This window comes from Oryza glaberrima, chromosome 3, assembly GCF_000147395.1.
Source record: "Oryza glaberrima chromosome 3, OglaRS2, whole genome shotgun sequence".
Lineage (NCBI taxonomy): Eukaryota > Viridiplantae > Streptophyta > Magnoliopsida > Poales > Poaceae > Oryza > Oryza glaberrima.
The window spans coordinates 3763798-3867194 of record NC_068328.1 but is presented as its reverse complement, the minus strand read 5'-3'; the positions used below and the strand labels follow the sequence as shown (position 1 = coordinate 3867194).

At 44.9% G+C, this 103397-nt stretch overlaps 15 protein-coding genes across 15 annotated transcripts; 9 read left to right on the top strand and 6 right to left on the bottom strand.

Moving 5' to 3' along the window:
* The first annotated feature begins 7504 nt into the window (after window positions 1-7504).
* Window positions 7505-12788, top strand: LOC127766611 (uncharacterized). Its single transcript, XM_052291707.1, has 4 exons — window positions 7505-8544; window positions 11601-11696; window positions 12250-12317; window positions 12442-12788. The coding sequence occupies exons 1-4, from the start codon at window positions 7831-7833 to the stop codon at window positions 12554-12556; spliced, it is 993 nt and encodes a 330-aa protein (XP_052147667.1). The 5' UTR covers window positions 7505-7830; the 3' UTR covers window positions 12557-12788.
* Window positions 12789-13270: 482 nt separating this feature from the next.
* Window positions 13271-16384, top strand: LOC127766612 (uncharacterized). Its single transcript, XM_052291708.1, has 4 exons — window positions 13271-14064; window positions 15746-15838; window positions 15929-15996; window positions 16090-16384. The coding sequence occupies exons 1-4, from the start codon at window positions 13390-13392 to the stop codon at window positions 16238-16240; spliced, it is 987 nt and encodes a 328-aa protein (XP_052147668.1). The 5' UTR covers window positions 13271-13389; the 3' UTR covers window positions 16241-16384.
* Window positions 16385-16522: 138 nt separating this feature from the next.
* LOC127766613 (uncharacterized) lies at window positions 16523-18555 on the top strand. Its single transcript, XM_052291709.1, has 3 exons — window positions 16523-17964; window positions 18123-18283; window positions 18358-18555. Exons 1-3 carry the CDS (start codon window positions 17311-17313, stop codon window positions 18494-18496), a joined length of 954 nt encoding a protein of 317 aa, XP_052147669.1. The 5' UTR covers window positions 16523-17310; the 3' UTR covers window positions 18497-18555.
* Window positions 18556-18743: 188 nt separating this feature from the next.
* LOC127766615 (ylmG homolog protein 2, chloroplastic) lies at window positions 18744-20183 on the bottom strand. Its single transcript, XM_052291710.1, has 3 exons — window positions 19896-20183; window positions 19574-19797; window positions 18744-19264 (listed from the first exon to the last, which is right to left on the bottom strand). Exons 1-3 carry the CDS (start codon window positions 20121-20123, stop codon window positions 19000-19002), a joined length of 717 nt encoding a protein of 238 aa, XP_052147670.1. The 5' UTR covers window positions 20124-20183; the 3' UTR covers window positions 18744-18999.
* A 2548-nt stretch (window positions 20184-22731) lies between these two features.
* Window positions 22732-29903, top strand: LOC127766219 (copper-transporting ATPase PAA2, chloroplastic). Its single transcript, XM_052291302.1, has 17 exons — window positions 22732-23594; window positions 23763-23840; window positions 24465-24562; window positions 24636-24689; window positions 24938-25024; window positions 25237-25401; window positions 25895-26005; window positions 26465-26533; window positions 26633-26742; window positions 26852-26957; window positions 27258-27324; window positions 27545-27624; window positions 27721-28172; window positions 28504-28678; window positions 28906-29037; window positions 29122-29272; window positions 29394-29903. Exons 1-17 carry the CDS (start codon window positions 22940-22942, stop codon window positions 29510-29512), a joined length of 2709 nt encoding a protein of 902 aa, XP_052147262.1. The 5' UTR covers window positions 22732-22939; the 3' UTR covers window positions 29513-29903.
* A 219-nt stretch (window positions 29904-30122) lies between these two features.
* LOC127768914 (eukaryotic peptide chain release factor GTP-binding subunit-like) lies at window positions 30123-39192 on the bottom strand. The gene is made up of 5 exons (XM_052294584.1): window positions 39105-39192; window positions 37675-38158; window positions 36183-37061; window positions 31794-32273; window positions 30123-31233 (listed from the first exon to the last, which is right to left on the bottom strand). Exons 2-5 carry the CDS (start codon window positions 38134-38136, stop codon window positions 30352-30354), a joined length of 2703 nt encoding a protein of 900 aa, XP_052150544.1. The 5' UTR covers window positions 38137-38158; window positions 39105-39192; the 3' UTR covers window positions 30123-30351.
* A 7131-nt stretch (window positions 39193-46323) lies between these two features.
* On the bottom strand, window positions 46324-54751 carry LOC127768899 (eukaryotic peptide chain release factor GTP-binding subunit-like). Its single transcript, XM_052294566.1, has 5 exons — window positions 54630-54751; window positions 53614-54097; window positions 51942-52820; window positions 47993-48457; window positions 46324-47432 (listed from the first exon to the last, which is right to left on the bottom strand). The coding sequence occupies exons 2-5, from the start codon at window positions 54073-54075 to the stop codon at window positions 46551-46553; spliced, it is 2688 nt and encodes an 895-aa protein (XP_052150526.1). The 5' UTR covers window positions 54076-54097; window positions 54630-54751; the 3' UTR covers window positions 46324-46550.
* A 399-nt stretch (window positions 54752-55150) lies between these two features.
* On the bottom strand, window positions 55151-59255 carry LOC127765227 (E3 ubiquitin-protein ligase SPL2). The gene is made up of 7 exons (XM_052290086.1): window positions 58811-59255; window positions 57350-57451; window positions 57103-57267; window positions 56889-57010; window positions 56576-56695; window positions 56115-56407; window positions 55151-55724 (listed from the first exon to the last, which is right to left on the bottom strand). The coding sequence occupies exons 1-6, from the start codon at window positions 59144-59146 to the stop codon at window positions 56116-56118; spliced, it is 1137 nt and encodes a 378-aa protein (XP_052146046.1). The 5' UTR covers window positions 59147-59255; the 3' UTR covers window positions 55151-55724; window position 56115.
* Window positions 59256-60164: 909 nt separating this feature from the next.
* On the bottom strand, window positions 60165-63537 carry LOC127765479 (uncharacterized). Its single transcript, XM_052290391.1, has 9 exons — window positions 63251-63537; window positions 62219-62486; window positions 61864-61916; window positions 61708-61744; window positions 61460-61525; window positions 61027-61125; window positions 60781-60934; window positions 60595-60671; window positions 60165-60500 (listed from the first exon to the last, which is right to left on the bottom strand). The coding sequence occupies exons 1-9, from the start codon at window positions 63352-63354 to the stop codon at window positions 60438-60440; spliced, it is 921 nt and encodes a 306-aa protein (XP_052146351.1). The 5' UTR covers window positions 63355-63537; the 3' UTR covers window positions 60165-60437.
* A 1516-nt stretch (window positions 63538-65053) lies between these two features.
* LOC127768203 (uncharacterized) lies at window positions 65054-66066 on the top strand. Its single transcript, XM_052293738.1, has one exon. The coding sequence runs from the start codon at window positions 65215-65217 to the stop codon at window positions 65533-65535; it is 321 nt and encodes a 106-aa protein (XP_052149698.1). The 5' UTR covers window positions 65054-65214; the 3' UTR covers window positions 65536-66066.
* A 1379-nt stretch (window positions 66067-67445) lies between these two features.
* Window positions 67446-72090, top strand: LOC127768000 (uncharacterized). Its single transcript, XM_052293500.1, has 7 exons — window positions 67446-68816; window positions 69530-69569; window positions 69699-69760; window positions 70361-70455; window positions 70836-70903; window positions 71004-71111; window positions 71197-72090. The coding sequence occupies exons 1-7, from the start codon at window positions 67880-67882 to the stop codon at window positions 71303-71305; spliced, it is 1419 nt and encodes a 472-aa protein (XP_052149460.1). The 5' UTR covers window positions 67446-67879; the 3' UTR covers window positions 71306-72090.
* Window positions 72091-72726: 636 nt separating this feature from the next.
* Window positions 72727-75404, top strand: LOC127765816 (uncharacterized). The gene is made up of 7 exons (XM_052290777.1): window positions 72727-72972; window positions 73109-73145; window positions 73272-73342; window positions 73884-73978; window positions 74769-74836; window positions 74957-75067; window positions 75160-75404. The coding sequence occupies exons 1-7, from the start codon at window positions 72801-72803 to the stop codon at window positions 75299-75301; spliced, it is 696 nt and encodes a 231-aa protein (XP_052146737.1). The 5' UTR covers window positions 72727-72800; the 3' UTR covers window positions 75302-75404.
* A 7961-nt stretch (window positions 75405-83365) lies between these two features.
* LOC127768092 (AP2-like ethylene-responsive transcription factor AIL5) lies at window positions 83366-88123 on the top strand. Its single transcript, XM_052293615.1, has 9 exons — window positions 83366-83802; window positions 84486-85077; window positions 85159-85241; window positions 85385-85393; window positions 85519-85607; window positions 85811-85884; window positions 86241-86291; window positions 86474-86550; window positions 87277-88123. The coding sequence occupies exons 1-9, from the start codon at window positions 83616-83618 to the stop codon at window positions 87765-87767; spliced, it is 1653 nt and encodes a 550-aa protein (XP_052149575.1). The 5' UTR covers window positions 83366-83615; the 3' UTR covers window positions 87768-88123.
* Window positions 88124-89432: 1309 nt separating this feature from the next.
* Window positions 89433-92238, bottom strand: LOC127768194 (uncharacterized). The gene is made up of 5 exons (XM_052293732.1): window positions 92054-92238; window positions 90911-91174; window positions 90687-90818; window positions 90481-90597; window positions 89433-90021 (listed from the first exon to the last, which is right to left on the bottom strand). The coding sequence occupies exons 2-5, from the start codon at window positions 91172-91174 to the stop codon at window positions 89677-89679; spliced, it is 858 nt and encodes a 285-aa protein (XP_052149692.1). The 5' UTR covers window positions 92054-92238; the 3' UTR covers window positions 89433-89676.
* An 8057-nt stretch (window positions 92239-100295) lies between these two features.
* LOC127765727 (protein BIG GRAIN 1) lies at window positions 100296-101620 on the top strand. The gene has a single exon (XM_052290672.1). The coding sequence runs from the start codon at window positions 100507-100509 to the stop codon at window positions 101446-101448; it is 942 nt and encodes a 313-aa protein (XP_052146632.1). The 5' UTR covers window positions 100296-100506; the 3' UTR covers window positions 101449-101620.
* The last annotated feature ends 1777 nt before the right edge of the window (window positions 101621-103397 follow it).

Here is a 103397-nt window from a genome sequence, read left to right as displayed (position 1 = left end):
AAAAAAATCCCGTACATAAATCGAATCGCTGCTTCGATCTCTTCCCTAGAGAGGTACTCCAAAACCCTAGTTCCTAGATCATTACACGATGATGATTCAAACCCGCCTCGCCACCGCCTTCCGGCCTCCCGCGTGGATGCTCCTCGAGGATAAGGTGCACCACGCGCAGTGCACAAATGCCACGACGGCGACGGCCACGACGAGCCACGGCGACGTCGTCGAGGTCTCCTTCTGCGTCGACAACCCGCCGGCCATCTCCTACCTGTGCGTGCACAGCCCCACCCTGACGGCGGCCGATTTCACCGCCGCGCCCTCCGTCGCCTGCTCGTCGGAGGACCTGCTCCTGCTGCTCATGCCGATGGCCTTCTCGGGGATGTTCTCCGGGAGGGTTGACAAGGAGTACTTCGTGTACAAGGCCGGATCCGGCACCGAGTCGCCGTCTCTTCGCCGGATCCCAACCCACGATCCACGATACAATCGCGGCGAGGACATTGGTATTATCCGGTGTGGTGACCATGGACAATTCTTCCTGGCTGCTCTCCTGTTCACCTCTTGCAATATTCGTGAGTTTACTCTCCACCTTTATTCCTCGGCATCGGATCAGTGGACTATGAAATCAGTGCCATTGGACCCTTCTTGCAATCTTGAAAGGGTTGATAGTAAGTATTACCCAGCCTTACCCCACAAGACGATCCAGCTTGGAGGAAACCTGCTAGGATGGGTAGATCTTTGGAAGGGCATTTTGATCTGCGACGTGCTTGCTGATCACCCTGTGGTACGTTTCATCCGTCTGCCAGAGCTCATGCCGGGTAATTATTGCCATGATTCTCCGCGTATGATTCGAGATGTTCATTGTATGGGTGGAGTGATCAAGTTTATTGAGATGGAGCACTTTTTGATACCTACTGTTGAACCCACTCAAGAACCTACTCAAGGTAGAAGACGCCCTGGGGAAGAAGCAAACATACTCTATGACTGGGACTTAGAACCACCCTGCAAAGAAGATGCTCCTGATCCTGATATCTGGCTTAAAAGCTTTGTTGGTTGGAGGACAGTGATATGGGATAGGATGGTTTATGGGAATTGTTGGAATAAGGTTTGCAAGGCTAGTTATGATGAGATCATGGTTCCTGATCCAAGTCACTATGAGATGTTAAGTGAATTAGGAGATGGCACAGTGCTGGAAACCTGGTATTGATGAATTTGAGTACTGATTCCCCCACATTAAGTATTGGTGGTGATAATGTGGTTCATATGAGTTCCATTGTCAAATTGGACCGTGGAAGATCAGTGATGATGGCTCTTAACCTTCAAAGGAAGACAGTGGAAGCGCTTGCACTATATGGTCCTGAAAGAAAGACCTGCCACCCATACAGACCTTGTACGCTGTCAAAGTATTTGAAGATAAGTACAGGTAATTAATCATTAAGCTTTTAAAGGAAGGAGTACTGCTTGGTCCATCTGAGTAAATGAAAGTGGACCAGTATATCAAATAATCGAATCCTATTTTGAGAAGTGTTAAATTATCAAATCGCTCTTGTTTCCTACTAATTGTACTACTGTAATTGCAGGTTCTTTTCGTGATTGGAAAGTGAATGATCTTCCACAGGCCATTTCTAAACCTGTTCCGCAACCTATTAGCATGCGGCCCTGGCGCACTGATCTTGGTGGCAACCGGCATCAACGACGGGCTGCACCTTACTAGCCGAGCAACTAGTAGTGTTGTGTAGAGCTTAGACTTGCTTGTCATGTGCTAATTACGGTTGTCATCTCTTACTCAAGGTAGAAGACGCCATGGGGAAGAAGCAAACATACTCTATGACTCGGACTTAGAACCATCCTGCAAAGACGCTAGCTACTCCTAATCCGGGCCGTGATATAGGATAGGATGGTTTACGGATACTTTTGGAACAAGGCGTGTGTTATAAAACCAGCCCCGAAATCGACATCGGTAGTTAAACGCGAAAGAAAATGCCATAGGAGATCTAAAACGATGACGACATCGAGACACGATATTTTGTAACGTAGTTCAGCCGTAGCCTACATCTCCGGGGCACTGATTACGGGCGCTCCTCCCCGATCCAGCATATACAGCGTATCAGAGTTACAACGGCCGGTCGATGCCGGCAGCCGCTCCCTCTCGCTATGCTAAGTCGCCATGCGGTTACAACAGGCACGCCCCTCTATTTATGAGAGAATCTATGATAGAATCTGACTCATACTCTAGTCCTAATACCTATTACAACTCCAAGTCCTAAACTGTAACCGACTACGTACACATATTCGACACAAACTCTAACAAACTCCACCTTGGCGAATATGCCACGCCAACCTGAATTTGTTACTTGCTTGAACCTCCGTGTACCAGGACTTGAGTTGGTTCTGCCACAGCTCACGCCGAGCCGCCCGACGAGCCTACGCTAGGCTCGCCGCCTTCAGGATCGTGCACAGCAACACCAGCATGCCCATCTTCCATGACTCTACCTGCAACAGCACTTCCTTGTAACTTGTACAAACATGAGCTTGTCCTCTCACCAGTCATAACAGTCTTGCCGTCCTTCATGATATTCATGGTCTTCCTATCAGAATCTACCTAATACAACCAACCTGTCTCATGTAGGCTCCCAAGCGAAATCAAACTCTTCCTTAGTCCCGGCACGTTTCTCACATCTGAAACTAGCACCTCGTTTCCATCATACATCTTGAACTTGACATCGCCCACTCCAACAACACGATAACTCGTGTCATCGCCCAAGTAAACAACACCAAAATCACCAGATTTGTATGAAGAGAACCACTCCCGCTTCGATGTCACGTGATAGGAACTAGCTGGGTCCAACATTCACGCTTCTCCAGACTTCTCATTAGACACTGTGAGAATCTCATGACTGCTGCTATCTGAATCATCACCACGAGCTGCTAAACTTGCAATGCCACCTTTCCTCTTCTTCAGTAACGGGCAATTCCTCCTTATATGTCCAAACTCATGACACTTGTAGCACCGTGCCCCCTTCTCCTTGCTCTTCGACACCCCCGCTTCATGATCATGCTTTGCCTTGACCAGCAAACTCTCAGCCTGAGAAGCCTCCATTGCCTCGTTTTTCTTTGATCTTCTCAAGTCTCGTGCAAGCAACGACGAAATTATCTCCTCAGTTTTGATAGTATCCTTGCCGTGCGTCAGGGTAGTCACCACATGTTCATACGACGGTGGAAGCGAGCACAGAAGAATTATGGCCTTGTCTTCATCATCAAGTTTCACATCTAACTTACTTAGATCCACAACCAACTGATTGAAGACATCCACGTGCTTCCTAAGATCTGACTCCTCTTGCATCTGCAAACCATACAGCTGTTGTTTGAGATACAACTTACTCGTCAGCGACTTGGACATATACAGGCTTGCCAACTTGTCCCAAATTTCCTTCGGCGTTTTTTCATCCATGACCTAGTACATGACAGAATCCGAGAGACTCAAGCGTATTGTTGCAGCTGCCTGCGCCTTCATTTCCACCCACTTGCCAGCATCCATCTTTTTCGGCATCGTCTCCTCAAGAGCCTTGGATATCCCCTGTTGAGCCAACAGATCCTTCAGCCTCATCTGCCAAAAAACGAAATTCCCGACGCCATCGAACTTCACCACCTCAAATTTGGAAACAACTGTCGCCGCCATCGACGATAATCAACTCAACAGCTGTTGCCCTATAAAATTGATCTGCCCTGATTAATTGACCCACCGACTAAACTTGCACAGTCACCAGCCGGACAAAACCAACCGCTTTTTCTTTTTTCTCCAGAAAAAAACCGGTCGGTTTTCTTTTCTAGTCAAAAAACCAGTCAACCGTGAGGTCAAAGGGAAACAGATCGAGCCGATCCTCTTTCCTCCTTCGGCCTTTCTCGCTCCTCCCAGAAACCGCGCGTGCTGCCGCCCTATCCGATGCGCCGCCGCCTCGTTGCCGAAGCCGCCGCACACCGCTGCCTTGCGCCGCCGCACACCACCACCGCCTCCCATCGCCGTCCAGTGCCTGCGCCGACCTGCGAGGAGCCGCCGCGCCGCCGGACCTTGGGGAGCCGCCGGCCCCGCAAGAGGCTGCCGCGCTGCCTTGGAGCGCCGCCGCCGAAGACCTGCGCCGGTTCCTCGCCGGGAACAGCCGCAGCCGCCGCCGCAAGCTCCTGCTCAAGCTCCGACGGACGCCGCCAAGTACCACGCCGCCACGCACCGCCTGCAAGGATGCGCCTCCAGCCGCCCGTGACCTCGCCGCCCAAACCACCTCCGCCTCTACGAAAATCAGGTACGAATCTTGTCCTCTGCTAGGTGATTTGTTTCGATTGCGTTGTTGCAATCCCGTGGTCCTCTGCTGCTTTTATTTGGGAAAAATCGAGTCCGATTCATGAACGAATCGTAGTCCTTGTCCGATTCCCCTTCGTGTTGAAACTTGGTATCCACTGTTTGTCTTCGATTGTGTCCGTGCCGTGACCGAACCGGAGATGACTCCATGTCCGTGTCTTCCACACCACAAACCCTCAAGACCGAACCCTGCACGACCTAGCTAAAACCCTAGCCAGCTCCTTCTCGGCATCGCCCTGATCTCCGTCACCGGCTCGGCTTCGACGCAGGACGCGCACACCGCCGCGACCCTGACCTCCTGGGCTTCTTCGTATCTCTGACAACATCTAGCACCAATGCCAAGCACCACCGACGACTCCACCAACAACTATTGTCATTGATCTACAGCCCATGTGGTTTACTTCTTGTCTGCTAGAGGGAAAAACAGGTTGAACCAAAACCTCTCCAGGGTTGAACCGCTACTAGATGCTGCTTTATTCGCCCTAGGCTTTGTTCAGCCATATGCCACAAAATACGCCGCCTTTAAAGCAATTCCATCGTGCAAATACCCCGTCAACACCTCCAAAACAGCCTATAGGATCCACCCGCTCCGACTTCCGATTGAAACGCCATCAATCTAGTCGCGAGCCGAAGCCGACAAGTCGCATGCTGTCTTCCCAGCCGCCGAACGACCCGAGCGCTACGTCTAGCCATCTCCCCGTCGAACGCAACTCATCGAAAGGCCCGGGCCACCCCACCCAGAGTGTTCGAATCCACCGATCGAGAACGCCGATCGCCTCCAGCTTCAATCAACCCGAGCGTGCGGCCGCACGTCTCCCTGTCGAGAGTAGCTCAGCGGAAAGTCCGAGCCACCCGCCCGAAGTGTCCGACCCATTGATTGGATCGCCAATCGCTTCCGCCGCCATCAACCCGAGCACCACGTCTAGTCATCTCCCTGTTGAAAGCAGCCATCGACGGTTCCGGCCGCCGCCAGAAGTGTTCGATCCACCGATCAAGACTCCGTTGATCGCCGCCGTGCTCCACCTTGCGCCAATGCCCCTCCCTGGGCATTACAGCAGGCTACGCAGTGTGGAGCACCTCCATCGCGCCTCTACCATGGACCTCCCGCAGGCTCTGATACCACTTGTTATAAAAGCTAGCCCCAAAATCGACATCGGTAGCTAAAAGCGGAAGAAAACGCCATAGGAGATCCAAAACGATGACGACACCGAGACACGATATTTGGTAACGGAGTTCAGCCGTAGCCTACATCTCCGGGGCACTGATTACGGGCGCTCCTCCCCGATCCAGCATATACAACGTATCAGAGTTACAACGACTCACGGCCGGTCGATGCCAGCAGCCGCTCCCTCTCGCTATGCTAAGTCGCCATGCGGTTACAACAGGCATGCCCCTCTATTTATAAGTGAACCTAGGATAGAGTCCGACTCATACCTATTACAACTCCAAGTCCTAAACTGTAACCAACTACATACACATATTGGACACAAACTCTAACAGCGTGGCTAGTTTTGACGAAATCATGGTTCATGATCCAAGTCATTATGATTTGTTGAGTAAACTGGGTGATGGGGGGTGCTGGAAACTTTTGCGCGTCCACGAAAAAAATGGCAGTGCTGGAAACTTGGTGTTGATGAATTTAAGTATTGCTTGCCCCACACTAAGTATTGCTGGTGACAATGTGGTTCACAACTTCACAGGAAGTCCACAGTTAGATTTGGACCATGAAAGATCAGGGATGATGACTCTTAACCTTCAAAAGAAGACATTAGAAGCACTTGCACAGTTGCACTGTATTGGATTGTGGAGTGATTTCATCGTTAATGGAACCTTTTATGGTTCATTGAAACAGGAAACTTGAATTCTAAATCTCCATATGATCAATTTCATGGATTAGAATGGTTTATTTAGGATCAAATTTACATGGAGTATAAGACTTGTATGGCGATGCCCGCCGAATAATGTGCGCTGTTCTGCCAACGACGAGGCTCTAGGATTCGTGCGGATAAAGCCCATTATGATTCGCGCGTGACAGATGGGCCAATATCGTGGCCTGTTGTCCATGGCCCATGGGCTTTGGCTGCGCGGCTCTCAGCCGAATTTCCACCAGCAAGGACAGCATATGCCATAGCTCTAATCTGAACCTTTTTATATCTCAATGTCTTCTTCCCTCCAACGTTTGATGTTTTTTTTTCTGTTGAACGAGTGCCTTGATTTTCTTCGGTACTACTTCCTCCGTTTCACAAATGTAAATCATTCTAACATTTCTCACACATTTATATTGATACTAATACACACACACATATATATATATATATACATTAACATCAATATAAATGTGGAAAATGCTAGAACTACTTACATTGTGAAACGGAAGGAGTATAATATTGCCTTTTTTTTTTTGTTATAAACACCTCAAGTCTAGAATCGTTTACAGCCTTGATTCTTTTCATGAGCACCTCTCAGAAGTCAGAACCAAACACTAGACAATATTTAAAAAAAAACGTGAATCATAGACAGTGACTCTGTTTGGCGTACGCACAGACGACCATACCATTCCGTGGTCTTTGTCTGACGGAGGCAATAGCACTGGATGCTCCCATCCGATGGCCTAACCCAAAGAAAAAGTTATATTTTAAATTTTTAAACTTAATTTTGAGATTTTTTTTCAGCGTAGTTTTTTTACATTAGTTTTTAAGTCAGTAAAAACACATATATAAAAGTTTTACCTATAAATATATTTTTATTTTCTAATAAATCGTTTTGACTTATTAGAGAAAAAGCAGGCCATGAATCGCTAACAAGACAAGCAGGGTAAACAAATCAAAACGATCGAGACCAATTTGACATCATTATTTTGAGAATGCAGAGCGCTGTCAGCCTGTCACCAGTTTCCTGCCAATTATCGGATCAAAAACGAATGATCTAGTGCTCCTCACCGTTCGTTGAGTCCCTGTCTGGGTGTCGCCGCTGTACCTGCATGGTCCCTTGCACTTGATGGCTCTGATGCCAGTGCAGAGTACACACAGATTTGAAGAGGTAATTGACATAGCAGCTCAAGGCATGCACGAAGCATGTCGCACGATGAAATTAACCATGTATGCTAATATGTTATCGCCCTCCAGATGTAATTAGCTGAGACAGAGAAGGCATCACATAGATCATTTGGAGCAAGAGAGTACATGATTAATGGAACTACTGCAACAGAGAGTTTTATTTTCTGGAAACTACTGCAAAAGAGAGTTTTGAAATTATCCCAACACTCCAACTGTCCAAGTTCCAACAGAATCAAAGCCAATTCTTTAATTGTATATACTCCGCGGTCGAGCTAATTGATCCATCGATCCATAGCCATTTTTCTGTGAAGCAAAGGAGCCCGCTATTAATAGCAACGGCAGGCCATCATCCTCTCTGCCCCTTGACACCCACACCCCTCTCGGCCTCTGCTCGTCGTGTGCACGCACAGTGCACCGCGTGTCCGCGCCATGAAGCAGCGGCATGCCACCGCCACCGCCTCGGCGCTCTTCGCGCTGCTCCCGCTGTCGCTGCTGCTCTTCCGGCTGCTCGTCCTCCTCGTGCGGCTCCGCCTCGCCGCCTTCCGCGACGCCGCGCTGTCCCTCCACTTCCTCGCCCGCCTCCGCATCCGCCCCGTCCACCTCCGCCTCCCGGGCACCGACGCCACCACGGTCCGCGTCTGGTGCCCCGCGGCGCCGTCCGCCAAGCCGCCGCTGCTCCTCCTCCACGGCTTCGGCGGTGACTCCAAGTGGACGTGGGCGCGCAACCTCCCGGCGCTGTCGCGCCACTTCCACGTCTACGCGCCCGACCTCCTCTTCTTCGGCGCGCACTCCCGCTCCGCCTCGCCGCTCCGCACCGTCGCGTTCCAGGCCCGGTGCGCCGCCGAGGCCATGCGGCTCCTCGGCGTCGACCGCTACGACGTGGTCGGGATCAGCTACGGCGGGTTCGTGGCGTACCGGCTGGCCGCCGTGGAGGGCAGGGACCGGGTGCCGAGGGTGGTGGTGATGACCAGCGGCGTGGCGGCGACGCCGGGGGAGATGAGGGAGATGGCGGCGCGGGAGGAGAGGGCCGTCGAGGAGTCGCTGCTCCCGGAGACCGCCGACGGGCTGCGCCGCCTCGTCCGCCGGTCCATGCACCGCCCGCCGCCATGGATGCCCGACTTCGTGCTCGACGATTTCATCAAGGTCAGTGCCTTGCCTCTGTCCGATCGATGGCCCGTGTCGTCTTGTGTGTTTGCTTGGTTTTTTAGGCGCAGTTTTGTTTGCTACTCCCATGGATCGAGCAGATGCTGTGCTATGCGCGCTAGCTCAGCATGCACGTGCTTTGCTTCAGCTCAGCACATTCCAGCACCTACTACCACACTCGCTAATCCATCCAATAATGACTAGCCTGTGCAAGGCAAGAGTACATCTTGCCGTTTTCAAATAATTAACTGGCCCGATTAACTTTCACTACTAAAGCCTTGTCTTAATTACAGGCCCCGTTCTTTTCTTTTTATTAATATGTGTATTTACCAAGGTTTTCATTAGCACGTTTTTTAGCTAGAAATTAGCGTCAGATAATTAGCACGTTTTTTTAAACTAGCAAACGCTATTTTCTTAAAATAACTTTTCATATAGAAGCTGCCTTTAAATATTAGCAAATAGAAGTTATTTTTGTGTTTGTAATAATTAAAACTTACATGTGCTTCATTTTGCATGCACTAATTTTATCTTATATTTTAGTCTATCTCAAACATCAAGATAAGAAAATGAAAAAAAAATCATGTGGGACAAATTTAACTTCGTGATGTTGTATATAGTATCGTCATCGGGTTTTAAATATATAAGTTAACTTTTAGAAATGGTGTCTGATCATTTATCTTATTTAATAAAATTATACAAGTATTATTTACTCCCTCCGTCTCATAAAAAACTAATCTAGTACCATATATAACATAATTGTTATTGTAAGACTGCCACTAGAAAATTACAAAAATGTCACTAAAACTATCATTCGAGTGGTATCCTTGCAAAATTGAAAAAACCGGTGGCAAATTTGCAGATGCCCCTACTATGAATGGGACATACATCTGTTTAGATTCGTAGTACTAGAATATGTCACATCCAATTCTAGATTCGTTTTTATGGGACAGAGGGAGTATGTTGCATTGATATGAAGATACTTAAAATCTGACTTGTATTTTTATATTTGTACTAAATCCATTTTAATAATCCGAAACAGCCAAACATCTTGTTTTTAAAAATCACCAGTGACGTATATTTAAAATTGGGGAGCAATTTAATTGTTCCTGCAAGATTCACATGCAACATTTCCACTTACTGATAGAATGGAACAAGCCGCTTAAGGAAAACCTCGTTAATTGGTACAAAAACAGTACGGGGAACTTGCACTCTTTGTACGGTTGCGTATATGCATGTGTTGTGCACGTGCCGGATTGTGATGCAGAACCCCCTAAGTTTCTTTATCACGAAAAACATGTACATTGATCGGTTTTTGAGCAATCTTGCCGGTCGAGCGAGGTTAGTAGAGTTTATATACGAAACTCCAGCTTAGACTGGAGTGTTCGTTTAGATCGTACTGTATATACATATGCGTTTGACTTTTAAGTATAAGCCTAATTGAGATTTCCACGAGTTTGAATATAAAGTTAGGCCAAACATGGTAGCAGGAATTAAGCGAGAACAATTGATAACAGTGCCATATAAATTGCATGGTCAGGTGGACACATCCAAATTAAGCCAGAGTAGAACACGCTATCCTTTGCATGTGAGCAATTCCTGAATCAGATCGTACAGCACCATACGGCACCACCAGAGATTAATTTGGATTTGCATTTAGTAGCAAATTTGAAAAATACTAGAGTAAAATATAGATCGGCAATTCAGTACTCCTACACGTGTAGTGCTGGAGGAGAGTGGCACGGGCACGTAAAGGTAAAGTGCTCCGGTAGATCTGGACTGACGTGGCGGTGATGCGTACGTTACGTCAAATCTCGTGGATTCTGTCATGGGCGCTGGGCCCTTACGTGGCCCACGTGTCGTCTTCAGGAATACTACTCGAAAATTAGGCGAGGGCCAGCCCCAAAATAATGTTGCTGCTCACTAGCTGCCACTTACTCGTATTTTGTTTTTTTTTTTGGTGGATGTAACACCGATCAAGCACTCCAATTAAAGTATGGCCTCGAACTTTGGCGTGTGATTCGAGCTGGTCTAGGACGGTGAAAGCGTAACCTTTTCTTATTGCAAGCTTGCAACACGACAGCACCAATCTGCACTACACGAACTTGTAGCACAAGATCTCACATTTCTCGTAACTTTCTTTGATTTTTCAATGGAGGGAAAAAGCTTTGCCTCATTTTAACTTTGCAAAACAGAACAAACAAAACGCCTTGTATGGACACCATTGACGTGGATCCGACCAAGTCAAAGGGTATAAGATGAAGACGCCATGCCGTGCGCCGCCGTGCGTAATAACGTCGGGGGTGGGGGAAGCGAAGAACGACCAGCTCTCGACCGAACGCCGCAATGCGGCGCGCGTACGCCAGCTGGTGCACGCACTGAATGTATACAACGGCAAAGTACAGTAGCACATAGTAACTCCAAGAGCAGAGCATATGCAGGGGACATATCAGCAACTAGCATGGACGATAGAATGTCCCTCGGTATGGAGGGATACGATCTTCGCGATGAACTCGATCCTACATGGGATACGCCGCTTGGATCGAGCAATGAATTGCATGTGCACCCACCTCTATCAGCCGTGTGCCCCTTTCCGAGTTGGTCGCCAATCAGCAGATCAATGCGTACTCTACTCCTTTTGGTTGTTTGGGAGATTTGGAAGGAGAGAAATCAGCGTATCTTCAAATATAAAGAGTGTGGTCCCTAGGCTGTTGGCTAAAATGAAGGAAAAAGCACGAACTTGGATTCTCGCTGAAGCAAAAAAATTAGCGAGTTTCTTTCTCCACACGTATAGTTTGTATAGCTTTTTTTTTCTTTCTTTCTTTAGAGGCTGTATTTTTCTACCGTTATATTTAATAAAATAGTACAATCTCGTGCTGATTGCATTAAAAAAAAGCATAGGGGACTCACGTGTGCTTCCCTCCCTTAACGATGAGCATTTGATCAGGAGTTCAGGACATATGCAGTTCGAACTGGACTCGATTCTAAACGGGGAGATATATGGCATTTCAGTATGTCAGAATGTAATTTTGTACTGACTCTGTTTTTTTTTTTCACAGTTGATGTGCGTGGTTCAGAGGAAGGAGAGGACCGAGCTGCTGCACGAGCTTCTCAAGAACGGAGCTGGCATCGATCCCCTCCCCGTTCTCACTCAGGTATGCCACATCCACATTTCCAGTGTATGGACTGTGTATACATACATACGCCAATATGGTTATAGAGGCCGGATAATTTTTTTTTCAAAAAATAGCATACATATATCATGTTTTTAAAAACGAGATTTGGAGAAAGAAACATCCCTCCACGTTGAAAATTAAACACAGGATTTTAGGTTAAAATCACACCCATCTTATCACTGTACTATCAAGTGCATCTCATATGCCATGCTTTCACAACACTCAACAAAAGAAAATAAATACTCTAATGCAAATGATCTGATTGCCGGGCCAAAAAAAAAAGTGATCTGATCGATCGATATCCCATGATCGTTTGTCTAGTCATCAATCTCAAACGGAGTCCACACAGAAAGCGTCATCATCCCGTACTGTTGCTGTAATGCTGTTCATTACTTCATTCTGTCATATGCGTGTCTACACTGTACTTTCTCTCTCTTCTTCTGTACTGTTGCCCGATCGATATCTTCCCTTGGACCCTTTCTTTAATTTTATTGTTTGTAAGCAACTAAATAAGTTTTGGTGTGCACCACAGAAAACGTTGATTCTGTGGGGTGACAAGGACCAGGTGTTCCCGTTGGATCTCGGCCACAGACTGCAAAGGTAAAATTGGACATCAAGTACCTAATTTCACCACTTCGGTATACCGCATTAATGCAGAATTGATGGACGCTTGATTGCAAAAAAAAGCAGTGATCACTGTGCCTTCGCATGGCTGTGGCTGCAGGCATCTGGGAGACGTGTCACGGCTAGAGATCATCAAGGACGCAGGGCACGCGTTGCAGTTGGAGGGAGCCGACCAAGTGAACCGCTTCATCAAGTCTTTCCTCCTGGACTCGTGAAATGGGCCGGAAGTTGGGAGTGGCCCAGCACTAGAGCCCTGCTAAGAAGTACTAGAAGCAGGAGCTCTCGGAAAGGCCCAAACCAATCCAACTGTAACCCGGATTTGCCCTCTATCCTCAGATGCCGATAGTGTAATGACCCTATTTGGGATGTAAAAAATATATACTATGAACTATTGATTAATTGTCAAATATGAAATCTCCCAATAAAAAAAATGTGATGCTCACGGACTCTGTTTTTTCCTCTTGACTATGGAACTGCAGGCAGACGGCAGTACCACTAAAGTGGCTAATTTATTGTTGTGATCATTCTGAGATCGTCAGATGCATATGTTCTTGACAGGTCGATAAAGTAATTAATCTGTTGCTGCTTGCTACTGCCCACTTGGTATTATTTAGCACAGTACAGCTCAGATGGCAATCTCATGCTGTCCTTCACTTGACGACTATCTTTCTCCTTTTGTTGAGAAGGCCAGTGCGGCGGCAATCTCTTCCCTTGGCCGCTACTCTCTCACCTCCACTAGCGGAGTACTAGTACAATGCACCACTGGCGATATACACGTGTCAGCATCATGGAGCCCGCCCTCACCAAACGGACGGCTCTCCTTAACCCCGTCAATAACATCGCCTCCCATTCAAAGAAGCCCACCACCAACTAACGAACCGGAATTTTCCTTTCCTTAACTCGTGATTAAGTTTGGTACACGCCCAACCACCAGTGTTAAGTGTGAGCCTTACGTTTTTTCCTCGACCAGACGTTATCACACGAGGCGCGCTGCTGCTGCGTGAGCGAGACTGCGAGAGCTCAGTGGAGGGAGAAGACCATCACCACCATGGGCGCCAGCCTGAGCCTCGTGCCGCTCCTCGACTACTTCGCGCGCCGGGAGTTCGCCGCCGCCGGCCTCAGCCCCGGCGCCGTCACGCTGCCGTACCCGGGCGACGGCGGCGAGGCGACCTGCACCGTCCACTACTGGGCCTCCACGGGGGAGCCGCGGCTGCCGCCGCTGCTGCTCGTGCATGGGTTCGGCCCACGGGCCACCTGGCAGTGGCGCTGCCAGGTGGGCCCACTGTCCCGGCATTTCCACCTCATCGTGCCCGACCTCATCGGCTTCGGCGGCAGCTCGTTCGGCGGCGACTCCGCCGCCTCGCCGCCGTCGGAGGCTACGCAGGCGGCGGCGCTGGCGTCGCTGCTGGACGCGCTGCCGGGGATGAAGGGGAGGCGGGTGGCGGTGGCGGGGACCAGCTACGGCGGGTTCGTGGCGTACTGGCTGGCGCGCACGGCGGGGGCCGGGAGGGTTGGCCCCGTGGTGATCGCGAGCTCCGACCTGCTCAAGACGGCGGCGGACGACCGGGGGTTCCTGAAGAGGGCCGGCGACGGGTGGAGCGGCGTGGAGGAGGTGCTCCTGCCGGCCGAGCCCGCCGCGATGCGGAAGCTGCTGGAGATGGCCTCGTGCCGGCCGCCGCCGCCGGTGCTGATGCCGGACTTCATCCTCCGCGACTTCATCCAGGTCAAAACTGAAACCACTCCCACTACTTCTCGCGCTGACAATTCAAAAACTAGGCCGTCTCGAATCGCTCGTACGTAGCATAAAGTTGGATTTCTTTTAAAAAAAAAAGTATAAGAAGGGCATCATGTTCCTGTTCGATCCGTGGAACTGCTGCTCGCATTTTTATATACGCTCTGAACTGTGAAGACTGACAGTGGAGAGCAAACATGTTTTTTTTAAAAATTTAATTAAACGCCGGATGAACAAGAACGCATAACATTACACGCACAAAATCACACTCGTCCAACACATATTCAAAGAGACATAAACCAACAATATATCTATAATCTTACTAAAATCATGTTGAAAACAACCATGTAAATTACTCCTACCATTTAGAGCAGGTACAATAGCAGGCTATAAGCCAGCTATAAACATATTTTAAAGAGATAAAGTAAGATAGAGAAGAACAGTGGGCTATAGATCTGTAGCCAGCTGCAGCACGGACTCCAATACGTAATGTGTGTATGACAGGTGGGACCAGGTATTAATAGTATAGTAAGCAACTATTGTATGAATTGGCTATTACATTAGCTATAAATGATATGGAGCTAGTAGTGGGCTATACTATTAAACTTGCTCTTAGAGCAGGTACAATAGCAGGCTATAAGCCAGCTATAACCATATATCGAGAAGAAAAGTGAAGAGAGAGAAGAAAGCGGGCTACAGATTTGTAGCCGGCTGCAACACAGACTCCAAAATGTTATGTGTGTATGAGAGGTGGGACCGGGTATTAATGGTGTAGTATATTTTTATATTTAACTATTGTATGAATGAGCTATTAGATTGGCTATAGATGTTTTGGAGCCAATAGTTGGCTATACTATTGACCTTGCTCTTAGTAGTACTCGCTCCGCCCCAAAATATAACAATTTTTCTACCAACATTCTCTTCTTAACCAATCACAACCCTCCACCATTTACTTTTTCCACCTACCACCACTACTCATCCAATCACAACCCTCCACCACTTACTTCTATCTACTTTCTTAATATAACCACGCTCAACTCTAAAACTTCTTATATTATGAGATGGAGGGAGTACCAAATAAGCATAGTAGAAGATTATATATCCTGTCATTTCCATCTGACGGTTGAAATGCATGAATCAAAATATGCAACTGTTGATCGAAATACGCAGTTGCTTTTTTTTTTTCTGTTCTCAGTAGTAAGCCAAAAATGTAATTTCCAGTTGTTTTCTCTCTTTTTCGGTTAATTTCTGTCCTCGGGAATGTAACAAGGTGCCGCATGAATTGGCAGCCATGGGATGCAATCTCCAAAACATTTCCAGCTGGGCCGATATTCCGCCTGGGCCTGGAACGTCTGGTGACCAGCGATTTGGCTGGATCGTCACAGTAATATATTCGGTTCTCGTAAAAAAAATGTTGGTTTTGAACTTGCACTGGCATCTAAACAAATGACGACAACTCACAGCTAAGTAATGAATCTAGCATCCATTTGCAAGAGGCAAAGCCATGCACACTGCAATAATACCCAACAACTTTTAGCGGGTGCTACAGTTTACACAGCTCATGTTTGTTGAGATTGGTAGTATATCATTCAGAACTTCAGATTACTCACAGAAGTAGCCAAACGCCACTGTCCTCTGAAATAGATGGTTTTGTTATCTTCTACTATATCAGAAACTTTTCACGGAGAACAGAGAGCAACTTATTCAACTCTTCAAGGGGATCACAGTTGGCACAGACAAGTTCCCAGTAACTCCAATATCTCAGGTAAGTGACAGACTTATTACAGTATTTCAACCAGTGAACTCACTGACACTTACCGTAGCTGAAACCTTTCATGTTTCATTGGCATTGTAGGAAGTGTTGATTGTCTGGGGAGAGCAAGATCAGTTGTTCCCGGTTGAGAAGGCTTATGCAGTTCAGAGGTAATGGATAGTAACATACTAGTACGAAGCTTCCATTTCAGTATTTAACTGAACACGGATTGACGTTTCCTGCACAAAATTCGCTCTGTCCAGTTCTTTGGATGGGAAAGCTAGAGTGGAAATCATAAGCAAAACAGGCCATGCTCCACAGCTGGAGGATCCAACCCGGTTCAACAAGATCCTGCTAGACTTCTTGCTGGCTACTCACAAGCCTGATCCTTCGTCAAATGGCGCATCGCAATAAGTCGGATGGCCACTCGAATATTTGATTGATTGAAATAAGATGGTTAGCCACCTTCGTCCATTCATAGCTAAAATTTGTACTACGAATTATTTGAGAACGCACATTGAGAAATAATTAAAGAAAATGGGTGGATTGTTGATTTGTTTTCTTAGCCATCTAAAGCATTGAATAGAGTCAATGGAGAGTCAGGGCAAATGTTTGGTTAGCTTACCATAATATCAGTAAGCTAAATTCTGTGAAGTTTTGGTAAGGTTGGTGCATCTCGTTTGTATCTGTTGCTGAATTAAATCAAAACTTTGAAAGAGTAGGTAGGACTATTGTTTGATGTGAAGATTTTAAATATCAACATGCTTACCAAAAATCCTATCTTCAAATAGATTGGCACCCTCAAGATTCTAATAGCAAACCAAACAATGACTAAATTTATCACATCACCAAAAGTTCTGGTGAACATCAATCAAATAAGCATATATAGGGGAACCCTCGAGGGAATATCCCTTGTTTACTTAAAAAAAATCAAAAAAAAATAATCCAAACGGTTATGAAAAAATCTAGAAAAATTTAACAATACTTATACAACACTCTATTCAACTCCACAAAATCTTAGGTCAAAACTCAACTCACACAATGAGATTAAAAAAACAATTTTAACGTATGAATAGTACCATATATTGTTCACATTTGAATATGTCTTTTTAGTTTCTTGGTATGTAGATCGAATTTGAACTTAATTTTTATGAACCAATAGATATAACTATACTCTACATTGTTAATTTTTTATAGGCTTTTTTTATAATTATTTGTATCAAATTTAGAAGAAAAATATACGAGGGGATGCCCCACCCAGGATTAAAATCCACTCCCTATGTATACAGCCCTCTATAGAAGCAGCTATAGAGCTGGTTAGGGTGGTATACGTCATTACATTTACACCCCACCGCTCTTCCTTCTCCTCTGTATGCATCTCACCGTGGCGGCGTTGCGTATGCCAAGCTAGTACTACCTGCTACTATCCAATTTCTCTACTAGAGCCCCGTCTCGATCACTTGATCACGTCCACGTAAGTCACCATGGGCTTCGGCGTCATCCCGCTGATGGAGTACATCGCCCGCCGCGCCTTCCTCGCCGCCGGCCTCCGCCCCAGCACCGTCACGCTCCCCTCCACCTCCGGCGACGGTGAGGCCCGGACCATCCACTACTGGGCGCCGCCGGGGGAGCCGCGCCTCCCGCCGCTCCTCCTCATCCACGGCTTTGGCCCCATGGCGACGTGGCAGTGGCGGCGCCAGGTGGGCCCCTTCTCCCGCCGCTTCCACGTCATCGTCCCGGACCTCCTCTGCTTCGGCGCCTCCTCCTCCTCCTCCTCCCCGCCGCCGTCCGAGTCGGCGCAGGCCGCCGCGCTGCTCGACGCGCTCCCGGCGCTCGTGGGGACGGCGGCGCGCGTCGCCGTGGCCGGCACCAGCTACGGCGGGTTCGTGGCCTACGCCATGGCGCGCGCGGCGGGGCCCGAGAGGGTCGGCCCCGTGGCGATATCCAACTCCGATTTGCTCAAGACGGCGGAGGACGACGGCGCGTTCCTCGAGCGCGCCGGCGGCGGGTGGACGCACCCGGCCGACGTGCTCATGCCGCTGGACGCGCGCGGAGCTCGCCGGCTCATGGAGCTGACCTTCTACCGGAAGCAGGCCGGCGCCATGCTACCGGACTTCGTGATCCGAGACATCATGAAGGTGACGAAGGATCCATATAAATCACTCAAAATTCCAGCGAATTCCTCGTGTTCTCATGTTTATATTTTGAACATTGTGCAGAGCACAAGTTTCTTTCATAGCTTGGGTGCACTGTTATGCTAGCAAACACACTAATGTTGCATTTCAGCAATTTGCAGAAACTTTTTTCGGACAAGAGGGAAGAGAAGATCGAGCTTATGAATGCTACAACTGTGGGCACGGATGCATTCCAGCTTACACCATTGGCTCAGGATGTATTGCTTATCTGGGGAGACCATGATCAGATATTCCCCTTGGATAAGGCATTTGCTGTCAAGAGGTAAAATAATTCACAGCAATACAAAATTTGCAACTGCAGATTAACCTTTTTCCTTGTGCTTATGACGGTTGCAGCTGCTTGGGAGATCATGTTAGATTGGAGATCATCAAGAAGACAGGCCACGTGCCTCAAATGGAGGACCCGGATCGGTTCAACAAGATCGTGTTGGACTTCTTGCTTGGATCTCAAGGTTCCCCTTCAAACGAGCATTAGATACATATGGTCGACTGGTTTGATTCAGCTTTGCAGAAAACCCATGACCCTTAAAAATACAAGAAAAGAATTTTGGGGGGGAGGGGCACGCTTGAAGTGTGATGTACGATGTTAATAGCCTAATAACAACTCCAAAATCAAATTCACTGGATGCATACAGAATAGAAATGCTTCGTGTACTGTTGTGATGTAGTATAAACAGTGAGCATGCGATTCATCAACAAAGTAACAAACTCATCCAAAAGACTGGAACATGTCAAACTAGTCAAGCAGGTTGTTCCTCTGCATACATGCAGAAAACACGAAGCCTCAATGGGATGGATTCTACAGCGTACAAGCAAAAATCTTCTGAAGCAACACAACCAAAACAATTCCGCCTGCTTAATTGATGATCGTTCGCGTCTGAACATGCCCAGACTCTTAGTCTGATGGCCACCATGTCAGTGAGACAGCGATTCCATCTGTCCAAACTGGTTCAAAGGAAGTCCCACCTAGATAGAGCATCACATTTCCTCCTCTCCTTCCTGCGATTTTACCGGGCGGATTCTCCGCATCCATTTCCTCCGGTTTGCGGTGAGCACGGAGCTTGACGAGGTTGCGCCGCGAGACGTCGGCGGTGCTGGGTCCGGAAGCTCGGCCGGGAGCGCGGCGGCGGTGCTGGACAAGGCGTTGAGGACCAGGAACGCGAGGATGGGCGACAGGTCGAGCGTTCCCCCCAGCGGCGGGATGATTCCCCGGAAAATGTTCAGATACGGATCACATATCGTGCTGCACAAAGTCAGATGTGTCAATGCACTTTTTTTTTTGCACTATTTTGATTGCAGTTACAAAATAAGAAAGTACCTTCGATATGAATTCAGAATTATCATTTTTATTGGATTGATGATTTGTCTAAGCTTAAAATTAGACTACGAAAATATGCACTATATGTCTATATTATGAACGGAGGGAGAATGTTTTTGAGTTTCTTTTCTGAATTAGACCAGGCTAATTGTTGGCTCCATAAACACTGTCACTAAAGTGCTACGTTGCGCCGTGTGCGTAGCTACTGTATACATACATACGAGTACTATGTACCTGAGGGGCGCGACGATGGCGGGCGGCGTGTTGGGGAACCAGGTGAGCACGAGCCTGACGACGAGGACGGTGTTGTACAGGCTGAGGAAGTTGTTGATGCCGCTGGACACCACCACACCGGCCACGGAGTCACCCAGCACCGCCGCGAAGCAGTGCTCGCCGGACAGCGGGCACTCGCCCGTCGTCCGCCGCCGGCGCATCGTCGCCATCGCCCGCCTCCTGCTCTGCTCATTCCACCAACAACCGCGCGTCGTGAGCAACCCTCGCACATACACGTCTGTTCGTGTGATCGAGCTCAAGGAGGCCGCGGGCGTCGACCTACCTGGGAGAAGGCGGCGAGGTGGGAGTGGAAGGCGAAGAGCGGCTTCAGGAGCGGGTGCGCGGCCGCGGCGGCAGCGAGCTCTTCGAGGCGGGCGGCGAGGGGCGCGAGGTCCGGGGCGGGGAGCGCGCGCGGCCGGTGGACGCCCGGGAAGGGGAGGTGGCGCATGGCGAGGAGGAGAGGCGGAGTCGAGGGGTGGTGACGCGGCGGGTCGGCGTTCCGGGAGGCCATTGGGGACTGTGTGCGAGCGAGCACGCCGGAGAGAGGTGGTGGGTGGGAAACGAAGGGGTTAGAGATAACGTTCGGGACGGAGGTGATCGGATGGGAGGTTTTGGAGTTTGCCCCTGGTACGTTCTAGTATTTCTGAACTAGTACTACTTTTGTGTTGGAAATGCTCATTTTGTTACTCCAAGTCATTTTTTTAATTTGATTAAATTAAATAAAAACTTAGTAACATTTTCAAAACAAAATAAGTATATTGTAGAACATATATTGTAGATGTTGTTGCGTCTATTTACTTAGTTAAGTTTAGAGAAGTTTGACTTAAAGACAAGCTCAAATGACTTCCTAATTGTCTATTTCTGCTGTAAAATTTTGATTAAATTTGAAATTATTTTACCATCGGTTATATGTAAAGGATAAAACGACGCTTGTCAAAGGAGCCACTTAGAACATTATATTAGCGATGACATTAATAGAAGAACTACTTAATAGGAGGCGGAGATCTGTCGAAGTGAAATGAGATCCTCTGCCGTAACACCATTAGAGACACTATACACCTAGGATTTGTGATGTATGCATCATATCAATTGATATGGCAAGAGCACCAAGTGAAATTTGCCTCAAAATCCAATAGTGAGTGTTGTAGCTACGAAAGATTGTACTAGCATTTATTGCGGTAGTGAGAGGACCTAAATCCCACTCAATCACTATCCACACCCTCTAATATTGGAGTTTTAGCCAACGAGCATTACTAGGTGATACCCACGTTTTGTTCCAAATTGTATGAGTAAACTAGGTGAAACCCACGCATTGCTGTGGTAATTTATTATGATAGAAATAAAAAATAACGTGTAAGATAGCTGGATAACAACAGATTAAGTAAATTAATGTGGTTTAAGATAATTTAAATTTAAATAGTATGTAGTATGGTGATTCAAACGTAAAAAGTAAGGTGGTATGACTTTATAGAAGAAGAAAAGAAGGGAGATAGTTTGGACCGTAGATTAATAATCTAAATGCTAAAAACAATTGATGTGATATAAATTAATTAGAGGAAAAAAGAAGAAAGATAATTTGGACCATAGTTTAATCATTTAAGCACTAACTAAATGAGGATGAACTATATAAGTATATAGGATATCATAAAACATAATAAAGATATACATTGAAACATTATGTGAATTATGTTGGATGATAATTTAACATGTTTGTATTTGAAAAGCTCTTAAATTATAAAAACTATAAATATATAGCATGTTTGCATGATGTTTAAATGTGATGATTGTTAGTGAATGATGATGTGACATATTGTTAATTAGTGGATGATGATGTGACATCTTGTTTAGTGGATGATGATGTAGCATCTTTGCATGTTAAGCTTAAGAAGTTAGTGGGGGATAACTTTATAGTAAGATAGGATATATGTTGCATATTATAGAAATAATGAATGTTGGAGTATTTATGAAAACAATGTGAGGAATATGATTTGATATACTTGTATATTGAGCTTTACAATATCATATTTTAGATGATTAGTTATGCTTGCATGAGTAATTGTTAGTGGATGATAATGCGTCGTACTTGTATGTTAAGTTTTACTCCCACAGTTAAAAAAAAGTCCAATTGAGATGTATCTGGATATACATGTTGTCCATATACATATTTAGGATTTTTTTGACGGAGAAGTAGTTTGTAATAATTATTAGTGGATACCAATTACTCCCTTTATTTTTTAAATAGATGACGCCGTTGACTTTTAAAAATATGTTTAATCATTCATCTTATTTAAAACAATTACACAAAATGTGTAAGATATAAATCATGTTGGAAGTATTTTGAGTGATAAAACAACTCACAACAAAATAAGTTAAAATTAAATAATTTTTTAATAAGTCAAATAGTCAAACGTGTGATAAAAAGTCAATGGTGTTATTTATTAAAGAAAAGAGGTATCTGACGAGCCACAAGCCCACGAGTCCACGCCCACGAGTCCACGACCATTTAGTTGTGTCTCAAATAAAAAAAAGGTAGATATGATATACGCTCGTAAATAGATCAAAACGATGTACGATTTTTTTAAAAAATAAGCTACATGTTCTTTAAAGAGGTGTTATTACAACGCAAACATCTCATACGAAAATCCAGTTGAATGATCAAGGTGACAACTGACAATGCTTATGGTCAGTTAGACACTGACAAGGCTATATTGTGAGTTACTGAGTTATCGATGAAATACGAGCATACGGAGTATGTGATTCGTGACACCTACTGTATTTTGGAGACATGATATATTGTCTACCCCGAGAATGCAGCTTCCGTTGCTTATCGCGATCGAGCAACATGACACGCACCGACGCACGATGCTCCTACGCACGGACACACCGGTACTTGGGTAAGCCGCAAACTTACTTTTACATCAAAATAAACGGGAGTTTCACCGGCACAGTGCGAGCGATACGGTGCAAAGCCACATGGGAGTTTGAAACTTTGTGGATCTGCATCGTGCGTCACGCCCACCACGTTTTCAACCACGAAAACCTCCAAACGTCTCGACAGATTGCTATCCAAATCCATCCGACTCGCAAAGATTACTCCCGTTTTCCTCCTCATCCCTCGCACACGTCGCCATCTCCCCCGTTTTCCTCCTCCACCACCACCACATTTTCCCCTCTCCTCCCCTGCACTGCATTTCCCACCACCACCAGTCCACCACCCACCACTCCTCGTCTCGGCGCGTTCCATGGCCGCCTCCTCCCTCCTCCGCACCTAAGCTTAATCCTTCTCCGCTAGCTGCTTCCCCACCGCGCTCGCGGGCGACCGCCTCCATGGCCGCCACCGCTAGCCGTTCCCCCCTCCATGTCACCGCTCCGGTTCGCGGCGTTAACCCCCTGTTGCTCCGGCGTCTCCGGTTGGGTCGAGGTGGCGGTTGTGGTAAGGCCTCGACTGCGCAGCGATTCTGCCTCGTCGTCCTCCCCCGCGGCCCAGCGGTGGCCACCCCCCGCTCCACGGCCGATCCCTCCGCCTCGGCCTCGAGCGCGGTCGACGCGGCCGCGGCGGCGGGAGAAGGAGAGGGGGCCAGTGATGCTGCCACCGTGCTGCTCGACGTGAGCGGCATGATGTGCGGTGGCTGCGCGGCGCGGGTGCGGACCATCCTGGCCGCGGACGAGCGGGTGGAGACCGCGGCGGTCAACCTCCTCGCGGAGTCGGCGGCCGTGCGGCTGAGGTCGCCGGAGCCGGCCGCCGGGAAGGAGCTGGCGGCGAGGCTGACGGAGTGCGGGTTCCCCTCGGTGGCGCGGCGAGGGGGCGCGGCCTCGGGGGCTAGCGACAGCGCTCGGAAGTGGAGGGAGATGGCGGCCAGGAAGGCGGAGCTCCTCACGCGGAGCCGTGGGCGCGTCGCCTTCGCGTGGACGCTCGTTGCGCTCTGCTGCGGCTCGCACGCAACCCATTTCCTACACTCGCTCGGCATCCACGTCGGCCATGGTGAGTTCAAACCACGAGAGCGTGATCACAGGTTGTGTGGCGTTTGTGCAATAGATGAATGGACATGAATGAAGTTTAGTGAAAGTCTAAATTGGTCACTGATGCACATGCTATATCGAACTGTTTTTCCACTAGGATCACTATCTGATCGGTTTATGCATGGTGCAGGAACGTTTTTGGATCTGTTGCATAATTCGTATGTGAAATGTGGCATTGCAATAGCGGCATTGTTTGGGCCTGGAAGAGGTATAGTATAGTAATGTAATGTTTTTTTTTTTTTGTATAGGCTTCTACACAGTTTTTTGGGTATCAAACCAGATAGGGACTAGCAATAACTTGACCAAATTAACTTAGTTCCTAAGAACAATATAATTCTCTAAACAATGAAAAATAGACAACTCAATAGCAGCAAGCAGGTCACTAGGTTGTCTGACACGAGATGCTGAAAACTCATACCATTACATGTAGTCATCCTTGATATGATCATTGAATTCTCTGAGATGGCAGTCATGGCTAGATAAAATTTGGTAGCCTTACTTGATGGGGGAGATTGCACATTCCTTCTCTGGTAAACACTCCTTTGTTTTTTTATATATTTCTAATGTATGTACACAACAAGGATTTCCTTATTGTTTGCCCTGAAAAATACTTCATCACTTCGATTCACGGGCTTTTGTTTGGGTTGGTGGGTGCCTGGGTGGGTAGTAAAGGAGACATATTCTTAAAGCCTCCTAAGAAACAACAGAATGGCAGATGATATGAAGAACTAGATGTGTTGTACATTACTCTGGAACATTTTCAGCATGACCGTGCAATGTGTATCTTCAGGCTTTTTATCCTTTTCTCAAAATGTGTTCAATGTAACACCAGATATACTTTTTGATGGTCTTCGAGCATTCAAGCAAGGATCCCCCAACATGAACTCTCTTGTAGGGTTTGGATCTGCAGCGGCATTTGCTATCAGTTCAGTAAGTGCATTTGCAGTGCCCAAATCGTCTGTCAGTCATACAAGAATACTGATGCAGCTTTTCTTTTATGCAGGTGTCCTTGCTGAACCCTGAACTGGAATGGAATTCAACCTTTTTTGATGAACCGGTGAGTGATCTTCCATGCACGCACGTTTCATCTTCTTGTTGACACTCCTGTCGTTTGTTAATGTTGTCTGCCTTTTGTCTATGTTGTGGTGTATTGTTAATATGGCATCCCGTTGTGTTGTTGAATTGTTCAAATATAAACCTAATTACTTCCTACCGCATTACTTGAACTGATTTGGTGATTGATGAATTAACAGTTGAATATGTTTTGCATAATAATGTTGAAGAAACTTTTCTTGTAGCATGCAGGTCATGCTTCTCGGATTTGTGCTTCTTGGACGATCTCTTGAAGAAAGTGCCAGGCTTAAGGCTTCTAGCGATATGAATGAGCTCGTTGTAAGTATACACCTTATTCCTTTACAGAGACACTTATTTTTTCATTTGTAGAATAAAAGTAAGTAAATATGTATTCCCTCAAACACTATTGGAGAAACTTTGCAGTGGTAGTTGATGGTAGTGAAGTAATTTATCTGCAGTTCTGCATGTTCTTCATTATAAGACTGAATTTGTTGGCAAGTGGCAACTACTTATGCCTTATTCTGTTGCAGTCACTCTTATCACCTCAGTCAAGATTGGTCGTTACTTCCTCAAGTGACGATCCATCCTCAGATGGTGTTTTGAATTCAGATGCAATCACTGTTGAGGTTCCTGTTGATGATGTTCGTGTTGGAGACTTCATATTGGTCCTTCCAGGAGAAACAATCCCTGTAGATGTAAGGAGCCACACTGGTTTTATGTTATAGTACTTTCTTTGAATATGCATAAATCCTAAGTTTGACTGACCCCTTTTTTGTTACTATTAATTTCATATAGTGAAGTAATCTTACAAATGAATTGCGTGTGCTCAGATCATTTGAAGATATCTCCTTTTCCCTCTTCTTTATTAGTTATTTTTAGACAATTTATCAGCAATGCCTATCTGTCTTCAATGAATGCACCATAGATTGCTTACTCTCTCTCTCTCTCTCTCAAACTTGGATATCCTCTGTTATTTGTAAAATTTGTATGTCCACTCATGGTTTTGATCATGTATTTTTATAGTACTATACCCTTTAAGGTTCATATCATGATTTATTTGTAGAGGTGAAAATGCTAGAAGGCTGCTCTAGTTCACTGATGGTTGGACACACTTGTCTTTCTTCTGTTGCATTTTCTTACTACATCAGTTTGTTCTTGCACGTAATTATTTGACATATCTTCTGTTAGGGAAATGTCCTTGGAGGATCAAGTTTTGTTGACGAATCAATGCTTACTGGGGAATCGTTGCCAGTCCCCAAGGAAAAAGGGTTTCCTGTATTTGCTGGAACTGTAAACTGGGTATGTGCATACTTTTCTGCCAGGAATTCTTACTCCACATTCTATAATTCCATTAGCTTGTGTCAGCTCTTAAGCTTTACTTTCATTTCAAAAACTGTATTCTTAGTTAAAATGCTGATCTCTTTGTCATATGTATATTTTTCATCCATGGTCATGTTGCCAATGCAAAAGCTATTGTGAGTTGACCAAAAAAATAATAGGCTATTCACTCTCTTTTCCATGCTTTGATTGATTGACGAAGCTATTTTTAACTAAACATGCTTCAGTTAGATAAGAGGCACAAGGCCCTGCTTTTAGTACAAAGCAAAAGAACTAAACATGTTTCAGTGAAATTATTAGATTGTCCATTTTACGCTTGTTTAATTTTAACTCCCTGCCCCTCTCTCTCATAAAGTACACAGGCTCATGTGAGAATTCTTTGTTCGACTTATTAACAATTAATTATTTGACTTGTTGAAGGATGGTCCTTTAAAGATCAAAGCGACAACTACTGGACCATCATCAACAATTGCTAAGATTGTCCGAATGGTAGGTATACTCTTTTCTCTTGATAACAAAGAAACTAAAAGAAGTTTTTTTTTCTCGACCAAAAGAAGTTTTTATAATACTTGTATTGTTCTTGAACAGGTTGAGGATGCACAAGCACATGAAGCTCCCGTTCAAAGGCTTGCAGATTCAATTGCAGGGCCATTTGTTTATACTGTTATGACATTGTCTGCAGCAACATTTTCTTTCTGGTATGCTCCCATTCTCCTTTTTGTTGTTGTTTTTCCCTTCCAAAAAGAATACACATGAAATTTACTGGGGCTACATTAACGTTGCTTTGGCAACCTTCTCTATTCCAAGGTATTACATTGGCACCCACATCTTTCCAGAGGTCCTTCTAAATGATATTTCTGGTCCAGACGGGGATTCATTACTATTGAGCTTGAAGCTCGCTGTGGATGTACTTGTAAGTAGTCCTGGTACTGTTTTCTGAAAGCTCAGTGTTTCACTCTAATGATCTGAAAACTATTGTTAAAAAAATGTTATCTAATAGACTAATTTTACAAAGTCAGGTCACAGTGCACAAACTAACTAATCATCATTGAAATCCTACATGATTGATGTACATGCCAAACATCTTGAATTCTCAATACGATACCTGTTCGATGGACGGTGGTGGATGAAAAGTTGTGGGCTACGAAGGGCACTATTTGCATATGCCTGCATTTATGATTTTTGGGCTGATCTCATAATGTTCACCCTGCAGGTTGTTTCCTGTCCTTGTGCACTCGGATTAGCTACCCCTACAGCTATTTTGATAGGAACTTCACTGGGTAACTTTCTATGTCATAATGTTTGGGTTCGTTTGTTCCTGATATTTGGCTGATACAATGGGGTCGGAGATGCTCATACATCATAAATACGATAAAGAGGCCCTTGCATTACTAAAGTCAATTCAGCATATTGACTGTGCTACTTTGTTGCGATCCTTCTCTGATCTTTGCTTTTTATGAGCTGCTAACCCTCATGGAACTACCTTTTATCTTAAACTAGGTGCTAAACGGGGACTACTTATTAGAGGGGGTGATGTTTTGGAGCGTTTAGCTGGAATAGATGCCATTGTACTTGATAAGGTACACACTACATACATCATTTAATTTTTCATGCTAAACTAGTCTCCTCAAAATTAAGTATTGTGTTACAGTTGGTATTTGTATTGTGATTCTTAGACAGGGACGCTAACAAAGGGAAGACCAGTAGTTACTTCTATAGCTTCTTTAGCATATGAGGAGGCGGAGATTCTTCGTCTCGCCGCTGCAGTGGAGAAAACAGCATTGCATCCTATCGCAAATGCTATAATGGAGGAGGCCGAACTTCTCAAACTAGATATCCCAGCCACAAGTGGTCAACTTACAGAGCCTGGTTTTGGCTGTTTGGCAGAAGTAGATGGGTGCTTGGTTGCAGTAGGCACTTTGGACTGGGTCCACAATCGATTTGAGACCAAGGCATCGTCAACTGAACTGACAGATCTCAGAAATCATCTAGAGTTTGTGTCTTCCAGTGAGGCATCATCTAATCACTCAAAATCAATTGCTTATGTTGGCCGTGAGGGAGAAGGAATAATAGGTGCTATCGCTGTATCAGATGTTCTGCGTGATGATGCCAAAGCAACCGTGGACAGGTATTTACTGCAGATACCATCTGTCTGTATATTTATCGAGTGTCTCCTGCTTTATCATAATTCAGTCAAACATATCTTCCTAACGGGACATATTCAGAATTCATAGTTTTCTCTTATACTTTTGGACATTTGCTATGAATGCTGCATCTACTCTCTATATGACATGCAACCCTTTTGAGTGATATCCACAAAAAAAAAAGATGTTGCATCCTAAAATCTCGCATATTGCAAATGTTTTTTTTTCCTATTTTTACGCAAATGTTCGTCTATTACTAATTATGTTGTCTGTATAATTTAAATACTGTATTTTCCCTTTCTGATTAATTAACAGGCTCCAGCAGGAAGAAATCTTGACATTTCTACTATCAGGAGACAGGAAAGAAGCAGTTGAAAGCATTGGGAGAACTGTAGGGATCAGAAGTGAAAACATAAAGTCATCCTTAACTCCACATGAAAAGGCAGGCATTATAACTGCATTGCAAGGAGAGGGACGTCGGGTTGCAATGGTAATGCTCTGTGATGTGCTTTTATCTATTATTGACAGCACGTACAGTTGTTGCTAGTCTATGGCATACTGAAATTGCCTGCACTAAAATTATTCCGCGTCCTGACTTTCGGAGAGTGTTTAAATGTTGAGCATAGTAAACAAAAATTAAAGTTTGACTAACTCAAAGTTTTAGATTGGATGAAACTACTCTGTATTATTGTCTTAGTGGAATTTGCTGTTGCATAGGTTGGGGATGGAATAAATGATGCACCATCTTTAGCAGCTGCTGATGTGGGAGTAGCTATGCGAACAAACTCAAAAGAGAGTGCTGCCTCTGACGCGGCTTCAGTTGTTCTATTAGGAAACAGACTTTCTCAGGTAGGATTCTGTTCTCTATGATATTGTAACTGCATAGTTCAAGTGGCATTCGTGCTAATAAACAAGAACCACCCTACGGCTCAGGTAATGGATGCTTTATCACTTTCGAAAGCAACTATGGCCAAAGTTCACCAAAATTTAGCCTGGGCTGTCGCATATAACATAGTAGCTATCCCTATTGCCGCCGGGGTGTTGCTGCCTCAATTTGATTTCGCCATGACACCATCTCTATCAGGTACAATATACCGCTATTGTATGCATCTCCACCATTTCAGTATCCGTATGGTTTGTTTGCATCCCACCATTATCTTAAAATTATGAGCTTTAATATTGTCTTTGTTGATGGTATCATGTAGGGGGATTGATGGCCCTGAGCTCGATTTTTGTTGTCAGCAATTCTTTACTTCTACAACTACATGGATCATTTCAGAGTACGGAAAAACAACGGGAAGATCTGAACTCCAGGCTGAATTAAATTTGCTCGCAGACCGCATCAAATTTGGTCCAGTTTGCATATCGCCGCATCCGTAGGATGGAATTGGCGAACTGCTTTGAGATCGCACACATGTACAGGATCATAGAGTGACCATCGACTCCGGCGCAAGCGTCTAAACGTATAGATTTTAAGCAAGTTAGCCTTTTGTCAACTGTTCATATAGCATACAGCCTAAATCACCCGAAAGTGTTGTATTGCCACGGCCCCAAAACATTATCATGGGGGACTAAAAGTTATTAGAGCTTGATTTTTTTTTCATTGAAAAGTTATTAGAGCAACGATGGTACAGTTTACATAGCTGCTATCCGACACGAGTGTACTAGATGTATCTGATAAAGACTACTAACAGTCAGTTCATATTTAAGCGAAATCCAGTCATATGCCTAAATAATGTTCCAATCAGCACAAAATTTGGAACAAAAAGAGCTTCAATTAAACTCCGTTGGGTAGCATTAGGTATCAGTTTTCAATCTCTACAATTGAAATACCAAGTTAAAGATTTCAAAAGTACCAAGAGTTTTCAGATTTCACCAAGCAAAAGAGCTTTCAGTTTTCACCAAATAGCACAATCGAAAATAAAGAGCAAGGATTTAGCACTGTAAGTACTCGCATTCCACAACAGCCGAAGGGCAACAATAAGACTCAGAACATCCAAGTTTTTAACCGAATAGAAATAAACGAGTTTTAAACGACTGACATAGTGCACATTGCGAGCAGATATTAACGGTCCATGCAACGAGTGCCATGGCCGTGGGCAAAACTTAACGAAAGCTAAGATATCTCAAATGCAGCCAGCATAACCACCACTTCAACGATGCTCATTTCTTCTTGGCGGCAGCCTTGGTCACCTTGGCACCGGTTGGGTCCTTCTTCTCCACGTTCTTGATGACGCCAACAGCCACCGTTTGCCTCATGTCACGCACCGCAAAACGACCAAGAGGAGGGTACTCAGAGAAGGTCTCCACAACCATGGGCTTGGTGGGAATCATCTTAACCATACCAGCATCACCGTTCTTGAGGAACTTGGGCTCCTTCTCCAGCTCCTTGCCGGATCGTCTGTCGATCTTGGTCACCAGCTCAGCAAACTTGACAGCAATGTGGGAGGTGTGGCAGTCCAGCACTGGGGCATAGCCGTTGCCGATCTGCCCAGGGTGGTTCATGATGATCACCTGGGAGGTGAAGCTGGCAGCCTCCTTGGCAGGGTCATCCTTGGAGTTGGAGGCCACATACCCACGCTTCAGATCCTTCACGGCAACGTTCTTCACGTTGAACCCGACGTTGTCACCAGGAAGAGCCTCCTGGAGAGCCTCGTGGTGCATCTCAACCGACTTGACCTCAGTGGTCAGGCCACTGGGACCAAAGGTCACCACCATACCAGGCTTGAGGACTCCAGTCTCAACACGACCAACAGGCACGGTGCCAATACCACCGATCTTGTACACGTCCTGAAGGGGAAGACGCAGGGGCTTGTCTGATGGCCTCTTGGGCTCGTTGATCTGGTCAAGAGCCTCAAGCAAGGTGGGGCCCTTGTACCAGTCAAGGTTGGTGGACCTCTCAATCATGTTGTCACCCTCAAACCCAGAGATGGGAACGAAGGGAATCTTGTCAGGGTTGTAGCCGACCTTCTTCAGGTAGGATGAGACTTCCTTCACGATTTCATCGTAACGGGCCTTGGAGTACTTGGGAGTGGTGGCATCCATCTGTAACAGAACAAAGGAAAACAAATCAATAACTTTCCTCAGCAGGGGGTCGGTTAGCAACCGAACAAAGATAACCATACAAGATATGATCATATGAAACAATACTTAAAACAGCATATAAGATATACAAGAGCAGGGACCAGATGTAGGAGTATCAAAAGGTACTTAACAGCATATAAGATACACAGTGACCAGATAAGATGTAATGAAACAGGACAGGGGCTGCAACTTCCAGCAGGATAAAAATGACAAAATGAAGTACAACACCACAACCAGATAATTTAAAATATAACCTAAACCAATCAAATAGATGTTTAGTATAAAGTAACAAACAACTAGACGTTCAAATGAAAGCTACTTCATTGATGTAATCAAGAGTATTCAGGACAAGCATCATGAATATGTACAGAAGTGCTGTGCAGATCAATCATAAAAGACAGATATGCTTGCAAGAATCAAACATTGAAGTATTAGATGCATAGTGAATAAAACAGATTATGCTACTTCATTGTATCTAGAATAGCATCACGAATGTGAACAAACAAGTGCTAGACATATACCTTGTTGCAGCAGCAGATCATCTGCTTCACTCCAAGAGTGAAAGCAAGAAGAGCGTGCTCACGGGTCTGGCCATCCTTGGAGATACCAGCCTCAAAACCACCAGTGGTGGAGTCAATGATGAGCACGGCACAGTCAGCCTGGGAGGTACCCGTGATCATGTTCTTGATGAAGTCACGGTGACCAGGGGCATCGATGACCGTGCAGTAGTACTTGGTGGTCTCGAACTTCCACAGGGCGATATCGATGGTGATACCTCTCTCACGCTCGGCCTTGAGCTTGTCGAGCACCCACGCGTACTTGAAGGACCTCTTGTTCATCTCAGCGGCTTCCTTCTCGAACCTCTCGATCACACGCTTGTCGATACCTCCAAGCTTGTAGATCAGATGGCCCGTGGTGGTCGACTTGCCGGAGTCGACGTGGCCAATGACCACAATGTTGATGTGCGTCTTCTCCTTACCCATGGTTGAATAAGGAGGTAGCTAACAACTGCAGCACAGAACGAAACAAATATTAGAAACAAAGATAAGTGTATAATTTACAACTCTAAATAAATATAGCAGGAAAGCTCACAGATCAAACTTGGGCAGCTATAAAAGTGCTAACGCAGCTAATCGGCGGATGATTTACACAGAGGCGCAGTAATCGACCCAACCAAACCGGGTACAGACGATAACATCTACTCGGCTGTAGTAGAATAAAAAAAATTACAGAAACACGGAAAGAGATCTATGCGAACGGATTGTAGATAAAAATCCTTCTAGTGATTCCACCGATAATTTTCAACTTATGTAAATGATTCTGCCCCAAATCAAGTTTATCGTCCGATTCTGCCGATAATTTTCAACCTATGCAGATGATTCACTGACAAATCAAGTTTATCGTCGCGTCAACGAACAGCAGACGAAGATCATTGCAGTGAGATGAATACACACAAAAAAGTTACAAAAAATGGGCGAACACAACATGCCCCAGCTCGAAATCACCGAAACCTCACGTTACTAAACCAGATCTGCAGCTACGAACGAACATGAACAAGCGCAAATATGAAGAAGAGAGAAGATCTGAAGCTGACCTCGAAGGAGAAGACGAGAGGAGGAGGCTGAGGCGGCGGCGGCGGCGGCTGGGATGAGACGGGAGAGGGGAGGGGTTAGGGCGAGAGGATTGCTTCTTATATAGGCAGCCACGGGTGCTAGGGTTCCTTCCTAGCCGTCCGATCTTTGTCTGATGGTTGCTGTTACGTGGCAGTATTGACCGTTCGATTTTAATCCTGTGGTCAGCCTGTTCAAACGTTTGCGTTAACTACGCTTTCGACCCTATTTTGAATTAGATGCCTCTTCGAGTTGTAGCTCACTTGCTCCTCTTTTTAAAAAACGAAAAGCTGGTCTGCTGGACCTATTTTATGAAGGTAACGTGACCGTGCTAACTTATTTAACCTTATTTTCTCAAACTTTTCAACAGAAACACAAATATGGACCTGATCGATAGGCAGGCAGCTATGACACTGTTGATGTCATCTACGACACAACCACAGACCCTATATCTCCAACAAATACATCTCAGCCCATGTTGCCTCTATCCACCGTGTAAGCAGCCGGATGGTTGTTTTGCAGAAAATTTTATATACTTTTCGTGTTTATTGCGTTATTTCTAGGCTAAAAATGGGATTTTCTCTTCGCATTATAGACAAGGTTTTTTTCGAAAAATAAACACAACTATGAAAGGTTTTGAATATATACGAGGATTTTTTTCAAATAGCCCAACAATCTAAGTACCTTTTTTTTTGCAAACTAGCCCAACAATTCGAGGAGAAAATAAGTATAAAAAAAACCCGAAAATATCGGTACGGAGAGGACTATTATCAACTTTTTTTGCGGGAAAGGACTGTATCAACTTTAGTTTATGTTGTATGCCTATCTGTACAATCTAAGTACTGATTTTTTTTCCTTTTTGGTTAATTGTCAGGATCCACCAAGAAGAAATTGCTACACTTATACTATCAGGATTCATCAGACAGTTGAAAGCGTAGGGAGAAATCTAAGGGTTATATTGTTACGTGCGCGCGCTCTCTCTCTCGTATGATTCAAGTGCATCCCACGATGTAGAGCAAGGAGTTATTATTCCATTAATCATAAAAATGTCATTGTATGGCATGGTTGTGTTTTTTCCCTCACTTTCCCAACTTCTACTCGTTTTCCACACGTATGTTTATCAAACTGCTAAACGTTTTATTTTAAAAAAAATTCTATAGGAAAGTTATTTTAAAAAATTATATTAATATTTAATTAATCACGCACTAATGGGTAACATTTTTTCGTGTGGAGAGGTGGAGTTAAAATAAGATACTGTTTTTTCACCACCCTAGCACCAGCAACTAAATCACATCTGCGATCTCAAGTTAGAGGTGCTTTCGTTGCCATCCCGACGACTCGAAGAGGCACGAGAAGCTCGAGAACTTGGGCAGCCTTTGTTGGTGGTATTATCGTGTGCTCGATTTTTATTGTCAGCAATTTTACTTGTACAGCTACACGGATCGTTTCACAAGACAGCTGTACTACATGGATCGTTTCACGAGACGAAAAAACTACATAGGATAGGAATTAGCGAACTGCTCTAAGTATGGACATGATCATATTAGGGACCAACAACTATGGCTCAACCGTCCACCCGTATATAGGTTTAAGCAGGTTAGCCCCTTTTTTTTTCTGTTAACAATATTTGTTGTATTGTACAGTTCATATATACTTACAGACGCATACAGCTGAAATCACCCGGAAAGTGGATTCTCACGGCCCCCATACTTCATCAAGATGGGTGCTAAGGTTAAATAGATTGATTACTTTCTCATGAAAAGTTATTATTGTAATAGCAGCAATGGAACTAATTTCAGAGCTAATGAAAGGGCTTAACAGAAGTGGAAACGGTGTGCTATCTGATACTACTTCAGACGTGTGTCCTCAATATCTGACAGAAGTTTTTTTTTTTAAGAACAATATCTGACAAAAGTTCAATCTACGTTTTTTTTAAGAACAAAGTTTATTGGAAACTTAGAAGCACAGTACATGAATCAGTTGTACATCGTCAGCTATAAAAGCTGATTAAAGAGCTGCCGTAGTAGCACAGCTACTTTGAAGCGAGACATGTCATACATTTTGACAAACTAGTTGGACAGATTGACGAACATTTGCTTCTCTTGCCCTTTTTCTAAAAATCTGCCATCTTGTTTAGATTTCTTTATATCCAGAGTTCCAGACTATGCTAATTGATTCTCCTTGAGTAAAATCTTGCAATTTCAGAAGCAGAGGATGAAGACTCCAGTGATGTGGCTGGGAAGCAAAATTCCTTTGACGAAGGAGCTTCACTAGAGGCAAATTATCAGAAAGCATAACCATACCTGCAATGTTAAGCATTCTGCATACGCCAATGGAAAAGTATATACTTGCAAGTTCTGCTTGGAGAGCATTAGTATAAAGTATTGAACTAGCTTGGACACAAATCGCTTTACGAGTCTGTGGATCATGCAAAAACATTCCAAATCCTAATTGATCTTTCCAAGAAGCATCAACGAAACATCTATTCCCAGGAGGGTTATTCCATTATCAGCATTTAGAGTGGACTGAATTAATTGATCTTTAGAGTTAAAATCAAGGACTTGAGTTCAATCTACGTTGTTCCATCTGATACTTCATACCCTGTATATGACAAAAGTTCAATCTACATCTTACGAAAGGACATATAGCCTCCCATAGTAGGATCAAATTTTCAGATTAGATTGTTTGAGAGGCTAAGTTCTTAATTTAAAAGGTTTTCAGATTAGATTGTTTGAGATGCTAATTTTCTCAATTTAAAAAGGCCGTAAACATCCTGTTGGAAACAAAATCACAACAATTGAAGCCCTACAAGTTCCGACCAGTTCATCATTCAAGCAAACCCCCGAGGCCCCGACCCTTTTCTAACAAATATGGGACCGAACAAACTTCAACATAAACAATTTAGGTGGCAGTTGCAGAAAAAGCAATCATCATAATTGAAATCCATTAGGCTTTCAGTTTCCAATAGCAGAAAACTTGTCTGAGATTCAATGACAGAGACAGTTTCCAGTTATCAATGGCAGCAAAAGCAGGGAATAGCACAAACGAAAATAACGACACAGGAAGTAGCAATGTAAATACTCGCATTCCAAAACAGCCGATGGACAATAATCGGACTCAGAGCATCAGTTTTAACCGAACAGAAATAAACGAGAGTATTAAACGACTGACATAGTGCACATTGCGAGCAGATATTAACGGTCCATGAAACGAGAGCCATGGCAGTGGGCAAAACTTAACCAATACTAGAACTAGATATCTCAACTGCAGACATGCAAACCACCATTTGAACGAGGCTCACTTCTTCTTGGCGGCAGCCTTGGTCACCTTGGCACCGGTTGGGTCCTTCTTCTCCACGTTCTTGATGACGCCAACAGCCACCGTTTGCCTCATGTCACGCACCGCAAAACGACCAAGAGGAGGGTACTCAGAGAAGGTCTCCACAACCATGGGCTTGGTAGGAATCATCTTGACCATACCAGCATCACCGTTCTTCAAGAACTTGGGCTCCTTCTCGAGCTCCTTGCCAGATCGTCTGTCGATCTTGGTCACCAGCTCAGCAAACTTGACAGCAATGTGGGAGGTGTGGCAGTCCAGCACTGGCGCATAGCCGTTACCGATCTGCCCAGGGTGGTTCATGATGATGACCTGGGAGGTGAAGCTGGCAGCCTCCTTGGCAGGGTCATCCTTGGAGTTGGAGGCCACGTACCCACGCTTCAGATCCTTCACGGCAACGTTCTTCACGTTGAACCCGACGTTGTCACCAGGAAGAGCCTCCTGGAGAGCCTCGTGGTGCATCTCAACCGACTTGACCTCAGTGGTCAGGCCACTGGGACCAAAGGTCACCACCATACCAGGCTTGAGGACTCCAGTCTCAACACGACCAACAGGCACGGTGCCAATACCACCGATCTTGTACACGTCCTGAAGGGGAAGACGCAGGGGCTTGTCTGATGGCCTCTTGGGCTCGTTGATCTGGTCAAGAGCCTCAAGCAAGGTGGGGCCCTTGTACCAGTCAAGGTTGGTGGACCTCTCAATCATGTTGTCACCCTCAAACCCAGAGATGGGAACGAAGGGAATCTTGTCAGGATTGTAGCCGACCTTCTTCAGGTAGGATGAGACTTCCTTCACGATTTCATCATAACGGGCCTTGGAGTACTTGGGAGTGGTGGCATCCATCTGTAACAGAAATAAGTAAACGAATTAGGGGCAGGGACTAGCAAACAAACACAGATAACTAACCATACATGATATGAAACAAAAATAATTAATACTAGCATCTAAGATACACAAAAAAGTAGTGACCAGATATAAGATGTAATGAAACAGGGGCAAGCTGCAACTTCAATAGAAGTCTAGCATAAAGTAAAAAAACAACTAAGATATCTGAATGAACAGGTAAATCACTAATGCTAGTAGTAGCAGGACAGCAACCATCAGCAATTCCACTCTTGGATTCATAGTGAAGACAGACAGTAATAACAAAAGCAAACAACAATAATTACAGTCTTGGAAGATGCGCAGAAGCGTAATGAAGATAAAAAAAAAAAGCAAATATAGGGATAAATCCATACAAACATAATGCTACTTCATTGTTGTAATCAACAGTATTCAGGACTAGCATCATGAATATGTACAGAAGTGCTGTGCAGATCAATAATAAAATAAGACAAACAGTAGAGAGATGCAAGCATCAACAATTGAAGTATTAGATGCATAGTGAATAAAACAGATTATGCTACTTGTGCAAGGCTAATCAATCATAACAAAAGACCGAACACTAGAGATATACCTTGTTGCAGCAGCAGATCATCTGCTTCACTCCAAGAGTGAAAGCAAGAAGAGCGTGCTCACGGGTCTGGCCATCCTTGGAGATACCAGCCTCAAAACCACCAGTGGTGGAGTCAATGATAAGCACGGCACAGTCAGCCTGGGAGGTACCCGTGATCATGTTCTTGATGAAGTCACGGTGACCAGGGGCATCGATGACCGTGCAGTAGTACTTGGTGGTCTCGAACTTCCACAGGGCGATATCGATGGTGATACCTCTCTCACGCTCGGCCTTGAGCTTGTCGAGCACCCACGCGTACTTGAAGGACCTCTTGTTCATCTCAGCGGCTTCCTTCTCGAACCTCTCGATCACACGCTTGTCGATACCTCCAAGCTTGTAGATCAGATGGCCCGTGGTGGTCGACTTGCCGGAGTCGACGTGGCCAATGACCACGATGTTGATGTGCGTCTTCTCCTTACCCATGGTTGAATAAGGAGGTAGCTAACTGCGGCATAGAATGAAACAAAGATTAGAAACAAATAAATATTACAGGTAAGCTCACAGATCAGCTTACTTAATCTAACAAAGTGCTAGCATAGCTAATGGGCATCAAAATCAGCAAAGGAATTACACAGACGGACAGTAATACACCCAATTGAAACAGGTAGAGACGATAACAGCATCTACTCAGCAGCAGTAGTAGAATAAAAAACAGAACAGAAACTAAGCTCTAGATCTATGCAAACGGATTATAGACACAAATCTTCCAACAATTCAACCGATATTTTTCAACTTGTCTAGATTATGCAACAAATCAAGTTCATCATCCAATTCTACCGATTCACCAACAAATCAAGTTTATCTTCGCGTCAGCGAACAGCAAACGAATATCATAGTAGTGAGACGAATACACACAAAAAAGTTAGGCATCTATCAAAGTAGGTACCTAATTCAAACTTCGACAACTATCAAAGTGCTAAATCAGTTAATCGGCAGGAGAATAACACAGACGCGCAGTAATCGACCGGACCGAACAGGCTACAGACTATAACAGCATCTAATCAGCAGTAGTAGAATAAAAAAATACAGAAACATAGGAAGAGATCTAAGCGAACGGATTGTAGATACAAATCCTTCTACTGATTCTACCGACAATTTTCAACTTATGTAGATTATTCCACATCAAATCAAGTTTATCGTTCGATTCTACCGATAATTTTCAACCTATGCAGATGATTCGCGGACAAATCAAGTTTATTGTCGCTTCAACGAACAGCAAACTAAGATCATAGCAGTGAGACGAATACACACAAAAAAATACTAAAAAATGAACGAAAACAACATGCCAAAGAACCAAATCACCCAAACCTCGCGGTAGCAAACCAGATCTGCAGCTACGAACGATCATGAACAGGCGCAAACATGGAGAAGAGAGAAGATCGGAAGCTGACCTCGAAGGAGAAGACGGGAGAAGGCGAGAGGAGGCGGCGGCGGCGGCGGCGGCTAGGGTGAGACGGGAGAGACGAGGGTTTGGGCCGTGTTGCCTCTTATATAGGCAGACACGGGTGCTAGGGTTCCTTCCTGGCCGTCCGATCTTTGTCTGATGGTTGCTCTTGCGTGGCAGTATCGACCGTTCGATTTTAATCCTGCGGTAACAGCATGTTCAAACGCTTGCGTTACGTTTACGTCGCTGGAGGTTTCGCAGAGCGCAAGTAGGTACCCTAATGGCCTAATTCAAACATTTTTTTCCCAATTATCCAAATTGAGAATTTTGAAATTTAGCTTGCAATAAAATACTTAAAATGCTTTCAGAAAGTAATATATTACAATCTTTTTGCATAAAATGGGTTAATTGGATCCATGCCACTGCAAATATACTGTATTAGAAAAATACCACTATTATTCACGAAATCGGACATATATCACTACAATTTTCTAAAAATAGAACCGTGCACATGAAGATGCACATGGAGCAGCAACCGCTGCCGCTTCCTCCTTCCGCCTGCCGGCGCTACCGTTCCTTCGCCCGCCGTAGTCGCCGCTTCTACTTCAGCCTTGCGGCGCAGCCACCGCCGACCCCTCCGAGTGCGCCTCCTTCGTGCGCCAGCCAACCACACTGCCTCTTCTCCTTCCTCCGCGCAGTGCAGCCGCTACCATCCCCTCCGAGCACCACCGCAACCGTCGTTGTCCCTACCCTCGCAATGGAATGGCACGAAGCGCTTGGTGGCGCCGGGTCCACCTCACCGCCCTTGCCGCGGAGATCGAGGAGGTCCGGGTTAGCCGGATTGAAGATGGTGAGGGCGGCGTCGACGGCGAGCAGGTGGAGGGCATCGGCAGAGCAAGGATCCGACGAGGACGACTACGGTGGTAGTGTCGTCCCTGACGCCGGCTTCCTGGGAGCGGGAGAGGTCGGCGAGCATGTCCTTGGTGGCGCAGGTGTTAGGTGCCGCCCTAAGGAGGGAGACGAGCGCGACGAGCAACGACCGCCTGGCGCGCCAACGATGCCGAATCTCGGCGATGGCGATGGCGGTGGCCGCCCCGTCGTGCACCGCAGCAGCTGACGTCGCACACAACCATGGAGTGGTTGCCATCGCCGTGTTCTAGATCCAGTCAACCACCACGCTGGCCGCGTACTACCACTACTTCCGTGGCCGACGCGATGCCGTCATGGCGGCGGCCGCATCAGGGGACGCGTTTGCCGAGGTGAGCCTCTCGAAGCTCCCGCCGCTACGCTTCCGCTACATCCCGTCCTTCCTCGCCATCACCTCCGATGATGACCCCTTCGCCTTTGTGCTCTCCAAGTTTGCGTAACTCATTGACACACTCGAATGTGGCGCCGGCGGCGGTGGCGAGCTCCCGACATACGTCCTCGCCAACACGTTTGACGCGCGCAGCCATCTCGGCAAGTGGCGAAGGTGCCCAGCAGTCAGCAGATGCGACTTCTTTCGTGGAGGGAGGGGGGGCCGGGTCAATGAGGGCAGAAAAATTGACGAGAGTTGCATGGTTATAATTTTAGAAATTTATAATGACATGTAACCGATATAACGAATAGTAGTGACAATTTTTTTTAATTTGTCAAAGTTGCATTGGAATGGATCCAATTAACCCTAAAATAAAAACAAGCTTCAACTAGCTAGTGCATACTCAAAGAATATGGGGTAAATTAAAATACTTCAAAATGAAGATTAAGGCCAGGTAAAACAAGTATGATCAATCTCTATGAAAATTCCTTGCGTGAACACAATTTGAAACAAAACTCAGTACACTAAAATTGATAGCTTCCACCCGCAATAGTTATTAGAAGTCAGCATTGTCTATCACTCTATCCAACTCCGTGCATATAGGCACTTACTTGCATATGGTCTTACGAGGAAGGCATTGTTGAATTTATCATTGCAAATCTTACATAGAGGCCCCTGACAGATGGGCAAATTACACTTTAACCCTGAAATATGCAAGAAAGGACCTAGAAAGAAACAGAAAAGGCAATCGGGTTATTCTCTTTGCCATGTCCACAACAACGATGACCAGATCGACGCACTGAACGACGACAGGAGCTGATAATCCTTGGCTAGCTGCATGTAATGATGCCTAGATGGTGGTGACTTTGTCAATCTCAAGGATTTGCTGGCTCAGTATTCGAAGATGCTCATAGGGGTAAGGTTTGCGTGCGTGCGTTATGAGTGTTTGCGTCGTACTGTGTAATTCTAAAAAAAATAATGATGCCTAGATGCAAACCCAAAAGAGGCCTCTCTATGGAGGTTGAAGCATCCAAGGCAAATGGAGAAACACATCATCCACACTTCTAAAGCTGATGCCGGAGACTAGGAAGAAGAACAACGCAGTTGCGGAAAGCTCGCCCAAGAAGAAGCAAGTGGTCGGCGCTACCTTCTTTTGAGCAAACCCACCGCACTCTTAGCTTCGGGCGTTGATGGTGAACCTGTAAAACGATTGACAGGGAACCTTCACCGGAGAAGAAGCCGACGAGGACATCCATAACAAAAGCAACCAGAATGAAGGAGTCGGACGCCGATGACCCCCTCGAGCTATACAAAACGGGGTTAACCCAACTATCAAAGAAGACAAAACCTAAGCCTACTAGCGAAGAAAGGAGCTAGACCATCTCCCTCCCTCGCCGGCGACCGAAAAGCCATCGGGAATAGAAGGAAAGGGGCTGGGCGGAAGGGGAAGTTTTTTTTCTTTTCGCCTGAGAAGACGCTCTTGAGCTTTCTAGAGAGAGCGAGAGCCCTAATCGTGCGAGTGAGTGACTGTTGAATTTATTCTCAGCAATACATTATAGCAAGTTACACCGTATCCCAATATTTGCAAACTCAAAAATAACGGTTAGGTCAACCCTAACGACAATTTGGATTTCCATATTAAAACTCGGTAGATAAAGTACTATCGATTGCACTCCAAACATTAACCTTAACCTTAGTTTCCGTATTTTCGAATGTGTCAAATTGGTAACTCAAAAGCAAAAACTACTTATTCAACTCTTGGAAGTTGACCCGCCTCTTATTTATCCTTATTACATGTTGGAACCAAAAGTACTTTAATCCTGAAACTGACTCACCTCTTAAACCACATACTCCCTCCGTCTCATAAAAAACCAATCCACTAGTATCAGGGATGATATATACTGTATAACAAATCTAGTTATGTACTAAGCTGTGTCACATTTGTCTCTGTCTATCCTCTGCTCCCGTCGTCAAACGTCGCAGTCAAGGCGTCAATCACTGTACAAACAGTAAGCGTCCATAGGATCCCACGGAGCACTTGCACGTATTGGTTTGCTAGCTCGTGGGCCGAACACCGTCGTCACCGTTTGCTGAAGTTCGCCACCACCAAGCTGTTCCAGTGCCGCGGTCCCGCGGCCATCTTGGAGTTATAAAATAAGGGACATAGACCTGGGTAGTAAGGCCCTGTTTAGTTTTCACACAAAAATTTTAGGTTAATTCGATCCATGCCATTGTAAATTTACCTATTCAGAAAAATATCAATACAATTCATTTATTTGTAGTCGTGCCACTCCAATTTTATAAAATTAAAACCGTGACATCGCTGTCACGTTTTCCATCTATCCCCTTCCTTAGGGGTGGGCAAAATAAGACCGAACTGAAGAACCGAACCGAGAAGACCGAGATCGAGACTAAAAAGACCGAGACCGAGAAATTCGGTTAGTAGTTCTGTCTCAGCCATTGAAAGACCGAAATTTATTCAGGTAATTCGGTCATTACCCTCGGTTAACCGAATTAACCGAGAAAACCGAATTGCGGCCCAATAGACGTAGGAGGCCCAATAAACCCAACAAACTAAACCCTAGAGGCAACCAATACCACACAGCCACTCCCTCCCACTCCCTCACGCGGCGCCGCCTCCCATCCCCATCGGCCATCGTGTCACGCTTGCCACCTCCGCCCTCCACTGCGCAGGCGCCGCCTCTCCACCGCGCCGGCGCCGCCTCGCCGCCTCCGCCTCGGCCGTCCACCGCGCCGGCGCAGCCTCCCACCTCCGCCGTCCACCGCGCCGGCACCGCCTCCCGCCTCCGCCGTCCACCGCGCCGGCGCCGGCCCGCCTCGCCGCCTCCGCCCTCCAGTCCTCCATTGCGCCGCGCGGGCCACCTCCAGCCTCCACCACGCCAGCGCTGCGCGGGCCGCCTCCTCTAGCCAGCCTCCATCCCGTCGGCCGCATCCATCTCCGGAAAAAAATCGGTCTGACCGAGACCGAGACCGAATTTGCCAGTCCTAAGAATTTTTGGATGAAATTCGGTCCCGAGTTTTCAAAGACCGAAATGGCCGAAAGACCGAAGATTGAGACCGAATTTTTCAGTCTAATCAAACGCCCACCCCTACCCTTCCTTTTCCGTTTCTTCCTTCTTTCTCCCGTCTTCTTCTCCTGAGATACTCCCCCGCCTCCTGCCGCGGCTGTTTGCACGCATTAGCGCCGCCTCGTCACCGCCGACCGCGCCTTCCTCTGTCGCTTTTGCGCCCACCACCACCGCCGCCGTGATGCGCACCTCTTCGGCATCACTTACAGCCATGGGCACATTAATCACAACTAGCCTCTGCTCGTTCAGATCGAACTCCACAGCACCAAGAACACCAGGGATGCCACAATCCTTCTCCTCCACGACCTTGTCAGCGTCCATTGGCGTGGCCAGCGGCTGCAACATAGGTAGAGGCAAAGGCGGTTGCAGCTCCTCGAAGGGTGTGAAGGACGACGAGCTACTCGTGGAGGACATGGAGATGGCCGGCGAGGACGAGCTCTTCTTCCTCAACGGCGTCCGCGTGTTGGGCAGGGCGTCGTCCTCGGCACGGCAGCGGCCCCCGTGGACCTGCACCTCCCCCCTGCAGCAGCATGGCAGCACCACAATGCAGGCGCTCCCCTATCACACTCGCACGCCACTGACTAACTCACGTTCTTCTTTGTCGTGCCGCCATCGCCGCTCCGCCTTATGGGACGCCGACGAGATGATGACAAGCAGGTGCGGAGTGCGTGGTGGTCTGCTGGCGGGCGCCTTCGCGAGGGAATCCACGAGGAAGGAGAAAAGAGAGACATGCTCATGCTGCAGCGACAGCTCCCCTGATGACGACCTCCCCTCGCTCTACCTCTCCTTCCCTGCGCACCCCTACCGCAGCCGTGGCGCGATGGGACTTGCCACCGCGCGGCCGTGGGGTCTTCGTCCTCAGCATCTCCCTGTTGCGAAGAGAGATCTCGGTCTCCACCGAGCTCGCCAGAGCCCTCTCCCCAACGTCATCGCCGCCGTGCCGCGTCGCCTCGGCTTCGCCTCCGCCCCTTTGAGGTGTGTGGGTTTCGTGTCGTGCTGACAGAGGATGGCGGCCTTGGCTTTGTCTTCATGTCGGATTTGGGCACACAATTTTGGAGAAGGAAGAATGGTTGGGATGATGAGCACAAGAACAGCTGAGGTCGTTGAGAACAAGAAGGAAGAAAGACGGAAAACAAAGAAGAAGGAAAAGGTTACGGTAGTGGCACGGTTTTAATTTTATAAAATTCCAGTGTCACGGTTACAAATATATGAATTATAGTGATATTTTTTTAAATAGATAAATTTGTAATGGTATGGATCCAATTAACCCAAATTTTTACCCCATGTCAAATCGAACGTTTGAACACCCGCATGAAGTATTACATATAGGCTAAAAAATAACTAATTGCATAGATTGCGACTAAATTGCGAGACGAATCTTTTCGGCATAATTGCTCCATGATTTGATAATGTGTTGCTACAGTAAATATTTGCTAATGGCGGATTAAATAGACTTAATAAATTCGTCTCGCTGTTTACTGACGGATTATGTAATTAGTTTTTCTTATTAGTGCCCGAATACCCCATGCGACACCCTATATAATACCGATATGACACACCAAAACTTTACATCCATGGATCTAAACACCCACTAAATATAAAAGAAGATAGGGACTCCTTTTAAAACCTGGCATAGATACGTGACTACGTGAGGGAGTGCAAAGTTGACTCCTCGTGAAAACCAGGGGCATTTTTGCATATTGGCTCTCACTTACAGGTGGACCGATGTTTTTAAAATCTGGAAAATATAATGAAAGTAGCTAAAGCTTTAATTGTTCAACTGAAAAATATGTTCAGCCTATAAATTGATAGAAATTTCATTTTAGCTCCAAATAGGATGAATCAAATTTCAGTATATTAAACAAATTGTGCTTGTTAATATTGTAACTAAAATTATGCACTTTCGGTATGGGAAATCCCTCTAAGTACTGTGTAGTAAATAATTACTATACTCGCAAGGAATTCATCCTAAGTTCTAATTAAGCTCAACCAAATTTTGTTACGGCCACTCTTATCACTGTAGATTAGAATCTGGCACTTAGGCTACATAGGATACCTCTAAAAACTATGTAGCATATAAATATCCTAAATTTTATCTAAAATTTGTAAAATTAAAAGTAAATAGATGCCAGCTCCAAAATGAGCTGAAATAGAACTTGTTAGAATCACAAAATTAGGCACCTTAGGGAATCATACTCTATGCAGTTATCGTTGAAATTCAACAGAACTTGGACATAAACCATATCTAAATTTAAATAGAGCTTAAATAGTGTGACATTCATATAGATCTTGTAAATTTATATCTCGCAAATACAGAGTGATAAAAATAGAAATTCATTGACCTAAATTCATCAAAGGTCAGTACCAACTACTCCAAACCTATCTTGAAGAATTCATCCATTTTAGAGCTGAAATTAAATCAGTCGAATCCACCATTTTTTTTAACAAAAGTTTGTTGTATTGAGTGGATTCTCACGGTCCCGAAACATTACCAAGGGAAGTTTGTTTTCATCAGAAGTTATCATTGTAATAACAACGGAACTAATTTCAGAGTTAAACCGTTAATGAAAGAAACTTAACCGGAGAAGTGGAAACGGTGTGCTATCCTATCAGTTCCATAATTCAAGCGAAACCAGAGTACTTAGTTTTTCACTCAATCCAACAAATATAAAACTGAAGGAAATTGAACATAAATAATTTAAATAGCAAGTAGCAGGATTTCAGCAAATTGAAACGCACTCGCATAAGAAAAGGTTCAATTTTTTATAACAGAAACAGTTTCCAGTTTTCAATAGCAGCAGAATAAGCGAATGCCACAAGCCAAAATAAAGACATAGGAATTAGCAATGTAAATACTCGCATTCCACAACAGCCGAAGGGCAATAATCAGGCTCAGAACAAGTTTAAACCGAACAGAAAATAGAGTTTTAAACGACACAGTGCACACAGCGAGCATCTGATAATAACGGTCAATGCAACGAGTGCCATGGCCGTGCACAAAACTTAACGAATTAGTAACAGCTAGATATCTTAAATGCAGACACGCAAACCACCACTTGAACGAGGATCATTTCTTCTTGGCGGCAGCCTTGGTCACCTTGGCACCGGTTGGGTCCTTCTTCTCGACATTCTTGATGACGCCAACAGCCACCGTTTGCCTCATGTCCCGCACGGCAAAACGACCAAGAGGAGGGTACTCAGAGAAGGTCTCCACCACCATGGGCTTGGTGGGAATCATCTTAACCATACCAGCATCACCGTTCTTGAGGAACTTGGGCTCCTTCTCCAGCTCCTTGCCGGATCGTCTGTCGATCTTGGTCACCAGCTCAGCAAACTTGACGGCAATGTGTGAGGTGTGGCAGTCCAGCACTGGGGCGTAGCCGTTGCCGATCTGCCCAGGGTGGTTCATGATGATCACCTGGGAGGTGAAGCTGGCAGCCTCCTTGGCAGGGTCATCCTTGGAGTTGGAGGCCACGTACCCACGCTTCAGATCCTTCACGGCAACGTTCTTCACGTTGAACCCGACGTTGTCACCAGGAAGAGCCTCCTGGAGAGCCTCGTGGTGCATCTCAACCGACTTGACCTCAGTGGTCAGGCCACTGGGACCAAAGGTCACCACCATACCAGGCTTGAGGACTCCAGTCTCAACACGACCAACAGGCACGGTGCCAATACCACCGATCTTGTACACGTCCTGAAGGGGAAGACGCAGGGGCTTGTCTGATGGCCTCTTGGGCTCGTTGATCTGGTCAAGAGCCTCAAGCAAGGTGGGGCCCTTGTACCAGTCAAGGTTGGTGGACCTCTCAATCATGTTGTCACCCTCAAACCCAGAGATGGGAACGAAGGGAATCTTGTCAGGGTTGTAGCCGACCTTCTTCAGGTAGGATGAGACTTCCTTCACGATTTCATCGTAACGGGCCTTGGAGTACTTGGGAGTGGTGGCATCCATCTGTAACAGAACAAAGGAAAACAAATCAATAACTTTCCTCAGCAGGGGGTCGGTTAGCAACCGAACAAAGATAACCATACAAGATATGATCATATGAAACAATACTTAAAACAGCATATAAGATATACAAGAGCAGGGACCAGATGTAGGAGTATCAAAAGGTACTTAACAGCATATAAGATACACAGTGACCAGATAAGATGTAATGAAACAGGACAGGGGCTGCAACTTCCAGCAGGATAAAAATGACAAAATGAAGTACAACACCACAACCAGATAATTTAAAATATAACCTAAACCAATCAAATAGATGTTTAGTATAAAGTAACAAACAACTAGACGTTCAAATGAAAGCTACTTCATTGATGTAATCAAGAGTATTCAGGACAAGCATCATGAATATGTACAGAAGTGCTGTGCAGATCAATCATAAAAGACAGATATGCTTGCAAGAATCAAACATTGAAGTATTAGATGCATAGTGAATAAAACAGATTATGCTACTTCATTGTATCTAGAATAGCATCACGAATGTGAACAAACAAGTGCTAGACATATACCTTGTTGCAGCAGCAGATCATCTGCTTCACTCCAAGAGTGAAAGCAAGAAGAGCGTGCTCACGGGTCTGGCCATCCTTGGAGATACCAGCCTCAAAACCACCAGTGGTGGAGTCAATGATGAGCACGGCACAGTCAGCCTGGGAGGTACCCGTGATCATGTTCTTGATGAAGTCACGGTGACCAGGGGCATCGATGACCGTGCAGTAGTACTTGGTGGTCTCGAACTTCCACAGGGCGATATCGATGGTGATACCTCTCTCACGCTCGGCCTTGAGCTTGTCGAGCACCCACGCGTACTTGAAGGACCTCTTGTTCATCTCAGCGGCTTCCTTCTCGAACCTCTCGATCACACGCTTGTCGATACCTCCAAGCTTGTAGATCAGATGGCCCGTGGTGGTCGACTTGCCGGAGTCGACGTGGCCAATGACCACAATGTTGATGTGCGTCTTCTCCTTACCCATGGTTGATTAAGGAGGTAGCTGACTGTACCACGTAATAAAACAAAGATTAGAAACAATTTTCTGTATAATTTTTAACTCCAAATAAATATCACAGGCAAGATCTCAGATCAGATCACTTGGACATCCACAGAACGTTAATAGCCATCAAAATCAGCATGAGATTTACACAGACGCGCAGTAATCGACACAACCAAACAGGGTACAGACAATAACACCATCTACTCAGCAGTAGCACAATAACAAATTTACGGATTGGATTTTAGATACAGAATTTCAGTACCCAACTGAACAGGGTACGGACAATAACAACATCTACTCAGCAGTAGTTTAACAACAAATTATGGATTCTAGATACAGATTTTCTACCGATTCTACCAGTAGTTTTCCACTTATGTAGATGATTATGCAGTAACTCAAGTTTATCGTTCGATTCTACCGATAATTTCCAACATACGCACATGATTCGCGGACAAATCAAGTTTATCTTCGCGTCAACGGTCATCAAACTAAGATCACAGCAGTGAGACGAATACACAATAAAAAATGAACGAAAACAACATGCCCAAGCACCAAATCACCCAAACCTCGCGATACCAAACCAGATCTGCAGCTACGAACTATCATGAACAGGCGCAAACAAGGATAAGTGAGAAGATCTGAAGCTGACCTTGAAGGAGAGGACGGGAGATGGCGAGAGGAGGAGGCTGCGGCGGCGGCGGCTGGGATGAGATGGGAGAGAGGAGGGGGTTAGGGCGAGAGGATTGCCTCTTATATAGGCAGCCACGGGTGCTAGGGTTCCTTCCTGGCCGTCCGATCTTTGTCTGGTGGTTATTGTTGCGTGGCAGTATTGACCGTTCGATTTTAATCCTGCGGTCGACCTGTTCAAACGTTTGCGTTACGTTCAAGTCTCTGTAGGTTTCGCAGTGCTCAAGTGATAAGTATATTTAAATTTTTTTTAGAGGAGGATGTTTGGGAGAAGTAGATTTGCAACAAGTAGATGGGCGTTTAGTTGCAAATAGTCACTTTGCACCGGTCTATATAGTTGTTTTGAGACCAAGGTGTCGGGCAAAATGATCTGGATTGTGGAGTATCCAAGGCCCTATTCAGTGAGTTTAAGCAGACAGTTATTACTTACTTTGTTTCAGGTTATAAGACATTTAAACTTTGTTTAAAGTCAAACTATTTTAAGTTTAACTAAGTTTATAGACAAATATAGTAATATTTATAATACTAAATTAGTTTTATCAGATCAATAATTGAATGTATTTTCATAATAAATTTGTCTTGTGTTGAAAATGTTACTACTTTTTTTCTACAAACTTTTAAACTTAAAGCATTTTGACTTTGAACAAAGTCAAAATGTTTTATAACCTGAAATGGAGTGAGTAGTTAGGAATAAGTATGAGGTTAGGGAACCCCCCTAAATCGCTAGATCAAGTGAACGCATGGGATTATAAAGCTTTATGGTTATCCGGATGTGTAACACCCATGATCTAACCCCCTTTCCTTAGTCTCGGTTCTCCTATTATACTTGCTCCATGAAACACCAGATGACCCAAGCCCAAGGGAAGATTTGATTCGTATCACTATTAGATATTATAAATTTTGTTAGCAGCTCCTTTATCTGCTAGTTTTGTCGGCCCATGGGCCGACCCCTTAGCAAGGCCTGCCATGAGCTGAGGGTGTGTTTAGTTACACGCTAAAATTAGAAATTTGATTGAAATTAGAATGATGTGACAAAAAAGTTGGAAGTTTGTCTGTGTATAAAATTTCGATGTGACGTTTTTGGGGTTCAAAGTTTGAAAGTAAACCGGGCCTGAGTATGTTTGAGAGCTTGCCATGCTAAGCCTCCGAAACCGTTAAGCCTTGGGGCAAGCATAGGTGAGGACCCATCAAGAATGGGGCATAAAGTAGCTTGCCACACATGCCGCTCAATCCAATCATGCACATAGTGAATTGGTTTAGTTTTACCACACCTAGCTGATGTGTGGCCTACTCTGTAACGTACTCAAAATTTTAAGAAAAAATTATGCGAAAAAGTTTTTATTTCACCCTTCTTGATTTTCATTTAAATTGGAGCCATCTTGTTTTCTTTTTATCTTCTTTTATTATCTTTGACCTAAATCTTTAATGTTTTATTTCAATATTTAAAGCCTCTCATCTAAATTTCTTTCATTTTTTTATAAAACCCTTAGTTTATTTTTAATCCTATTGTCCTAGTCCTCCAATCATTGCCATAAAGTTAAATTCCTTTGAATCCCTATTCCAAAAATAATATAAACACCCCTAGAGCCCATGAAACCTTATTTAAATTCATCCTCCAAACTCATATAGTCCCTAAACAATTTATCCCAAATCCCATTTCTTTTAGATCATATTCAAACCATCCCTTTAAAAATTACAAAGTCCCTATTAATATGGGCAGAAATCCCTTATATTTGGCCCATGCATTCTTTTTTCCTTCCCTCCACCAATCAAACTCCCTTCCACACCTCACTAGTTGCGTGTTACCTGCAAGCCATTGCCGCCGCACAAACAAATGTCGTTGGCCAATTGAAGGCCGATGTCCGGTGTTGCCATCGGTTCATCATCACTAGACCCGTCGCGGCATAGTCGTCCTCTTCCTCTATCCATTCCCAGTAACCGACCACCTCGGCCTATAAAGATGACGAGCTCTCCCTCTCGTGTTGCTGACGCCGAGGTAGCACACAACTAGAGTCATGCCCTCGTCCATAGTTCCTCTCCCATGCCTGTATAGCCCGGTACAAAGGAGGAAGAAGGTTTGTAAGCAACCTTTCGCTCGTTTTTTTTTTAAAAAAAAAGAAAGTTATTTTAAATCATACTCCAATTTATATTTTAAGTCACAATTATTAACAATTAATTAGTCACACGCTAATGATTAAATCTCGTTTTTTATTGAACTCAATTTCCTATATAGGCATCCGGGAGAAATCACACGACCCATGAGAATAATTTCAGCGGTAAACAGTCAGATGTGTCACCTCATCCTGTAGTCCTTCGGTAGCTTGGCAGGTAAACAAAATCTCAAAAATTTAAATCCCAATCAATTCATAATTCAACCCAAACAATTATGGGACAGAGAACTAAACAAAACAATATGCTAAACAGACAGCCACTCGGTTTTCAGTTTTCAATACCTTTCAAAAAGTTCACTTTTCATTAACAGGAAGACGATCCAGTATCCAATAGCAGTAGAAACAGCGAATAGCACAAGCGAAAATAAAGACAAAGGAATTAGCAATGTATACTCGCATTCCACAACAGTCGAAGGGCAATAATAAGTCTTAACATCCAAGTTTAAACCGAACAGGAAATAGAGTTTTAAACGACTGACATAGTGCACAAAGCGAGCAGATATTAACGGTCAATGCAACAACTGAAATGACCGTCGACAAAACTTAACGAGTACTAAAAGAGCTAGATATCTCAAATGCAGATATGGAAAGCACCACTTGAACGAGGCTCATTTCTTCTTGGCGGCAGCCTTGGTCACCTTGGCACCGGTTGGGTCCTTCTTCTCCACGTTCTTGATGACGCCAACAGCCACCGTTTGCCTCATGTCCCGCACGGCAAAACGACCAAGAGGAGGGTACTCAGAGAAGGTCTCCACAACCATGGGCTTGGTGGGAATCATCTTAACCATACCAGCATCACCGTTCTTGAGGAACTTGGGCTCCTTCTCCAGCTCCTTGCCGGATCGTCTGTCGATCTTGGTCACCAGCTCAGCAAACTTGACGGCAATGTGTGAGGTGTGGCAGTCCAGCACTGGGGCGTAGCCGTTGCCGATCTGCCCAGGGTGGTTCATGATGATCACCTGGGAGGTGAAGCTGGCAGCCTCCTTGGCAGGGTCATCCTTGGAGTTGGAGGCCACGTACCCACGCTTCAGATCCTTCACGGCAACGTTCTTCACGTTGAACCCAACGTTGTCACCAGGAAGAGCCTCCTGGAGAGCCTCGTGGTGCATCTCAACCGACTTGACCTCAGTGGTCAGACCACTGGGACCAAAGGTCACCACCATACCAGGCTTGAGGACACCAGTCTCAACACGACCCACAGGCACGGTACCAATACCGCCGATCTTGTACACGTCCTGAAGGGGAAGACGCAGGGGCTTGTCTGATGGCCTCTTGGGCTCGTTGATCTGGTCAAGAGCCTCAAGCAAGGTGGGGCCCTTGTACCAGTCAAGGTTGGTGGACCTCTCAATCATGTTGTCACCCTCAAACCCAGAGATGGGAACGAAGGGAATCTTGTCAGGGTTGTAGCCGACCTTCTTCAGGTAGGATGAGACTTCCTTCACGATTTCATCGTAACGGGCCTTGGAGTACTTGGGAGTGGTGGCATCCATCTGTAACAGAAAATAGGCAAACAAATCAGGGGCAGGCACCAACATACAAATACATTACTAACTCAAATGGTAAGAAACATATTATAAACACCATATAAGATACAAAAAATGAAATAATAGCAACCAATATGTAATGAAATACAGGTGGACAGCAACATCAATACAAGTCTAGTATAAAGTAACATACAGCACGATATCTAAATGAACTTAACCAAATCTAACAGAAGATATGTATAGTTTCTTGCAGCAGTAAATTACTAAAGCTAGTAGTAGCAGGAAAGCAACCAACAACAATTGCAATCTTAGATGCATCATAAAGACAGACAATCATAACAAAAGCAACAATCAACAATAGCAGCCTCAGGAAAGCAACCAACAACAATTGCAATCTTAGATGCATCATAAAGACAGACAATCATAACAAAAGCAACAATCAACAATAGCAGCCTTAGATGCGTGGTAAATTGCAGTCTTAGATGCATAGAAGGTAGACAGACAGAAAAACTAGCACAGAGGGATAAATCAATAAAAGAAAATGCTACTTCATTGATGTAATCAACAGTATTCAGGACTAGCATCATGAATATTCACAGAAGTTGCTCATCAATCATAACAGAAAACAAACAGAATATCTGGAATAGCATCACGAATATGTTCATTTCCAATTTCCAACTGAATATAGCAGTAAATCATTTATGTAACCCAAAAGTTTCTGCAATAGCATCACGAATATGTATAAACAAGTGCTAGGCTCATCAATCATAACAAAAGACCAAACACTAGAGATATATACCTTGTTGCAGCAGCAGATCATCTGCTTCACTCCAAGAGTGAAAGCAAGAAGAGCGTGCTCACGGGTTTGGCCATCCTTGGAGATACCAGCCTCAAAACCACCAGTGGTGGAGTCAATGATGAGCACGGCACAGTCAGCCTGGGAGGTACCCGTGATCATGTTCTTGATGAAGTCACGGTGACCAGGGGCATCGATGACCGTGCAGTAGTACTTGGTGGTCTCGAACTTCCACAGGGCGATATCGATGGTGATACCTCTCTCACGCTCGGCCTTGAGCTTGTCGAGCACCCACGCGTACTTGAAGGACCTCTTGTTCATCTCAGCGGCTTCCTTCTCGAACCTCTCGATCACACGCTTGTCGATACCTCCAAGCTTGTAGATCAGATGGCCCGTGGTGGTCGACTTGCCGGAGTCGACGTGGCCAATGACCACAATGTTGATGTGCGTCTTCTCCTTACCCATGGTTGAATAAGGAGGAAGCTAACTGCAAAACAGAACGAAACAAAGATTAGAAACAACAGGCGTGCATAATTTCTAACTCCAAATAATATTACAGGCAAGCTCACAGATCAGATGAACTTCGACATCAATTATAAGTGCTAACGCGCAGTAATCGACCAAACCGAACCAGGCATAGACGATAACACCATCTATTCGAACATAAAAACAGAGATATTCGAACGGATTCTAGATAGAAATACTTCTACTGATTCTATCGATGATTTTCAACTTATGTAGATGATTCTGCAGCAAATCAAGTTAATAGTCCGATTCTACCGATAATTTTCAACGTACATAAATGATTCACCGACAAGTCAATAAATCATCGCGTCAACGAACAGCAAACTAAGATCATAGCAGTGAGACGAATACACAGAAAAAGTTACTAATAATGGACAAAAACAACATGCCCAGGCATCAAATCACCCAAACCTCGCTCCATCGAATCAGATCTACGGCTACGAACTACCATGAACCGGCGCAAACAAGGAGAAGAGAGAAGATCTGAAGCTGACCTCTAAGGAGAGGATGGGAGCAGCCGAGAGGAGGCTGCGGCGGCGGCGGCTGGGGGTGAGATGGGAGAGGGGAGGGGTTAGGGCGAGAGGATTGTCTCTTATATAGGCACTCACGGGTGCTAGGGTTCCTTCCTAGCCGTCCGATCTTTGTCTGATGGTTGTTGTTGCGTTGCAGTATTGATCGTTCGATGTTAATCCTGCGGTCAGCCTGTTCAAACGTTTGCGTTACGTTTAAGTCTCTGGAGGTTTCGCAGGGCGCAAGTAAGTACACATAATTCAAGTTTGTTTTTGGATTAGAGAAAAAGGTTTACAAGGTTTATCTCCTCGCTGGTGAAAAATCAATGTTTTCGCCTCTCTACCGGTAGACTCTTATTGATTTCTTTTTTTTAAAAAAAATCCAAATACACTACAAACGCAAACTCTCAAATAACATGTGCACTCATCTGTATAAGCACATAAACTCTCAAATATACGTGCACTCAACTATATAAACACATATGAATAAGCTCTCATAGTGCGGATTGTATAGCAGATACTTTATTTACAATTTCATTTTATACATGTCCCAGATTCCCAGCACAGCTGTCTTTCTCTTTAAGTGGCGAAATTCTATCACTCGGTAATCTCCTGCGTACTCCCGAGTCCTGAAACAAATTTGCAAACACGACAACCTGAAACTCGTACCAGGAACTGGAAATTCATGGATCAGCAGAACAAGAATAAAAATCCGAACCATCATACTTTTGCTAGCGGCAAAACCATCTTTACAGAATGCACAGACATGAGAAGGGAGAGCCAACAAAAACTTGGTAGTACTGTAATTGCAACTATAGGCGTCAGCTCATGACTCTGGCAGTTTGGCTAGCTACAGGATTCTATGCGACTATGAAAAGTATCCGGTGATCTCTGCCCATATGAGTTCTCCTGGGAGTGACTAACACGTCATATATATACACAAAATTCAGGGTAACATAGTTTTGTTAGCCAAGTAGCTTAAAATAGTGCACGCAGGATGATCAGTTGAGGTCTTCAGGCTCGCAGACAATCTGGGTGACCATACAGTGTCGAAGGGTTATCAGCAAAACATCAAGAAGCCTGCAACAAATATCAAATAAGTCATCTCCAAATTCCATTATTTCAGATGCTAAAAATCAAATAAGTCAGGCTAATGCGGCTAACAGTTAATGCTCCTCCATAGAAGAGTTAACATTTTATGCCTATTGCAGGAAACTAAATTCACTTAAACATGTATCTACAGTGCTGTTCATCTACTTACTGTTTAGCTTAAAGCTTAACCAGGAGTTGTCTGCCAAAAAAATAATTTTCACATCGGCAAGAATTTCATTTCCTTGTGACAGAACAGCCAAAAAAGGATACACTTGCAGATTTTCCTTAGTGTAACCCAAGTAATATGTTGCAATTTAAGTGAGTCAAACATCATGAGTAGTCCCTCTCCAAAAGGCTAAAAGAAAACTTGTCACGTACCTCAATTGTCGTAGATCCTTATCATGTATCGGATGTCTTGCCGACACATAGGGCACAATGGGTCGAACTGACGTTCCACAATCAGTGCACATTTGCAGCAGCAGACAAGGTGACCACAAGGAATAAAAGCTGCCTTCCTTCTTTTCCTTAAGCATATAACACATAGTTGCCCGTCTCCCATTTCACCAGCCTCTTCATCGCTAGACTGATCGTCTGTAACTTCATCAGTAGTTTGTCGAAATACCTCTTGGGCTTGCCTTGCCTCCCTCCGCTCTTTGATCTTCTTCCAGCTCCTGCATCAGTACAACATCAAGTCATCTGGAACTCACAAGATGTACGAAATAACTAACAAAGAGAGTAAGATTGAAGTATCAAGCTGTAGATTATCCTCAGAACTAAACACTAATTGAATACTAACCAATAAAATCATTAACAATTGCAAAAATGTCACAGTTTGATACCTGTAAGTCGCAAAGCCCAGCAAGCAAACTGACATTGTTCCAAGAACAACACTAGCCCAAAAGAGTGTTTTAGCACGAGAAGACAACTCGGCTTCCATCTCATCCTTGGTAAGGTCAGACCTGAAGGTAAAGAGTTAAAAAAAGCAATAAAACTCAACCGAAAGAATATCTTCATATGCATGTCCTACTTCGGTTAACCACAAGAGATATCTTAGCCATATAAATTATAAACTACCAATGTTCTGGGAATCCTGGAGTATCAGTAAAAGAAAGATAAGATATGAAAACATATGCCAAACAAAAGAACCCTTACAAGAAAAAAGGTATTTCTGGGCATGAGCTGATCTCAACACTTGCTTTATGAGGTCGAATATAGCCTATTGCTGTAATCTCCTTTCCAACAGGAAGTATCTTTTCCTCATCCAACAACGCAATCTATGGAAGGAACAATTGCATAGCTCAAGATATATATCCCTGTGCTGATATTCCATACAAAAAAAAGGTCCAATATACAGCCAGGAACTTACTGGGTAACCATTGCCAATAATAGTCTGAAACAATGTGTAAGGAGTTGAGTCGACTGGGGTAAGTTTATGATACACAGTTGTAAGAGGTAATGGTTGCATTGCCCTGTCTAACTTCACATGGACCATTCCAGTCATGTTTTCAGGATCTACAAGAACAAATGGAACCTTGCAAAAGGAAAGGTATGGTTAACATTTGAGGCCAAGATTATTCAAACAATAACCAGCTTACAAAGTACAGATGGTATACCCATCTAAATGATGTTATAATCTGCTCCTTAATTGATTTGAAAAAGAGAGCATGCAGATCAAAGGTCCACCCAAAGATGCCTCTCCATTCATTGAACAAGCACTGCATAAGTACATCATCACATAGCACTAGTTAGAGAAATCCATACAGGGAAAGAATAACAGGTAAACAGCTGTAAAAGCAGAAAGGAAAAAATAAAGGCAAAGTTTAGGCGTATAGCGATAAAGTAAATGCCATTGTATATTTGTACTCATATATACTACTTTGGTAACAAAAGAAGGGAAATGGCAAATTAATTGCAAGTCAATGTATATTTTAATCCATGAGGATCCTTAACTTGGCAGGCCAGGACTGCAGCTGCGGCTGCTGCTGTGTTTGTGCTTACCGGAATGTTCCGGTTGGCTGCAGTGCAGCCGCAGCCCCGGCAGCTGAACATACTCATAATGTGTTCAGAAGTAGCTTAGCAGTTTGCGCCACATTACCACGGCATATAAACCTTTGCTTTTTCTGAAGTTTACAACAAAATCAATAACTGGAACTTTGCTTCAGGATACTGTTTCCACAGAAATCCAGAAGCAATCCAGAACATTAACCCAAGTCTTCTATGCCACTGTAGCAACAAAAAACAAAATCATAAACTTTTCTTCAATTTATTCCTAGTCCTTTTTCATTCTAAAACCATCTACTATGATTACAACATCACACTAGAATTTGAATCAACTGATAACATCAAAAGTCAAAACTGCTGCATTTTACCATTACTTCCGGGCTTTAACAACAACACTCTCCTAAGACCCAAATCCATGGAAGCATAACAGGGTTACAGGAGATTGATTTTGCAGCTAGTAGGCATCTTGCAACCAGATAACTCATATACGGTACTAACCATCTGATTCCCAATGCAACAGAAGCCAAATGCTATTTTGCATATTAATAATCAATATTGCCAAACTTTCCGAATTAGTTGTCAAACCTCAGAATTGAGCACAAGAATAGCCTGACAAGGAAACCACAAGCATCTACCCTTTCCCCAAACTATCTAATTATTATGCACAAGGGAATACCAACCACGTACCTTCCTACTCAACTACTCCTAGAAGCTACACACAGAGAGTAATGAAAACAAACAGACATTATAGCCTTATGCACTGAAATTCTCAAAGATTTCTACAATTTAAGGCCTCTATCTAGATTTGCAATACAGCACATGAAACCAAACAAAAGCTCCACGACTACTTCGTACTCCAATGCCTAAACATGCTTATCTCTACAGTTTAATCGGAATCTTCAGCGTTCCCATATAATCTCATCATCACGAGAACAGTCATTAAGCACGCACAGAACCCTTGAGAATTTATGATTGGATTTGGAAACCACACCCTTGCTAAGCATCCGTACCACCTAAGCGTAAACCCTAGCTCTAAGCGCCGGGCGCAAGATACTTCTCAGCGAGCGACTCACCAGCTGGGTATGCTTTGCGACGACGCAGTGCTCGCCGGAGCATGGGGGGACGAGGTACTTGCCTCGGGGGGCGGCGCGGACGTGGCCCCGCACCGCCGCGAGGATCGGCTGGTCGCCGTCGCCGCCGCCGCCGCCGTACTCCGCGAGGAGCGAGCGGAGGTCGGGTATGGCGGCCGCCGGCGCGGAGGCGATGCGCCGCAGCTGCCCGGACGCGGCGAGGTACTTGACCCACGAGGCGACGGCGAGCGCCGCCGTGCCGAGGCCGAGCACCGCCCCGTCCAGCGCGGCGGCGAGGCGGGCCAGCGCCACGGCCGTCTCCCTGTCGCGCGCCGACATGGCTCACCGGGGCGAGGCGATCGATGCGGTGGGGGCGCGACGCGCCGCCGACTTCGCTGCTTTCGTCGCTGTGTCCTCTCCTGTGTGCGGTGGCGATTTTGCCGATTTGGGGCCGAGCCGTGGACAGCCTGGGTATTTCACGGTTACAGCTGGTCCCGCCCTCGTGGACCTATACGAACCTTCGAGATTGGTTGCGCTACTCCTCCTCCCAGCCGTGAGCCGTCCGATCATGGTAGATAGAATACGAAGTGGTTTATAAGTTTTTTTTTTAAAAAAAAGTTATATAGTACAACAGTAGACATTCCCAACACACGCACACTCACTTATATGAACGCACGCACGTAAACCCTATCCTACATGAACGCACGCAAACACTATCCTATGAGTATCTTCGAAGACTTAAGTTTTATTGTGCTATATTAGATATATTCATATGAAAAATAACCTTATTTGATCATCTCTGATTAGACCCAAAGGTCACTCTACAAGTGTCATGCTTGGAGGAGGATCCAAGCACGGACCTTGCGATTGTTTTCCAATTTCTCGGAGACCCTGTATCATAGGGCTGTGTTTCAATTTTCACCCGTTGTTATTGGTTGCAGATGGTTATTTTGTATCCCATAGTTTCTTTACCAAATCTTAAAATTTAAAACTTAATTTCGAAGCTGGTTTTGTTTTTTTTTTTCATCGTGGTTTACTCATAAATTGTTAAGGATTAAATTGTAATTTATCGCTGATACGGCATATATAATAAAAATATGCCAAACAATGGTGCTTTTAGTACTGAAGCTGAAACTGCTGAGTGGTTAACTGGTGATGAACTTACATTGTTTGGAACGAGTTCGTGAATAGTTATAGTCAATTATATGAAAGGTATTTGTACATTTTTTGTGTGTGGCAGTGTGAGTATGGTTTTGTGTTTGGCAGTGTGAGTATGGTACTCGTATGTGGTAAACTTCACACGACAATGCAACACAAGCTTTGGTGTTTTGCATTGGTTATCTCCTTACAGAACGACAGAACGGACCAACAACTTTTAGCAGTCTTCACAAACTGTACAATAAAACTGTAAAACTTTTAGCATTCAGATGCCACAGCATTCCAGGGCATCAGAACAAGATAGGTTAACCCATCGTCAATTCCAAAGTTACAAACATTTCACACTATCCTGATGTACAAGATTGTAAATGTATTCGTGACACCGTCCTGCTTTCCAAATCACAAGGACCAGTGGCATTTCATCTGCACAGGGAGATGGGATCAAAACTCCATCGTATTAAAAATCCAAGTCCTAGGAACTGAAGGAGAGTAAGCATAGATCTGACGACTGACGAGCACCATCGAAGTCAACCATCTACAAACGCATAGAAGAAGTGTAATTTATATTTAGGCCTATATAACCAAATGATTTTTTTTAGAACTATAGCAAAACAAGATAGTATATATACCCTGAATCCTATCTGATCATAGAGCCTCCGAGCTGGTAGATTATCCTTATGCACATGAATATAAACTTCTTCAGCACCTAAAGCAGGGTTGAAGATAACAGTAGATGGATCAGTATTATCTGGTATATGTACTAGTACACAATAACATTGTTTCATTTTTTAATTAAAAACAACTTCTTGCTTTACCATTGAGTCTTGCAGCATCTATGGCCAGTAACAACATATTGCTGGCGATCCCTTGACGCCGTGCATATTTAGCAACACAAACATTTGTCAGATACCCAAACTTTGGCTGATCTGGCTGGTATATTCTACAATGAAATGATGTCTTTCCAGGCTCCTGGGAAGAACTTTGAGATGTAATTTTCCACCATAAAAAAAATGTAGAAGTTATATAAAAAACATGGGTGCTATACTGCTATTTTTCCATACCGCAGGAAATGTCTCCCCATGCAGAGGATGCCTTATACAAACATCCAGGGTGCCAACGACGCTATTCAAAACAGTTCGCTTGAGATCATCATTTTTTACCTGCAATATTACACCAGAGACAGACATTTTTCAATTGTGAAATATAAGCAAAATGTCGGTAAAGCAACTGCAAGTCAGTTCAACTCTATAAACCAGAATATTTAGCAAGTATTGTAGTATTAGACAAAAAAACTGTCAACTTTTCACTTGTTGGTTGTGGTAGCCTTTTTACTTTTTTGACCGGGAAACAGTGGAGGAAGCCCCCACAGTGATTTGTGGTAGTCATTTTGCCATGTGTTCATCCCTTGCAAGTATTTCCTATGAACTAACATGCTGGATCCAAGATTTAATACCAAATTTGAGAGACCAAATACGTGGAGCTTTTGTCTCATACCGCAACAAAACAGATATATTTCTCTCCTTGCAGCTTGCTACATCGCCTCTTTAATGCATGAAATTCCTGCAGAAAGATAGCCAACAATGATACACACAAACCGCAACATGAAGTATTGAATGACATTAGGCGGCAAATTAATGGAACGTTTTGACACATTGTCAATTTAAGCAGAGCTATTTGAGCAGGAGACATCCCAATTGCCTTCAAACAGACATAAACTAGTAACCAATTGATTACCCGTGTACCTGCGATGCAAACTTCCTTTTGAAGCTTTCAACATAGCTGCAGTAAAAATGATGGTAAATAAATGTCAACCATGAGGATAGCACTGATCATATGTTAAAAGCAGTACAAACAACAGAGGAGGCTGCATAAAATTTGCTTGCAAATCAAACACTAACCGATCGCTTGACTGATCTTCATATCGATTCTCTGCTCTCAACCATGCAGCAATCTATCAAGATGATGGTACAAGGAAAGTTACACATTTATGTTAAAGTGAATATTACAATTTCATAATACAAACTAAAAGGTGAGCTTAAAAGACTAGGAACATAAGTGTTAGCTAGTGGTCTCATCTTAGGAGCAATATTAGCATGCAAAACGAAAGGCGTGTTGACGACAACGGTATTAGCATATAACAGTAAACATCAGAATACTCCAAAATACATGTACAGGCTATGTCAGCGAAAATTGTAGTAGTGTATTTCCCAGAGTTAACAATCTAATGTTTTCTACAGGTGACAAGAAATATACCCAGTATTCCTCATCAATTATAGCCTCCCGAGCAACATAGCAGCCAAAAAATCTTTTGTATTTGCAATCACTTTCCTCGACTGAGGGTCGAAGACGATTGAAACGAAGATCAGATGGCGCAGCTGGATGGAAAGGTGTGGTGACTTCTGACATTGGATTAGATAAGCTTGATGAAAGCCCAGGGTGAGAGGCTCTTCTAGCAACACTGAAGCTGTCGGTGACCATTTCATCTTTGCCGCCATTCGTCGAAGCCACAGGTTCATCTTTCCTGGGAAAAAATGCTGATTTTGTATGAAAATAATGAGGAAGACGGCAAGATGCATCGACAGTGCATAAATGCTGTGTAAGAGTTACTCCGCACTTTTCTGATTGCCCAATGCTATCTCAATTCTTGCCTATCAAACCAAATGCTCCAAATTGTGCATCAATGAAGGTGTCTACTTGGACCAAACTTTCCAAATTTCCACACAGCAAGTCATAACCATCACAAAATACAAAGTACTAGCTCCAAATTGTGCATCTATGAAGGTGTCTACTTGGACCAAACTTTCCAAATTTCCACACAGCAACTCATAACTATCACAAAATACAAAGTACTAGGAGTCATCACTGCTCGCTGCTACGTCTTACAAAGAGAGGAGTTTATTGCAGTTCATGTCTAAATTTGTAGCACAAAAAAAATATTTGTGTGGTGTAAAACTGTAATACAATCAGTAACCATATAAATACCCCCACCAATCCGACATAGCAAGAGCGTGATCCTACATTGAACTAATTGATCAGCCTTTCTTGCCATCAATATAACTTGCAAAAGGAAATCCAGCAAGTCACTAATCAATAACACCCCTAAACCTCCTTAATTTCTTTTTTCACCACTCAAGTAATTTCCTCATTTCCCCAGTTTCCCCTACTTCACAATCAGCAAGAAATGAACGCAATTCTTTGTAAAGAACTAGGACCCGGGACCGGGGGGCATAGCACCAGACGAACCCGACGCAAAACAAGGCAAAAAAATCGAACCAGAGCGCTCACATAGGCGAGGCCGCGAGACGCCGGTGGAGGACTCCCCGCCGACGGAGCCCTCGCCCCCCGCTGGCCAGCGACGGCGGCGGCGCCACGACGGAGCCGGTCGCCATACACCCCCCCCCCACCCACCCCGCGAGGAGAGACGGCAGCAATCGGAGGCGGAGCAGTGGTGGCGGCGGCGGCGGCAGCTGGCCAGTGATGAGCTCCTCCGCGTCGGCGTCCGGTGAGGTCTACCTATGCCTTGCCTTCCCCTCCCTTCTCTTTTCTTCTCTCTTTTTTCCGCTATCCGTTTCGCTTGTTTCTGTGGGCCTGGAGAGTGGGTCCGGGTGGGTGGGGTGGGACCCACTTTTACAGCCGCGTCCAGTCGCGCGGTGGTGAGGTGGTCCGGTCGGCTCCCTTCCATGGTTCCATGGCCCATGGCTGTCTGAACTCTGGACCATTTGACGACGCGATTGGCCATATGAGGGACGGGCGTACGTGACAGAAGAAGCGTCGCGTTCGTGTTCATGGTGCTTTGCTATCCTGATGGCTGTACACATGGGTTTCAGGAAAGCTCCAGGGTGGTGATAGGAGTAGTATAACAGCCTCGTTAGTTGATCATATTCTCTAATAAACCAAAACAGTTTATTAATTTAAAAGTCAACACTAAAAAATTATGTTGAAAATATCTTATCAAGTTCGAAAATTCAAATTTTCTCTTTTGCTTTGACTTATGTGACCAATCGATGGGTCTCTATGTGTTGCTGTTTATGGATGGATATCAATCCATGATTGGTTGATGGGCATTCGCGAATCTGTTTATTTTTTGGATGCATAGGCTATTGAATTGTCACTACTACATCTAAACAGGACATGATGGCACATTGGTTTGAGGTTAAGCCAAAAACTCAAAACAGTGGGTATACCTGTTTAAGAGAATATAAGCAAGATTCGCATGGGCTAGATAATGGCGGGGACTAATAGTATCGTGAAGGTTAGTTTAGTGTGTGTATTTTTTATTCATAATTTACTTGTTTCCCGGAGAACTTTTACTTTATTCGGAAATAAATTGTTCAGATACAAGGAGTATTTATGAGTTGTGGACACTTGTTTGGGGAAATCCACCAGCCTAACATTCCTTCAAGTCACTTTGTTTTCATATCATGGACCTTCCAATGGCATCATCTACGAAATGCTATAGCTTAGCCTTTCTCTTTGGAAGACTGAAACTCTAGCTTGAAGGACCTTGTTTGAATACATTCATCTCGCGTTTTCTCATCTGCTTTGGCCTACCGTTTCAGACCAAACCGCTTCAACCTGATGCCAACCTTGATGCTCACACTTCTGCTTACTTGCCTAACAGCTAATAATAAACAGATAAAAAGATGCTCTGTCTCACAATATATTAGTACAATACACAGGCAAATAAAGTGCAGGATTCATGCTATTTTTCTCGTTCTAAGAACAGGTGTAAGCAGAGTAATCGTGCCGTACCGATTCTAAAATCATTCGTACTAGTATCGAACAGGCAATGACATCAGGCTGGTGCTTCACGAACAAAGTTCAGTATGATAGGGGAAAGAGCTCAGCTTTACTCTTCCTCCCATCAAAACGATCAGGACCGTCAATTTTGATCTTACGTCCATCAGCCACGCTGTTCTAGGATACCCCAAATCTTGAGCTGCCTGTCCCGGAATCCGATTCCGAGCTCACTAGCTAGGAAGAATCTCGCCTTTACATCGCAGTCCAATTCTCGCCACAGATCCGTGGATAATCATGGACAGTCTGAATATGTTCCTTTTGCATGATAGGAATCAATCATCAATAGTCAAAAGCCTTGGCGATAAGAAAATGTCGTTAGGTTCTCTCCTAGTTTCTGAAGATTGGTTGAGACAGCATAAACAAGTTATATTCTGAACAGCCAAGGCAGCATTCTCGCATAGCTAGCCTCTTCAGACTTTCAGAGAGCGGTAGAGAGGAGAGCTGCCGCCATGGGGAGGCCGTCGTCGACGGAGAGGCTGGTGTGCGTCGTCCTGGCGGTGCTCGCCGTGCTCTCGCCGCTGTACATCGACCGGCGGCGGCCGGCGGCGTGGGACAGCGACGACGAGGAGGAGGGCGGCGGCGTGTCGGCGCTGCTGCTGCCGGCGCTGCTGATCGTGCTGATCCTGGCCATCAACGTGACGTGCTTCGTGGACCGGAGGGTGGTCAGGTTCGACCCCTACTGGATACACCGCGTCGGGGGCTCATCCTGCGGCCTCATGGCCACGCTGCTGCTGCTCGGCTTCGTGCTCAAGTGTAAGGCGTCTCTCTAGAGCTAGAGCTAGCTACACCTCTGGGTGTGTTTGGATAATGGGAAAGAGGGTGGGATGGGATTGGGAAATGAACGAAGTGTTAGGATTAAATGGAAGAGGGAGAATGAATGTCTAGGATTTAAAGATACCTTTTGATGGGTGGGAAATCATTTTCCTATCACATTATCCAAACAATGCCTCTATGTGCTGGGAAGTGAGGATCTCATGTGAAAATGTGGAAGCAGCTATTGTCTCTGACTGGTTTACCTTGATATACTGGCAGTTTGGGCTGTCGATCACCTGTTAAAACTTGAGACTTATAGTAATACACTACGCCTATAAATTTTTTAGGTCCAGTTCAAGCTTTTCCCGTAATCTGCACAACTGAGCTCTTTGTGCTACCGTTGCCATTTTGTATGTTGGCTTGTGCGGTTCTCTGTCACGATTGGTGACAAATCGTTGGCGTCTCACCAAAACATAGGAGTTTAGGTAGATTTTGCTTGCCGAGCAGGGGAAGAACAACAGGAAGAAAAGCAGAGGAGCAGTATTCGATTTGGGTTTTATTCTTAATTTCTTCCATTAATAACATATTAGCATACTTGTACTTTATAACGGACTAAACTCATATAAATAGCGTTTTTTTAGAAATAGAGGTAAGATCCTCTCCTGTTTCCATTGAAGAAACGAGGTGATTACATGAAGTAATCAACCAGTTCCAGGTCCATGTAAATAGAGAAGTTAGGAAGGTGATTGAGAATAAAATATTAAATGTAGTAATTATTTTTGGTGTACGGACACGCTAGGTGAAGTGGGAGGAGAAGATGAAAGGAGGACGATTCTGCTTTTAAGATATTAGAGAATAAATACTCTATAAATTCCTTACCCGGTGCTTATATAAGCGCTCGTAATAATCCATTATAAGTCAAGGCCCGTGCCCCAATAACCTCAATCTCGTACATCAATTTAAAGACACGTCCCAACGCAAACGTACATCACGGCTCACAACATGGGGTAACAACTACTCCCTTCGTTTCATAAGAAAACAACCATACAATAATGTGTCACGTCCAATCTTATATCTGTTGGACGGAGGGAGTATGAAGTAACAACCATACAATATAGACTTGTTTACATTTTTTTAGCGAACCTTTATTCGTGTCTATTGCCATATTATGGACGTTTTCTCCGCTAATTTTCCACAAGCACTTAAACAAAGTACTTCATCCGTTTTATAATGTAAGTCATTTTAGCATTTTCCACATTTATATTGATGTTAATGAATGTAGACATATATCTATGTAGATTCGTCAACATCAATATGAATGTGGGAAATGCTAGAATGACTTATATTGTGAAATGGATGAAGTAGTGGTCAAGATGTTGTTGAGTGAACTACATGTCGGACCACCCTTCTACCGACAGAGCAATATCTACGCGTCCCTAAGTTTCAAGATGTGTGAAATACTGAGCATGCCCTTAAACTTGAACCATCCATTATCTTGTAAATTACATATTTAGCTACGTGTCATGATTTAATGTAGCACAACAGGTTGGTCAACGTAATTTAGCAACGCTAATGTAGCCTAGCAATGCCCCTACGTAAGTGGTTGTGCAAAACCGAAAGGACCCAACAGCCGGGCCGAGCTCCATAGCGGGTCATCGTGGCGGGCTCGCACTTACGCAGCAGAAAGGCAGAGCCCAGTTACCGTAACAGGCCCGAAGGCCCCCTCTCCCCTCCCTTCCGGACTCCATCGATAGGCCGGACGTACGTTGATGGCAATCCTGCTCGGTCCACCGTGACATTCTTCAGATCTGGGCCGCCACCCGACCCGACGCCCTCCTCCAAAGTCCAATCTCCATCCCGGTGCTTCCTCCACCTGACCCGAGCGGCTGCCTCCTCTGCCCTGCACGACCGGGCGCCGCTCCTCATCTAACCCGGTGCGCCTCTTCCGCCTCCGCCTCTGCCTCCGGCACCGCCCATCCCCCAACCCGCCTTCATCATCTCATGACGATTTGCCCCGTTTCGTACCGTACACCCACGCTGGTGAATCCATACGCCGCTGGCCCCGGCGCCGGCGCCGCCTCCCGACGCTCTGGCTCTCCCGACTGGGTCATGCTGGATAAAACAGCGTACATCTCCGACCGCCGGAACGCGTCCACGGCTGAATCCCAGACGAGCGAGGGCCAGATCGTCCAGGTGTCCTTCTGACTCGTCGATCCGCCGGGTTATTCCTACTTCACCGTCCATTGCCCGGGACTGAAGGGGGACGGCTTCTCCGACGAGCCCTCCGTTCTCGCCGCGGAAGGATCCCTCGTTCTCTTCCGCGTCAATTTGTCCCCGCGTCCCAGGAGGTCTGGCACCTACATGAGCCCGTGCAACTACTTCGTCTACACCGCTGGCCCCGGGCGTCCATGGCTCGACCTGCTTCCTGACCCCAATGCCATGCCCTTCAACTCCCAGCAATTTGGCCTCTTCCCTTGCCGCAGCGGCGTCAGTGAGCACTATGATGTGGCCTTCCTCAATTCTGAATGGGTGGCCTCTGATGAGGCTTGCCAGTTCGAGCTATGCACCTTCTCATCCAAGACCGGAAGGTGGAGCAGCAAACCAGTCTTGCTGGACTTGTCCCCGTCTGAGATTCACAAGGTAGCGATCGAGCATGAGACCGACAAGCTGATCACCATTGGACACGATTCGTTGGGTTTGGTCGATCTCTGGCGTGGTATTATTCTGCTCGAAAAGCTGTTCGACGACTACCCGGTTATGAGATATATGACATTCCCTAAGCCAGTGGTGTACACCATAGATGCGTACGGTGCAACTGTATGCGGTGAAATAGCCCCAGAGTGTGCTCGGGATGTCGCCTGCTGCGATGGTTTGATCAAGTTTGTGGACATAGAATACTGCTACAGTGACGACGTCAATGGTAATGGTTGGAAAGCCACGATATGGAATAGGATGCTTTCTTGGAAAGATTGGCGCAAGCGTTTCTCAGTTGACAAATTTGACATCTTGGTTGATCCCAGTTACTCCACTGTTTTGCCCGATCTATGGGACGATAATACCAAAATGATGCAATTGAAGAAACTGATTTGTACTATCCCCACTCTGAGCATGTATGACGACGATTTTGTTTACATGATGTCCACGATGACTGAAGAAGACAAAAATGCCTGGATCATCTCTGTTGACATGAAACAGAACACTCTGCAAGCTGTGGCCCCAATTTCTGCTGAAAGGTTCTCCGTTCTCTGTTCAGATTGTCGTCCCTGTGCATTCTCCAAGTACCTCAAGATTACCTCAGGTGACCGCCAAATTTTTTGTTTTCAGAAGCTTATGTTCCCCAGGAACTTAAATCTTGGTTGCGTAATGGGTTTGTCTCAGAATGTCTCTGCACTGGCAGAATTGGCGTTGAGACTGTTCATTTCAGTAGTTTTAGTTGTTTTCGGCTGTTTCCTTGCACTCAACTAGGTTACTCATGCATTGATCCATACATTTTGATGTCTTACAAACATGCGTGAAGCTGTACCTCATGCTCAAAACAACGTGCGATCAAAATCCACATAGCTAGAGGTCTAGGCCTTGTGTCACAGTAGCCAGCTAGAGGTTGTGGCCTTTCCCCACTTTTTGACACCTCCACTTTCCTTGATGAGGTCTGGTGGCACTGTCAATCCCCAGCAACCATATTATCACCATGGATTGGCTTGGCCGTTGGCATCTTGTGCAACCTTCGTCTCCAGCAGGACCCTGTGGCTCACTGCTGTAAATGTTAATTGTGCGTTTGTACATACTGTTTATGGTATGATAAAGAAATTCGACGAAGACAACTTGTATAACCTTGCAGTGACTATATGATACTAGCCCAAAACACTTTGTGACTTGGATTACAATCCTGAGCTTGTGAGATGGGACCTCGGATTGAAGCCGAAGATTGTTTTGCTGATAAGTGAGAAGTTATATGATGTTCTTTTCCCATCTATGGTGTGTAACTGTTATGTTGTATCCAATTTTTTGTAGGGGTTGTCATTCCCAATCCTGTGGGCGAGTACACCAAGAGGTAATCCAATATGTTGTGACAAGTATAGAACATTTGCAGTTGACACCATACTTGCTGCCGGCTTTAGTTTTTCATTTTGCATGATGTCCGATTGATTTCTCCCTCTGCTGCTACTGAATGCATGGTCAGAAATCATCTTCAGGACCGTGTTCTGGAAGCGCTACGGACTCAAGACTCGTTGAATGAACTTGGTAATGAGAAATCCTTTAACTAAAACACCGTTTTTTCCTTTGAATTTGATTTGATTATTGTATAGCACTGCAACCCCATATGTGTTGATGTGCATCCAACATATACCAATGGTTGTCACATGTCTACCTCTAATTTCCTTGCCATATACAAAAAGAATACATAAATTGCTCTACAGTACTAAATGCACATTCAAGTAAAATATAGTACTCCCTCTAGTCACAAAATAATGTCGTTTTGGACTCGTCAAAGCCAATATAAGACATAACTCTGATCACCTAATTCTTTTGCATAAATTGTAAAATAGTTAGACAAGTGTAATACTATGAAAGCTTTTCTAGTAACGGATTCTTAAAAAAAAGACATTATTTTGTGACGAGGAGTATGTTCGGAAAATTGCAGTCTCCCCATTTTTCATTTGTGTGTTGTCTTACCTTTTGATGGAAGCGTTCATTTTAAGTTTAAGTTCACCCCTTTTCCCAAGTATTTGTTTGCCTCCGCAAACATCTGTACTAAGCATCTTGAAATTGTGGCTATATTTTGCATATACATTTTGTGTGATATAGCCTACCTGAGGTTTCTATATATATGGTTCGATGCAGACGATTGCTCAGAATTTGAGAGGTCAAACTTCGAGGAGTACAGGTCACTCGTTCAGTCCAGTCCAGTATCATCTCTGCATTCCAATATTCAGAATGTAAGTTCTGTTCTGATTATATGTCTTATTGGGCCGAGTTTAGATCCAAACTTTTTCTTCAAACTTCCAACTTTTCCATCACATCAAAACTTTCCTACACACACAAACTTTCAACTTTTCCGTCACATCGTTTCAATTTCAACCAAACTTCCAATTTTGGCATGAACTAAACACACCCTTATTTTGCTAATCTGCTTTCAAGCTTTGTGTTCCTATATGTTTCTTCAAACCATGCAAGTGTATTTGTTTCCACAAGCTTCAAGATCTTATTTGCCTTGTCAAACTGGCAATTGCTAGCATACTTTCATTCATAATTGGATTTCTTGATTCCGAATTATCCACACCTGAACTTAGCTGACCCTACAAAATTCATGACGCAGGTTGCTGGATATTATGCTTCTAATGATATTGAGAAAGCGGCCTCCAAAGCTGTGAATATTTGCTTACGGTATATACATGAAAAATATTCCAAATGCACATCTTTTTGTCTTTTTTCTTGAAAGAACTTTAGCTCAGCTTGTGAGTGGCAATGTCTTTCTATCTCTTAGAGCTTCGGAAGACCTGAATCAGGTATTACAAGAGTCAACCAGTTATCCGTCAGCACATGCTGAAGCCATCAGGAGCAAAATCAATGTTGTCCTTAGAGCCATAGGCAGGTATTAGAAAAAAGAAAACTCTACTTTATTTGCAATGAAAACATTACTGATTATTTGAGTATTTTGTTTTCTTTCATCTTTTCAGCCTCGTGCAAACTGTGCCAGTGCAACCAAGAATGACGACGGTTGCTGATTCCCACGGCGTTTCGAAGATTTATAGCGAAGAAGAGAAAAACAACTCTCACGAACCATAAACTGGATAGTGGTAACACACTACACAGGCCCCACGTGGCGTAAGTATGGGGCTGTTTGGATAGCTTACCCACTTTCCCATACTTATTTGCATGTGGTACACCATAGTTTCTAGGCAACCAAAAAAGAGCCATACGCCCATACTTGTGACAAGCTTTTACTAACGAGTGCATAACATATGGACGTAAGAGTAGAAAAGTGTATCATATACCATATCTTTAGCTTCACTCAAACCCTCACACTAAAAATTTAAACTTGTCTGAGTTTGAATCAGCTTCTTGAGTTGATTATTACTTGTTTTCTGTAAACATATTTTCCAAAATGCTAAATTTTCAATTTTTAAAATAAATTCTTTACATAGTTTCTTTCCAAAAAATACCCATCTTTTTAAATTGTAATACACGCTAATAGCTCTCTGGAAAGCCAATTCATTCAATTGAGTTGAACAATCCTACTATAAAAGTTTGGCAAGCAACCAAGGGTGTGTTTAGTTTGAGGGATATGCCTATAAAGACATAGCAATCCAGTTTTTTAGTGTGTTTGGTTGGTAGGTGAGGGTGGATAGGGCAACCCAGAAAGAGAATATTCCACAAAGATGCTGGATGACCGTATCCAGCCAAATTGTCCAGATAAGGATATCCAACTTCGTTGATCATTAGTGATTGATTAGCAATAATTAATATATTTTTGTTGTTAATTAGCAATTATCTTGTCAGAATTAATGTTAATTAGACATAATTAGTCTATTTATTGTTAATTAGTATAGATTATGCTATATTAACGATAATTAACATATTAATATCTTATTGGTTTCATCCCATCCCTTCTCATTCATCCAACCAAATAAGAATTGGATGACCATATCCACCTTGCTAAAAGAAAACAGAATCACCATATGACAAACTCAGGGTGTGATCGTTTAGCAGTGGCGGTGGACTGTTTAGCCACACGCAAACGAGAAATACGATTAGCATATGATTAATTAAATATTAATATATAATTTTTTATGAATAAATTTGTTGGATTTTTTTAACAACTTCTTTATAGGAAGTTTTCGCACGAAATATACCGTTTAGCAGTTTGAAAAGCGTGCTAACGGAAAATGAGAAGAATCTAATCCTATAAGCTGAAAAGAGCGCACCCTCAAACACATGGATGGATGGACACCACGAACCAAACGCAACCTAAACAAGCCCACGTGACAAACTTTAGACATGCCTTGCAGGCTTGCACCGTTGCACGGTTGCACCTGAAACTGAGATGCTACGTTTGCTATCCTCTCCCACGTACTCCGTAGAGTGTTTCTCCTGGCAACCCCGAGCCCACGTAGCGTGCATCTGCACCGAGCGCGCGCATAGCTTTCGCCGTGTTGCGAGGAAAGAAAAAAACAACTTGGACACGAGTGGCTGTCGTGCAAAAGGGGCCCAGCCCTCTACACTCAACTAACCGTAGCCGGAGGCCGCCTCGCCCGCCGTCGCGTCGCAGCAGGCGGCCAGAATGCCCACCTCGCTCCTCCCCACCACCTCCGGCGGCGGGCACCTCTGCCCCTCACCGCCTCCGTCTCGCCGCCGACAATGCTGCCAGGTCGCCGCCGCGGCGGGTGGAATCGGCCGCCGCGCCGTCTCCCTCGCCGGCGTCGCCTCCTGGCTCACCGCCACTGCTGCCGGCCGTAAGTCCAGCTGCATGCAGCATGCTGTTCGTCTCTCTCTCTCTCTCGCGCGTGTTCGTGTCGGGATCGGAGCTCAGTGTTTCGGGTGTGCGAGTAAATTTGTTTCTGATCTGCTTCCCAACTTTTGATGTTGCAGGGGCAGACGCGAGCCCGTTTGACAAATACGTCAAGAAGTACTTATCCGTACCTTGCTCTCCCTTCATAAATTTAGTACTCCTACTAGTACATTGCATTTCCGCAGGTTGCAGCTTTTGATTTCCACTGAAAGCCTTGTTGCTTCTTAAATTTGTAATGCTTAGGAAGAAGCTGGAGCCATTGGAGACCTACGTTCCGGCAGTACTGTTGACTCAGGACCAATTCAGGGATCTAGGTAAGATTAATCCATAAGCTTGCCACCTAAAACATATACTGCTGTATTCTTGTTTTTTTTTTCCTTTTCTATTGCCCTTTGGAAACCTTGATTGTTAGTGTACAAATATAAGCCTGAATCAGGTCGTTGTTTACAGGAACCTTAGACATTTCATTGTTCACAGGACCTTAAACATAAAGAGACGCCCGGCGAAAAATAAACATAACGAGACATAATGTGTCTTCTTTTCGGCCATATTTCAGATTGTGAAGTGTACTGTCCTTAGTATATTTCTGCAGTCTTCCCCTCCGATTTCATTGCCTTCTTATCATGGAGCAAATGATGTGTTGAAATAAGCAAAGCCGTTCTACTTTAATGCTAGAGAAGTGCTATCATGCATCTTGAATTTTATAGAGGCACCAGTATATCTTGACTAAATATGTTTAATCCAACCTTGGTCAGATTTCCGATTAAATGTTTTAGAGCTATGATGCAATGCTATATGTGATGTGTGATACAACCTGTACCTAGGAGATTCATGTATATGTATGTTCAATTGCAGAGAAGTCATTAGAATTTGAGAAGCCAAGATATGATGAGAGCAGATCATTACTTCGTTCTGGTCCAGCATCTTCTCTGCGTATCAATATTCGAGCAGTAAGATACTGATCGTATGGTGAATGTGATTCTGGTTCTCAAGTTAACGAGATACCAAGGCAATAAATATGGGCGTTTGGCTCCATTATATTGGTGGTGTGGCCCACTTTGATACTCTCAATTGAAACTAGCTAGTGGAGTCGCGCATTCGCGCAACCATGACCTGTATGTCAAAACCAGTAGTATATGAGCCCATTTACAGTATGCACTAATCGCACAACTAAAATAAATTTATGTCAAGTTTTAGCTGGTCCATATGTAACAAAGAACACATTATAAATGAGAGTCCTGAATAAAACTGTAGCCTAAACAATAGAGGTTCATTTGTGCATGAAATTAAATTCCAGTCCAAACGATAATGTTGGTATGGGGGTAAACTGTAGGCACATTTCTGCTACCTGTGCTTTATCTCCTGACTAATGTTTGATCATACGGTTCACATTTGTTCTCCTTATTTTGCCCTTCTCTAGTTTGTCTTGTTGCATACGTGGTCCAATGAGGTGCTTTGAAAACATTTTGTTTTCACTACTTTAGATATTGCATTAATATTCCTATAGGCTGTCTGTTTTAAACATTCAGGAGTTGAGATTAATCAGCAAGTTTCAACTGCCCTTTTTATTCCTTAAACATCCAGATATTTTACTTGTTCAGATTATGCCCATTGCCATAACTGGTTCAAACATCCAGAGAATGTGTATTCGATCTAATGATGTCAGATTATGTGTGCTTAAAACAAACTAAGCCCACTAGATATGCATTGAATTCACCTGAAGAAGAAAACAAAATGCAGGTGGCGCAGTATGCTTCTAGCAGCGGTCAAGGCAAGGCTGCCTCTGATGCGGTGGACGAATGCTTACGGTAAACAAAAATGGTTGATTTATTTCAAAATATACTTGCTTGCTGAATGAAAATGATATGTCGTACCATCGTGGTATCTTGTAAGTACTGATAAGTGATAGCAAATTCATTTTATCCTAGAGCATTGGAAGATCTTGACTCACTGCTACTACAAGCATCACGGAACAACCCATCAGCGTCTGTCGATGTCATGAGGAGCAAAATCAGTGTAGCCCTTGGAGCTTTAGACAAGTAAAATCAGTGTCCATATCAATTGACATCCTTTCTCTGTCTTCAATTCGAACATAATCATAGCTGAAATCTGCGTTATTTTGTCTTTTCAGCCTCCTTCAGACTGTGCCATCAGCAGTGCTGGACAAAGGGAAGGCCATTGCCGATGCATACCGGACTCCTACGGATGATTATGAAATGGGCGATGCAACAGAGTTGGATCCAAGATTGAAACAACTACAGGATATTCTTTGATGCTGAATTTGTTAACACATACTGAAAGTTTTGTCAATGTGACTGTACTATATGTGAATTGTGAAGTGAAATATAGTTTGTACTTCTTGCCATTGCCGATGCATACCGGACTCCTGCGGATGATTATGAAATGGGTGATGCAACAGAGTTGGATCCAAGATCGAAACAACTACAGGATATTCTTTGATGCTGAATTTGTTAACACATACAGAAAGTTTTGTCAATGTGACTGTACAATATGTGAAGTTAAACATAGTTTGTACTTCTTGCAAATCGTGCCTAACTGCTAACAAATCAGGTACTTCCTCTGTTTCATATTATAAGACTTTCTAACATTACTCACATTTATATAGATGTTAATGAATCTAGATATATATGAATGTGGGCAATCCTAAAATGTCTTATAACCTGAAATGAAGGTAGTATTTGTTAACACATAGGGTTGGTTTGGTTTGAGGCCTAAATTAGGCTTACCAATATTTGATATTTTTAATAGTGTTTAGTGTCTATTTAGTTTGAAGCCAAATTTTGGCATGCCTAAGAAAATAGGTCATTTTAATAGTGAACTTAGGCTAATTTAGCTTCAATCCAAACATAACTTTACCTTGCCAAAATTAGACATGTCAAAACTTACCAAAATTTAATATTGACAAAAATTGGTAAGGCCTATTTAGGCCACAAACCAAATCAACCCATAATGACAAATCGTGCCTAGCTAACCGCTAACAAATCAGGGTCTCGCCTTTGTTTTGGGCTCTGCGTTTGTTAGCGGTTAGGCCTCGTTATTCTTCTACGTGGGCTGAGTGATCGAGAAAAGGCCTAAGCCTTCAAGATTACCGGCCCACTAAATCCTGAAACATCATACACAAAATATATCTTGATCACCTTCTCGCTTACAAGGGTAATTACCTTTCAAGATTTTGTTGCTGAGAATGCCGTCGAAGCAACAGGGGATCATCAGTAAAATCTGAAATATTTTCTGTCGAAATTCTGTAACTGTTAGTGACAAGGCTCCGACGTAGAAAGACCATATCGCGAGGCTCAGCGCGAGAGCTCGATCGTATACAAACAATTGTTTCCGTCTTTAGATACAAATCCGGATACTGAACATAGACGATATAAAATTGATCAAATTGATTTCTGTGGAATTCATCTCTGTAGAGTGCACTAGGGCTGTGTTTAGTTCAGCGTAAAGTTTAGATTTTAGTTAAAATTGAAGATAAAGTGACTGAAAAGTTGTATGTGTATGACAAGTTGATGTGATGGAAAAGAACTGAAGTTTGGATCTAAACTTTGGATCTAAATACAGCCAAGATAGTACTCCTTCCATCCCAAAATAAGTGTAGTTTTACACTATTCACGTTCAACGTTTGACCGTTCGTCTTATTTAAAAAATTTTTATGATTAGTATTTTTATTGTTATTAGATGATAAAACATGAATAGTACTTTATGTGTGACTAAATATTTTTAAAATTTTCACAAATTTTTCAAATAAGACGGACGGTCAAACGTTAGGCACGAATATTCCACTTATTTTAGCGTACTACTACTATCTCCACACGAGATCAAGTGACGTACGCAGATCAGTCAATACAGTATTGCGGTGTGGTCTTGAAACATCTGCCACATTTGCTTGCTCACATGAATGCGAGTACATCAATTCTGCTCAGCTATACGTACGCCTATACTCCCATCGACCAGCTACTCTTGCATAGCCATATTAGCTCCTAATCCTACTCTTGCATAGCCATATTAGCTCCTAATCCTATCGCTACGAGTTCACGTCACTAACGTCAGCCTCTCCTCGAGAAGTACTACCAGTACCAGCCCAACTGGTCAAACGCGCGCTGAACACCAACCAAGCCACCACCAAGCTAGGCCCTCCCTTGAATTCTCTAGTACTAGCAGTATTGGAGTATACAAGTAGTCCGTACGTTGTATCTTGATCAATGGGTAGTATACGTTGTATTCTGATCAATGGCAGGCATCAGCATGGGAGACAGTCTTGGAGCCCAGCTAACGTCAAGGGCCTCAATTGCCTTGAGGGAACAGGAGGCAATTTCATGAACGAACGAAGTTGCTCAGCGCCTCAGCCACGCTATACTTCACTCCTAGCGAGCTGCAGCCTCGGGAACCAAAACCCCAAGTTGCAGAGATATCTATATCAATCCATCTATCCATCAATCAAATCCATCAAGGCGAGCAGTCGATCGTGAACCCATCTCCAAAAACAATCGGCCGCACCCGCACCCTTTTCGGCCTACCTTATCCCACACAAAAACTTTTACGCCCTCACCCTATCACATCGAATATTTAAACATCTATATAAAATATTAAATATAGACTTAAAAAAATAAATAACTACATATATTGTAACTTTTAAACTTAATTGCTCCATGATTTGACAACGTGGTACTACAGTAAATATTTGCTAATGATAGATTAATTAGTCTTAATAAATTCATCTCGTTGTTTACTTACGGATTCTGTAATTAGTTTTTTTCCTAGTGTCCGAACACTCCATACAACATCCTATATAATATCCGATGTGACATGATAAAACTTTACACCCCTAAATCTAAACACCATGTCATGGCACGACATATCTCCTTTCTCTCATGAAAAAATAACTTATAATGTCATGTAATACTTTTAATATAATTAGAGATATATTTAGATTTATAATATAAAAAATATTATATTCTATTTTACTTTTATAGGATGGAGGAAGGAAAGCGTAAAAATAAGGAGTATGAGTGAGAGTATCTCCAACAGTCTCTCTAAATCGGACTCTCCAAACACCTATATAGCCAACTCTCCAATTAATTTGGCAAGCCAAACTCATTCCTCACTCCAACGGCCTCTCCATCAACACTCTCCATTATGAGCCTATGACACTGGGACCCACACGTCAGCCTCTACTACCCCTTCTTCCTCCTCTTTCTCTCCCTCTTCCTTTTCTCTTGGCCTTCTTCCCGTGCAAGTGCGTGACGGCGACCGCACAGAGGATGGTGACGACGACCTTGGCAACGACGTCCTATGGAGCCGAGGCGTAGGCCGCGCGGGGCCGGAGGCCGCACGGAGGCGGCAGAGGTCGCGCCCCCACACCCCGAATCCAGCGGGGGGCGGAGTCGGACGAATACGGCGGGGGCGGACGCCGTGCTTGGCTAGAGGCCTTTAGACACGGCGACCTCGGTGATGATGGCAGCGAATGGCGACGGCACAAACGACGGCAACGACGGCTGGCGACAAAGACCTCGGCAGTAGCGGTGGATGGCGACGGCGACCTTGACGACGACGGTGGTGATGGCGCTCCTCTGTGTTGGTACCGGATTCACTCCTCGTTAGCCTCTCTCCTCTGTGCCGTCGTCGACATCAGGACATAGCAAGCGAGCCGATGCGATGAGCCAAAGAGGAGATGTGAGGAGGAATTTGTGTGGGGCCCACAGTGGGCTAGTGCCTTTTAGCGGGCCAAATTTGGCCAGTGAAGGGAGGGTTTTGACCAATTGAATGGCTTAGCCATTCGGTTGGAGAGGCTGTTGGAGGATTTTTTTTTTAGCTGAAATTGTTGAAATATGGTTTGAAGAGTGAAATAGAGAAGCTGTTGGAGAGCTAGTAGCTACCTGCTGCGGGATGCGCAACCACGCCGCGGCCGGCAGAGGCAGACGCAGCCAGCCCAGCCCAGCTACCACGTAAAGAAAGGAGAGTAGTAGTACACTAGTACGACGCAAGCGATCGAGGTGGCTGGCTCCAAAGAAATCGCTATGCAAGAGGACAAACGAGGTGAAGTACTACGTACAGTCGTCGCCGGGTGATAGACACAGCGACGTGGCACGTCTCCCGAGGGAGATAAACGGCTGCCTCCCCTCGGGTACCCCTGATACGCTCGATTTTTCTAAAACCTTTACAATTTTTAATTTTAAAATAAACTTTTTTAAACTTATTTTCTAGATCTGAATATTTTGACTATGTCTGTCGAACTAACATGGCAAAACAATACTGCTACTAGTGACGAAGCTAGAACAAATTGAAGGTGGTGCACCACTTAACCGTACGTGTAGTGACACATACTCCTCTGTCCAAAAAAGAACCAATTCCTGGCTATGAATCTGGACAATCTTTGTCCAGAATTGGTTCTTTTTGGGACGGAAGCAGTAGAATTTAAAGCCATGGTATACAACCTAATGATAGGCTATCGATCGGTGAACATTATAGGATGATGGCTAAGTGTATGATGAAGATGTGATTAAAAATTCCTACTTAAAAATGTAAAATCAAGGGAGCCACAATAAAAAAGATACTCAGAATTGTAAGACACATCGAACCATTGAATAACGGTGTATTTTTGTGAGGAGAGGAAAGTAGAAGAAAGCATACGATTAATTAAATATTAATTATTTTAAACTTAGAAAATGAATTAATATGATTTTTTAAAGAACCTTTTCTATAGAAGATCTTTGCAAAAACACACGATGGTTCGGAAAGTATGTGTGCGAAAAACGAGGGATTTTTCTCCATGCTTCAAACCAATGCACCCTAAAACTGGTGAAGTAGGAGTACTAGATATTAGAACGTGATGAAATTAAAAAATCAGAGAGCTAATGCCATAACTTCTCAAATTAAAATATTAGTACTTAGGATCAATATACAATTACTCTACTTTCCTAAATCACAATGTAAAAGTATAATTATTTAAATCGTAAACTACTATGTAGAAACATTAAAATAATAACTGAAATTGAACTACTCCCTCCGTCCCATAATATAAGGGATTTTGAGTTTTTGCTTGTACTATTTGACCACTCGTCTTATTTAAAAAAAATTTGAATTATTATTTATTTTTTTACTTACTTTATTATCCAAAGTACTTTTTTTTAATAAGACGAGTGGTCAAACAATGCAAATAAAAACTCAAAATCCCTTATATTATGGGACGAAGGGAGTATATATTTAAGCTTTAACTCTTATGCACATAGCATAGCGGGAGGAAATACGATATAAGACAGATTGAGAAAATAAGATGAGGAAGATCTATGCCATCAACATAAGCACATACGGGAAATACACATGATCAGTGAAACGAAAAAAACAAAAGAACAAAGCAGTACGCTCATGCAGCAAATTGGGCACCAATTGAACACGTGCGACCAAGTGACCTCGCGGCTGTGCGCCCGTCCCGCCATGCTTTGGCTAGCCGTCGGGGGTACACGTAAGGGAGCTGAGCGGGGGGTACACGTAAGGGGCGGAGCTACCATGATTCCTGGATATTCCCGGGAATACCCAACATTTTTATAAAAAAAACAAGTATGCTTCTAGTATATACACATGTACACATATTAGTACACCTAAATCCTCAATTCTTCGATCCAAACACAGCCCACCCGGTCTCTTGTGACGCCTCCTACCAACCTGACCCACTCTGTCATGACCTATCAGACATCAGTTGACCCACTTAGCCACAACTCTTTCAGACGGCCCCCTCTCACTCTCCCTCCGTGACCCATCCCTCCCTAGCTCGGCTCCCTCGTGCCGCTCCCCATTTCCAAACACTAGGCGGCGGCGCAGCGAGGCGGCAACCGGCGGCGGGAGCTGAACCGTGCTACCACGGAGGGGGAGGCCATTGTCGTGGCGGGCGGCGGGCAGCACCCGCCCCTCCACCAAGCTCAGGCGGTCAGGCGAGTTGTGTGGTCGGCGGCCGCGAGGGGCAGGGGCGGCCAGCGGCTCAGCGCTTAGACGGGAATACCAAACTTTGAAATCCTGGCTCCGCCACTGGTGCACATGTGGCAAAAACAGGATATTAAGTTGTAAACAGAAATGCAGGGGTTCATGTGCACCCCTCACAGCCTATGTAATTTCGCCCCTGACTGCCACACTGGTCTCATTGGTGTGACAACGTTAGTTTTATTTGGTCACACCGCTTTTACTAGCGTGATAGGATTATACTATCATGCCCGCTATGCTATAAGCTTTTCTATTGGCAGAAAACCAATCCATGTAGATACCCGTATATAGATTTTGATATGAACAAATGCATATCTTATTGGTAGATGCATATCTTATTGGTACCATCAAAATCCGTAAAAAAAAGATAAACAGCCACAAAAAGTGGTGAAAAGAAAGAGGAGTTGATCTCCGGCGCACGAGCCCAGTAAAAAGGGAAAGGAAACCGATCACGACGCCAAAATTCCAACGACCAATGGCTCATTAGCAATTTCACCTCCCCTCCCTCCCTCTTCTCGTCCCATATCTAGCAATGCATAAACGAGTAGAAGTAGTTGCGTACGGGTAGTGTACTAGCGTACAATATAGAGGCAATAGAGTATAGAGATATTATATTCTATTATCTAGAAAAAAGAGAGGACTCGACTTGAGCCAAGAGTTTTCGGCACTCCCTCTATTTTACTCCTCCGACAACTACTACAAGTGGTAAGTGGGGACACTACAATTCTCGTACTAGCAGAAACGCGGCGTGTATGGCCGGGGAGAGGAGAATTCGTCCTGAGCACTGCACGTTTGCACTGCACTGGCTATAACAGTTGCGCTCCCCTGCCGCTCGCGGCTCGCGGCTCGCACCGCCGTGGTTTTCCGCGCGGCGCGGCGTGAAAGAAAGAAAACCGTGCCGCTTGCGAGCGGCGTCGCGTCGTCGGGAGCCGCGAAAGGTGGGAAATCCAGGTGCGCGTCACTGTGCGCTTGCTCGCCGCGCACAGTGGAAAAAAAGAAGAGGAGAGGGAAATTCCATACGGCCACCGCGTCGGCTGCCGTGCCCGTGCCGTGCGTGTCCTCGTCCGGCCGGACGCTGCGCGGTACAGATGCCCAAACGGGGGGGCGCGCGTCGTCCGGGCCTATCACGGCCATCGATGTGTCTCCTCTTTTGTGAGTTCAACTGCGGCATGTCGCGCGCGGAGAGTTTTTGCGCAACAGAACGAACGAACGGGGGTTGTGATGAACAAAACGCACCTATGCGTGCGCGTTGGCTCTGCAACCGTGCACAAACACGCTCGAGTTGACAAAACCAGCCCCTTCCGAGCCTCCCTCACTGTTGGTCTTGCTGCTAGCTTATGGTAGCACTCGTGTTAAGACTCCATCTGAAATAGCTATAAAATGATTAAAAACAATACGAAGTATATATGATTTTAAAGGTTATTTAGATTATTTTATATAAAAAGCTTTTGTACAAAACACATCATTTTTAGAAACCAAAAAAAAACATGCAAATGAAAATCTAAAACATGACCTAGAAAAGAACAAGGGCTATAAGTTGAGAGTTGTCTCACCTTACTCGTCGTCGGCTATGCATTGCGACTCTGAGTCAAAAGATAAGCATTACTCCGATCGTGTCTCTACGTGAGTTCTTCACGTGGGCATGAGCATACGTACCACGGGAAATCACGCACTTTCTGGCTCGATTCAAGTGAAACTATCCGTCGTTATTTGGCTTGGAGAAGATGTCAACTCAAAAACTCAAGCCACATGACTATTTTTAAAGGTATATAACACTCGTTTTTTTCTTTCTCGGGATACGAAATCACAACCGGTATTGAAAAAAACGATCTGCCAAACATCGATTTCCAATGGAACATGCACGGGCGACGCGTTAACCCCACGGATATGTGACCAACAACTACCTAAACACACTCGAAGAAAACGAGGCCTCTAAATTTAACTGTCTCCTTGCCTTTGGATCACCAAATCACCTGAGAAGATTCGACGCATTTCTCTTTGCATGCATGTGATCCCAGATCCCTGAGTTTGGCACGTGAGAGAGAGAGGGAGACTCGCAAAACACAAGGACCCAAAAAAGCCCAAGCTAGCTGATGGCTGAGCCCAAAGATGTCCAGAGATAGACGTCAGGCGTCTCGCCATGCCAGACCCCAGCTGCCACACTGCAAGACGTATCTATGGTGGCACAGACCCCAACACAAAAAGAAAACGCTGGACCACACACTCTCGCAGATGCGTCCATGCAAATGCATTGCATAGTCGCACACCAAAACTTTGTTTTGTATGGCCTCTCTCGTTCCATCTCTATCCCTCTCTCATCACCTACACTACTCGTAGCTCTCTCTTTGCATTCATACCATTCCAACCAAAACACACACACACGCATATGGCCATATATAGCTCGCACGTATATAAACGTCAAAAAGGGTGGCTCTTTTCGTAGTTCGAGCACCAATCTCCTAGCTATAGCTAGAGCTTTTGCTTTCTTGCTTGCAAGCTACAGACTCCGGGAAAGATCAAAGAACCTTTCCTTTTGGTGTGTGTGTCTCCGAGCTTCATCTTGCTTTCGGTGTCTTGGGGAGAGAGATCGAGATGGACATGAACAATGGTTGGCTTGGCTTCTCCTTGTCTTCTTCCTCGGCGAGGGGTTATGGAGACGGCTGTGGTGAGGGAAATGGAGGTGGAGATGGAGATGGCTCGTGCTCGTCGCCTGTTGCAGCTTCACCTCTCGTGGCTATGCCGTTGCACTCTGATGGATCTGTGCACTATGATGCTCCAGGTATGATCGAGTATGATAGTTGAATAGGTGTATACAAGTGTGTTTGATAAAAGTTCAGGAAATTTTGTGATTTGTTCCTTATGATTTTACCTCGAGGAAAACCTAGGCTTTTTTCAATCATGTTTTCAGCAAAGATGAGTTTGTGTTCAATGCTCCTTTCCCCTTTTTTTTTTTGTAAGTATGTCATATTGTTTTTTTTAAAGATAAGTACTCTTATGTCATATTGTGAATTTGTTGTTCTAGAAAGAAAGTTTGCATGTTCATCTTGTCCTCCTCCAGCTTGCTGACTCGCTGGTGGTGTTGTGGTGCATATATATTTTTCTTAGTTAAACTAGTACTGGTAGATGAAATGCCGCAAATGAGAGTTCATCTATGTCATTTGGAGAGATACGGATGATCTCTAATTAAAAGTTCAGAATCTTCAGATATGTCCTGTACCTACTAGAACTTGCTCTTCCAAAGGCACTTCACTTTGTTCACTTTATTTTGCACTGTACTTCTCAACTGGTCCTGAAAGTGGTATCGAACGTAGGTCTGCATGCAAGACCTCCTGGTCCATCGCATTTTATGTCTTCAAATCACCAGCCCTTTGATCTGTACAGTATTTGCTAAAGAAAGGGCAGCATGCATGCAGAATGATTTCCGTTTGTTTTTTGTCTCTTGTTTGTACCGGCACTGTGCAGATTGGAGGCATGCAGAGGCCAAAGACCCCAAGCTTGAGGACTTCATGAGCGTCAGCTACAGCAACAAAAGCAGCAGCAACCTGTACGGCGGCAGCAGCAGCAGCAGCAGCTGCGGCCACGCCGACCAGATCAAATACCATCATGTCCATGACGTCCAAGCTTTCTCGACGCCGTACTTCTACGGCCATGGCGGCAGCGGCGTTGGCATCGACATCAACATGAATGCGCCACCGGCAGGCTGCACAGGCGTCCTGCCGGACCACCGACCACCTCCGCCGCAGCAAGACCATATCTTCCTGCCTCCCCATGGCCAGTACTTCCTGGGCCCACCGAACCCAATGGCGCCGGCGCCGATGTACAACGCCGGCGGCGGCGGCGGCGGCGTCGTCGACGGATCCATGTCGATCTCCGGCATCAAGTCGTGGCTCCGGCAGGCAATGTACGTGCCGGAACGGTCAGCGGCGGCGCTGTCGCTCTCCGTGCCGGCCGTTCCCCCGAGCGAGGCGCCGCTGCCGCCGGCGGCGATGCCGGTGGTCCGCAAGCCCGCTCAGACGTTCGGGCAGAGGACGTCACAGTTCCGTGGCGTCACCAGGTTGGTGACGACATTGCTGCTTCTCCATTGCTTCCGGCGTGTCTCACTGATCCATGTCTACGTGCTTATCATTTTTTTCAGACATAGATGGACTGGAAGATACGAGGCTCACTTGTGGGACAACACTTGCAGGAAGGAAGGCCAGACCAGGAAAGGAAGGCAAGGTGAGCCATATCATGAGCAAATTTATCACCTTTGCTACTATTACTATCCACAATGATAAACTGAATGATTGCAACTTCTACTTGGACATGTTACTGACATCAACCTTTGCATGCTCTTGTTTCTGCAACTCACCAACGAGCAGTTTACTTAGGTAAGATATCACTACTCTCATTGGTTCTAAAAGTTCGCATGCAACTTAGGAGTTTCCACTAGTAGAATTGTGAACATTGTTCTTTCCTGCTTACTGCTTCCTGGTTGTGCCATGGCTGTTTGAAGGTGGCTATGACAAGGAGGAGAAGGCTGCAAGGGCTTATGATTTGGCAGCACTCAAGTACTGGGGTCCAACAACTCACATAAATTTTCCAGTAAGTACAGTTGGATAACACATCGCATTCACTCCATTCCTCTTTTCAATTCAAGACAATGGAAATAAAGGATCCAGTAGGGGCCGGTTCGTTTCGTTCCTGCGTTCTTTAATTTGATTCTGATGAAATGTTAGTACAAGTGTCCAGTAGATGTTTCATGCTTTTTCTCTGTTCTCTGAAACACTGGGCTGTGTGGCATTCAGTTGAGCACTTATGAGAAGGAGCTGGAGGAGATGAAGCACATGACAAGGCAGGAGTTCATTGCCCACTTAAGAAGGTACTGTAGGTCTTTCTACCCTTCTCTTCATATCAATAGCACCACTGAATGACAGAGATGCAAGAGTGCAACAAATTTGTGATTCGTTACAATATTTAATAATCAAGATCCTACTACAATAATCCATGATTTGTTACTCTGAATTCTTTTCAGAATCCTGAACTTGATCTTTTTTGTTTGAAGTAATCTGAACCTGAAGTTCACTGCTACTAGTACAGAAACAAAATTTGTAGTACCACCTAATCTGACAGCATGATTTCACTCACAAATGCATCCAAAATTATCAAACATCCGTGCACACTTGCCAACGCTGCGATAACTTACACAAGTTTTCTCTGCCAAATTTATTCTTGCAGGAACAGCAGTGGCTTCTCGAGGGGAGCATCCATGTACAGAGGGGTGACGAGGTGCCGTGCCGCTACCCCATATCTGCAGACTTTTTCATCAACCAAGAACTTCTGGGAGTTCTGAAGCTCTGATCTCACAAACAAACGCACACACACGCATCGCTGCATCGCATCGATCGATCTGCTTGCAATTGCATGTTTTGTAATCTCTCCTGTTGCACTTGCTATCCCCATGCATGCAGGCATCACCAGCACGGGAGATGGCAGGCAAGGATTGGGAGGGTCGCAGGGAACAAGGACCTGTATCTCGGCACCTTCAGTAAGTTTTGTTTCAGTATACTTTTGTTCACATGCATACTAGTACTACGTAATACTCATGCCCCTATTGCTAATCTAACTGTAATCATGTGATCATGTCAGTATTTGTAGTACTTTATTCGTACCATTTTAAGTGCAACCATAAGTTTTCGCGTCTAACTTTGTAGTAATTTTTTTATTAGATGATAAAACATGAACAATACTTTACTCGTGACTTATGTTTTTAATTTTTTTAAAAAAATTTTCAAATAAGACGACGATCAAAGTTGAACGCGGAAAATCATGTTTGCACTTAAAAATAGGACGGATGAAGTATTACATATTCTTGATGTTCAAAACGCGAAAGTGAATATATTTGAATAGTACTTTACTCGTGACTTATGTTTTTAATTTTTTTTTAAATAAATTTTAAATAAGACGGACGATTAAAGTTGAACGCAGAAAATCATAGCTGCACTTAAAATGGGACGGAGAGATGTTTAGTTCACATTGAAGTTTGGTTGAAATTGGTACGATGTGATAGAAAAATTGTGTGTGTATGAAAGGTTTGATGTGATAGAAAGTTGGAAGTTTGGAAAAAAAAACTTTGAAACTAAACAGGGCCATATCTTGATGTTCAAAACGCGAAAGTGAATATATTGTGTCAGGCCAAATTACTTTTGGATATTTTTGCCTATCGTTTTCTGGATATGGTTTGGTGAATTGAAAACGCGGTGACACCGCGCAGGCACGCAGGAGGAAGCGGCGGAGGCGTACGACATAGCGGCGATCAAGTTCCGCGGCCTGAACGCCGTGACCAACTTCGACATCAGCAAGTACGACGTGAAGCGCATCTGCTCCAGCACCCACCTCATCGGCGGCGACCTCGCGTGCCGCCGCTCCCCGACGCGCATGCTACCACCGGACGCTCCGGCCGGCGCCGCCGGCGTCGACGTCGTCGTGGCGCCGGGAGACCACCAGCAGATCAGCGCCGGTGGCGGCGGCGCGTCCGACAACTCGGACACCGCCTCCGACGGCCACCGCGGCGCGCACCTGCTGCACGGCCTGCAGTACGCGCACGCCATGAAGTTCGAGGCCGGCGAGAGCAGCGGCGGCGGCGGCGGAGACGGCGCCACCACCAACTGGATGGCCGCCGCCGCCGCCGCGGCGCGCCCGGTCGCCGGCATCCCGACCACCGTGCACCACCAGCTCCCGGTGTTCGCGCTGTGGAACGACTGATTTTTAATTCCATTCCCGCGATCTCTGCTAGTACAATATTTTTTTTCTACTGTGCCGCACGCGCGTCGTCGTCGCACGTAGTAGTGCGTGGTTAGCGCCATACTGCCATGCATGGTACTAGTGCTTTTGTGCACTAGCGGCGGGAGACTGCTACGCATGTGACGACCGGACCCGGGGGCGCGTGCGGTGCGCGCATATATATTGATGTGAGCCCAAAGCTGTGCAGGGCGTGATGCATGCGTGTCTCACGGTTGGCATCTTCTCCCCCCGAAGGTGGCGACAATTTTGCCGCATTTTGTAACGGTTTTAACATGCATGCTCTATATATGCGCTAGCTCCACCGGAAGCATACGATTTCTCCGGATTTTTACTGTATTTTATGATGGCGAAACTGAGTAGTACTAGTAGTAAAATCTTGTCTCGACCAGTTCCTCCAAGTAAAACACCTGCAATTTGACATACTACTAGTAGTAGCTCGTTACTACTGGAGTACTTCAGAATATGTTGGCAAACGGCGAGACCACGTCGTGCCATCGAGTAACGGTGACTAGTTTGCTCGTACGTTTCGTACGTACGAGCATCTACACAGTCGTTCAAGCAGTACTGTAGCTCGTACTACGTGTGTTGGCATGCAGTCGTACTACTCGTAACGTACACAGAGGGAGACCCTGAAGAACCCCAACAAAACGCAGCAGGTAAAGCGAGGGACTCGTATACGGGAATCGGGTTTTAAATGTGCGTGCCAAAAGTGGCAGCACGCAGCACCTCGTCCAATCCACAAAAATAAGTTCACTGTTGTCGCACAGTGCAGCTGCACAGCAGCAGCTAGCGCCTGCGGCCGGTCCGGCCCGGGCACTGCCGTGTCGTCGCTGCAGCCGATGCTGCTGGAGTACCTGCCTGCCTGCAGGAGACTTGGGCCTTTGCACCTGAAAGATGCCAAAAAGAAAAGGCGATCCTGTGTGTTTTTTTTCTTCTTTTGTCTGCAAGGAATTGACCGGGGGAGATCTAATCGAGAGGGGACGGTGCAGATCAAAAGTCCCACGCATTGCTGCAGCGTCAACTTTCAATCGTGTCCGTTGCAGACAAGAAATCTCCAGGACAAGATTCTCTCCTGGTCCTCCGATTGGATCAGTAAGTACACCAGCAGAGTTATCTCTAACCTTTTCCAACGCATCGAAAGAATTTTACTGTAGCTATAATAATCCATGATTAGCGGATGATTACTGTAGCATCAATGTAGCAAAATCATGGATTATTATACCTCTTTAGATTCGTCTCGTAAAATAACCCAGGGGTTATAGAACGTGTTTTGTCAGTAATCTACGTTTAGGCTGTGTTTAGTTCAGCGCAACGTTTAGATTTTGGTTGAAATTGGAGATGATGTGATTGAAAAGTTATATGTGTATGACAGGTTGATGTGATGGAAAATGACTGAAGTTTGGATCCAAACTTTGGATCTAAACACAGGCTTAATACTTCTAAATAGTAAGATTTCGAAGGGCTATTTAATAGCCCTGAGGAACCAAACAGGACCTTTATTTGTATCCGATAGATGTAACGTAAAATTCTTTCAGTTTTTGGTTTGCCATGGGTGATTCTTTTTAGTTCATGATACCATAAAACAGATGATGTAGTTCTTAAGTTATGATGTGATACCGTGGCAACAGCGGCAAAACGCCAAAACGAATAAGAATCACACGTCTGTTTGGTTTAGCTGACACTTTTTTCCGGTTGAGTTTTGGATGGAGATTAATTCGCCAGAAGCAATTTACTTCTCAATGTTACTACATGGGATTCTAAGAAGCGGCTAACTATCTTGAATGGTCATTTCCCATTCAGGATTCGCTACCAAAAAAGGAAGTTCGCATTGGAGTAGGAATTTTGCATGCTCGATTAGAATCTGCAAGCTTCAAGTTTTCAGGTCCATGAACAGCTCAGGCAGATGTGCGTTAGTGAGCTTCGTCCTGCCCGTGAGCCCACGCGGCTTTTTCTTGGACTTGTTGGGCTTTGGTGGATATAAAAGGATCTGGGCATCTGCTCTCCTCTTGGCTGCGTTAGTCCTTGTTGGTTGGCCATTCTTCTGGAGCTCCTTAATGTCCAGCATGTCCCGTGGCAGCAATATCGAACGGGCCAGCTCCTTCAAGTCATCGTCGAACTTGATTTTCGACATTGGATCAATTTCGGGGTACACGACGCCTTCGTCGGATTTTGTGGTGGACGCCACCAAGCAGACGTCGCCTGAGGCTTTGAGAGCCTGAAAAAGAACAAAAAAACAAGTTAATATCATAGGGAGCGCACATTTGTTGAATTCACTACAGATGATCAGTTCATCACATGCAAACAGTATGAAAATAATCTTCTATCCATATAATAAATCATTAAAATCAATGTCAGGGGAATGAGTACAGGGATTAATATAGAACAGGGTAACAGCACTTGAATGCGCACATAAGGAAGGATAGTTTCAATTTATAACTTGTTTGAAAATCTCGAGTCTTTGCTACACTAGGTCTGCTGGATTTTCAACTACTACTACTCTGAGTTCAGACATCATCACAGCATGCAAAAATAGTTGAACTACTTCCTCCGTTTCAGAATGTAAGTCATTCTAGAAATATGAATGTGAGAAATGCTAGAATGACTTACAAGGGAGTAAAATACTAGTAGACAGAGATATCAGGTTTCAAAGATTAAATAACAACACATTACTCACCTTAAGATCTTCCAATACAGCTAGATAAGCATCCTTGATCTCCGCGACAGCAAGACCGTCAGGAAACTTTCTAATCAACGATAATAGTTTATCTTTTCCGTTCACACCATACTTGGACTGCAAAGATGCCAACAGTAGGTTAACATGAGGTTGATTCATGAAATGTGTTGGACTCATTGACATGGCTAGCAAAATGATGCACTTACCTTGTAAGAGAAAAGGTTGCCGTCAAAGTGTACTTTCGGATTATTCTTCAACCTGTCAAAGACCTCCTTGTTGCCATGAATATGAACATAAGTTGCTTCATTTATTTGATCTGCAGTTAAAGCCTGTCTTGTCTGCAGGTTTAAGAAAAACAGGGAAATCAGTTCAGGTAAAATGTCATAAGGCCAAAAGTTCAACTCTCACGATCAACTTTTTGCTAAATTACCTTTTCAAGCAATTCAATTACTATTTTGATCTGTGCTGCAGCAGGAGACTTCCTAACTGAATTGATGCGCTGCAACCTCTCTGTATCATCTGAGAATTTACGCTGTGGTGGTTTTGCTGGAGTGGATGGACCATTTGTTGGTTGAACCCATCGAGTGATATTTGATCTTGGAGTTGAAGCTTGGTTTGCAGCAATACTGGATAGAGTTGTCTGGCACCTCTCCTGCTGCTGTCTAAATTTGTTCAGCCGCTCATGAAGAGCCATCTATAAAGAAATTTAGCACGATTTAGTTTAGAACATTGCAACCATACATATATAAGCATGAAATAGAAAACAGAAATGCCCGCATTATCTGAATAAAACCAAGATTACAAGCACTGAATATTGTACATCTGCAGACACTAGCGAAAAGTAACACGCACACAAGCATGTTGAAGCAGCAAGTAGACATATCACAATATAACATTTGTTTCAATGTGTATCCAAACCCAATACATCAAGTCCATTTGACTGGCAAAAATAAGTTCCAGTTGGTGCAAAGAATCATTATCCCGACGGTTTCCTGATAACCATTATAAAATACATTTGGTGCAAAGTATGTGTCCTTAATGAAGCCACATTCTGTGTTCCAAGGCACATTGTAGTCAAATTTGTGTTTTACAGAGTCAATTAAAAGATCAACAACCGATGACGGATGGTGAATCATCCTGTACAAAGCATCAAACATCAAACCCAAAAGGATTTCAGATTCAGTAGATACACAAAATTTTGGGAGATTCAGGGAGGGATTCATCAGATATCCCACAAAAGGGTTTCAGATTCAGGAATTCAGAAGCGGCAATTCAAAGGTTGGCATTTGATCATCAACATTTACCTTGATAAACGAGTTAAATTTTTTAACTAGGTATGTGCATCCCCCTAACCCACCTCCATAACCAACGAGGTAAAAGAGCAAAATCGCCCATGCCCAAACAAATCTGAGCGATCCCCTCGTTCGAATAAGATTCGACCATATTTGATCAAATCAAAACCCGCCAAAAATTTCACCGTACCAATCGCAGCTCAGTTCTAGGCGACCCAATTCCATTGAAAGAAATTAACCAATTCAGGTCAAATCAGTCAATGAGAGGAGAGAGCCCCTACTGTATCCGCGACGGCGGAGCAGACCCGGCTGCACGGACGCTTCCTTCGGCAAGATGCCGGCGGCGGAGCGGAAGGGTGGGGCCTCCCCTCTCGGCCGCGGAGGCCTTGCCGGCGGCGATGCTCACGCAAGCCTAGGATTTGATCGGCGAGCGGTGGGGGGCGAAACCGACGTACGATTCGCCCTCGCCAAAATTTTTTGGTCTCATCTCACGCCCGGGTCCAAGCTATATAGGCTGCGTGACTCGGGAGGCAATCCGAGTCGGTTTGGCCTTTGGAGAGGCAACCCAAGTCGGAGTGGGCTTTGGAACTCAATGCTATGTCGGTGATATTTCTGGGCCTTTGGGCCTTGATGGCTGTTTGTTTGGGCCTCGTCTATTACTGGACGGAAAATTCCTACTCCAGTTTAGAATGGGCCTTGATGGAAATGGCCTATGCTGTCAAATTTTGCGCTATCATGTCGAGCGCATCCCATTTTGTAGAATCTAGCTATTGAATCCTCTATAAACGTACATAAAAATTCCTACGTTGGCCGCTAATCCCTCCGTCAAAAAAAAAACCCCTACTAATATAACCCCTCCTATTACAACAAACTAGCATGGTGGCCCGCGCAGATTGTACGCCTAGCATCATTATATTCTCTCATATAATAGCATATATGTTTTATCATTATATTATTCAAATATATTAAAATGACAACATAATTTTAAATTTTGCAATAACTTTACAAAACTACTAATGTGTAATATTCATATTGTATTTTATATATGTTTAGTTATTAATTATTTTTAATATCAAATTTTAGTTATTTGTAAATTATATATATTCCTATATGGACTCTAGACTCGTCTTTTAATATTTTTTTTAATTCCGAATTTTCTGTAAATTGTATTTCTATATAGACTCTATGCTCTTCTTCCAATATTATTTATTTTTATTTCTGAATTTTTATTTCTTCAAATTGTATTTCTATGTGGACTCTAAATTTATCTTTCAATATTCTTTAATTTTTAATTTCGAATTTCAGTTACTTCTAAATTGTATTCCTATATTGACTTTAAACTATTCTTCCCATGTTTTTCTTAATTTTGAATTTTAGTTATTTGTAAAATGTATTTTTATACGAACTCTAAACTCTACTTTTAATTTTTAATTTTATTGTGTTTATTCCAAATTTTAGTTAGTTTTAAAAATCCTATATGGACTCTATACTCTACTTCTATATGGACTCTAGTCTCCTCTTCTAATATTCCTTATTTTTTAATTCTGAATTTCAGTTATTTCCTAATTGTATTTCTATATGGACTCTAGTCTTCTATTATAATATTCCTTATTTTTTAATTCCGAATTTCAGCTATTTCTAAATTGTATTTCTATATGGACTCTGTCTTTTCTTTTTCTCTGATTGATGTGAGAATTTCTAGGCCATGAGAGCGAACGTGGAGGCTCCTTTTTCTATTACTTTAATAATATTATATATAGATAGATATGGATAAAAGGATGTTTAGATTCGTTGTGATGATCTCTTCTAGATTGAGTTTTTTTTTTTAAGACGGAGAGTACCTAACCCATACAATAAAAGTAGACCAGAGGTTGTTCATATATATCTAAGTTTGTGTAAGGTTTAACCGAAAGGCAAGAAGATAATGAGGAGCCGAGGATAATAGGAAAAGGAAGTGCCGCACGTGGGAGTGGTTGTTGATGCGAGCGTGGGCGACAGTGTCAGACGAAACTCGCGGGCCGACGCTGCAACAAAACGCATGATGGACTGCTTTGTTACAGCTAAACATCTGAAATTATTACGATGGCACATGATGTAATGCCTTTTAGTTTGCTCGATATGCAGCGGATGTGCAGTGTGCAACAAGTAAGACAGTCAGCAACAAATTGCCTAGTTGTAATCGTCTTTGATTTTGAAACGAATCAATCAACCGAGTAGTAGTATGCTTCAGAGAGCTGAAACTATATATGGCCTGCTCTGAACAAATCCAGCCGCGCGCCGTCCAACTGCAGTAAAAGGAGTGAAGAAAAGAGAAAGCGGAAATAGTGCATACTACATGAAATCCTACCACGCATCGCACGTATTTTGATGCGAATGATGCTGCCCTGCTCTGGTTTTCTTGGATCTGTTGCTTCCTAAGCTTCTTTCCGTTTCTTGGGATTCGTACGATCAGCCCAAGGGGCCAACATTGGCAACCGATGAACATGCCGCGATCATCGACAGAGATCTGTAAGGATGAGCATGTCTGACTTTGAATGCAAGATTCACACTAAAATGTTCAGTCAAGTATAAGTAGCTATACATAGTACTATTACACAGTTTCAAGCTAAACATTATTATTGTTTTTGTTTTGCTTTTGGTCACCTTTGATCAGTTCTCGAAGCTAATAAACACACTAGCATGGTGATGTCTGGATCTTCAGAATAATGTCCATCTGTGGAGCCGGTTGTGCTTGGTTCATCAAGAGATCAGGCACTGTAGATGGTCAGGCAGGCAAAGGCAAGCAGCCAAAGACGGACAGACACCTGAAGGAGCATCTCTCATTCTGTCATTCAGTCACTCCTACTACTACGTGTACTACAGTAGCAGGTGAGGTGTGAGCATGGCTTAGCGTCAGAACGCGGATGATGCGTGCGTGGCTGCCCACCGAAAAGCAAAAGAGAGATCGATCGAAAGAAGCGAAAGGGTGAGAGGCCTTGTCCGTCCGCGGGCGGCGTGCAACCGCGCGCGCGGGATGCTCGCTTTGCGCGCTCTCTCATGTCTCGTGTTTTCTCATGATGGATCGTGTTTTTGTCTCGGGATCACCACCGCCGCGGCCTCGCAACCGCTCGTCGTCTTGGCTATCCAATCCGATCCAACCACACACGGCCACACAGGCCTCGGCTCGATCGGCTGTACCAGCTGTCTGCTCTGTTCTGCTCCCATGTCTCTGCCGCTGTCTGTATCCTGCTTGCTTGCCTCTCTCTCTCTCTAGGACTTCGTTCTTTCTTTAGCTTTGCTCATCTTTTCGCTTTCTCTGATCTCGAAACCGTGTACATGCTCCTCCTAGTTTATGGAACGGGAGGAATTAATCATCTAACCTCAAGTCTTGGCTGGCTCTATCCTATGGCAATTGGCAAGTCACATGGGACCAACACATGCAGCAGCAATGCACGCACGAGTGGCTGAACTCTGAACTTCTGAAGAAACCTGTGCAGCTAGTGCAATCTGTGTTGGTTCCGTTGAGTGCGTGCGAGGACAGCCCGCTTCTTCGAAATTTCGTGCAGTAAACGGATCGCTCTGCATTGCAGGGGTGTCAAATCTAGTGGTTTTTCGACATCGCCGATGTGCTCTACCATATTTAGTCGTCGATGAAAATGACTGCGGAATGATGACAGAAACCGCACAATGCCATGCCATAGTGCACATAATCCTTCTCTTTTTTCATCGATGCGTATGATGTACTTCACGGGAAAAATTCCCTTTTGCATCAAAGATTTACACGCTAGTCACATGCAAGCAGGAACCAGGATGCAGGCCATGCATTCAGCTCAGAGCCAGGTGGCTTTCAGTTGCTTTGCAATTCTCCCTTCACGTTGCCTGTTAACCTTAAAGCTCATGCCCATGTTTTACAGCTAACTGAAACTGTCCTGTCTGTTTGATCGTGTTTCGGTACATGGTTTCAGGGACCATATGATGGTCATATAGATTTAATCATGGCCCCTTTTTTGCACTTGCGTCTCTTAGTCTCTACTAAAATAACAGGGTTCAGATTAGCACGCAAGCAAGGGATTTGTTTGATTATTAGTTGGCCCCTGCTTTTTTTCACCATAGCTTGTTCGTGAGCAGTAGACAAAACGCACGAAGGAGAATCATTCCAAGGATGGTCCAGCATCTACAGTACTACTCCACAAGACTACTAGCCTGCAAGGTAGTCAATGACTCCATGGCACCTTTTTTTTTTTCTTAAAACCGGACATTGCATTATTGCATACCACTATAGTTTTTGCAAGTTTGCTGATAACAGCTTGGTAACTAATGGAAGATCTTACTAGTATCTTAAACTACGGCATTTTCTTGACAAAAATCATCACAGCCGCAATATAATTCCAGATACTAAATATATATGTTGCATCCTAACTATATATCGAATATATCCTTGCGATGATCCATCGAATCAAGAGAAAAAGAGAGTGGAGTACGTACTGCATGTCTGCATGTCGTCCATCCTGAGCTGATCGGCGACAAGAAAATAGCCAAACTTAGTGTCCACTAGGGAGCAAAGCGATCGCGACGAGATCGATGGATGTATCGAGCAATCTTCTCTAGCCGCCCCACTGCACGATCGAATTGAACTAGCTTGTTGCTATCGGCCACACTAGTACCTGCACTACTACCTGGCCATCTGCTCGACGTGCCGATGCATTGGAATATCTGATCGTATCTGCAGACATGACAAATCGATCCTTCAGGCTTCAGGCGAATCGGCACTGAAAAGTGAAAACTGCAATGCGCAACGCACGCGTTCTTGCTTGTCGTAGCTAGCTAGTGCTATTTGAAGAGATTAATCTGGGTAAGTTTTCAAACAACTACTCGTTGTTTGAAACCGAGCAACAACTCCAGGATAGAAATTAGAATCCTACTGACAATCTTCACAGATCAAAGATTTCCAAAGTTCCAACCACCACGTAAGTTCGAACAACTTTGGACAAAAGCAACCGAAAATATTTAGTACGTGCCCGAACAACCGACCCAAAGGGAGCCACTGCACCGATAGGGCGGACCACCCTATAAGGTCTCGAAAGAGAGCCCTAAAAACAAAAGCGAATTAAGCCTCGAGGTCATATGATTAATCAGCTGTGGATGGATCAATCTGGCGACAGGGACGTGCTCATATTCTCCCAGAGCGAGTAGCAGATTACTCCTACAACCACATGCCTGCGTGCGTGCGTCCTCCGATCCCCAACGCCTTGGTTAATTAATCTGTTAAGAGCCAGCGAGGCTAACAAGCAAGCACCCGTACGTGGGAGTCTCGTGCAGACGAGAGATCGGATAGGGAAAAAGCGGAGACAACGTGGTACGTGGTACGACCCGCGCGATCCTGCACGCACCCGTACGTGCGACGCCAGGTTGGCAGCGGTAGGAGGAGGAGGCAGAGGCACACGGATATGCCGCCTGCACCGCTGCCCGGTCGTGTGCGCGCTGCTGCGCTTGTAACGTGTCCGCGCCGCGGCCGACCGCGGGTGGAGGCAAAGGCTGCCTCGGCAGGGCGCGCGATCGGTCGATGGATCGATGGGTGGATGAGTGGATCAGTGGATGGAGGCATGGAGCGAACGAGAGAGAGAGAGATCCCTTGGGGCCTTGCGGCAACATGCGGTTGCCGCGCGAGGCGGCAGAACGTGACGTCGCAGCAGCCGCTTTAGCTTTGGCCGAGAGACGGACGGACCCCCACAACCCTGTAGGCTTGTACTCCTGCATGCCACTAACATCTCGCTTAATCAGCATGTCCCACTTTATTAAGGTTGCTCGTAGATAGGTTGGTTACTCATCACAGGGTTTTCCACTGTTCATGCCTCTCGACCTTTAAGAATCCACGGGAGTGGTTTTTGTACCGTGTGTTCTGTCTGTCTGCTCTAGGATCTGTCCAAGCTGCTGCCATCGCATTGGTTTGGTGGTAGGAGTAATACTAGCCATCAAGAACCAAACAGAAACAGCATACGAACAAAACGTGAGTTTTTCTCTATCTTTGTTTTAATTTTTTTCGTTCATGAAAGAACAAAAAGAGAGAAGTCGCAGTATGAAAAGCCGTGCGCTGGTGCGACACTGCAAATCGAGCAAAAGAACAGCGAGCCAGGAGTAGAGCTATAGGAGTAGTACTCCATAGCAGAGCATCCATTTTGTGAGCTCTGGCCCAGACGATCGCCAATAAAGAGTCGACACACGCGCGCCCGTTAAGCACCATGCATCACATCCAACATACTAACAAATTAACAACCCATGAGACCAAAATCCTACGAGAACATCATAGCGCCCCCTCCCTCGAGTCGGACCATCACGTCCAATCACCCCCAGTAGCCAGCGCACACCAACATCCCCAGCATTTCCCACTACACTGAACCTGAACCAGCGGTACATCTCAGAGCACCATACTCCTACGTGTGGCGAGGTAGACCACTTACATTGCCAAAGTGCCAAGCCGGAACACATCAACTCATCAACAAAGGTGATGGATAGATAGCCCAACCGAACCCGGCCGGTGGTGGTGGCCTCGCCACCGTTGGCCATCACCTCCGCTAGGGAAGGCGAGAAGCAGGGGATGAGCAGTATCCCCTATCAATCGCCCGGATTTTGTCAGCCCAACCAACATCCTGCCATGGCGACGGATGATGGAACGGGTCTAGCTTGTCGCGCGACACGTCCGGGGCAAACCACAGCTCGGTGTGCTTGTCATTGCTGTACATGCTGTGCTGCCGCCGCGCTAGGAGCCCGGGCGCCCTGTGCCTGAAAAGGACGGCGGCTGTGCCGCGGAGGCAGCCTCGCCGTCTGGTCTATTCTCGTCGCTGTCCCCGGCGACCGGTGGCCATGCTCATATTGTCATATTGGCACAGGTATAAGCGTGCCCGCACTGTGAGATATAGTCAGATGGCCCAAGTCGACGCTTGGAAAAAATTCCGCACTTTTTTTTTTTGACAAACTAGAGTAGTGTCTCGGTCTTACAATATCGTTACGGCGGCGGCGTTGTCGTGCGTGCGTGCGTGCTTCGATCCACCGTAGCACACACGCACACTGCCATCGCACTCAACCCCCGCGTGAACGTGTTAATTTTATTTCAGGGCCGGGTTGCTATCGCCGATGCGGCTGTGCCCGCTAATCACGCGACAAGTGAGTCGTGCGTCCAAATTAACAGTACGTAACCCCACACGAAACACACCAACAAAAACTGGCAATCGATCACTAAATTTGAAAACAACACACATGTAGATGAACAGCGAGAACATGCCAGAAAACATTCTCCCGGTGACGTGCAATCAAAATCCCTTTCGTTGATCTAGCTAGGCGCCCGCCTAGGCGGCCACACGCTATGAACTGGTTAAATGGGAGAGGAAGTAATAGTGACAAGCTGGCGAGATAGGATAACAGTATAACACAGCTCAGCTCAGTGTGCGTTATACTACGGGGGCCAGCAATGCGTGTCCTACCAAGCACAAAGATATGTATAATCCGTGGTAAAGATTAAAATTGATTATAGGAAGTATGGGAATCTCATGCTTTGCAGCTTGCATGCACTCCCTTTTAATTAGTTGTGAGCGAGTACGTACGGTGCAGTGCATTTGGAGGCGATTAGATTAAGCAGATAGATACATATATACGCAGTGCAGTACTAGCAGCAACTAGTATTAGCAAGCAAGCAGCTTTTCGCAGAGAAACGCCGCACCGGCTTGGCTGCGGCCCCTGCAGGCGGCTACATTCTCCCACTGTTTATGTTTGTTTATCTCTTCATTACCAGTAGTAGCAACTAGCAATGGAGATTAGTGTTTTCTTTTCCCGTTTTTTATTTGGTCGATGGAGCACGAAGTGGCTCGAGATCGGCTCACTGCACCGTTCGCCACGTCCATCCGTTTTCTGTGCCATAGGCAGGCCCATAGCAGCAGGTCGGTGTCTGTGGATCAGAGCGGTGAACTCCCGTCACCGTCACTGCTGCAAAACGACGCAATACGGTGTGTGTATGCAGAATGAAGCCCAAAATGGTACGAAACGAAACGGAATACTCGCACTAGATTACTGCGCTATAATTAGCACTAGTACTACTACTCCCAGAAGTTATTGCCGCTGCTGCAATGCATGCGTGCTCACGTTTTGGGTGGGTGAGGGACAGAGGCAGAGGCGACAGTACTACATGCGTCTCGATCGCCAGAGTTAAATCTTGCGACGTCGTACTCTACAGGGGGAGCTGCAGCAGCGCGCGGTAGTATAGTTGCGTTTGCGTACCCTTCGATCTTTGATGGGCGGAATAGAGGAACGTCTGCACCATCGTAATGTATGGTATAGGACGACACATTCCCATTCACCTCGGTCTGAAAAAAAAAAGAAGCTGAAATTCACTCAGGTATATGGACTGATTAGCAGAGGTCGTGGCAGTGTCAATTGTGAAGAAATGATAAGTTCACCGGCGGTGAGGGGACGAGAAATAAGGAGAGACAGGGAGAGAGACGGGATGGCCCCATGACCCCCATCACCGTCACCCGCACGCCCAAACCGAATTAGCCGGGCGCCACACCCCCGTTTCCACCACCCAAGCTTCCCCTTCCACCGCTATATCTTCCGCCCGATCTCTTCCCCTCTCACCCTTCTCTCCTCCACCTTTCCCCAACACGTACCACCAACTCACCGCGTACCAAGCCACCGGCTCAGCAGCAGCAGCTGCCATTTCACAGAGGCATTGGTTGCTGCTCTCTCTTCTTGGCGTTTGTTTCCTATGGAGAGGTGGGCGGCGCCCAAGGTGACGGCTGGTTCGGCGAGGCGGTACGTCGCCGACCAGCCGTCCTTCTCGTCCACGCTGCTCGACGCGATATACAAGTCGATGGACGAGCAGCCGGGTCACGGCGGCGGCGCCACCGGGGTGGAGGCGGTGGCTGCGGCGGCCAAGAAGCAGCACGAGGCGGCCCTGCACTATGGGTACTACTACAAGCCGTCGCTCGCGGGGAGCTACCGGGCGCGCGCGCCGGGTCCGCACGCCACGACGTCGAGCTCGTCGGAGTGTTCTAGCTACGGCGGGTTCTCGTCGTCCGAGGCGGAGTCGTCGCACCACCGACGCCTCCGCCCCATCCGCACGACTGTCCCCGGTGGTGCGCCGGCGCCCGCGCCGGAGAAGAAGGCCAATAAGCCCGGGGCCTCCATACGCGCCAAGCTCAGGGACCTCCGCAAGCCGGCTTCCCCCGGCGCGCGCCTCGCGGGCTTCCTCAACTCCATCTTCGCCGGCAAGCGCGCGCCGGCCACGCCGCCCTCGGCGACGGCCGGGGCGGAGTCCGCGTGCTCGACGGCGTCGTCCTACTCCCGCTCCTGCCTGAGCAAGACGCCGTCGACGCGCGGGCAGGCGAAGCGGACCGTGCGGTTCTTGGACAGCGACACGGAGTCCCTGGCGTCGTCGACGGTGGTCGACCGCCGCAGGGTGCCCGTGGAGGCGGTGCAGCAGATGCTGCTCCAGCGGATGGAGATGGAGAGCGACGAGGACGACGACGACGACGACGAGAGCAGCGACGCGAGCTCCGACCTGTTCGAGCTCGAGAACTTCGCCGCCATTGCTCCCGCCGGGGCCGCGTACCGGGACGAGCTGCCGGTGTACGAGACGACCAGAGTGGCGCTGAACCGCGCCATTGGCCATGGGTATGGCCATGGACGGAGCGCCAGAGTTGTCTGAATATCTTAGTTGGAATCAACCGGGCGAGAGGGGTAACTGTAAAATGGCGGTGTAGTAACTGTAAAATGCAATTAGTTTGGGATAAGTGTTCTTCCCTTTCTTTTTTGATCTCTGGTGTTTTCTAAGGCTGCGTTCGAGCGCAGGAGAAAGAGAGAAAGATAATTTTGTTTTCCGTTCGCATGTTTTCTGAACTACTAAACGGTGCGTTTTTTTTAAAAAATTTCTATAGTAAAGTTGTTTTAAATAATCATATTAATCTATTTTTAAATTTAAAATAATTAATACTTAATTAATTATGTGTTAATGGCTCACCTCGTTTTATTTATCTTTCCAACCTCCTCAATCTCCTTCTTTTCAAACACAACCTAAGAGATTTCTTGTCTCTTTGGAGGTGATTTGTGTTCTTAGATGTGGAGTAGTAGTAGTTTTTAACCGTGGTAATTCAGTAACATCGTTAGGTCTTTATGCTGTGCCTTTTTTTTATGGGTGATGAAGCAAATGCTCAGTTAAACTGGCAAAAATTGTCAAGATACTACTGTGCTTATCCTCGACTAATGGATTAACATGATGGATGTAAAGCTTTCTAAACCTAATGGGAACATGTGTGTGTTCACTTTTTTCCATCACTTACCTGTAAATCTCCGACAATTTTAAGGCTTTGTTACTGGTACTCTCACCGTCCTATAATATAAGGGATTTTGAATTTTTTTTATAAATATAAAAAGCAAAAAGTTATGCTTAAAATACTGTAGATAATAAAATAAGTCACAAATAAAATAAATAATAATTTTAAAATTTTTTGAATAAGATAGGTAGTCAAATGTTGCAAGAAAAACTTAAAATCCTGAAATGGAGGGAGTACGATCGCAGCTGTTCAACAGGAGTAGTTTTTCTTCTCTGCGAGAGCCAGTGTACCCAGAGAGTCAGAAGAGTCATAGTTATCGAAACCGCTTTTTTCGTGAAGTATTAAAAAGCGATCCGACCGTGGAATCAATTGATATGGATATTGAAAGGATCAGTTGGATATTTGAAGACTTGACGACGTTGCCATCTCATCGATGGCAAGCGCACTGTCAAGTGCTAACACAAAGTGTGTTTACAAAGAAACTCATCGTGCAACCTATTAGTAAGATGACAATTTAACCTCTTCGCCTTGTTACATAAGGATACAAAAAGTTTCAGAATAATTACACATTTGTACATCATCTGGTATGTCATCGTTTCAAACATAAAGTTTTAAACCACATACTTCTACTCAAGCATGTGTGCTAGTACAATCTACTATGCAGAGTAGTACTAGCATTTCTACTAGTACCGGCAGATATCACGGTAACAATAATGGCAACATGAATATGATCCATAGGCAAATTAACAGATCAAAGGCAGATTGGACGGTAGGAGAGGGATGGGCTAGAGGGTGAGAGATTTGACGGGATGCACACGCTCTGTCTGCTGCTGGAACATGCGAACCACTAATCATTACCGCGATCATTTTCAGGGTTCACTTCACATATTTCTATTGCCGGTTGCCGCAGGCCGCAGCTTGTGAATGGCACCTAAAAAGAAAAACTGTCAGCATCAGCTGTGTGGTGAACAAGGGGTTTGGGATTGATTAGTATCTAACAAGGGATTAGGGATTGATTATTTGTTCCATTTGGTGAGTCAGATCAATCAGCTCATCTATACTATCTAGCTTGTGATAATCTTTTTGGGCAGTAAGTTTCACATGCGAATTAATCCAGGAAACAAGGCCTCTATCCCGTTAAACCGTACGACATTTCCCCCAGAAATGTGCTCATTTGGCAAGTCCATGACTTGGCATGGAAGCGAGTACTGAACTTGTTCAGTGAGGTGGCACTTGCCTGATACAGAGATCAGGTTTAGATCATTCTGGCACTTAAATTATTCATGAAGAACATTTTGGCAGCTAGAAAACCCCCAAATTCATC

What these genes read in the sequence shown, in the direction of transcription:
- LOC127766612 (XM_052291708.1), top strand. Translation starts at nt 13,390, where the DNA reads ATGGGCGCCAGCCTGAGCCTCGTGCCGCTCCTCGACTACTTCGCGCGC. An exon ending in TCCTCCGCGACTTCATCCAG is followed by an intron (nt 14,065 to 15,745) that starts GTCAAAACTGAA and finishes CTACTATATCAG; the next exon opens with AAACTTTTCACGGAGAACAG. An exon ending in AAGGCTTATGCAGTTCAGAG is followed by an intron (nt 15,997 to 16,089) that starts GTAATGGATAGT and finishes CGCTCTGTCCAG; the next exon opens with TTCTTTGGATGGGAAAGCTA.
- LOC127768000 (XM_052293500.1), top strand. Translation starts at nt 67,880, where the DNA reads ATGAGCCCGTGCAACTACTTCGTCTACACCGCTGGCCCCGGGCGTCCA. An exon ending in GTGGGCGAGTACACCAAGAG is followed by an intron (nt 69,570 to 69,698) that starts GTAATCCAATAT and finishes ATGCATGGTCAG; the next exon opens with AAATCATCTTCAGGACCGTG. An exon ending in TGCATTCCAATATTCAGAAT is followed by an intron (nt 70,456 to 70,835) that starts GTAAGTTCTGTT and finishes TTCATGACGCAG; the next exon opens with GTTGCTGGATATTATGCTTC.
- LOC127765816 (XM_052290777.1), top strand. Translation starts at nt 72,801, where the DNA reads ATGCCCACCTCGCTCCTCCCCACCACCTCCGGCGGCGGGCACCTCTGC. An exon ending in CACCGCCACTGCTGCCGGCC is followed by an intron (nt 72,973 to 73,108) that starts GTAAGTCCAGCT and finishes TTGATGTTGCAG; the next exon opens with GGGCAGACGCGAGCCCGTTT. An exon ending in GGACCAATTCAGGGATCTAG is followed by an intron (nt 73,343 to 73,883) that starts GTAAGATTAATC and finishes GTTCAATTGCAG; the next exon opens with AGAAGTCATTAGAATTTGAG.
- LOC127766615 (XM_052291710.1), bottom strand. Translation starts at nt 20,123, where the DNA reads ATGGCCTCCCGGAACGCCGACCCGCCGCGTCACCACCCCTCGACTCCG. An exon ending in ACCTCGCCGCCTTCTCCCAG is followed by an intron (nt 19,798 to 19,895) that starts GTAGGTCGACGC and finishes TGGAATGAGCAG; the next exon opens with AGCAGGAGGCGGGCGATGGC. An exon ending in GCCATCGTCGCGCCCCTCAG is followed by an intron (nt 19,265 to 19,573) that starts GTACATAGTACT and finishes GACTTTGTGCAG; the next exon opens with CACGATATGTGATCCGTATC.
- LOC127768194 (XM_052293732.1), bottom strand. Translation starts at nt 91,174, where the DNA reads ATGGCTCTTCATGAGCGGCTGAACAAATTTAGACAGCAGCAGGAGAGG. An exon ending in TAATTGAATTGCTTGAAAAG is followed by an intron (nt 90,819 to 90,910) that starts GTAATTTAGCAA and finishes TTAAACCTGCAG; the next exon opens with ACAAGACAGGCTTTAACTGC. An exon ending in CTGTATTGGAAGATCTTAAG is followed by an intron (nt 90,022 to 90,480) that starts GTGAGTAATGTG and finishes GTTCTTTTTCAG; the next exon opens with GCTCTCAAAGCCTCAGGCGA.
- LOC127768203 (XM_052293738.1), top strand. Translation starts at nt 65,215, where the DNA reads ATGGGGAGGCCGTCGTCGACGGAGAGGCTGGTGTGCGTCGTCCTGGCG.
- LOC127765479 (XM_052290391.1), bottom strand. Translation starts at nt 63,354, where the DNA reads ATGGCGACCGGCTCCGTCGTGGCGCCGCCGCCGTCGCTGGCCAGCGGG. An exon ending in AATATATCTGTTTTGTTGCG is followed by an intron (nt 61,126 to 61,459) that starts GTATGAGACAAA and finishes GTAATATTGCAG; the next exon opens with GTAAAAAATGATGATCTCAA. An exon ending in ATGATCAGATAGGATTCAGG is followed by an intron (nt 60,501 to 60,594) that starts GTATATATACTA and finishes ATGCGTTTGTAG; the next exon opens with ATGGTTGACTTCGATGGTGC.
- LOC127765727 (XM_052290672.1), top strand. Translation starts at nt 100,507, where the DNA reads ATGGAGAGGTGGGCGGCGCCCAAGGTGACGGCTGGTTCGGCGAGGCGG.
- LOC127765227 (XM_052290086.1), bottom strand. Translation starts at nt 59,146, where the DNA reads ATGTCGGCGCGCGACAGGGAGACGGCCGTGGCGCTGGCCCGCCTCGCC. An exon ending in TTATAACATCATTTAGATGG is followed by an intron (nt 57,268 to 57,349) that starts GTATACCATCTG and finishes TCCTTTTGCAAG; the next exon opens with GTTCCATTTGTTCTTGTAGA. An exon ending in TTATTGGCAATGGTTACCCA is followed by an intron (nt 57,011 to 57,102) that starts GTAAGTTCCTGG and finishes TTCCTTCCATAG; the next exon opens with ATTGCGTTGTTGGATGAGGA.
- LOC127766611 (XM_052291707.1), top strand. Translation starts at nt 7,831, where the DNA reads ATGAAGCAGCGGCATGCCACCGCCACCGCCTCGGCGCTCTTCGCGCTG. An exon ending in TGCTCGACGATTTCATCAAG is followed by an intron (nt 8,545 to 11,600) that starts GTCAGTGCCTTG and finishes TTTTTTTCACAG; the next exon opens with TTGATGTGCGTGGTTCAGAG. An exon ending in CTCGGCCACAGACTGCAAAG is followed by an intron (nt 12,318 to 12,441) that starts GTAAAATTGGAC and finishes CTGTGGCTGCAG; the next exon opens with GCATCTGGGAGACGTGTCAC.
- LOC127766613 (XM_052291709.1), top strand. Translation starts at nt 17,311, where the DNA reads ATGGGCTTCGGCGTCATCCCGCTGATGGAGTACATCGCCCGCCGCGCC. An exon ending in TGATCCGAGACATCATGAAG is followed by an intron (nt 17,965 to 18,122) that starts GTGACGAAGGAT and finishes AGCAATTTGCAG; the next exon opens with AAACTTTTTTCGGACAAGAG. An exon ending in AAGGCATTTGCTGTCAAGAG is followed by an intron (nt 18,284 to 18,357) that starts GTAAAATAATTC and finishes TGACGGTTGCAG; the next exon opens with CTGCTTGGGAGATCATGTTA.
- LOC127766219 (XM_052291302.1), top strand. Translation starts at nt 22,940, where the DNA reads ATGGCCGCCACCGCTAGCCGTTCCCCCCTCCATGTCACCGCTCCGGTT. An exon ending in AGCTCGCTGTGGATGTACTT is followed by an intron (nt 26,958 to 27,257) that starts GTAAGTAGTCCT and finishes TTCACCCTGCAG; the next exon opens with GTTGTTTCCTGTCCTTGTGC. An exon ending in ATGCCATTGTACTTGATAAG is followed by an intron (nt 27,625 to 27,720) that starts GTACACACTACA and finishes TGTGATTCTTAG; the next exon opens with ACAGGGACGCTAACAAAGGG.
- LOC127768914 (XM_052294584.1), bottom strand. Translation starts at nt 38,136, where the DNA reads ATGGGTAAGGAGAAGACGCACATCAACATCGTGGTCATTGGCCACGTC. An exon ending in AGGCTGCCGCCAAGAAGAAG is followed by an intron (nt 32,274 to 36,182) that starts TGAGCCTCGTTC and finishes TGCAGTTGTTAG; the next exon opens with CTACCTCCTTATTCAACCAT. An exon ending in TGATCTGCTGCTGCAACAAG is followed by an intron (nt 31,234 to 31,793) that starts GTATATGTCTAG and finishes GTTCTGTTACAG; the next exon opens with ATGGATGCCACCACTCCCAA.
- LOC127768899 (XM_052294566.1), bottom strand. Translation starts at nt 54,075, where the DNA reads ATGGGTAAGGAGAAGACGCACATCAACATTGTGGTCATTGGCCACGTC. An exon ending in TGATCTGCTGCTGCAACAAG is followed by an intron (nt 52,821 to 53,613) that starts GTATATATCTCT and finishes TTTCTGTTACAG; the next exon opens with ATGGATGCCACCACTCCCAA. An exon ending in AGGCTGCCGCCAAGAAGAAA is followed by an intron (nt 48,458 to 51,941) that starts TGAGCCTCGTTC and finishes CCTCCTTAATCA; the next exon opens with ACCATGGGTAAGGAGAAGAC.
- LOC127768092 (XM_052293615.1), top strand. Translation starts at nt 83,616, where the DNA reads ATGGACATGAACAATGGTTGGCTTGGCTTCTCCTTGTCTTCTTCCTCG. An exon ending in TTCATTGCCCACTTAAGAAG is followed by an intron (nt 85,885 to 86,240) that starts GTACTGTAGGTC and finishes TTATTCTTGCAG; the next exon opens with GAACAGCAGTGGCTTCTCGA. An exon ending in CCTGTATCTCGGCACCTTCA is followed by an intron (nt 86,551 to 87,276) that starts GTAAGTTTTGTT and finishes GACACCGCGCAG; the next exon opens with GCACGCAGGAGGAAGCGGCG.